The 125,000-nt window shown below is 47.6% G+C and overlaps 6 protein-coding genes across 6 annotated transcripts in view; 3 read left to right on the forward strand and 3 right to left on the reverse strand.

The window, feature by feature from the left end:
- Nucleotides 1-11,855: 11,855 nt before the first annotated feature.
- On the reverse strand, nucleotides 11,856-20,366 carry rbm34 (RNA binding motif protein 34). The gene is made up of 11 exons (XM_072463505.1): nucleotides 20,200-20,366; nucleotides 19,963-20,122; nucleotides 18,302-18,408; nucleotides 17,979-18,180; nucleotides 16,642-16,701; nucleotides 16,376-16,419; nucleotides 15,312-15,395; nucleotides 14,347-14,410; nucleotides 14,233-14,275; nucleotides 12,671-12,789; nucleotides 11,856-12,300 (listed from the first exon to the last, which is right to left on the reverse strand). The coding sequence occupies exons 1-11, from the start codon at nucleotides 20,220-20,222 to the stop codon at nucleotides 11,998-12,000; spliced, it is 1,209 nt and encodes a 402-aa protein (XP_072319606.1). The 5' UTR covers nucleotides 20,223-20,366; the 3' UTR covers nucleotides 11,856-11,997.
- Nucleotides 20,367-20,606: 240 nt separating this feature from the next.
- On the reverse strand, nucleotides 20,607-24,950 carry LOC140377895 (uncharacterized). Its single transcript, XM_072463506.1, has 3 exons — nucleotides 24,805-24,950; nucleotides 24,209-24,493; nucleotides 20,607-23,002 (listed from the first exon to the last, which is right to left on the reverse strand). The coding sequence occupies exons 1-3, from the start codon at nucleotides 24,907-24,909 to the stop codon at nucleotides 22,502-22,504; spliced, it is 891 nt and encodes a 296-aa protein (XP_072319607.1). The 5' UTR covers nucleotides 24,910-24,950; the 3' UTR covers nucleotides 20,607-22,501.
- A 138-nt stretch (nucleotides 24,951-25,088) lies between these two features.
- Nucleotides 25,089-63,526, forward strand: tbce (tubulin folding cofactor E). Its single transcript, XM_072463492.1, has 16 exons — nucleotides 25,089-25,442; nucleotides 25,983-26,067; nucleotides 27,102-27,251; nucleotides 27,357-27,442; nucleotides 27,736-27,835; nucleotides 27,968-28,082; nucleotides 28,310-28,386; nucleotides 28,463-28,558; nucleotides 29,670-29,734; nucleotides 30,007-30,071; nucleotides 33,765-33,917; nucleotides 59,055-59,193; nucleotides 59,303-59,371; nucleotides 60,695-60,754; nucleotides 61,007-61,098; nucleotides 63,182-63,526. Exons 1-16 carry the CDS (start codon nucleotides 25,346-25,348, stop codon nucleotides 63,272-63,274), a joined length of 1,542 nt encoding a protein of 513 aa, XP_072319593.1. The 5' UTR covers nucleotides 25,089-25,345; the 3' UTR covers nucleotides 63,275-63,526.
- A 4,664-nt stretch (nucleotides 63,527-68,190) lies between these two features.
- LOC140377886 (uncharacterized) lies at nucleotides 68,191-74,084 on the forward strand. Its single transcript, XM_072463493.1, has 2 exons — nucleotides 68,191-68,367; nucleotides 72,438-74,084. Exons 1-2 carry the CDS (start codon nucleotides 68,273-68,275, stop codon nucleotides 73,855-73,857), a joined length of 1,515 nt encoding a protein of 504 aa, XP_072319594.1. The 5' UTR covers nucleotides 68,191-68,272; the 3' UTR covers nucleotides 73,858-74,084.
- A 9,674-nt stretch (nucleotides 74,085-83,758) lies between these two features.
- Nucleotides 83,759-93,028, forward strand: LOC140377887 (uncharacterized). Its single transcript, XM_072463495.1, has 4 exons — nucleotides 83,759-84,008; nucleotides 88,683-89,056; nucleotides 91,663-91,984; nucleotides 92,264-93,028. The coding sequence occupies exons 1-4, from the start codon at nucleotides 83,760-83,762 to the stop codon at nucleotides 92,774-92,776; spliced, it is 1,458 nt and encodes a 485-aa protein (XP_072319596.1). The 5' UTR covers nucleotide 83,759; the 3' UTR covers nucleotides 92,777-93,028.
- Nucleotides 93,029-98,868: 5,840 nt separating this feature from the next.
- LOC140377869 (nidogen-1-like) overlaps nucleotides 98,869-125,000 on the reverse strand; it is a 59,623-nt gene continuing 33,491 nt past the window's right edge. The window contains exons 6-19 of the mRNA XM_072463474.1: nucleotides 124,044-124,295; nucleotides 122,520-122,717; nucleotides 121,613-121,864; nucleotides 113,173-113,310; nucleotides 112,432-112,554; nucleotides 108,375-108,497; nucleotides 105,037-105,264; nucleotides 103,741-103,946; nucleotides 102,124-102,256; nucleotides 101,829-102,000; nucleotides 101,541-101,698; nucleotides 100,574-100,697; nucleotides 99,778-99,887; nucleotides 98,869-99,695 (exon numbers count right to left, since the gene is read on the reverse strand). Of these exons, the coding sequence (XP_072319575.1) occupies nucleotides 99,577-99,695; nucleotides 99,778-99,887; nucleotides 100,574-100,697; nucleotides 101,541-101,698; nucleotides 101,829-102,000; nucleotides 102,124-102,256; nucleotides 103,741-103,946; nucleotides 105,037-105,264; nucleotides 108,375-108,497; nucleotides 112,432-112,554; nucleotides 113,173-113,310; nucleotides 121,613-121,864; nucleotides 122,520-122,717; nucleotides 124,044-124,295 (2,336 nt within the window). The 3' untranslated portion in view covers nucleotides 98,869-99,576. The remainder of the gene's footprint in view (nucleotides 99,696-99,777; nucleotides 99,888-100,573; nucleotides 100,698-101,540; nucleotides 101,699-101,828; nucleotides 102,001-102,123; nucleotides 102,257-103,740; nucleotides 103,947-105,036; nucleotides 105,265-108,374; nucleotides 108,498-112,431; nucleotides 112,555-113,172; nucleotides 113,311-121,612; nucleotides 121,865-122,519; nucleotides 122,718-124,043; nucleotides 124,296-125,000) is intronic.

Below are 125,000 nucleotides of genomic sequence, written 5' to 3' on the forward strand. Positions count from 1 at the left end.
GTTTGGTTTTAGAGCACACAGGTCCACAACGATGGCAGTAGTTCATCTGGTTGAAAATATTTCCCAATCATTAGATCAAAAACTCCATACAATAGGTTTATTTTTGGATTTACAGAAAGCATTTGATACAATTGACCACACAATCTTATTACAAAAATTGGAAAAATATTGCTTTAGGGGAAAAGCAAATTCGTGGTTAAATAATTACTTATCGGATCGATTCCAATAAGTTCATCTGAAGGGAGCAGAGTCTAGTTGTCAGCGAATTAGTTGTGGGTGTGCCACAAGGCTCTGTTTTGGGCCCAAAATTATTTTTATTATATATTAATGATATCCAAAAAGTATCTGATGTTCTTAATTTGATCTTGTTTGCAGACGATACCACAGTTTACTACAGACGATACCACAGTTTACTGCAGACGACACCACAGTTTACTGCAGACGATACCACAGTTTACTACAGACGATACCACAGTTTACTACAGACGACACCACAGTTTACTACAGACGATACCACAGTTTACTACAGACGACACCACAGTTTACTGCAGACGATACCACAGTTTACTACAGACGACACCACAGTTTACTGCAGACGATACCACAGTTTACTACAGACGATGCCACAGTTTACTGCAGACGACACCACAGTTTACTGCAGACGATACCACAGTTTACTACAGACGATACCACAGTTTACTACAGACGATACCACAGTTTACTACAGACGATACCACAGTTTACTACAGACGATACCACAGTTTACTACAGACGACACCACAGTTTACTACAGACGACACCACAGTTTACTACAGACGATACCACAGTTTACTACAGACGATACCACAGTTTACTACAGACGATACCACAGTTTACTACAGACGATACCACAGTTTACTACAGACGATACCACAGTTTACTACAGACGACACCACAGTTTACTACAGACGACACCACAGTTTACTACAGACGACACCACAGTTTACTACAGACGATACCACAGTTTACTACAGACGATACCACAGTTTACTACAGACGATACCACAGTTTACTACAGACGATACCACAGTTTACTACAGACGACACCACAGTTTACTACAGACGATACCACAGTTTACTACAGACGATACCACAGTTTACGACAGACGATACCACAGTTTACTACAGACGATACCACAGTTTACTACAGACGATACCACAGTTTACTACAGACGATACCACAGTTTATTACAGACGATACCACAGTTTACTACAGACGATACCACAGTTTACTACAGACGATACCACAGTTTACTACAGACGATACCACAGTTTACTACAGACGATACCACAGTTTACTGCAGACGATACCACAGTTTACTACAGACGATACCACAGTTTACTACAGACGATACCACAGTTTACTACAGACGATACCACAGTTTACTACAGACGATACCACAGTTTATTACAGACGATACCACAGTTTACTACAGACGATACCACAGTTTACTACAGACGATACCACAGTTTACTACAGACGATACCACAGTTTACTACAGACGATACCACAGTTTACTACAGACGATACCACAGTTTACTACAGACGATACCACAGTTTACTACAGACGACACCACAGTTTACTACAGACGATACCACAGTTTACTACAGACGATACCACAGTTTACGACAGACGATACCACAGTTTACTACAGACGATACCACAGTTTACTACAGACGATACCACAGTTTACTACAGACGATACCACAGTTTATTACAGACGATACCACAGTTTACTACAGACGATACCACAGTTTACTACAGACGATACCACAGTTTACTACAGACGATACCACAGTTTACTACAGACGATACCACAGTTTACTACAGACGATACCACAGTTTACTACAGACGATACCACAGTTTACGACAGACGATACCACAGTTTACTACAGACGATACCACAGTTTACTACAGACGATACCACAGTTTACTACAGACGATACCACAGTTTATTACAGACGATACCACAGTTTACTACAGACGATACCACAGTTTACTACAGACGATACCACAGTTTACTACAGACGATACCACAGTTTACTACAGACGATACCACAGTTTATTACAGACGATACCACAGTTTACTACAGACGATACCACAGTTTACTACAGACGATACCACAGTTTACTACAGACGACACCACAGTTTACTACAGACGACACCACAGTTTACTACAGACGATACCACAGTTTACTACAGACGATACCACAGTTTATTACAGACGATACCACAGTTTACTACAGACGATACCACAGTTTACTACAGCCGATACCACAGTTTACTACAGACGATACCACAGTTTACTACAGACGATACCACAGTTTACTACAGACGACACCACAGTTTACTGCAGACGATACCACAGTTTACTACAGACGATACCACAGTTTACTACAGACGATACCACAGTTTACTGCAGACGATACCACAGTTTACTGCAGACGATACCACAGTTTACTACAGACGATACCACAGTTTACTACAGACGATACCACAGTTTACTACTGACGATACCACAGTTTACTACAGACGATACCACAGTTTACTACAGACGATACCACAGTTTACTACAGACGATACCACAGTTTACTACAGACGATACCACAGTTTACTACAGACGATACCACAGTTTACTGCAGACGATACCACAGTTTACTGCAGACGATACCACAGTTTACTGCAGACGATACCACAGTTTACTACAGACGATACCACAGTTTACTACAGACGATACCACAGTTTACTACAGACGATGCCACAGTTTACTACAGACGATACCACAGTTTACTACAGACGATACCACAGTTTACTACAGACGATACCACAGTTTACTACAGACGATACCACAGTTTACTGCAGACGATACCACAGTTTACTGCAGACGATACCACAGTTTACTACAGACGATACCACAGTTTACTACAGACGATACCACAGTTTACTACTGACGATACCACAGTTTACTACAGACGATACCACAGTTTACTACAGACGATACCACAGTTTACTACAGACGATACCACAGTTTACTACAGACGATACCACAGTTTACTACAGACGATACCACAGTTTACTACAGACGATACCACAGTTTACTACAGACGATACCACAGTTTACTACAGACGATACCACAGTTTACTACAGACGATACCACAGTTTACTACAGACGATACCACAGTTTACTACAGACGATACCACAGTTTACTACAGACGATACCACAGTTTACTACAGACGATACCACAGTTTACTGCAGACGATACCACAGTTTACTGCAGACGATACCACAGTTTACTACAGACGATACCACAGTTTACTGCAGACGATACCACAGTTTACTACAGACGATACCACAGTTTACTGCAGACGATACCACAGTTTACTGCAGACGATACCACAGTTTACTGCAGACGATACCACAGTTTACTACAGACGATACCACAGTTTACTGCAGACGATACCACAGTTTACTACAGACGATACCACAGTTTACTACTGACGATACCACAGTTTACTACAGACGATACCACAGTTTACTACAGACGATACCACAGTTTACTACAGACGATACCACAGTTTACTACAGACGATACCACAGTTTACTACAGACGATACCACAGTTTACTACTGACGATACCACAGTTTACTGCAGACGATACCACAGTTTACTGCAGACGATACCACAGTTTACTACAGACGATACCACAGTTTACTACAGACGATACCACAGTTTACTACAGACGATACCACAGTTTACTACAGACGATACCACAGTTTACTGCAGACGATACCACAGTTTACTGCAGACGATACCACAGTTTACTACAGACGATACCACAGTTTACTACAGACGATACCACAGTTTACTACAGACGATACCACAGTTTACTACAGACGATACCACAGTTTACTACAGACGATACCACAGTTTACTACAGACGATACCACAGTTTACTACAGACGATACCACAGTTTACTACAGACGATACCACAGTTTACTACAGACGATACCACAGTTTACTACAGACGATACAACAGTTTACTACAGACGATACCACAGTTTACTACAGACGATACCACAGTTTACTACAGACGATACCACAGTTTACTACAGACGATACCACAGTTTACTACAGACGATACCACAGTTTACTACAGACGATACCACAGTTTACTACAGACGATACCACAGTTTACTACAGACGATACCACAGTTTACTACAGACGATACCACAGTTTACTACAGACGATACCACAGTTTACTACAGACGATACCACAGTTTACTGCAGACGATACCACAGTTTACTACAGACGATACCACAGTTTACTACAGACGACACCACAGTTTACTACAGACGACACCACAGTTTACTACAGACGATACCACAGTTTACTACAGACGATACCTCAGTTTACTACAGACGATACCACAGTTTACTACAGACGATCCAACAGTTTACTACAGACGACACCACAGTTTACTACAGACGATACCTCAGTTTACTACAGACGATACCACAGTTTACTACAGACGATCCAACAGTTTACTACAGACGACACCACAGTTTACTACAGACGATACCTCAGTTTACTACAGACGATACCACAGTTTACTACAGACGATACCACAGTTTACTACAGACGATACCACAGTTTACTACAGACGATACCTCAGTTTACTACAGACGATACCACAGTTTACTACAGACGATACCACAGTTTACTACAGACGATACCACAGTTTACTACAGACGATACCACAGTTTACTACAGACGATACCACAGTTTACTACAGACGATACCACAGTTTACTACTGACGATACCACAGTTTACTACAGACGATACCACAGTTTACTACAGACGATACCACAGTTTACTACAGACGATACCACAGTTTACTACAGACGATACCACAGTTTACTACAGACGATACCACAGTTTACTACAGACGATACCACAGTTTACTACAGACGACACCACAGTTTACTACAGCCGATACCACAGTTTACTACAGACGATACCACAGTTTACTACAGACGATACCACAGTTTACTACAGACGATACCACAGTTTACTACAGACGACACCACAGTTTACTACAGACGATACCACAGTTTACTACAGACGACACCACAGTTTACTACAGACGACACCACAGTTTACTACAGCCGATACCACAGTTTACTACAGACGATACCACAGTTTACTACAGACGATACCACAGTTTACTACAGACGATACCAGTTTACTACAGACGATGCCAGTTTACTACAGACGATACCACAGTTTACTACAGACGATACCACCGTTTACTACAGACGATACCACAGTTTACTACAGACGATACCACCGTTTACTACAGACGATACCACCGTTTACTACAGACGATACCACAGTTTACTACAGACGATACCACAGTTTACTACAGACGACACCACAGTTTACTACAGCCGATACCACAGTTTACTACAGACGATACCACAGTTTACTACAGACGATACCACAGTTTACTACAGACGATACCAGTTTACTACAGACGATGCCAGTTTACTACAGACGATACCACAGTTTACTACAGACGATACCACCGTTTACTACAGACGATACCACAGTTTACTACAGACGATACCACCGTTTACTACAGACGATACCACCGTTTACTACAGACGATACCACAGTTTACTACAGACGATACCACAGTTTACTACAGACGATACCACAGTTTACTACAGACGATACCACAGTTTACTACAGACGATACCACAGTTTACTGCAGACGATACCACAGTTTACTGCAGACGATACCACAGTTTACTACAGACGATACCACAGTTTACTACAGACGATACCACAGTTTACTGCAGACGATACCACAGTTTACTACAGACGATACCACAGTTTACTACAGACGATACCACAGTTTACTACAGACGACACCACAGTTTACTACAGACGATACCTCAGTTTACTACAGACGATACCACAGTTTACTACAGACGATACCACAGTTTACTACAGACGATACCACAGTTTACTACAGACGATACCTCAGTTTACTACAGACGATACCACAGTTTACTACAGACGATACCACAGTTTACTACAGACGATACCACAGTTTACTACAGACGATACCACAGTTTACTACTGACGATACCACAGTTTACTACAGACGATACCACAGTTTACTACAGACGATACCACAGTTTACTACTGACGATACCACAGTTTACTACAGACGATACCACAGTTTACTACAGACGATACCACAGTTTACTACAGACGATACCACAGTTTACTACAGACGATACCACAGTTTACTACAGACGATACCACAGTTTACTGCAGACGATACCACAGAGACGATACCACAGTTTACTACAGACGATACCACAGTTTACTACAGACGATACCACAGTTTACTACAGACGACACCACAGTTTACTACAGCCGATACCACAGTTTACTACAGACGATACCACAGTTTACTACAGACGATACCACAGTTTACTACAGACGACACCACAGTTTACTACAGACGATACCACAGTTTACTACAGACGACACCACAGTTTACTACAGACGACACCACAGTTTACTACAGCCGATACCACAGTTTACTACAGACGATACCACAGTTTACTACAGACGATACCACAGTTTACTACAGACGATACCAGTTTACTACAGACGATGCCAGTTTACTACAGACGATACCACAGTTTACTACAGACGATACCACCGTTTACTACAGACGATACCACAGTTTACTACAGACGATACCACCGTTTACTACAGACGATACCACCGTTTACTACAGACGATACCACAGTTTACTACAGACGATACCACAGTTTACTGCAGACGATACCACAGTTTACTACAGACGATACCACAGTTTACTACAGACGATACCACAGTTTACTACAGACGATACCACAGTTTACTACAGACGATACCACAGTTTACTACAGACGATACCACAGTTTACTGCAGACGATACCACAGTTTACTGCAGACGATACCACAGTTTACTACAGACGATACCACAGTTTACTACAGACGATACCACAGTTTACTACAGACGATACCACAGTTTACTACAGACGATACCACAGTTTACTGCAGACGATACCACAGTTTACTGCAGACGATACCACAGTTTACTACAGACGATACCACAGAAGGTGATGGAGAGAGAACTGCATCAACTAAACAACTGGTTTGCATTAAATAAATTATCATTGAACTTAAATAAAACAAAATGGATGGTATTCAGTAACAAACATGTAGATAATGATATCAAAATCAAAATAAATAGTTATGAAATTGAAAGAGTCAATTATATTAAGTTTCTTGGAGTGATCATAGATTGCAAAATTTCATGGAAAACACATATACAAAATGTACTGAAAAAAGTGTCAAAAACTATTGCAATTTTATACAAATTGCAGTATATTTTGAACAAAAATGCCTTATATTTACTTTACTGTTCTCTCATTACTCCATATTTAACATATCTAACATATCTAACATATCTAACATATCTAACATATCTAACATATCTAACATATTTAACATATTTAACATATTTAACATATTTAACATATTTAACATATTTAACATATCTAACATATCTAACATATCTAACATATCTAACATATCTAACACATCTAACACATCTAACATATTTAACATATTTAACATATTTAACATATTTAACATATTTAACATATTTAACATATTTAACACATCTAACACATCTAACATATCTAACATGTTTAACATGTTTAACATATTTAACATATTTAACATATTTAACATATTTAACATATCTAACACATCTAACACATCTAACATATCTAACATGTTTAACATGTTTAACATGTTTAACATATTTAACATATTTAACATATTTAACATATGGTATTGAGATCTGGGGAAACACAAACAAAACTAGAACCAAACCAATTTTCATTCTACATAAAAAGCCCATTAGACGGATCCATCCTGCATCTTATAACTCGCCGAGTCCCTTTGTTCATTCAATCTAAGCTTTTAACATTTTATGATTTGGTAAAACCTGTTTCTGCTAAATTGATGTATTTAGTTAAATGCAATCAAGTCCCTACATCATTGAGGATAAAGTTTACCCAGAGGGAAAGTAAATATAATTTAAGGGGAAGGTGTATATTTGACAGAGCTTATGTGAGAACCACGCCGAGGGTCATTGTGCGTGTGTGTGACAGAGCTTATGTGAGAACCACGCCGAGGGTCATTGTGCGTGTGTGACAGAGCTTATGTGAGAACCACGCCGAGGGTCATTGTGCGTGTGTGTGACAGAGCTTATGTGAGAACCACGCCGAGGGTCATTGTGCGTGTGTGTGTGGCAGAGCTTATGTGAGAACCACGCCGAGGGTCATTGTGCGTGTGTGTGTGGCAGAGCTTATGTGAGAACCACGCCGAGGGTCATTGTGCGTGTTTGACAGAGCTTATGTGAGAACCACGCCGAGGGTCATTGTGCGTGTGTGACAGAGCTTATGTGAGAACCACGCCGAGGGTCATTGTGCGTGTGTGTGACAGAGCTTATGTGAGAACCACGCCGAGGGTCATTGTGCGTGTGTGTGACAGAGCTTATGTGAGAACCACGCCGAGGGTCATTGTGCGTGTGTGACAGAGCTTATGTGAGAACCACGCCGAGGGTCATTGTGCGTGTGTGTGACAGAGCTTATGTGAGAACCACGCCGAGGGTCATTGTGCGTGTGTGTGTGGCAGAGCTTATGTGAGAACCACGCCGAGGGTCATTGTGCGTGTGTGTGTGACAGAGCTTATGTGAGAACCACGCCGAGGGTCATTGTGCGTGTGTGTGACAGAGCTTATGTGAGAACCACGCTGAGGGAACATTGTTTGTCAAGTAAAGGAGTTAAATTATGGAACAATTGTTGCGATGAATTAAAAAATGCCATTTCTTTATTTCTGTTTAAAAGGATCTTTAAGGAAACAATCATAGAAAAATATTTAGCAGAATAAAAATGCAGCTTTGTTATAAAACCTTGAATGTTTGTGGAGGAAACTGTGAGCAGACTGTCCAGTATTATGTAGTGTCCAGTATTATGTAGTGTCCAGTATTATGTAGTGTCCAGTATTATGTAGTGTCCAGTATTATGTACTGTCCAGTATTATGTAGTGTCCAGTATTATGTACTGTCCAGTATTATGTACTGTCCAGTATTATGTAGTGTCCAGTATTATGTAGTGTCCAGTATTATGTAGTGTCCAGTATTATGTACTGTCCAGTATTATGTAGTGTCCAGTATTATGTAGTGTCCAGTATTATGTACTGTCCAGTATTATGTAGTGTCCAGTATTATGTAGTGTCCAGTATTATGTACTGTCCAGTATTATGTACTGTCCAGTATTATGTAGTGTCCAGTATTATGTACTGTCCAGTATTATGTAGTGTCCAGTATTATGTAGTGTCCAGTATTATGTAGTGTCCAGTATTATGTAGTGTCCAGTATTATGTACTGTCCAGTATTATGTACTGTCCAGTATTATGTAGTGTCCAGTATTATGTACTGTCCAGTATTATGTAGTGTCCAGTATTATGTACTGTCCAGTATTATGTAGTGTCCAGTATTATGTAGTGTTGTTTTTGTTGATGAACTGTGGCTTATGAACTATAAAATGTCCACCAATGTTGAGCGTTTGAGTGACAGGTCAGCACAATAAGCTTTGGCTTCTGCTGCACCTGGTCCAAAAACATGAATGTCTCGAATTTAGTTTTGTGCTTGATGTTGAGCACCTTTTGTTTTGTTTTTGACCAAACCACAATAAATAAATAAATATATATATATATAATATATAATATATATATATATATATATATATATATATAATATATTATATATATATATATTATATTATATATATAATATATTATATATATATATATAATATATTATATATATATATATATTATATTATATATATATATATATATAATATAGTCTAAGTACACACTTACAGTGAAACTGCGAATGGCTCATTAAATCAGTTATGGTTCCTTTGATCGCTGACCTCCGGGGATGCGTGCATTTATCAGACCCTAAACCCATGCGGGGTTGCCCCTCGGGGCTCCCCGCTCGCTTTGGTGACTCTAGATAACCTCGAGCCGATCGCTGGCCCTCGTGGCGGCGACGTCTCATTCGAATGTCTGCCCTATCAACTCGTACTCGATGGTACTTTCTGTGCCTACCATGGTGACCACGGGTAACGGGGAATCAGGGTTCGATTCCGGAGAGGGAGCCTGAGAAACGGCTACCACATCCAAGGAAGGCAGCAGGCGCGCAAATTACCCACTCCCGACTCGGGGAGGTAGTGACGAAAAATAACAATACAGGACTCTTTCGAGGCCCTGTAATTGGAATGAGTACAATTTAAATCCTTTAACGAGGATCAATTGGAGGGCAAGTCTGGTGCCAGCAGCCGCGGTAATTCCAGCTCCAATAGCGTATCTTAAAGTTGCTGCAGTTAAAAAGCTCGTAGTTGGATCTCGGGATCGAGCTGACGGTCCGCCGCGAGGCGAGCCACCGTCTGTCCCAGCCCCTGCCTCTCGGCGCCCCCTCGATGCTCTTAGCTGAGTGTCCCGCGGGGTCCGAAGCGTTCACTTTGAAAAAATTAGAGTGTTCAAAGCAGGCCCGGTCGCCTGAATACCACAGCTAGGAATAATGGAATAGGACTCCGGTTCTATTTTGTGGGTTTTCTTCTCTGAACTGGGGCCATGATTAAGAGGGACGGCCGGGGGCATTCGTATTGTGCCCCTAGAGGTGAAATTCTTGGACCTTTGACCGCAGGACGCACACTACAGAGAGCTGGACCTTTGACCGCAGGACGCACACTACAGAGAGCTGGACCTTTGACCGCAGGACGCACACTACAGAGAGCTGGACCTTTGACCGCAGGACGCACACTACAGAGAGCTGGACCTTTGACCGCAGGACGCACACTACAGAGAGCTGGACCTTTGACCGCAGGACGCACACTACAGAGAGCTGGACCTTTGACCGCAGGACGCACACTACAGAAAGCTGGGCCTTTGACCGCAGGACGCACACTACAGAGAGCTGGACCTTTGACCGCAGGACGCACACTACAGAGAGCTGGACCTTTGACCGCAGGACGCACACTACAGAGAGCTGGACCTTTGACCGCAGGACGCACACTACAGAGAGCTGGACCTTTGACCGCAGGGCGCACACTACAGAGAGCTGGACCTTTGACCGCAGGACGCACACTACAGAGAGCTGGACCTTTGACCGCAGGACGCACACTACAGAGAGCTGGACCTTTGACCGCAGGACGCACACTACAGAGAGCTGGACCTTTGACCGCAGGGCGCACACTACAGAGAGCTGGACCTTTGACCGCAGGACGCACACTACAGAGAGCTGGACGTATCTGTTATTGGCCTTTTATGAGGCGTGAGGTGCTTTTGGTTCTCAGTTCCTCCTCGTCAAACAGAGGTTCCTATTCCACATGAGCCACAGTCTGCTCAGGGCCTGAGCTCTGGATGTTACTGAGTATTTTACACCCTAGTCCCGGCTTAGTCCCGGCTTAGTCCCGGCTTAGTCCCGGCTTAGTCCCGGCTTAGTCCCGGCTTAGTCCCGGCTTAGTCCCGGCTTAGTCCCGGCTTAGTCCCGGCTTAGTCCCGGCTTAGTCCCGGCTTAGTCCTGGTTTGAACAAGAAAGAAAAGAAAATTTCCAAAAAGATTTTATTCATTTTAAACTTCGACAACAAGCATTGCACAGACCTGGTTTAGACCTGGTTCTAGGACCAGTCAAGACCTGGTTTCGTCCTGGTTTCGTCCTGGTTTCGTCCTGGTTTCGTCCTGGTTTCGTCCTGGTTTCGTCCTGGTTTCGTCCTGGTTTCGTCCTGGTTTCGTCCAGACCTCAGAGTCCTTTCACCTGCGCCACTTTTTTCCCCTTCGCCTTTTTCTTTGTGAATTTCTTGTTTTTCTTTTTTGTTGGATCTGCCATTTCTCCTCTGAACTGTCCGGGCCTGGTCCCAGTCCCGGGCCTGGTCCCGGGTCTGGTCCCGGGTCTGGTCCCGGGTCTGGTCCCGGGTCTGGTCCCGGGTCTGGTCCCGTCCTTCTTCTTGAGTTTGTCCGGCTGCAGCGATCGTTTGACTCGGATCGATCGTCCCTCCAGTTTAGAACCGTCCAGTTTGAGAGCGAGCTGCACACTGTCCACACTCTGAGGGTCAAGAGAGGGTCAAGAGAGGGTCAAGAGAGAGCTGCACACTGTCCACACTCTGAGGGTCAAGAGAGGGTCAAGAGAGGGTCAAGAGAGGGTCAAGAGAGAGCTGCACACTGTCCACACTCTGAGGGTCAAGAGAGGGTCAAGAGAGGGTCAAGAGAGGGTCAAGAGAGAGCTGCACACTGTCCACACTCTGAGGGTCAAGAGAGGGTCTAAAGCCGGGTTAAAGTAAAGTACTTATAATCAGACCAGGAACAGTTGTTATCATATAGTTAATGGTTAGTTAATGGTTAGTTAATGGTTAGTTAATGGTCAGTTAATGGTCAGTTAATGGTCAGTTAATGGTCAGTTAATAATAAGGCTTTACCTGGAACAGTAAGTAGCCGAAGCCTTTGCCGAGTCCAGACTTTGGGTCTCGGATCAGACGAACTCCTTCAACTGAACCACAGTCGTCAAAGTGTCTGCGCAAGGACGCCTCCTTCAGGTCTGACACACACATGACACCAGCATGAGACACACATGACACCAGCATGACACACACATGACACCAGCATGACACACACATGACACCAGCATGACACACACATGACACCAGCATGACACACACATGACACCAGCATGACACACACATGACACCAGCATGAGACACACATGACACCAGCATGACACCAGCATGACACAAACATGACACCAGCATGACACACACATGACACCAGCATGACACACACATGACACCAGCATGACACACACATGACACCAGCATGACACACACATGACACCAGCATGAGACACACATGACACACACATGACACCAGCATGACACACACATGACACCAGCATGACACACACATGACACCAGCATGAGACACACATGACACCAGCATGACACACACATGACACCAGCATGAGACCAGCATGAGACACACATGACACCAGCATAAGACACACATGACACCAGCATGAGACCAGCATGAGACCAGCATGACACACACATGACACCAGCATGAAACACACATGACACCAGCATGAAACACACATGACACCAGCATGAGACCAGCATGAGACACACATGACACCAGCATGAGACACACATGACACCAGCATGAGACCAGCATGAGACCAGCATGACACACACATGACACCAGCATGAAACACACATGACACCAGCATGAAACACACATGACACCAGCATGAAACACACATGACACACACATGACACCAGCATGACACACACATGATACCAGCATGAGACCAGCATGACACACACATGACACCAACATGAGACCAGCATGACACACACATGACACCAGCATGAAACACACATGACACCAGCATGAAACACACATGACACCAGCATGAAACACACATGACACACACACATGACACCAGCATGACACACACATGACACCAGCATGAGACCAGCATGACACACACATGACACCAACATGAGACCAGCATGACACACACATGACACACACATGACAACAGCATGAGACCAGCATGACACACACATGAGACCAGCATGACACACACATGACGCCAGCATGACACACACATGACACCAGCATGACACACACATGACACCAGCATGACACACACATGACACCAGCATGACACACACATGACACCAGCATGAGACACACATGACACCAGCATGACACCAGCATGACACAAACATGACACCAGCATGACACACACATGACACCAGCATGACACCAGCATGACACCAGCATGACACACACATGACACCAGCATGACACAAACATGACACCAGCATGACACACACATGACACCAGCATGACACACACATGACACCAGCATGACACACACATGACACCAGCATGACACACACATGATACACACATGACACAAACATGACACCAGCATGACACCAGCATGAGACCAGGACCAGGACCTAAATAAACTCACCAAACGGCAGATTCCCGATGAAGACGGAGCGTTTGTGATCGTGCTGTAGAAACACAAAGTCACAGAATGAGTGCGTGGAAGGGCATCCGAGTTCTTTATTCCTGAGGTACTGACCGAGTCCGAGTTTGAGACCCGGTCCACTCGGATGAACAGGTCCGGCTCCAGCTCCAGACCGTTCCTAAAACACGGAAAACCATCAGAAAGAACCAGAACCAGAGCTGGACTAACACACGGCCTGTCAATCAAGTGTCATTGTTCCTCACACAGATCTTCAGAGTGTCATTGTTCCTCACACAGATCTTCAGAGTGTCATTGTTCTTATGTGTATGTGTAGTGTGTGTGTGTAGTTTGCGTGTATGTGTATGTGTGTAGTTTGTGTGTGTATGTAGTTTGAGCGTATGTGTGTGTGTAAGATAAGATATTCCTTTATTGTCCCACATGGGGAAATTTCATTGTTGCAACGCAGGTAGATCCAGAGGTAGATCCAGAAGAACAGATCACTTATAGGAAGTCTGAAAAACACTTTCAGTAGAAGATCTCCTATAAATAAATAGGAGATCTTCTACTGTATGTGTGTGTGTAGTTTGAGTGTATGTGTAGTTTGAGTGTATGTATGCGTGTGTGTGTGTAGTTTGAGTGTATGTGTGTAGTTTGAGTGTATGTATGCGTGTGTGTGTAGTTTGAGTGTGTATGTGTGGGTGTGTAGTTTGTGTGTATGTGTGTGTAGTTTGTGTGTATGTGTGTAGTTTGAGAGTATGTATGCGTGTGTGTGTAGTTTGAGTGTGTATGTGTGTGTAGTTTGTGTGTGTGTAGTTTGAGTGTATGTGTGTAGTTTGAGTGTATGTATGTGTGTGTGTGTAGTTTGAGTGTGTATGTGTGGGTGTGTAGTTTGTGTGTATGTGTGTGTAGTTTGTGTGTATGTGTGTAGTTTGAGAGTATGTATGCGTGTGTGTGTAGTTTGAGTGTGTATGTGTGTGTAGTTTGTGTGTGTGTAGTTTGAGTGTATGTGTGTAGTTTGAGTGTATGTATGTGTGTGTGTGAAGTTTGTGTGTGTGTGTAGTTTGTGGTGAAAGTCGTACCTGTCGATGGCTCTGGAGACGCTCTCTTCGTCTTTGAACACCACATAAGCATTTATGCTCTGCTTCTGAGGGTGAGCCTTCCTCCTGCAGAGAGAGGGTTTAGAGCGGGTTTAGAGAGGGGTCTAGAGAGGGGTCTAGAGCCGGGGTCTAGAGGTATAGACCGGGGTCTAGAGAGGGGTCTAGAGAGGGGTCTAGAGCCGGGGTCTAGAGGTATAGACCGGGGTTTAGACCGGGGTTTAGAGCAGGAAGCAGGGTCTAGAGCGGGATCTAGAGCGGGGTCTAGAGCGGGATCTAGAGCGGGGTCTAGAGCGGGATCTAGAGCGGGGTCTAGAGCGGGGTCTAGAGCGGGGTCTAGAGCGGGATCTAGAGCGGGGTCTAGAGCGGGGTCTCGAGCGGGGTCTATAGCGGGGTCTAGAGCAGGGTTTAGAGCGGGGTCTAGAGCAGGGTTTAGAGCGGGGTCTATAGCAGGGTTTAGAGCGGGGTCTAGAGCGGGGTCTAGAGCGGGGTTTAGAGCGGGGTCTATAGCAGGGTTTAGAGCGGGGTCTATAGCAGGGTTTAGAGCGGGGTCTATAGCAGGGTTTAGAGCGGGGTCTAGAGCAGGGTTTAGAGCGGGGTCTAGAGCAGGGTTTAGAGCGGGGTCTATAGCAGGGTTTAGAGCGGGGTCTAGAGCGGGGTCTAGAGCGGGGTTTAGAGCGGGGTCTATAGCAGGGTTTAGAGCGGGGTCTATAGCAGGGTTTAGAGCGGGGTCTATAGCAGGGTTTAGAGCGGGGTCTAGAGCAGGGTTTAGAGCGGGGTCTAGAGCAGGGTTTAGAGCGGGGTCTATAGCAGGGTTTAGAGCGGGGTCTAGAGCGGGGTCTAGAGCGGGGTTTAGAGCGGGGTCTAGAGCAGGGTTTAGAGCGGGGTCTAGAGCAGGGTTTAGAGCGGGGTCTAGAGCAGGGTTTAGAGCGGGGTCTATAGCAGGGTCTAGAGCGGGGTCTAGAGCGGGGTCTAGAGCAGGGTTTAGAGCGGGGTTTAGTCCGGGTTTAGAGCGGGCTTAGTCCAGGTTCAGTCCGGGTTTTACTCACATTATGGCTGCAACTCTCTGGGAAATACTTGGATCTTCTCGGACCTGAAACACAGAACAAAATCGAATTGAAACTGGCTGTAAACCAGACTGGGACCAGACTGGGACCAGGCTGGGACCAGGCTGGGACCAGACTGGGACCAGACTGGGACCAGGCTGGGACCAGGCTGGGACCAGACTGGGACCAGGCTGGGACCAGGCTGGGACCAGGCTGGGACCAGGCTGGGACCAGGCTGGGACCAGACTGGGACCATGTGGAGGACTCACCAGAGATCTGAACCGGATCGACTCGATTGGTCCTTTGTCTTTGAACAAAAGTCTGAGAGTCTGAGAAAGAGACGAGAGTCATTGTTCTGAAGAGACAATAAACTATATTATATATATCAGCCCCAGACCCTCCTCCTCGTCCCCTGATCAGAAGCTCCTCTGGAGGAGAGGAGGAGATGATCAGAAGCTCTTCTGGAGGAGAGGAGGAGATGATCAGAAGCTCCTCTGGAGGAGAGGAGGAGCTGATCAGAAGCTCCTCTGGAGGAGAGGAGGAGATGATCAGAAGCTCCTCTGGAGGAGAGGAGGAGATGATCAGAAGCTCCTCTGGAGGAGAGGAGGAGATGATCAGAAGCTCCTCTGGAGGAGAGAAGGAGCTGATCAGAAGCTCCTCTGGAGGAGAGGAGGAGATGATCAGAAGCTCCTCTGGAGGAGAGAAGGAGCTGATCAGAAGCTCCTCTGGAGGAGAGAAGGAGCTGATCAGAAGCTCCTCTGGAGGAGAGGAGGAGATGATCAGAAGCTCCTCTGGAGGAGACTCTGGAGGAGAGAAGGAGCTGATCAGAAGCTCCTCTGGAGGAGAGGAGGAGATGATCAGAAGCTCCTCTGGAGGAGACTCTGGAGGAGAGAAGGAGCTGATCAGAAGCTCCTCTGGAGGAGAGGAGGAGATGATCAGAAGCGAGGGTCAAAGTGTCTTCTGAAGAGTGTTTGGACGCAGCCCGTCTCTGGACTGTCTCGTATTGATGACATCACAGAGGGACTTCCTGTACTTTTCATCTTTTACCTCAGTGTTTGATCCCAAACGTAAACTTTGAACCCTCTCTCCAGCAGCTTTCTGGTTCAGTTCCAGACTAAACTCGTCCTGTGCGTGTTCAGGACCCTCTCTCCAGCAGCTCTCTGGTTCAGTTCCAGACTAAACTCGTCCTGTGCGTGTTCAGGACCCTCTCTCCAGCAGCTCTCTGGTTCAGTTCCAGACTAAACTCGTCCTGTGCGTGTTCAGGACCCTCTCTCCAGCAGCTTTCTGGTTCAGTTCCAGACTAAACTCGTCCTGTGCGTGTTCAGGACCCTCTCTCCAGCAGCTCTCTGGTTCAGTTCCAGACTAAACTCGTCCTGTGCGTGTTCAGGACCCTCTCTCCAGCAGCTCTCTGGTTCAGTTCCAGACTAAACTCGTCCTGTGCGTGTTCAGGACCCTCTCTCCAGCAGCTCTCTGGTTCAGTACCAGACTAAACTCGTCCTGTGCGTGTTCAGGACCCTCTCTCCAGCAGCTCTCTGGTTCAGTACCAGACTAAACTCGTCCTGTGCGTGTTCAGGACCCTCTCTCCAGCAGCTCTCTGGTTCAGTACCTTCTTGGTGGAGGACAGGGGCAGGTTCCCCACAAACACGGTTCTGTTTTCTCTTGCTCGTTCTTTCTCTTTGTTCTCCTTCACTTTCTGTCGACGTTTGACCCAGAACTCGGGTCCGTCCTCGTCTCCGGGCGTCGTCTTCCTCTTCCTGGACTTGACTGAAGTCTGGTCGGCCTCGTCCGCCGTCTGCAGCGCCTGCTCTCTGTGGAAAGAGGCGCAGCGGGGTCTAAACAAGGTCTAAACAAGGTCTAAACAAGGTCTAAACAAGGTCTAAACGGGGCTTAACAGTTCTAAACGGGGCTAAACTGGGTCAGGACTCGTACCTGTTCTGGACTCTGGTCTCGGCCTCTGAAGTCTCTTTGACCTGGACTTTCTTCTTCTGAACTTCTGGGTCTTTGACTTTTTCTTTGGGTTCAACGCTTTTGACGATCTGCAGAAAGAAAAGCAGGACTAAAGCAGGACTAAAGCAGGTCTAAAGCAGGACTAAAGCAGGTCTAAAGCAGGTCTAAAGCAGGTCTAAAGCAGGACTAAAGCAGGTCTAAAGCAGGTCTAAAGCAGGACTAAAGCAGGTCTAAAGCAGGACTAAAACAGGACTAAAGCAGGTCTAAAGCAGGACTAAAGCAGGTCTAAAGCAGGTCTAAAGCAGGACTAAAGCAGGACTAAAGCAGGACTAAAGCAGGTCTAAAGCAGGACTGAAGCAGGTCTAAAGCAGGACTAAAGCAGGTCTAAAGCAGGACTAAAGCAGGTCTAAAGCAGGACTAAAGCAGGTCTAAAGCAGGTCTAAAGCAGGTCTAAAGCAGGACTAAAGCAGGTCTAAAGCAGGACTAAAACAGGACTAAAGCAGGTCTAAAGCAGGACTAAAGCAGGACTAAAGCAGGTCTAAAGCAGGTCTAAAGCAGGACTAAAGCAGGTCTAAAGCAGGTCTAAAGCAGGTCTAAAGCAGGACTAAAGCAGGTCTAAAGCAGGACTAAAGCAGGACTAAAGCAGGACTAAAGCAGGTCTAAAGCAGGACTAAAGCAGGACTAAAGCAGGTCTAAAGCAGGTCTAAAGCAGGACTAAAGCAGGTCTAAAGCAGGTCTAAAGCAGGTCTAAAGCGGGACTAAAGCGGGACTAAAGCGGGACTAAAGCGGGTCTAAAGCGGGTCTAAAGCGGGACTAAAGCGGGTCTAAAGCGGGTCTGAAGCGGGACTAAAGCGGGACTAAAGCGGGACTAAAGCGGGTCTAAAGCGGGACTAAAGCGGGTCTAAAGCGGGTCTAAAGCGGGTCTAAAGCGGGACTAAAGCGGGACTAAAGCGGGACTAAAGCGGGTCTAAAGCGGGACTAAAGCGGGACTAAAGCGGGTCTAAAGCGGGTCTAAAGCGGGTCTAAAGCGGGTCTAAAGCGGGACTAAAGCGGGACTAAAGCGGGTCTAAAGCGGGTCTAAAGCGGGACTAAACCAGGACTAAAGCAGGACTAAAGCAGGTCTAAAGCAGGACTAAAGCAGGACTAAAGCAGGACTAAAGCAGGTCTAAAGCAGGACTAAAGCAGGACTAAAGCAGGACTAAAGCAGGTCTAAAGCAGGACTAAAGCAGGACTAAAGCAGGACTAAAGCAGGACTAAAGCAGGTCTAAAGCAGGTCTAAAGCAGGACTAAAGCAGGACTAAAGCAGGACTAAAGCAGGACTAAAGCAGGACTAAAGCAGGTCTAAAGCAGGACTAAAGCAGGACTAAAGCAGGACTAAAGCAGGTCTAAAGCAGGACTAAAGCAGGACTAAAGCAGGACTAAAGCAGGACTAAAACAGGACTAAAGCAGGTCTAAAGCAGGACTAAAGCAGGACTAAAGCAGGACTAAAGCAGGTCTAAAGCAGGTCTAAAGCAGGACTAAAGCAGGACTAAAGCAGGACTAAAGCAGGACTAAAGCAGGTCTAAAGCAGGACTAAAGCAGGACTAAAGCAGGACTAAAGCAGGACTAAAGCAGGTCTAAAGCAGGACTAAAGCAGAACTCACCTCGGGAGCGGGCTGGAACAGTTTGGATGAAGGAGCTGAGGTCGTGAACAGAGCCGAGAGTGAACCAGAACCAGAACCAGAACCAGAACCAGAACCAGAGCTGGGCTTGGACAAACTCCCGGAGACCAGACCGACCTCGTAGTCCGGCTCGGGCTCGGCGCTTTTCAGAAACGAACAAGTTTAAGACAATTAAAGAAAACGGAACAACGCAATAAAAGGTCAAACAAACAAACAAACCTCGGCTTGAGTTTCTTTTTCATCTTCAGTCGCGGGAAAACCAGCTTTTGTTGTAAAATGACTCAATATTCCGTAAATAGTCGGTTAAATCGCAGCGCGGACGTTTGTTTACAACACGTTTCTCCAGCGGTGCAGCGGCGAAATGGGTCCGCCCCGGAACAAAAGAAGCCGGAGCCAAGGTTCCGACCTGAGACGAAAGCCCATGATTCTGATTACAATGTGATGAAAATGACTAAAGCCACAGAATAAATACAATTCAAACTGTTAGAAATACATGTTTTAATCGTTTTAATTTAGTTATACTTGTGCAATTATAAAGTGTGTCGAATCTCTGGATTACAACCTTTTTATGGGAAATAATTCAAATGAAGCCCAAAGATTTACGATAAAACATATTTATTCACATTTTCTCTCGAGCACAAACTGAAAGTAAGAAAAGTCTTTTACCGTCGTTTCAGTGCACGACGTTCACAAAGAAACAAGCGGATTCTCATCATTAGTATCATTATTGATCTGTTACCACCCACCTGCGCGCTGGCGAGCATTTTCTATATCTCAAATATTCTCTTACATCATCACTTTTATTTCCGTGGTCAATACCAGCAAGTTATACATCATTTTAAAGCTTATTTTCTCAACAAAACGAATATGTCATTGAATAATTTGCCCCAAGAAGCAATTGCCAATAGTTTGTGAGAAAGTCTCAACTTTTACAAACGCATGTCCTGTTTGCTGTTTATGACGGACGAAACGGCTTTAATTCTGTTCATCCTTGTACTCAGTCTGTCCGTAAGAAATCATTGAAAAACAATATACACTTGTATTTTTCCTGAAGTTTTCCCATTTCGAGATATTGTCAAGTAAACAAACTTTTCTTTGTTTCTCGCCGGACGAGAATGCGCTTGTCTGCCGCATTTCTCCGTCCATAACAAATGACCTGTTTGACCTATAAGATAATGTTGGATATCCTTCTTTTCTTCTTTTTCTAACCTCTATATGGGAAATTCATGGGTAAACTCATATTTACACATATATTGTTTTTAGCAGTTATAATTGCTATTAGTGGCCTACAAAACATCAAAATGTATGTTTTATGATCATAGAGGAGCTAAAATTGTAATAAAACAGTTTGGCACAGTTGGCACATATTTGGATCACTTGTTCCGAATATACTTTTTGATACAAAAAGGTCAACAGCACCAAAATGCCTGTTCCTAGAGATCTGAAACTTTACACAGTTGTTGTCAACAAGATAAACATCCTGTGCAGTGAACAGCATAAGCACACAATGAAGTATGTCCTGCTCAGGACCATTACAAATGGACAATATTCAGGCAAGACTAAAAAAGGATGTTTTGTTTATGTTTGTGCTTCTGTAGTGTGAGTTCTGAATCCCTGACAGTGTGACATGTGCACATCTGCAGAAACTAGAAGGCCTAAGCTTTCTAATGATGCATCACACTCACATGTGGAACATAAGATCCTCTTTTAATAAGCAATGCCATGTGGGTCTGACCAGTGTGCACAGATCTGACCAGTGTGCACAGGTCTGACCAGTGTGCACAGATCTGACCAGTGTGCACAGGTCTGACCAGTGTGCACAGGTCTGACCAGTGTGCACAGGTCTGACCAGTGTGCACAGGTCTGACCAGTGTGCACAGGTCTGACCAGTGTGCACAGGTCTGACCAGTGTGCACAGGGAGATTAAGGCTTTTGTCGTTCAGGCACAAGCTTCACGTCAAAGTCTTTTCAGTTCATGTTTGAAAGCGTTCTAAAAGTGCAGCTCGTTCTTCAGAGCAAACGAGTCCAAAATCAGAGCGAGACGATTGGAAACGCATGAGACGAGAAGGTTTGTGGTTCAGATCCCAGTTCAGTGCAGTACCACATCTTTTTTGTACTTTTTGGACAATTACGACTCTTGGTTTTGTCATTTTCTGTTCAAGTCACTTTCACAGGCTTTTTATCTGTTCCACCTCAGACTATTCCACAGGAACCAGGAACACAGGCCCTAAAGGTCAGTCTATTCCACAGGAACCAGGAACACAGGCTCTAAAGGTCAGTCTATTCCACTGGAACCAGGAACACGGGCCCTAAAGGTCAGTCTATTCCACTGGAACCAGGAACACGGGCCCTAAAGGTCAGTCTATTCCACTGGAACCAGGAACACGGGCCCTAAAAGTCAGTCTATTCCACTGGAACCAGGAACACGGGCCCTAAAGGTCAGTCTATTCCACTGGAACCAGGAACACGGGCCCTAAAGGTCAGTCTATTCCACTGGAACCAGGAACACGGGCCCTAAAGGTCAGTCCGGGTGGACTTGAGTGAAGGCCTGGATGACAGAGCAGCGCTCCTCGTCGGGCGTGAGCACCACAGCGCCCTCCAGAGGGAGCCAGAGGGACTCGGGGCTGGCCGGAGGCTTGAACCACTGCTTGAGCTTCTGTCGGTGGAAGATCAGGACGTAGGCCACGGCGGAGCCCAGAGCCACGCCCAGGAGCGGCAGGACCAGGCCCAGGACTAGCCAGGCGTGTCCCGACCGGGCCCCGGGCACCACCCGGCACACGGGGCAGCTCGGCGGGCCCTCAGCTCTGGAGAACTGCAAGAACTGGACAGACACGCAGTAAGTCTGGCCCTGCTCCAGGTCTGAGAAGTTGAGGGAGGAGAGCGACTCACGGCACTGCTGCTGCGGTTGCCCCGGGCGACCCAAACACACCTTGTGCTTAGCGTGATCGGCAAACGCCTCCCACAGGGCGTGGTCCTGAGACAGGAGAACGGTCAGCGAGCCGGGCGAAGACAAGAGGCGAACCTGGAGAGACAAAGAGAGAACGTGAAGGAGAACGTGAAGGAGAACGTGAAGGAGAACGTGAAGAACGTGAAGAACGTGAAGGAGAACGTGAAGGAGAACGTGAAGGAGAACGTGAAGGAGAACGTGAAGGAGAACGTGAAGAACGTGAAGGAGAACGTGAAGGAGAACGTGAAGGAGAACGTGAAGGAGAACGAGAAGGAGAACGTGAAGAAGAACGTGAACGAGAACGTGGAGAACGTGAAGAACGTGAAGGAGAACGTGAACGTGAAGGAGAACGTGAAGGAGAACGTGAAGAACGTGAAGGAGAACGTGAACGTGAAGGAGAACGTGAAGGAGAACGTGAAGGAGAACGTGAAGGAGAACGTGAAGGAGAACGTGAAGGAGAACGTGAAGGAGAACGTGAACGTGAAGGAGAACGTGAAGGAGAACGTGAAGGAGAACGTGAAGAACGTGAAGGAGAACGTGAAGGAGAACGTGAAGGAGAACGTGAAGGAGAAAGTGAAGAACGTGAAGAACGTGAAGGAGAACGTGAAGGAGAAGGAGAACGTGAAGGAGAACGTGAAGGAGAACGTGAAGGAGAACGTGAAGAACGTGAAGGAGAACGAGAAGGAGAACGTGAAGGAGAACGTGAAGGACGTGAAGAACGTGAAGGAGAACGTGAAGGAGAACGTGAAGGAGAACGTGAAGGAGAACGTGAAGGAGAACGTGAAGGAGAACGTGAAGGAGAACGTGAAGGAGAACGTGAAGGAGAACGTGAAGGAGAACGTGAAGGAGAAAGTGAAGAACGTGAAGAACGTGAAGGAGAACGTGAAGGAGAAGGAGAACGTGAAGGAGAACGTGAAGGAGAACGTGAAGGAGAACGTGAAGAACGTGAAGGAGAACGAGAAGGAGAACGTGAAGGAGAACGTGAAGGACGTGAAGAACGTGAAGGAGAACGTGAAGGAGAACGTGAACGAGAAGGAGAACGTGAAGGAGAACGTGAAGAACGTGAAGGAGAACGAGAAGGAGAACGAGAAGGAGAACGTGAAGGACGTGAAGAACGTGAAGGAGAACGTGAAGGAGAACGTGAACGAGAACGTGAACGAGAAGGAGAACGTGAAGGAGAACGTGAAGAACGTGAAGGAGAACGTGAAGGAGAACGTGAAGAACGTGAAGGAGAACGTGAAGGAGAACGTGAAGGAGAACGAGAAGGAGAGTATTCTGTACCCGAGGCGTGCACTTCCCCTCTCGGCTGCAGGCCTCCACCGCCTCAGACTTCTGCTGGCCTGGCTGACCTCTGACCTGCAGCTGACCTCTGACCCTCAGCCGCACACAGCCGTGGGGGGCGTTTCGCAGAACGTCGCTCACGTCGCAGGAGACGGCCCTTGTCTGAGCGCAGGAGGAGACGTCCAGCCAAGTGTCCTCGTCCAAGAGTCTGGACTGCACCGAGAACGTGAGGCCGCTGTGCTCCGCTCCAGGGGCCGCTCCAGGGGCCCAGCTCAGGAGCCCCGCCTGAAGACCACCGCGTTATTACAGCCAGAAGTCACACATATTTCACGTTTGTCTGATTAAACTTCAAGATTTATTCATTTAATGACCTTTATTTAACCAGGAAGGGTCCCCTGGTGAGGGAGGATGTGACCCGGGGCCCACTGGGGGACACTCCAGTGGGCCCCGGGTCATATTCCAGAGAATGAACATAGACGTGCTCAACTACAGTCCTGTCTAAGTGTCTTCAGGAGAACACTTCTCTAAGACAGCCCGGGGCCCTCGGTCTCTCGGGCCCGGGCCTCGGTCTCTCGGGGCCGGTCTAGGGGTCGTACCTGCAGCTCCACGTTCACCGGGGGCCTCGGCGGGGCAGGGGGGCCCGCGGACACCGGGGCGGGGCTCCGGGAGAACAACAGCGGCAGCAGCAGGACCAGGATCATCGTCTGCGCCTCATTTCACCCGCAGCTTCGGACGTTTGTCACTTCACTTCCGGTTCCGGGCGGAGGAACTCAAGCTCTCCAGCGCCCCTAGTGACACTGGCGTGACACAACAGTCTGGGTCACGTGACACAAGAGTCTGAGTCACGTGACAAGTGTCAAAAGGCTCGATCACGTGACGTTTCAAAGCGGTGTGTCACAGCGCGCGCACGCGCTAAGCGCCTGTTCCAAAACACTTTTAAACACTTTATTAGAGTTTAAACAACACCTAAAGTCATCGGCTCATCCGTGTGCTCCACACGCGCTTTTCCCGCGTGTCTTTGTCTTTTGTTCCGGAGCTTTAGCCTCATGCTAGCCTTTAGCCGCCGTTAGCTCCGCGGCTCGGCGGTGTGTCGCGGAGCCTCTGTAGCCGCCTGTCGCGCCTCTCGCTCGGCTTGTCATGGAGCCGCTCTCGGAGGACGCGGTGGGGAGGCGCGTGTCGTGCCGGGAAGAGCGGGCCACGGTGCGGTACGTGGGCCCGGTACCGCCGACCAAAGGCAAGGACGCGCCCGCACCGACACCGCGTAAACACCGCGTTTATTACCGATTAATCGGGGGAAATAAAGGGCGTTTTAAACTTGCGCCACATGTGACACAACAGGAGAGATCGGTTATTCGTCCCACGGTGAGGAAATGTGGGCGGTTAATCGTGAATGTTTTGGTCACATAATCGTATGAATCAAAAAACGATAAATCTATAATGTAAATAACCTTTTCATCTGACTGTTTTTGTCACATTTAACTTGATTTAGTCTTTATTAAGCCGCTCACACAATAATCAATCAAAATTGATAATCATAAATAATCATTAAATTGTCATGTTCTCACAAGAGTCGAAACATTTGACATCAGAATGAGCTCAAATGTGTTTAAATGTTCAAATTTAGTTTGTTTACACTGGTGTGTTTGTTTACATTTATGTGTTTGTGTGTTTGTTTACACTGGTGTTTGTTTACACTGGTGTGTTTGTTTACATTTATGTGTTTGTGTGTTTGTTTACACTGGTGTGTTTGTTTACATTTGTGTGTTTGTTTTAGGGGTGTGGCTTGGAGTGGAGTGGGACGACCCAGAGCGAGGGAAACATGACGGAGTCCACGAGGGAGTGCAGTACTTCACCTGCAGGTAAATACTGCTGAGAATACTACGGATACTACGCATACTATGGATACTACAGATACTACTGATACTACTACTACACCTGCTTTAGCCCTGTTTCAGTCTCTGTTTCAGTCTCTGTTTCAGTCTCTGTTTCAGTCTCTGTTTCAGTCCCTGTTTCAGTCTCTGTTTCAGACCCTGTTTCAGTCTCTGTTTCAGACCCTGTTTCAGTCTCTGTTTCAGTCTCTGTTTCAGTCTCTGTTTCAGTCTCTGTTTCAGTCCCTGTTTCAGTCTCTGTTTCAGTCTCTGTTTCAGACCCTGTTTCAGTCCCTGTTTCAGTCTGTTTCAGTCTCTGTTTCAGTCTCTGTTTCAGTCTCTGTTTCAGTCTCTGTTTCAGACCCTGTTTCAGACCCTGTTTCAGACCCTGTTTCAGTCTCTGTTTCAGTCTCTGTTTCAGTCTGTTTCAGTCTCTGTTTCAGTCTCTGTTTCAGTCTCTGTTTCAGACCCTGTTTCAGTCTGTTTCAGTCTCTGTTTCAGTCTCTGTTTCAGTCTCTGTTTCAGTCTCTGTTTCAGTCTCTGTTTCAGTCTCTGTTTCAGACCCTGTTTCAGTCTCTGTTTCAGACCCTGTTTCAGTCCCTGTTTCAGTCTCTGTTTCAGACCCTGTTTCAGTCTCTGTTTCAGTCTCTGTTTCAGTCTCTGTTTCAGTCTCTGTTTCAGTCTGTTTCAGTCTCTGTTTCAGTCTCTGTTTCAGTCTCTGTTTCAGACCCTGTTTCAGTCTGTTTCAGACCCTGTTTCAGTCTGTTTCAGTCTCTGTTTCAGTCTCTGTTTCAGTCCCTGTTTCAGTCCCTGTTTCAGTCTCTGTTTCAGTCCCTGTTTCAGTCTCTGTTTCAGTCTCTGTTTCAGTCCCTGTTTCAGTCTCTGTTTCAGTCCCTGTTTCAGTCTCTGTTTCAGTCTCTGTTTCAGTCCCTGTTTCAGTCTGTTTCAGTCTCTGTTTCAGACCCTGTTTCAGTCTGTTTCAGTCTCTGTTTCAGTCTCTGTTTCAGTCCTGTTTCTCTCCTCAGTGTTCCAGGCGCGGGCTCGTTCGTCCGTCCCTTTAAAGTGTCCTTCGGTCTGGACTTCCTGTCGGTCGTGCATCAGGTTTATCACGTGGACAGAGATGAGGAACTGAGTGAAGAGATCTCCCTTTCCTCCAGGCAGTGGGACCATCTCAGGTGAAGCTCTGCTCTCAGTCTCAGTCTCAGTCTCAGTCTCAGTCTCAGTCTCAGTCTCAGTCTCAGTCCAGACAAAGGAAAGTGTAAGAACTGTTTGTGTTCCAGCCTCGAGAATCGCTCATCCATCATCCTGAACGGCTTTGAAGTCAACGGAGCCGGAGAAGACGGAGCGATCCGGAAAACTACACCCAATATCCTTTTATAGACACATTAGTCCCGCTTTAGTCCCGCTTTAGTCCCGCTTTAGACCCGCTTTAGACCCGCTTTAGACCCGCTTTAGTCACGCTTTAGACCTGCTTTAGACCCGCTTTAGACCCGCTTTAGTCCTGCTTTAGACCCGCTTTAGACCCGCTTTAGTCCCGCTTTAGTCCCGCTTTAGTCCCGCTTTAGACCCGCTTTAGACCCGCTTTAGACCCGCTTTAGTCCTGCTTTAGTCCTGCTTTAGTCCTGGCCCTCTCCTGTGATTGGTCCTTTACTGTGTCACATGTTCGGTGGTTGGACCTGAGCAGCACTCTGATTGGTGGATGGGAGGATGTAGCGGCGATCACTGAACAGATGGAGGCACTGGAGGGACTTCAGCTCAGGTCGGAGTTCGTCGTCCTCATTAGCATTAGCATAAGCATTAGCATTAGCATGTTCGTGGAGACGTGAAGAATCTCCTTTTGTTCCACGTTGTTCCGTTTGGAGGATGAAGTAGACTTCCTGTTGTGTTTCAGTTTGAACCGTCTGCAGCTGACCTCTGACCTGACCTCTGACCCCGCTCGGCTCGCCAAGGCCTTTCTCCACCTCACAACGCTGGTTCTGAACGAGTGCGCCCTCTGCTGGACTCAGGTGTGTCCTGCTCAGACCCAGACAAAGCTCACCTTTTCTCAATATGACCGAAATCCAGGGTTTAATCCTGGGTTTGATCCTGGGTTTGATCCTGGGTTTAATCCTGGGTTTGATCCTGGGTTTGATCCTGGGTTTGATCCTGGGTTTGATCCTGGGTTTGATCCTGGGTTTGATCCTGGGTTTGATCTGGGGTTTGATCTGGGGTTTAATCCAGGGTTTATCTGCAGGTGGTGCAGTGCGCCCCCATGTGGCCAAAACTGGAGGTCCTGGGTCTGGAGGGGAACAAGATCCGCTCCATGTCACCGTGAGTCCTGGTTTAGACTTGGTTTAGTCCTAATAAATCCTGGTCCAGTCTCTGCTTTACTCCTTTGTTCCCACAGTCCTGGTTCAGACCTGTTCCAGACCCTGAAGACCCTGAACCTGTCCCGAAACCCTCTGGAGCAGGACTCAGTGCTGGCCTTGTCTTCTCTGCCCAGGTGACACGCCTCTACTACAATGACACCAGCAGTGATGAAGAACATCCTGTGAACAGCACGCCCGGGGCACGCACGCCCGGGGCACGCACGCCCAAACCCAAAAACCCGGGGCACGCACGCCCGGGGCACGCACGCCCGGGGCACGCACGCCCGGGGCACGCACGCCCGGGGCACGCACGCCCGGGGTACGCACACGCCCGGGGCACGCACGCCCGGGGCACGCACGCCCGGGGCACGCACGCCCGGGGTACGCACACGCCCGGGGCACGCACGCCCGGGGCACGCACGCCCGGGGCACGCACGCCCGGGGCACGCACGCCCGGGGCACGCACGCCCGGGGCACGCACGCCCGGGGCACGCACACGCCCGGGGCACACGCACGCCCGGGGCACGCACACGCCCGGGGCACGCACACGCCCGGGGCACGCACGCCCGGGGCACGCACGCCCGGGGCACGCACGCCCGGGGCACGCACGCCCGGGGCACGCGCACGCCCGGGGCACACGCACGCCCGGGGCACGCACGCCCGGGCCACGCACGCCGGGGCACACACGCCCGGGGCACGCACATGCCCGGGGCACGCACGCCCGGGGCACGCACACGCCCGGGGCACGCGCACGCCCGGGGCACGCACACGCCCGGGGCACGCACGCCCGGGGTACTCATCAGTGATGAGGGAGCTTACTGTAGGATGTAGAGGGCCTGTTACAGGGCTGTTAGGGTGAAACCGTAAACTCCTTTTATCAGGAGGCTCCGCCCAGTGGGAGTTCCCGGACTCGATCCACAGATTGAGACTCTTGGATGAGAGTCCAAATGATGTGACTGAATCTTATTTTACTATTTTAGAAGCAAACTTTTAATTCAATCTATAGTTTAAAATATTTGTATCTAAATATAAAGTACTTTTTTATCTGGTTTTCGTCACATTTACAGTTTCATAAAGTCAAGATTCCACTGACTAACGATCCTGAATAATCCTTAAACCAGGATGTTTTGTCTCAATAATCGTAACACTAAACCTTGACGTCCTAATTAGCATGCTAACAAACATTAGCATGCTAACGGCGCACTTCCTGCTTGTGGTGAATCAAAGGCTTGTGTTCTGTTCCAGGCTGAAGCAGCTGGACTTGTCTGAGACTGGACTGACCTCTGTCCACTTCAGCGACGCCGGGCCAGGTACAGACACGCCTCTGGTGTTCGACCAATCACAGGGCAGCGACACGCCCCTAGTGCTCGACCAATCACAGGGCAGCGACACGCCCCTAGTGCTCGACCAATCACAGGGCAGCGACACGCCCCTAGTGCTCGACCAATCACAGGGCAGCGACACGCCCCTAGTGCTCGACCAATCACAGGGCAGCGACACGCCCCTAGTGCTCGACCAGTCACAGGGCAGCGACACGCCCCTATTGCTCGACCAATCACAGGTCTTCTCTTTGTACTTTCAGGAGAAGAGACTGGAATGTTTCCGGCTTTGAAGAGTCTGAACCTGAAGCACAACCACGTCTCTGAGGTGAGCGCGTCGCCACGGTGACGGCTGATCTGTTCTTCAGAATGTGCATTAGAGTGTTCTTCAGAGTGTGTGTGAGAGTGTTCTTCAGAGTGTGCATTAGAGTGTTCTTCAGAGTGCATTAGAGCGTTCTTCAGAGTGTGGATGAGAGCGTTCTTCAGAGTGCATTAGAGCGTTCTTCAGAGTGCATTAGAGCGTTCTTCAGAGTTCATTAGAGCGTTCTTCAGAGTGTGGATGAGAGCGTTCTTCAGAGTGTGGATTGGAGCGTTCTTCAGAGTGTGCATTAGAGCGTTCTTCAGAGTGTGCATTAGAGCGTTCTTCAGAGTGTGCATTAGAGCGTTCTTCAGAGTGTGCATTAGAGCGTTCTTCAGAGTGTGCATTAGAGCGTTCTTCAGAGTGTGGATGAGAGCGTTCTTCAGAGTGCATTAGAGCGTTCTTCAGAGTGCATTAGAGCGTTCTTCAGAGTTCATTAGAGCGTTCTTCAGAGTGTGGATGAGAGCGTTCTTCAGAGTGTGCATTAGAGCGTTCTTCAGAGTTCATTAGAGCGTTCTTCAGAGTTCATTAGAGCGTTCTTCAGAGTGTGGATTGGAGCGTTCTTCAGAGTGTGCATTAGAGCGTTCTTCAGAGTGTGCATTAGAGCGTTCTTCAGAGTGTACATTAGAGCGTTCTTCAGAGTGTGCATTAGAGCGTTCTTCAGAGTGTGCATTAGAGCGTTCTTCAGTGTGCATTAGAGCGTTCTTCAGTGTGCATTAGAGCGTTCTTCAGAGTGTGCATTAGAGCGTTCTTCAGAGTGTGCATTAAAGCGTTCTTCAGAGTGTGCATTAGAGCGTTCTTCAGAGTGTGGATTAGAGCGTTCTTCAGAGTGTGCATTAGAGTGTTCTTAGAGCGTTCTTCAGAGTGTGCCTTAGTGTTCTTCAGAATGTGCATTAGTGTTCTTCCGAGTATGCATTAGAGCGTTCTTCAGAGTGTGCATTAGAGCGTTCTTCAGAGTGTGCATTAGAGCGTTCTTCAGAGTGTGCATTAGAGTGTTCTTCAGAGCGTGCATTAGAGTGTTCTTCAGAGCGTGCATTAGAGCGTTCTTCAGAATGTGCATTAGTGTTCTTCAGAGTGTGCATTAGTGTTCTTCAGAACGTGCATTAGAGCGTTCTTCAGAGTGTGCATTAGAGCGTTCTTCAGAGCGTGCATTAGAGCGTTCTTCAGAGCGTGCATTAGTGTTCTTCAGAATGTGCATTAGTGTTCTTCCGAGTATGCATTAGAGCGTTCTTCAGAGCGTGCATTAGAGCGTTCTTCAGAGCGTGCATTAGAGTGTTCTTCAGAGCGTGCATTAGAGTATTCTTCAGAGTGTGCATTAGAGCGTTCTTCAGAGTGTGCATTAGAGCATTCTTCAGAGTGTGGATTAGAGCATTCTTCAGAGTGTGCATTAGAGTGTTCTTAGAGCGTTCTTCAGAGTGTGCATTAGTGTTCTTCCAAGTGTGCATTAGAGCGTTCTTCCGAGTGTGCATTAGAGCGTTCTTCAGAGTGTGCATTAGAGCGTTCTTCAGAGTGTGCATTAGAGCGTTCTTCAGAGTGTGCATTAGAGCGTTCTTCAGAGCGTGCATTAGAGCGTTCTTCAGAGCGTGCATTAGAGTGTTCTTCAGAGCGTGCATTAGAGCGTTCTTCAGAGTGTGCATTAAAGTGTTCTTCAGAGTGTGCATTAAAGTGTTCTTCAGAGTGTGCATTAGAGCGTTCTTCAGAGTGTGCATTAGTGTTCTTCAGAGTGTGCATTAGTGTTCTTTAGAGTGTGCATTAGTGTTCTTCAGAGTGTGCATTAGAGTGTTCTTCAGAGTGTGCATTAGAGTGTTCTTCAGAGTGTGCATTAGAGTGTTCTTCAGAGTGTGCATTAGAGCGTACTTCAGAGTGTGCATTAGAGCGTTTTTCAGAGTGTGCATTAGTGTTCTTCAGAGTGTGCATTAGTGTTCTTCAGAGTGTGCATTAGTGTTCTTCAGAGTGTGCATTAGAGCGTTCTTCAGAGTGTGCATTAGAGCGTTCTTCAGGGTGTGCATTAGAGCGTTCTTCAGAGTGTGGATTAAAGCGTTCTTCAGAGTGTGCATTAGAGCGTTCTTCAGAGTGTGGATTAAAGCGTTCTTCAGAGTGTGCATTAGAGCGTTCTTCAGAGTGCATTAGAGCGTTCTTCAGAGTGCATTAGAGCGTTCTTCAGAGTGTGCATTAGAGCGTTCTTCAGAGTGTGCATCAGAGCGTTCTTCAGAGTAAGTGTTAGTGTTCTTCAGAGTGTGCATTAGAGTTCTTCAGAGTGTGCATTAGAGCGTTCTTCAGAGTGTGCATTAGAGCGTTCTTCAGAGTGTGCATTAGAGCGTTCTTCAGAGTGTGCATTAGAGCGTTCTTCAGAGTGTGCATTAGAGCGTTCTTCAGAGTGTGCATTAGAGCGTTCTTCAGAGTGTGCATTAGAGCGTTCTTCTGAGTGTGCATTAGAGCGTTCTTCAGAGTGTGCATTAGAGCGTTCTTCAGAGTGTGTGTTAGTATTCTTCAGAGTGTGCATTAGAGTGTTCTTCAGAGTGTGCATTAGAGCGTTCTTCAGGGTGTGCATTAGAGCGTTCTTCAGAGTGTGGATTAAAGCGTTCTTCAGAGTGTGCATTAGAGCGTTCTTCAGAGTGTGCATTAGAGCGTTCTTCAGAGTGTGCATTAGAGCGTTCTTCAGAGTGTGCATTAGAGCGTTCTTCAGAGTGTGCATTAGAGCGTTCTTCAGAGTGTGCATTAGAGAGTTCTTCAGAGTGTGCATTAGACTGTTCTTCAGAGTGTGCATTAGACTGTTCTTCAGAGTGTGCATTAGACTGTTCTTCAGAGCGTGCATTAGACTGTTCTTCAGAGCGTGCATTAGACTGTTCTTCAGAGCGTGCATTAGACTGTTCTTCAGAATGTGCATTAGTGTTCTTCAGAGTGTGCATTAGTGTTCTTCAGAGTGTGCATTAGTGTTCTTCAGAGTGTGCATTAGAGCGTTTTCTTCAGAGTGTGCATTAGAGCGTTCTTCAGAGTGTGCATTAGAGCGTTCTTCAGAGTGTGCATTAGGGCGTTCTTCAGAGCGTGCATTAGAGCGTTCTTCAGAGCGTGCATTAGAGCGTTCTTCAGAGCGTGCATTAGAGCGTTCTTCAGAGCGTGCATTAGAGCGTTCTTCAGAGTGTGCATTAGAGCGTTCTTCAGAGTGTGCATTAGAGTGTTCTTCAGAGTGTGCATTAGAGTGTTCTTCAGAGTGTGCATTAGAGTGTTCTTCAGAGTGTGCACTAGAGTGTTCTTCAGAGTGTGCACTAGAGCGTTCTTCAGAGCGTGCATTAGTGTTCTTCAGAATGTGCATTAGTGTTCTTCCGAGTGTGCATTAGTGTTCTTCAGAGTGTGCATTAGTGTTCTTCAGAGTGTGCATTAGAGCGTTCTTCAGAGTGTGCATTAGAGCGTTCTTCAGAGTGTGCATTAGAGCGTTCTTCAGAGCGTGCATTAGAGCGTTCTTCAGAGCGTGCATTAGAGCGTTCTTCAGAGCGTGCATTAGAGCGTTCTTCAGAGTGTGCATTAGAGTGTTCTTCAGAGTGTGCATTAGAGTGTTCTTCAGAGTGTGCATTAGAGTGTTCTTCAGAGTGTGCATTAGAGCGTTCTTCAGAGCGTGCATTAAAGCGTTCTTCAGAGCTTGATTAGAGTTCTCTCTGGTCTCAGTGGCGTGTGGTGGACGAGCTGGACAAACTGCGTTCTCTGGTGCAGCTCTCGTGTCGTGAGAATCCTCTGAAGGCGCCGGATGGAAAACACAAAACCAGAACTCAACTCCTGATCGCCAAACTACGACGTGTCCAGCAGCTGGACAACAGCCAGGTCAGAGGTCACACATGATGCTGGGTGTTCTCCTTCTGACCCCTGACCCTCACACTGTTCCTCATGTTCTCACACTGTTCTTCATGTTCTCACACTGTTCTTCATGTTCTCACACTGTTCTTCATGTTCTCACACTGTTCCTCATGTTCTCACACTGTTCCTCATGTTCTCACACTGTTCTTCATGTTCTCACACTGTTCCTCATGTTCTCACACTGTTCTTCATGTTCTCACACTGTTCCTCATGTTCTCACACTGTTCCTCATGTTCCTCATGATCTCACACTGTTCCTCATGTTCTTCATGTTCTCACACTGTTCCTCATGTTCTCACACTGTTCCTCATGTTCTCACACTGTTCTTCATGTTCTCACACTGTTCTTCATGTTCTCACACTGTTCCTCATGTTCTCACACTGTTCCTCATGTTCTCACACTGTTCTTCATGTTCTCACACTGTTCCTCATGTTCTCACACTGTTCTTCATGTTCTCACACTGTTCCTCATGTTCTCACACTGTTCCTCATGTTCCTCATGATCTCACACTGTTCCTCATGTTCTTCATGTTCTCACACTGTTCCTCATGTTCTCACACTGTTCTTCATGTTCTCTCACTGTTCTTCATGTTCTCACACTGTTCTTCATGTTCTCACACTGTTCCTCGTGTTCTCACACTGTTCTTCATGTTCTCACACTGTTCTTCATGTTCTCACACTGTTCTTCGTGTTCTCACACTGTTCTTCATGTTCTCACACTGTTCCTCGTGTTCTCACACTGTTCTTCATGTTCTCACACTGTTCTTCGTGTTCTCACACTGTTCCTCGTGTTCTCACACTGTTCTTCATGTTCTCACACTGTTCTTCATGTTCTCACACTGTTCCTCATGTTCTCACACTGTTCTTCATGTTCTCACACTGTTCTTCATGTTCTCACACTGTTCTTCATGTTCTCACACTGTTCCTCATGTTCTCTCACTGTTCTTCATGTTCTCACACTGTTCTTCATGTTCTCACACTGTTCTTCATGTTCTCACACTGTTCTTCATGTTCTCTCACTGTTCCTCATGTTCTCACACTGTTCCTCATGTTCTCACACTGTTCTTCATGTTCTCTAACTGTTCCTCATGTTCTCACACTGTTCCTCATGTTCTCACACTGTTCTTCATGTTCTCTCACTGTTCCTCATGTTCTCACACTGTTCCTCATGTTCTCTCACTGTTCTTCATGTTCTCACACTGTTCTTCATGTTCTCACACTGTTCCTCATGTTCTCTCACTGTTCTTCATGTTCTCACACTGTTCCTCATGTTCTTCATGTTCTCACACTGTCCTCATGTTCTTCATGTTCTCACACTGTTCCTCATGTTCTTCATGTTCTCACACTGTTCTTCATGTTCTCACACTGTTCTTCATGTTCTCACACTGTTCTTCATGTTCTCACACTGTTCCTCATGTTCTCACACTGTTCCTCATGTTCTCACACTGTTCTTCATGTTCTCACACTGTTCTTCATGTTCTCACACTGTTCTTCATGTTCTCACACTGTTCCTCATGTTCTCACACTGTTCCTCATGTTCTCACACTGTTCTTCATGTTCTCACACTGTTCTTCATGTTCTCTCACTGTTCCTCATGTTCTCACACTGTTCTTCATGTTCTTCATGTTCTCTCACTGTTCCTCATGTTCTTCATGTTCTCACACTGTTCTTCATGTTCTCACACTGTTCCTCATGTTCTCTCACTGTTCTTCATGTTCTCACACTGTTCCTCATGTTCTCACACTGTTCCTCATGTTCTCACACTGTTCTTCATGTTCTCACACTGTTCTTCATGTTCTCACACTGTTCTTCATGTTCTCACACTGTTCCTCATGTTCTCACACTGTTCCTCATGTTCTCACACTGTTCTTCATGTTCTCACACTGTTCTTCATGTTCTCTCACTGTTCCTCATGTTCTCACACTGTTCTTCATGTTCTTCATGTTCTCTCACTGTTCCTCATGTTCTTCATGTTCTCACACTGTTCTTCATGTTCTCACACTGTTCCTCATGTTCTCTCACTGTTCTTCATGTTCTCACACTGTTCCTCATGTTCCTCATGTTCTCACACTGTTCTTCATGTTCTCTCACTGTTCCTCATGTTCTCACACTGTTCTTCATGTTCTCACACTGTTCTTCATGTTCTCACACTGTTCTTCATGTTCTCACACTGTTCTTCATGTTCTCACACTGTTCTTCATGTTCTCACACTGTTCCTCATGTTCTCACACTGTTCTTCATGTTCTCACACTGTTCCTCATGTTCTCACACTGTTCCTCATGTTCTCACACTGTTCCTCATGTTCTCTCACTGTTCCTCATGTTATCACACTGTTCTTCATGTTCTTCATGTTCTCTCACTGTTCCTCATGTTCTTCATGTTCTCACACTGTTCTTCATGTTCTCACACTGTTCCTCATGTTCTTCATGTTCTCACACTGTTCTTCATGTTCTCACACTGTTCTTCATGTTCTCACACTGTTCTTCATGTTCTCACACTGTACCTCATGTTCTCACACTGTTCCTCATGTTCTTCATGTTCTCTCACTGTTCTTCATGTTCTCACACTGTTCCTCATGTTCTTCATGTTCTCACACTGTTCTTCATGTTCTCACACTGTTCTTCATGTTCTCACACTGTTCCTCATGTTCTCACACTGTTCCTCATGTTCTCACACTGTTCCTCATGTTCTTCATGTTCTCTCACTGTTCTTCATGTTCTCACACTGTTCCTCATGTTCTTCATGTTCTCACACTGTTCCTCATGTTCCTCATGTTCTCACACTGTTCTTCATGTTCTCACACTGTTCTTCATGTTCTCAAACTGTCCTCATGTTCTCACACTGTTCCTCATGTTCTCACACTGTTCATGTTCTCACACTGTTCTTCATGTTCTCAAACTGTTCCTCGTGTTCTCACACTGTTCATCATGTTCTCACACTGTTCCTCATGTTCCTCATGTTCTCACACTGTTCATGTTCTCACACTGTTCCTCATGTTCTCACACTGTTCTTCATGTTCTCTCACTGTTCTTCATGTTCTCACACTGTTCTTCATGTTCTCACACTGTTCTTCATGTTATCACACTGTTCTTCATGTTCTCACACTGTTCTTCATGTTCTCACACTGTTCTTCATGTTCTCACACTGTTCTTCATGTTCTCACACTGTTCTTCATGTTCTCACACTGTTCCTCATGTTCTCACACTGTTCCTCATGTTCTCACACTGTTCTTCATGTTCTCACACTGTTCCTCATGTTCTCACACTGTTCCTCATGTTCTCACACTGTTCCTCATGTTCTCACACTGTTCTTCATGTTCTCACACTGTTCCTCATGTTCCTCATGTTCTCACACTGTTCCTCATGTTCTCACACTGTTCCTCATGTTCTCACACTGTTCATGTTCTCACACTGTTCTTCATGTTCTCAAACTGTCCTCATGTTCTCACACTGTTCTTCATGTTCTCACACTGTTCTTCATGTTCTCACACTGTTCCTCATGTTCTCACACTGTTCTTCATGTTCTTACACTGTTCCTCATGTTCCTCATGTTCTCACACTGTTCTTCATGTTCTCACACTGTTCTTCATGTTCTCACACTGTTCTTCATGTTCTCAAACTGTCCTAATGATCTCACACTGTTCTTCATGTTCTCACACTGTTCTTCATGTTCTCACACTGTTCCTCATGTTCTCACACTGTTCTTCATGTTCTCACACTGTTCCTCATGTTCTCACACTGTTCTTCATGTTCTCACACTGTTCCTCATGTTCTCACACTGTTCCTCATGTTCTCACACTGTTCCTCATGTTCTCACACTGTTCTTCATGTTCTCACACTGTTCTTCATGTTCTCACACTGTTCCTCATGTTCTCACACTGTTCTTCATGTTCTCACACTGTTCTTCATGTTCTCACACTGTTCCTCATGTTCCTCATGTTCTCACACTGTTCCTCATGTTCCTCATGTTCTCACACTGTTCCTCATGTTCTCACACTGTTCTTCATGTTCTCACACTGTTCTTCATGTTTTCACACTGTTTTTCATGTTCTCACACTGTTCCTCATGTTCTTCATGTTCTCACACTGTTCTTCATGTTCTCACACTGTTCTTCATGTTCTCACACTGTTCCTCATGTTCTCACACTGTTCTTCATGTTCTCACACTGTTCTTCATGTTCTCACACTGTTCCTCATGTTCTCACACTGTTCTTCATGTTCTCACACTGTTCCTCATGTTCTCACACTGTTCTTCATGTTCTCACACTGTTCTTCATGTTCTCTCACTGTTCTTCATGTTCTCACACTGTTCTTCATGTTCTCACACTGTTCCTCATGTTCCTCATGTTCTCACACTGTTCCTCATGTTCTCACACTGTTCCTCATGTTCTCACACTGTTCTTCATGTTCTCACACTGTTCTTCATGTTTTCACACTGTTTTTCATGTTCTCACACTTTTCCTCATGTTCTCACACTGTTCTTCATGTTCTCACACTGTTCCTCATGTTCTCACACTGTTCCTCATGTTCTCACACTGTTCCTCATGTTCTCACACTGTTCCTCATGTTCTCACACTGTTCCTCATGTTCTTCATGTTCTCACACTGTTCTTCATGTTCTCACACTGTTCTTCATGTTCTCACACTGTTCTTCATGTTCTCACACTGTTCTTCATGTTCTCACACTGTTCCTCATGTTCTCACACTGTTCCTCATGTTCTTCATGTTCTCACACTGTTCTTCATGTTCTCACACTGTTCTTCATGTTCTCACACTGTTCTTCATGTTCTCACACTGTTCTTCATGTTCTCACACTGTTCCTCATGTTCTCACACTGTTCCTCATGTTCTTCATGTTCTCACACTGTTCTTCATGTTCTCACACTGTTCTTCATGTTCTCACACTGTTCTTCATGTTCTCACACTGTTCCTCATGTTCTCACACTTTTCCTCATGTTATCACACTGTTCTTCATGTTCTCACACTGTTCCTTATGTTCTCACACTGTTCTTCATGTTCTCACACTGTTCTTCATGTTATCACACTGTTCTTCATGTTCTCACACTGTTCTTCATGTTCTCACACTGTTCTTCATGTTCTCACACTGTTCCTCATGTTCCTCATGTTCTCACACTGTTCCTCATGTTCTCACACTGTTCTTCATGTTCTCACACTGTTCCTCATGTTCTCACACTGTTCTTCATGTTCTCACACTGTTCTTCATGTTCTCACACTGTTCCTCATGTTCTCACACTGTTCTTCATGTTCTCACACTGTTCTTCATGTTCTCACACTGTTCCTCATGTTCTCACACTGTTCTTCATGTTCTCACACTGTTCTTCATGTTCTCACACTGTTCTTCATGTTCTCACACTGTTCCTCATGTTCCTCATGTTCTCACACTGTTCCTCATGTTCTCACACTGTTCTTCATGTTCTCACACTGTTCCTCATGTTCTCACACTGTTCTTCATGTTCTCACACTGTTCTTCATGTTCTCACACTGTTCCTCATGTTCTCACACTGTTCTTCATGTTCTCACACTGTTCCTCATGTTCTTCATGTTCTCTCACTGTTCTTCATGTTCTCACTCTGTTCTTCATGTTCTCAAACTGTCCTAATGATCTCACACTGTTCTTCATGTTCTCACACTGTTCTTCATGTTCTCACACTGTTCCTCATGTTCTCACACTGTTCTTCATGTTCTCACACTGTTCCTCATGTTCTCACACTGTTCTTCATGTTCTCACACTGTTCCTCATGTTCTCACACTGTTCTTCATGTTCTCACACTGTTCTTCATGTTCTCACACTGTTCTTCATGTTTTCACACTGTTTTTCATGTTCTCACACTGTTCCTCATGTTCCTCATGTTCTCACACTGTTCCTCATGTTCTTCATGTTCTCACACTGTTCCTCATGTTCCTCATGTTCTCACACTGTTCCTCATGTTCTCACACTGTTCCTCATGTTCTCACACTGTTCTTCATGTTCTCACACTGTTCATGTTTTCACACTGTTTTTCATGTTCTCACACTGTTCCTCATGTTCTTCATGTTCTCACACTGTTCTTCATGTTCTCACACTGTTCTTCATGTTCTCACACTGTTCCTCATGTTCTCACACTGTTCTTCATGTTCTCACACTGTTCATGTTCTCACACTGTTCCTCATGTTCTCACACTGTTCCTCATGTTCTCACACTGTTCTTCATGTTCTCACACTGTTCCTCATGTTCTTCATGTTCTCACACTGTTCTTCATGTTCTCACACTGTTCCTCATGTTCTCACACTGTTCCTCATGTTCTCACACTGTTCCTCATGTTCTCACACTGTTCTTCATGTTCTCACACTGTTCTTCATGTTCTCACACTTTTCCTCATGTTCTCACACTGTTCTTCATGTTCTCACACTTTTCCTCATGTTCTCACACTGTTCTTCATGTTCTCACACTGTTCTTCATGTTCTCACACTTTTCTTCATGTTCTCACACTGTTCCTCATGTTCTCACACTGTTCTTCATGTTCTCACACTGTTCTTCATGTTCTCACACTGTTCCTCATGTTCTCACACTGTTCCTCATGTTCTCACACTGTTCTTCATGTTCTCACACTGTTCTTCATGTTCTCACACTGTTCCTCATGTTCTCACACTGTTCCTCATGTTCTCACACTGTTCCTCATGTTCTCACACTGTTCCTCATGTTCTTCATGTTCTCACACTGTTCTTCATGTTCTCACACTGTTCTTCATGTTCTCACACTGTTCTTCATGTTCTCACACTGTTCTTCATGTTCTCACACTGTTCCTCATGTTCTTCATGTTCTCACACTGTTCTTCATGTTCTCACACTGTTCTTCATGTTCTCACACTGTTCTTCATGTTCTCACACTGTTCCTCATGTTCTCACACTGTTCCTCATGTTCTTCATGTTCTCACACTGTTCTTCATGTTCTCACACTGTTCTTCATGTTCTCACACTGTTCTTCATGTTCTCACACTGTTCTTCATGTTCTCACACTGTTCCTCATGTTCTCACACTTTTCCTCATGTTATCACACTGTTCTTCATGTTCTCACACTGTTCCTTATGTTCTCACACTGTTCTTCATGTTCTCACACTGTTCTTCATGTTATCACACTGTTCTTCATGTTCTCACACTGTTCTTCATGTTCTCACACTGTTCTTCATGTTCTCACACTGTTCCTCATGTTCCTCATGTTCTCACACTGTTCCTCATGTTCTCACACTGTTCTTCATGTTCTCACACTGTTCCTCATGTTCTCACACTGTTCTTCATGTTCTCACACTGTTCTTCATGTTCTCACACTGTTCCTCATGTTCTCACACTGTTCTTCATGTTCTCACACTGTTCCTCATGTTCCTCATGTTCTCACACTGTTCTTCATGTTCTCACACTGTTCTTCATGTTCTCACACTGTTCCTCATGTTCCTCATGTTCTCACACTGTTCCTCATGTTCTCACACTGTTCTTCATGTTCTCACACTGTTCCTCATGTTCTCACACTGTTCTTCATGTTCTCACACTGTTCTTCATGTTCTCACACTGTTCCTCATGTTCTCACACTGTTCTTCATGTTCTCACACTGTTCCTCATGTTCTTCATGTTCTCTCACTGTTCTTCATGTTCTCAAACTGTCCTCATGTTCTCACACTGTTCTTCATGTTCTCACACTGTTCTTCATGTTCTCACTCTGTTCTTCATGTTCTCAAACTGTCCTAATGATCTCACACTGTTCTTCATGTTCTCACACTGTTCTTCATGTTCTCACACTGTTCCTCATGTTCCTCATGATCTCACACTGTTCCTCATGTTCTTCATGTTCTCACACTGTTCCTCATGTTCTCACACTGTTCTTCATGTTCTCACACTGTTCTTCATGTTCTCACACTGTTCTTCATGTTCTCACACTGTTCTTCATGTTCTCACACTGTTCCTCATGTTCCTCATGTTCTCACACTGTTCCTCATGTTCTCACACTGTTCCTCATGTTCTCACACTGTTCTTCATGTTCTCACACTGTTCATGTTTTCACACTGTTTTTCATGTTCTCACACTGTTCCTCATGTTCTTCATGTTCTCACACTGTTCTTCATGTTCTCACACTGTTCTTCATGTTCTCACACTGTTCCTCATGTTCTCACACTGTTCTTCATGTTCTCACACTGTTCATGTTCTCACACTGTTCCTCATGTTCTCACACTGTTCCTCATGTTCTCACACTGTTCTTCATGTTCTCACACTGTTCCTCATGTTCTTCATGTTCTCACACTGTTCTTCATGTTCTCACACTGTTCCTCATGTTCTCACACTGTTCCTCATGTTCTCACACTGTTCCTCATGTTCTCACACTGTTCTTCATGTTCTCACACTGTTCTTCATGTTCTCACACTTTTCCTCATGTTCTCACACTGTTCTTCATGTTCTCACACTTTTCCTCATGTTCTCACACTGTTCTTCATGTTCTCACACTGTTCTTCATGTTCTCACACTTTTCTTCATGTTCTCACACTGTTCCTCATGTTCTCACACTGTTCTTCATGTTCTCACACTGTTCTTCATGTTCTCACACTGTTCCTCATGTTCTCACACTGTTCCTCATGTTCTCACACTGTTCCTCATGTTCTCACACTGTTCCTCATGTTCTCACACTGTTCTTCATGTTCTCACACTGTTCTTCATGTTCTCACACTGTTCTTCATGTTCTCAAACTGTCCTAATGATCTCACACTGTTCTTCATGTTCTCACACTGTTCTTCATGTTCTCACACTGTTCCTCATGTTCTCACACTGTTCTTCATGTTCTCACACTGTTCTTCATGTTCTCACACTGTTCTTCATGTTCTCACACTGTTCCTCATGTTCTTCATGTTCTCACACTGTTCTTCATGTTCTCACACTGTTCTTCATGTTCTCACACTGTTCTTCATGTTCTCACACTGTTCCTCATGTTCTCACACTGTTCCTCATGTTCTTCATGTTCTCACACTGTTCTTCATGTTCTCACACTGTTCTTCATGTTCTCACACTGTTCTTCATGTTCTCACACTGTTCTTCATGTTCTCACACTGTTCCTCATGTTCTCACACTTTTCCTCATGTTATCACACTGTTCTTCATGTTCTCACACTGTTCCTTATGTTCTCACACTGTTCTTCATGTTCTCACACTGTTCTTCATGTTATCACACTGTTCTTCATGTTCTCACACTGTTCTTCATGTTCTCACACTGTTCTTCATGTTCTCACACTGTTCCTCATGTTCCTCATGTTCTCACACTGTTCCTCATGTTCTCACACTGTTCTTCATGTTCTCACACTGTTCCTCATGTTCTCACACTGTTCTTCATGTTCTCACACTGTTCTTCATGTTCTCACACTGTTCCTCATGTTCTCACACTGTTCTTCATGTTCTCACACTGTTCCTCATGTTCCTCATGTTCTCACACTGTTCTTCATGTTTTCACACTGTTCTTCATGTTCTCACACTGTTCCTCATGTTCCTCATGTTCTCACACTGTTCCTCATGTTCTCACACTGTTCTTCATGTTCTCACACTGTTCCTCATGTTCTCACACTGTTCTTCATGTTCTCACACTGTTCTTCATGTTCTCACACTGTTCCTCATGTTCTCACACTGTTCTTCATGTTCTCACACTGTTCCTCATGTTCTTCATGTTCTCTCACTGTTCTTCATGTTCTCAAACTGTCCTCATGTTCTCACACTGTTCTTCATGTTCTCACACTGTTCTTCATGTTCTCACTCTGTTCTTCATGTTCTCAAACTGTCCTAATGATCTCACACTGTTCTTCATGTTCTCACACTGTTCTTCATGTTCTCACACTGTTCCTCATGATCTCACACTGTTCCTCATGTTCTTCATGTTCTCACACTGTTCCTCATGTTCTCACACTGTTCTTCATGTTCTCACACTGTTCTTCATGTTCTCACACTGTTCTTCATGTTCTCACACTGTTCTTCATGTTCTCACACTGTTCTTCGTGTTCTCACACTGTTCTTCGTGTTCTCACACTGTTCCTCGTGTTCTCACACTGTTCTTCGTGTTCTCACACTGTTCTTCATGTTCTCACACTGTTCTTCATGTTCTCACACTGTTCTTCATGTTCTCACACTGTTCTTCATGTTCTCACACTGTTCCTCATGTTCTCTCACTGTTCTTCATGTTCTCACACTGTTCTTCATGTTCTCACACTGTTCTTCATGTTCTCACACTGTTCTTCATGTTCTCACACTGTTCCTCATGTTCTCACACTGTTCCTCATGTTCTCTCACTGTTCCTCATGTTCTCTCACTGTTCCTCATGTTCTCACACTGTTCTTCATGTTCTCACACTGTTCTTCATGTTCTCACACTGTTCTTCATGTTCTCACACTGTTCCTCATGTTCTCTCACTGTTCTTCATGTTCTCACACTGTTCTTCATGTTCTCACACTGTTCTTCATGTTCTCACACTGTTCTTCATGTTCTCACACTGTTCTTCATGTTCTCACACTGTTCCTCATGTTCTCTCACTGTTCCTCATGTTCTCTCACTGTTCCTCATGTTCTCTCACTGTTCCTCATGTTCTCACACTGTTCCTCATGTTCTCACACTGTTCTTCATGTTCTCTAACTGTTCTTCATGTTCTCTAACTGTTCCTCATGTTCTCACACTGTTCCTCATGTTCTCACACTGTTCTTCATGTTCTCTCACTGTTCCTCATGTTCTCACACTGTTCCTCATGTTCTCTCACTGTTCTTCATGTTCTCACACTGTTCTTCATGTTCTCACACTGTTCCTCATGTTCTCTCACTGTTCTTCATGTTCTCACACTGTTCCTCATGTTCTTCATGTTCTCACACTGTCCTCATGTTCTTCATGTTCTCACACTGTTCCTCATGTTCTTCATGTTCTCACACTGTTCTTCATGTTCTCACACTGTTCTTCATGTTCTCACACTGTTCTTCATGTTCTCACACTGTTCCTCATGTTCTCACACTGTTCCTCATGTTCTCACACTGTTCTTCATGTTCTCACACTGTTCTTCATGTTCTCACACTGTTCCTCATGTTCTCACACTGTTCCTCATGTTCTTACACTGTTCTTCATGTTCTCACACTGTTCTTCATGTTCTCTCACTGTTCCTCATGTTCTCACACTGTTCTTCATGTTCTTCATGTTCTCTCACTGTTCCTCATGTTCTTCATGTTCTCACACTGTTCTTCATGTTCTCACACTGTTCCTCATGTTCTCTCACTGTTCTTCATGTTCTCACACTGTTCCTCATGTTCCTCATGTTCTCACACTGTTCTTCATGTTCTCTCACTGTTCCTCATGTTCTCACACTGTTCTTCATGTTCTCACACTGTTCTTCATGTTCTCACACTGTTCCTCATGTTCTCACACTGTTCTTCATGTTCTCACACTGTTCTTCATGTTCTCACACTGTTCCTCATGTTCTCACACTGTTCTTCATGTTCTCACACTGTTCCTCATGTTCTCACACTGTTCCTCATGTTCTCACACTGTTCCTCATGTTCTCTCACTGTTCCTCATGTTATCACACTGTTCTTCATGTTCTTCATGTTCTCTCACTGTTCCTCATGTTCTTCATGTTCTCACACTGTTCTTCATGTTCTCACACTGTTCCTCATGTTCTTCATGTTCTCTCACTGTTCTTCATGTTCTCACACTGTTCCTCATGTTCTTCATGTTCTCACACTGTTCCTCATGTTCCTCATGTTCTCACACTGTTCTTCATGTTCTCACACTGTTCTTCATGTTCTCACACTGTTCTTCATGTTCTCACACTGTTCCTCATGTTCTCACACTGTTCCTCATGTTCCTCATGTTCCTCATGTTCTTCATGTTCTCTCACTGTTCTTCATGTTCTCACACTGTTCCTCATGTTCTTCATGTTCTCACACTGTTCTTCATGTTCTCACACTGTTCTTCATGTTCTCACACTGTTCCTCATGTTCTCACACTGTTCCTCATGTTCTCACACTGTTCCTCATGTTCTTCATGTTCTCTCACTGTTCTTCATGTTCTCACACTGTTCCTCATGTTCTTCATGTTCTCACACTGTTCCTCATGTTCCTCATGTTCTCACACTGTTCTTCATGTTCTCACACTGTTCTTCATGTTCTCAAACTGTCCTCATGTTCTCACACTGTTCCTCATGTTCTCACACTGTTCATGTTCTCACACTGTTCTTCATGTTCTCAAACTGTTCCTCGTGTTCTCACACTGTTCATCATGTTCTCACACTGTTCCTCATGTTCCTCATGTTCTCACACTGTTCTTCATGTTCTCTCACTGTTCTTCATGTTCTCACACTGTTCTTCATGTTCTCACACTGTTCTTCATGTTATCACACTGTTCTTCATGTTCTCACACTGTTCTTCATGTTCTCACACTGTTCTTCATGTTCTCACACTGTTCTTCATGTTCTCACACTGTTCCTCATGTTCTCACACTGTTCCTCATGTTCTCACACTGTTCTTCATGTTCTCACACTGTTCCTCATGTTCTCACACTGTTCCTCATGTTCTCACACTGTTCCTCATGTTCTCACACTGTTCTTCATGTTCTCACACTGTTCCTCATGTTCTTCATGTTCTCACACTGTTCCTCATGTTCTCACACTGTTCCTCATGTTCTCACACTGTTCTTCATGTTCTCACACTGTTCCTCATGTTCTCACACTGTTCCTCATGTTCTCACACTGTTCCTCATGTTCTCACACTGTTCTTCATGTTCTCACACTGTTCCTCATGTTCCTCATGTTATCACACTGTTCTTCATGTTCTCACACTGTTCTTCATGTTCTCACACTGTTCTTCATGTTCTCACACTGTTCTTCATGTTCTCACACTGTTCCTCATGTTCTCACACTGTTCTTCATGTTCTTACACTGTTCCTCATGTTCCTCATGTTCTCACACTGTTCTTCATGTTCTCACACTGTTCTTCATGTTCTCACACTGTTCTTCATGTTCTCACACTGTTCTTCATGTTCTCAAACTGTCCTAATGATCTCACACTGTTCTTCATGTTCTCACACTGTTCTTCATGTTCTCACACTGTTCCTCATGTTCTCACACTGTTCTTCATGTTCTCACACTGTTCCTAATGTTCTCACACTGTTCTTCATGTTCTCACACTGTTCCTCATGTTCTCACACTGTTCCTCATGTTCTCACACTGTTCCTCATGTTCTCACACTGTTCCTCATGTTCTCACACTGTTCCTCATGTTCTCACACTGTTCTTCATGTTTTCACACTGTTCTTCATGTTCTCACACTGTTCTTCATGTTCTCACACTGTTCCTCATGTTCTCACACTGTTCTTCATGTTCTCACACTGTTCTTCATGTTCTCACACTGTTCCTCATGTTCCTCATGTTCTCACACTGTTCCTCATGTTCCTCATGTTCTCACACTGTTCCTCATGTTCTCACACTGTTCTTCATGTTCTCACACTGTTCTTCATGTTTTCACACTGTTTTTCATGTTCTCACACTGTTCCTCATGTTCTTCATGTTCTCACACTGTTCTTCATGTTCTCACACTGTTCTTCATGTTCTCACACTGTTCCTCATGTTCTCACACTGTTCTTCATGTTCTCACACTGTTCTTCATGTTCTCACACTGTTCCTCATGTTCTCACACTGTTCTTCATGTTCTCACACTGTTCCTCATGTTCTCACACTGTTCTTCATGTTCTCACACTGTTCTTCATGTTCTCTCACTGTTCTTCATGTTCTCACACTGTTCTTCATGTTCTCACACTGTTCCTCATGTTCCTCATGTTCTCACACTGTTCCTCATGTTCCTCATGTTCTCACACTGTTCCTCATGTTCTCACACTGTTCCTCATGTTCTCACACTGTTCTTCATGTTCTCACACTGTTCTTCATGTTTTCACACTGTTCTTCATGTTCTCACACTGTTCTTCATGTTCTCACACTGTTCTTCATGTTCTCACACTGTTCCTCATGTTCTCACACTGTTCCTCATGTTCTCACACTGTTCCTCATGTTCTCACACTGTTCCTCATGTTCTTCATGTTCTCACACTGTTCTTCATGTTCTCACACTGTTCTTCATGTTCTCACACTGTTCTTCATGTTCTCACACTGTTCTTCATGTTCTCACACTGTTCCTCATGTTCTCACACTGTTCCTCATGTTCTTCATGTTCTCACACTGTTCTTCATGTTCTCACACTGTTCTTCATGTTCTCACACTGTTCTTCATGTTCTCACACTGTTCTTCATGTTCTCACACTGTTCCTCATGTTCTCACACTGTTCCTCATGTTCTTCATGTTCTCACACTGTTCTTCATGTTCTCACACTGTTCTTCATGTTCTCACACTGTTCCTCATGTTCTTCATGTTCTCACACTGTTCTTCATGTTCTCACACTGTTCTTCATGTTCTCACACTGTTCCTCATGTTCTCACACTTTTCCTCATGTTATCACACTGTTCTTCATGTTATCACACTGTTCCTTATGTTCTCACACTGTTCTTCATGTTCTCACACTGTTCTTCATGTTATCACACTGTTCTTCATGTTCTCACACTGTTCTTCATGTTCTCACACTGTTCTTCATGTTCTCACACTGTTCCTCATGTTCCTCATGTTCTCACACTGTTCCTCATGTTCTCACACTGTTCTTCATGTTCTCACACTGTTCCTCATGTTCTCACACTGTTCTTCATGTTCTCACACTGTTCTTCATGTTCTCACACTGTTCCTCATGTTCTCACACTGTTCTTCATGTTCTCACACTGTTCCTCATGTTCCTCATGTTCTCACACTGTTCTTCATGTTCTCACACTGTTCTTCATGTTCTCACACTGTTCCTCATGTTCCTCATGTTCTCACACTGTTCCTCATGTTCTCACACTGTTCTTCATGTTCTCACACTGTTCCTCATGTTCTCACACTGTTCTTCATGTTCTCACACTGTTCTTCATGTTCTCACACTGTTCCTCATGTTCTCACACTGTTCTTCATGTTCTCACACTGTTCCTCATGTTCTTCATGTTCTCTCACTGTTCTTCATGTTCTCACTCTGTTCTTCATGTTCTCAAACTGTCCTAATGATCTCACACTGTTCTTCATGTTCTCACACTGTTCTTCATGTTCTCACACTGTTCCTCATGTTCTCACACTGTTCTTCATGTTCTCACACTGTTCCTCATGTTCTCACACTGTTCTTCATGTTCTCACACTGTTCCTCATGTTCTCACACTGTTCTTCATGTTCTCACACTGTTCTTCATGTTCTCACACTGTTCTTCATGTTTTCACACTGTTTTTCATGTTCTCACACTGTTCCTCATGTTCCTCATGTTCTCACACTGTTCCTCATGTTCTTCATGTTCTCACACTGTTCCTCATGTTCCTCATGTTCTCACACTGTTCCTCATGTTCTCACACTGTTCTTCATGTTCTCACACTGTTCTTCATGTTTTCACACTGTTTTTCATGTTCTCACACTGTTCCTCATGTTCTTCATGTTCTCACACTGTTCTTCATGTTCTCACACTGTTCTTCATGTTCTCACACTGTTCCTCATGTTCTCACACTGTTCTTCATGTTCTCACACTGTTCTTCATGTTCTCACACTGTTCCTCATGTTCTCACACTGTTCCTCATGTTCTCACACTGTTCTTCATGTTCTCACACTTTTCCTCATGTTCTCACACTGTTCTTCATGTTCTCACACTTTTCCTCATGTTCTCACACTGTTCTTCATGTTCTCACACTGTTCTTCATGTTCTCACACTGTTCTTCATGTTCTCACACTGTTCCTCATGTTCTCACACTGTTCTTCATGTTCTCACACTGTTCTTCATGTTCTCACACTGTTCCTCATGTTCTCACACTGTTCCTCATGTTCTCACACTGTTCCTCATGTTCTCACACTGTTCCTCATGTTCTTCATGTTCTCACACTGTTCTTCATGTTCTCACACTGTTCTTCATGTTCTCACACTGTTCTTCATGTTCTCACACTGTTCTTCATGTTCTCACACTGTTCCTCATGTTCTCACACTGTTCCTCATGTTCTTCATGTTCTCACACTGTTCTTCATGTTCTCACACTGTTCTTCATGTTCTCACACTGTTCTTCATGTTCTCACACTGTTCTTCATGTTCTCACACTGTTCCTCATGTTCTCACACTGTTCCTCATGTTCTTCATGTTCTCACACTGTTCTTCATGTTCTCACACTGTTCTTCATGTTCTCACACTGTTCTTCATGTTCTCACACTGTTCTTCATGTTCTCACACTGTTCCTCATGTTCTCACACTTTTCCTTATGTTCTCACACTGTTCTTCATGTTCTCACACTGTTCATGTTATCACACTGTTCTTCATGTTCTCACACTGTTCCTTATGTTCTCACACTGTTCTTCATGTTCTCACACTGTTCATGTTATCACACTGTTCTTCATGTTCTCACACTGTTCTTCATGTTCTCACACTGTTCTTCATGTTCTCACACTGTTCCTCATGTTCCTCATGTTCTCACACTGTTCCTCATGTTCTCACACTGTTCTTCATGTTCTCACACTGTTCCTCATGTTCTCACACTGTTCTTCATGTTCTCACACTGTTCTTCATGTTCTCACACTGTTCCTCATGTTCTCACACTGTTCTTCATGTTCTCACACTGTTCCTCATGTTCCTCATGTTCTCACACTGTTCTTCATGTTCTCACACTGTTCTTCATGTTCTCACACTGTTCCTCATGTTCCTCATGTTCTCACACTGTTCCTCATGTTCTCACACTGTTCTTCATGTTCTCACACTGTTCCTCATGTTCTCACACTGTTCTTCATGTTCTCACACTGTTCTTCATGTTCTCACACTGTTCCTCATGTTCTCACACTGTTCTTCATGTTCTCACACTGTTCCTCATGTTCTTCATGTTCTCTCACTGTTCTTCATGTTCTCAAACTGTCCTCATGTTCTCACACTGTTCTTCATGTTCTCACACTGTTCTTCATGTTCTCAAACTGTCCTCATGTTCTCACACTGTTCTTCATGTTCTCACTCTGTTCTTCATGTTCTCAAACTGTCCTAATGATCTCACACTGTTCTTCATGTTCTCACACTGTTCTTCATGTTCTCACACTGTTCCTCATGTTCTCACACTGTTCTTCATGTTCTCACACTGTTCCTCATGTTCTCACACTGTTCTTCATGTTCTCACACTGTTCCTCATGTTCTCACACTGTTCTTCATGTTCTCACACTGTTCTTCATGTTCTCACACTGTTCTTCATGTTTTCACACTGTTTTTCATGTTCTCACACTGTTCCTCATGTTCCTCATGTTCTCACACTGTTCCTCATGTTCCTCATGTTCTCACACTGTTCCTCATGTTCTCACACTGTTCCTCATGTTCTCACACTGTTCTTCATGTTTTCACACTGTTTTTCATGTTCTCACACTGTTCCTCATGTTCTTCATGTTCTCACACTGTTCTTCATGTTCTCACACTGTTCTTCATGTTCTCACACTGTTCCTCATGTTCTCACACTGTTCTTCATGTTCTCACACTGTTCTTCATGTTCTCACACTGTTCCTCATGTTCTCACACTGTTCCTCATGTTCTCACACTGTTCTTCATGTTCTCACACTGTTCTTCATGTTCTTCATGTTCTCACACTGTTCTTCATGTTCTCACACTGTTCCTCATGTTCTCACACTGTTCCTCATGTTCTCACACTGTTCCTCATGTTCTCACACTGTTCTTCATGTTCTCACACTGTTCTTCATGTTCTCACACTTTTCCTCATGTTCTCACACTGTTCTTCATGTTCTCACACTTTTCCTCATGTTCTCACACTGTTCTTCATGTTCTCACACTGTTCTTCATGTTCTCACACTGTTCCTCATGTTCTTCATGTTCTCACACTGTTCTTCATGTTCTCACACTGTTCTTCATGTTCTCACACTGTTCTTCATGTTCTTCATGTTCTCACACTGTTCTTCATGTTCTCACACTGTTCTTCATGTTCTCACACTGTTCTTCATGTTCTCACACTGTTCCTCATGTTCTCACACTGTTCCTCATGTTCTTCATGTTCTCACACTGTTCTTCATGTTCTCACACTGTTCTTCATGTTCTCACACTGTTCTTCATGTTCTCACACTGTTCTTCATGTTCTCACACTGTTCTTCATGTTCTCACACTGTTCTTCATGTTCTCACACTGTTCATCATGTTCTCACACTGTTCTTCATGTGTTCACACTGTTCTTCATGTTCTCACACTGTTCCTCATGTTCTTCATGTTCTCACACTGTTCCTCATGTTCTTCATGTTCTCACACTGTTCCTCATGTTCTCACACTGTTCTTCATGTTCTCACACTGTTCTTCATGTTCTCACACTGTTCCTCATGTTCTTCATGTTCTCACACTGTTCCTCATGTTCTTCATGTTCTCACACTGTTCCTCATGTTCCTCATGTTCTCACACTGTTCTTCATGTTCTCACACTGTTCTTCATGTTCTCACACTGTTCTTCATGTTCTCACACTGTTCCTCATGTTCTCACACTGTTATTCATGTTTTCACACTGTTCTTCATGTTCTCACACTGTTCCTCATGTTCTTCATGTTCTCTCACTGTTCTTCATGTTCTCACACTGTTCCTCATGTTCTCACACTGTTCCTCATGTTCTCACACTGTTCTTCATGTTTTCACACTGTTCCTCATGTTCTCACACTGTTCTTCATGTTCTCACACTGTTCCTCATGTTCTTCATGTTCTCACACTGTTCTTCATGTTCTCACACTGTTCTTCATGTTCTCACACTGTTCCTCATGTTCTCACACTGTTCCTCATGTTCTTCATGTTCTCACACTGTTCCTCATGTTCTCACACTGTTCTTCATGTTTTCACACTGTTCTTCATGTTCTCACTGTTCCTCATGTTCTTCATGTTCTCTCACTGTTCCTCATGTTCTCACACTGTTCCTCATGTTCTCACACTGTTCTTCATGTTCTCACACTGTTCCTCATGTTCTTCATGTTCTCACACTGTTCTTCATGTTCTCACACTGTTCCTCATGTTCTCACACTGTTCCTCATGTTCCTCATGTTCTCACACTGTTCTTCATGTTCTCACACTGTTCCTCATGTTCTCACACTGTTCTTCATGTTCTCACACTGTTCCTCATGTTCTTACACTGTTCCTCATGTTCTCAAACTGTTCCTCATGTTCTCACACTGTTCCTCATGTTCTCACACTGTTCTTCATGTTCTCACACTGTTCCTCATGTTCTCACACTGTTCTTCATGTTCTCACACTGTTCCTCAAGTTCTCACACTGTTCCTCATGTTCTCAAACTGTTCCTCATGTTCTCACACTGTTCCTCATGTTCTCACACTGTTCTTCATGTTCTCACACTGTTCCTCATGTTCTCACACTGTTCTTCATGTTCTCACACTGTTCCTCATGTTCTCACACTGTTCTTCATGTTCTCACACTGTTCCTCATGTTCTCACACTGTTCCTCATGTTCTCACACTGTTCTTCATGTTCTCACACTGTTCCTCATGTTCTTCATGTTCTCACACTGTTCTTCATGTTCTCACACTGTTCTTCATGTTCTCACACTGTTCCTCATGTTCTCACACTGTTCCTCATGTTCTTCATGTTCTCACACTGTTCCTCATGTTCTCACACTGTTCTTCATGTTTTCACACTGTTCTTCATGTTCTCACTGTTCCTCATGTTCTTCATGTTCTCTCACTGTTCCTCATGTTCTCACACTGTTCCTCATGTTCTCACACTGTTCTTCATGTTCTCACACTGTTCCTCATGTTCTTCATGTTCTCACACTGTTCTTCATGTTCTCACACTGTTCCTCATGTTCTCACACTGTTCCTCATGTTCCTCATGTTCTCACACTGTTCTTCATGTTCTCACACTGTTCCTCATGTTCTCACACTGTTCTTCATGTTCTCACACTGTTCCTCATGTTCTTACACTGTTCCTCATGTTCTCAAACTGTTCCTCATGTTCTCACACTGTTCCTCATGTTCTCACACTGTTCTTCATGTTCTCACACTGTTCCTCATGTTCTCACACTGTTCTTCATGTTCTCACACTGTTCCTCAAGTTCTCACACTGTTCCTCATGTTCTCAAACTGTTCCTCATGTTCTCACACTGTTCCTCATGTTCTCACACTGTTCTTCATGTTCTCACACTGTTCCTCATGTTCTCACACTGTTCTTCATGTTCTCACACTGTTCCTCATGTTCTCACACTGTTCTTCATGTTCTCACACTGTTCCTCATGTTCTCACACTGTTCTTCATGTTCTCACACTGTTCTTCATGTTCTCACACTGTTCCTCATGTTCCTCATGTTCTCACACTGTTCCTCATGTTCTCACACTGTTCTTCATGTTCTCACACTGTTCCTCATGTTCTCACACTGTTCTTCATGTTCTCACACTGTTCTTCATGTTCTCACACTGTTCCTCATGTTCTCACACTGTTCTTCATGTTCTCACACTGTTCCTCATGTTCTTCATGTTCTCTCACTGTTCTTCATGTTCTCAAACTGTCCTCATGTTCTCACACTGTTCTTCATGTTCTCACACTGTTCTTCATGTTCTCAAACTGTCCTCATGTTCTCACACTGTTCTTCATGTTCTCACACTGTTCTTCATGTTCTCACTCTGTTCTTCATGTTCTCAAACTGTCCTAATGATCTCACACTGTTCTTCATGTTCTCACACTGTTCTTCATGTTCTCACACTGTTCCTCATGTTCTCACACTGTTCTTCATGTTCTCACACTGTTCCTCATGTTCTCACACTGTTCTTCATGTTCTCACACTGTTCCTCATGTTCTCACACTGTTCTTCATGTTCTCACACTGTTCTTCATGTTCTCACACTGTTCTTCATGTTTTCACACTGTTTTTCATGTTCTCACACTGTTCCTCATGTTCCTCATGTTCTCACACTGTTCCTCATGTTCTTCATGTTCTCACACTGTTCCTCATGTTCCTCATGTTCTCACACTGTTCCTCATGTTCTCACACTGTTCTTCATGTTCTCACACTGTTCTTCATGTTTTCACACTGTTTTTCATGTTCTCACACTGTTCCTCATGTTCTTCATGTTCTCACACTGTTCTTCATGTTCTCACACTGTTCTTCATGTTCTCACACTGTTCCTCATGTTCTCACACTGTTCTTCATGTTCTCACACTGTTCTTCATGTTCTCACACTGTTCCTCATGTTCTCACACTGTTCCTCATGTTCTCACACTGTTCTTCATGTTCTCACACTGTTCCTCATGTTCTTCATGTTCTCACACTGTTCTTCATGTTCTCACACTGTTCCTCATGTTCTCACACTGTTCCTCATGTTCTCACACTGTTCCTCATGTTCTCACACTGTTCTTCATGTTCTCACACTGTTCTTCATGTTCTCACACTTTTCCTCATGTTCTCACACTGTTCTTCATGTTCTCACACTTTTCCTCATGTTCTCACACTGTTCTTCATGTTCTCACACTGTTCTTCATGTTCTCACACTGTTCCTCATGTTCTTCATGTTCTCACACTGTTCTTCATGTTCTCACACTGTTCTTCATGTTCTCACACTGTTCTTCATGTTCTTCATGTTCTCACACTGTTCTTCATGTTCTCACACTGTTCTTCATGTTCTCACACTGTTCTTCATGTTCTCACACTGTTCCTCATGTTCTCACACTGTTCCTCATGTTCTTCATGTTCTCACACTGTTCTTCATGTTCTCACACTGTTCTTCATGTTCTCACACTGTTCTTCATGTTCTCACACTGTTCTTCATGTTCTCACACTGTTCTTCATGTTCTCACACTGTTCTTCATGTTCTCACACTGTTCTTCATGTTCTCACACTGTTCATCATGTTCTCACACTGTTCTTCATGTGTTCACACTGTTCTTCATGTTCTCACACTGTTCCTCATGTTCTTCATGTTCTCACACTGTTCTTCATGTTCTCACACTGTTCTTCATGTTCTCACACTGTTCCTCATGTTCTTCATGTTCTCACACTGTTCCTCATGTTCTTCATGTTCTCACACTGTTCCTCATGTTCCTCATGTTCTCACACTGTTCTTCATGTTCTCACACTGTTCTTCATGTTCTCACACTGTTCCTCATGTTCTCACACTGTTATTCATGTTTTCACACTGTTCTTCATGTTCTCACACTGTTCCTCATGTTCTTCATGTTCTCTCACTGTTCTTCATGTTCTCACACTGTTCCTCATGTTCTCACACTGTTCCTCATGTTCTCACACTGTTCTTCATGTTCTCACACTGTTCTTCATGTTCTCACACTGTTCATCATGTTCTCACACTGTTCTTCATGTGTTCACACTGTTCTTCATGTTCTCACACTGTTCCTCATGTTCTTCATGTTCTCACACTGTTCCTCATGTTCTTCATGTTCTCACACTGTTCTTCATGTTCTCACACTGTTCTTCATGTTCTCACACTGTTCTTCATGTTCTCACACTTTTCCTCATGTTCTCACACTGTTCTTCATGTTCTCACACTTTTCCTCATGTTCTCACACTGTTCTTCATGTTCTCACACTGTTCTTCATGTTCTCACACTGTTCCTCATGTTCTTCATGTTCTCACACTGTTCTTCATGTTCTCACACTGTTCTTCATGTTCTCACACTGTTCTTCATGTTCTTCATGTTCTCACACTGTTCTTCATGTTCTCACACTGTTCTTCATGTTCTCACACTGTTCTTCATGTTCTCACACTGTTCCTCATGTTCTCACACTGTTCCTCATGTTCTTCATGTTCTCACACTGTTCTTCATGTTCTCACACTGTTCTTCATGTTCTCACACTGTTCTTCATGTTCTCACACTGTTCTTCATGTTCTCACACTGTTCTTCATGTTCTCACACTGTTCTTCATGTTCTCACACTGTTCTTCATGTTCTCACACTGTTCATCATGTTCTCACACTGTTCTTCATGTGTTCACACTGTTCTTCATGTTCTCACACTGTTCCTCATGTTCTTCATGTTCTCACACTGTTCCTCATGTTCTTCATGTTCTCACACTGTTCCTCATGTTCTCACACTGTTCTTCATGTTCTCACACTGTTCTTCATGTTCTCACACTGTTCCTCATGTTCTTCATGTTCTCACACTGTTCCTCATGTTCTTCATGTTCTCACACTGTTCCTCATGTTCCTCATGTTCTCACACTGTTCTTCATGTTCTCACACTGTTCTTCATGTTCTCACACTGTTCCTCATGTTCTCACACTGTTATTCATGTTTTCACACTGTTCTTCATGTTCTCACACTGTTCCTCATGTTCTTCATGTTCTCTCACTGTTCTTCATGTTCTCACACTGTTCCTCATGTTCTCACACTGTTCCTCATGTTCTCACACTGTTCTTCATGTTTTCACACTGTTCCTCATGTTCTCACACTGTTCTTCATGTTCTCACACTGTTCCTCATGTTCTTCATGTTCTCACACTGTTCTTCATGTTCTCACACTGTTCTTCATGTTCTCACACTGTTCTTCATGTTCTCACACTGTTCTTCATGTTTTCACACTGTTCTTCATGTTCTCACTGTTCCTCATGTTCTTCATGTTCTCTCACTGTTCCTCATGTTCTCACACTGTTCCTCATGTTCTCACACTGTTCCTCATGTTCTCACACTGTTCTTCATGTTCTCACACTGTTCCTCATGTTCTTCATGTTCTCACACTGTTCTTCATGTTCTCACACTGTTCCTCATGTTCTCACACTGTTCCTCATGTTCTTCATGTTCTCACACTGTTCTTCATGTTCTCACACTGTTCCTCATGTTCTCACACTGTTCTTCATGTTCTCACACTGTTCCTCAAGTTCTCACACTGTTCCTCATGTTCTCAAACTGTTCCTCATGTTCTCACACTGTTCTTCATGTTCTCACACTGTTCCTCATGTTCTCACACTGTTCTTCATGTTCTCACACTGTTCTTCATGTTCTCACACTGTTCTTCATGTTCTCACACTGTTCTTCATGTTCTCACACTGTTCCTCATGTTCTCACACTGTTCCTCATGTTCTCACACTGTTCTTCATGTTCTCACACTGTTCTTCATGTTCTCACACTGTTCTTCATGTTCTCACACTGTTCCTCATGTTCTCACACTGTTCTTCATGTTCTTCATGTTCTCTCACTGTTCCTCATGTTCTTCATGTTCTCACACTGTTCTTCATGTTCTCACACTGTTCCTCATGTTCTCTCACTGTTCTTCATGTTCTCACACTGTTCCTCATGTTCTCACACTGTTCCTCATGTTCTCACACTGTTCTTCATGTTCTCACACTGTTCTTCATGTTCTCACACTGTTCTTCATGTTCTCACACTGTTCCTCATGTTCTCACACTGTTCTTCATGTTCTCACACTGTTCTTCATGTTCTCTCACTGTTCCTCATGTTCTCACACTGTTCTTCATGTTCTTCATGTTCTCTCACTGTTCCTCATGTTCTTCATGTTCTCACACTGTTCTTCATGTTCTCACACTGTTCCTCATGTTCTCTCACTGTTCTTCATGTTCTCACACTGTTCCTCATGTTCTCACACTGTTCCTCATGTTCTCACACTGTTCTTCATGTTCTCACACTGTTCTTCATGTTCTCACACTGTTCTTCATGTTCTCACACTGTTCCTCATGTTCTCACACTGTTCTTCATGTTCTCACACTGTTCCTCATGTTCTCACACTGTTCCTCATGTTCTCTCACTGTTCCTCATGTTCTCACACTGTTCCTCATGTTCTCACACTGTTCTTCATGTTCTCACACTGTTCTTCATGTTCTCACACTGTTCTTCATGTTCTCTCACTGTTCTTCATGTTCTCACACTGTTCTTCATGTTCTCTCACTGTTCTTCATGTTCTCTCACTGTTCTTCATGTTCTCACACTGTTCTTCATGTTCTCTCACTGTTCTTCATGTTCTCACACTGTTCTTCATGTTCTCTCACTGTTCCTCATGTTCTCACACTGTTCCTCATGTTCTCACACTGAATCTTGTTTTTGTAGGTGGGGCCAGACGAACGCAAGGGGGCGGAGCAGGACTACGTTAAACTGTTTGGGGAGGCGTGGCTAGCGGCTGGGGGGCGGAGCCAGCTCAGCCCTGACTTCATCGCTGACCATCCCCGATACCAGGACCTGATCCGGAGTGAGTGGCAGTAAAATAAAGGGCGGGGCCTCGGGAGGACCGCCTCCTCAGGACACACCCACTCGCTCCAGATGTTCCGTTTGTAAAAAGGCTTTTCTCGTGTGTCCAGAGTACGGAGCTCCAGAGGAAGGATCCATGAAGAAACCTGAGCCCTTTGCTCTGAAGAACCAACTGATCAGTCCGTGTCTTTACATCTGCTTTAGACCTGCTTTAGTCCTGCTTTAGTCCTGCTTTAGTCCTGCTTTAGTCCTGCTTTAGTGCTGCTTTAGTCCTGCTTTAGTCCTGCTTTAGTCCTGCTTTAGACCTGCTTTAGACCTGCTTTAGTCCTGCTTTAGACCTGCTTTAGTCCTGCTTTAGTCCTGCTTTAGACCTGCTTTAGACCTGCTTTAGTCCTGCTTTAGTCCTGCTTTAGTCCTGGTTTAGACCTGCTTTAGACCTGCTTTAGACCTGCTTTAGACCTGCTTTAGACCTGCTTTAGTCCTGCTTTAGTCCTGCTTTAGTCCTGATTTTGTCCTGGTTTAGTCCTGGTTTAGTCCTGCTTTAGACCTGCTTTAGTCCTGCTTTAGTCCTGCTTTAGTCCTGGTTTAGTCCTGCTTTAGTCCTGGTTTAGTCCTGCTTTAGACCTGCTTTTGTCCTGCTTTAGTCCCGCTTTAGTCCCGCTTTAGTCCCGCTTTAGACCTGCTTTAGACCTGCTTTAGTCCTGCTTTAGTCCTGCTTTAGTCCCGCTTTAGTCCCGCTTTAGTCCCGCTTTAGTCCCGCTTTAGTCCCGCTTTAGTCCCGCTTTAGACCTGCTTTAGTCCCGCTTTAGTCCCGCTTTAGTCCTGCTTTAGACCTGCTTTAGTCCTGCTTTAGACCTGCTTTAGTCCCCCTTTAGTCCTGCTTTAGACCTGCTTTAGACCTCTTTAGTCCCGCTTTAGACCCGCTTTAGACCTGCTTTAGACCTGCTTTAGTCCCCCTTTAGTCCTGCTTTAGACCTGCTTTAGACCTCTTTAGTCCCGCTTTAGACCCGCTTTAGACCTGCTTTAGACCTGCTTTAGTCCTGCTTTAGACGTGCTTTAGTCCTGCTTTAGTCCTGCTTTAGTCCTGCTTTAGACCTGCTTTAGACCTGCTTTAGTCCTGCTTTAGACCTGCTTTAGTGCTGCTTTAGTCCTGCTTTAGACCTGCTTTAGTCCCGCTTTAGTCCCGCTTTAGTCCCGCTTTAGTCCCGCTTTAGTCCCGCTTTAGTCCCGCTTTAGTCCTGCTTTAGACCTGCTTTAGTCCCGCTTTAGTCCTGCTTTAGACCTGCTTTAGTCCCCCTTTAGTCCTGCTTTAGACCTCTTTAGTCCCGCTTTAGACCTCCTTTAGTCCTGGTTTTGACCTGCTTTAGTCCCGCTTTAGACCCGTTTTAGACCTGCTTTAGTCCCCCTTTAGTCCTGCTTTAGACCTCTTTAGACCCGCTTTAGACCTGCTTTAGTCCGCTTTAGTCCTCTTTTTGACCTGGTTTGATTCCATCTTGTTTCAGAGATCTGCTTTGAGTTTCCAGAGGACCCGGAGCGCAGCTCCTTTGAGAAGAGACTCCCAGGTAAAGCTCTCATGAGGCACCACAGTGGCAGAGTGGTTAGCACTGTGGCCTCACCACAGTGGCAGAGTGGTTAGCACTGTGGCCTCACCACAGTGGCAGAGTGGTTAGCACTGTGGCCTCACCACAAGGTCATGACTTTCATGTTTTATCTCATGTAAACTTGTCATAGACCTGGAGATGCTGCTCCTGAGGCAAAACCTTCACCTGCCTCATCATCCACCTCACAATTTAGTCCTCTGTTTGTCTCCTCAGTTTCAATGGAGGTTCAGAAGGTCAAAGGTCTTCTCCAGAGACTCCTGAAGGTCCCAGCCACTGAGCTCAGCCTGAGCTACACCTCCCCCAAGGTACAGACCTGGTTTAGACCTGGTTTAGACTGAAGGTTATGGATGTAACTACGGTTCTATGAATCCCGGATGACCGCCAGAGGCGGGGCCTTAACCACTGAATGATCATCTTTTGCGCATGCTCAGGTCGAGAAGCTAATGACAACAAAGTCACCTGTGACCCCCGTGACCCCCGTGGGGCTATATAGTCACATGACACCGAGAGCCCCGCCCCTTTTCTTCTTGGATTCCAAGGGACTGATCGCTCTGGCGGTCATCTGGGATTCATAGAACCGTAGTTACATCCGTAACTTTCGTTCTATTTCATCCCTTCTGACCGCCAGAGGCGCCAGAGGCGGGGCCTTAAGCACTGGATATGACACATATCAACAATGTCCCGAGGGATCCCATAGGACAATACCAAATGTGAGTGTGGTCTCAGTGGATTGGGGACTGCCACATTCATTCTATAGAATCGGGCAAATGTAGATGGTGAAGTCCAGGAGGCCTAGGCCAGCCAGGCCAAACTGGGGGGCATCTGCACGCCAAGGCCCTAATAATGTATCAGTTCAGCAAGCGTGCAGCTCCCTGACGTCCTCCTGTGAGGGCGGGACAACGAAGGAGGGGACCTGCCGTTGGCGCTTGAAAAAGGCACTAGTAGTAGCCTTCGTCTCCTGCCGTACGTCCAACCGCAAGTAGCTAAGTGCGGAACGAACGACAGAGGGGCCCCTGGTCATCCCTGTCCAGAGGACACGGGAGCCTGTGTCTGAGGCTCCAGATCGAGGGAGTCATACTGGATTCAGCCCCGACATGGCGTCCTCCTCATGGGCCCCACGTCCCGTGCAGGAAAACACAGATCACCACAACGCTCAGCCAGAGACGGGCGAGCCTGTTGCAGGAGCGCCTCCACCTGGGCCAACAGCCGTGAGGTGGTCCACACGTGAGGTGGTCCACACGTGAGGTGGTCCACACGTGAGGTGGTCCACACGTGGGGTGGTCCACACGCGGGGTGGTCCACACGCGGGGTGGTCCACACGCGGGGTGGTCCACGCGCGGGGTGGTCCACGCGCGGGGTGGTCCACGCGCGGGGTGGTCCACGCGCGGGGTGGTCCACGCGCGGGGTGGTCCACGCGCGGGGTGGTCCACGCGCGGGGTGGTCCACGCGCGGGGTGGTCCACGCGCGGGGTGGTCCACGCGCGGGGTGGTCCACGCGCGGGGTGGTCCACGCGCGAGGTGGTCCACGCGCGGGGTGGTCCACACGGGCCGACTGCTTCTGTTGTTCCGCTTCTTCCTCTCTGGGGAGGGCGGAGCCGAGGAGGCGGGGCGCTTGAAGCCAGAGGTTTGAGTGGCGGGTGACCGCTCTGACCTGGACTCAGTTTCCCAGTCAACGGGCCCAAACGCCTCCAGACGGGCCGTCCAGGCGAAATGAGGCATAATGATACGATTGGGGCCAAGCGTCTGTGGTGAGGCCTCGCCTCAAATGCTCCTCGCCCGAGCGTGAGGGACATAAGTCGTGCCCATCGTCCTGTTGCCACGGCGCCACACAGGCCCTGCAGGCCAGTGTCTCCAGCATCTCCAATACCAATGCCCACTGTAGCACCGGGTGTGTGCCCGCCGGGTGTGTGCCCGCCGGGTGTGTGCCCGCCGGGTGTGTGCCCGCCGGGTGTGTGCAGATGCCAACAGCGTGTAGTCGGCTACATCCACCTAGCTGCAGAACGCCGGTGCTATCACAGCCTCTGAGGCGAGAGCACTCGCTGCCTCCACGTGAGTCGTGGGGCGGAGCAAACAATTCAATGTTTTTCCAGTTAAAACTCAACAAACCTGCGCAAGAAGAAGAAAAGGACTGGGCTCTCGGTGTCACGTGACTATAGAGCTTCACGTGGGTCACAGAGAGGTCACAGAGAGGTCACAGGGAGGTCACAGGGAGGTCACAGGTGACTTTGTTGTCATTAGTTTCTCGACAAAAGATGATCATTCAGTGCTTAAGGCACCGCCTCTGACAATCAGAAGGGATGAAATAGTCCTGGTTCAGACCTGGTTCAGACCTGGTTTAGACCTGGTCTAGACCTGGTTTAGACCTGGTTTAGACCTGATTTTGTTTCAGGGGGATACAGAGTTCCAGTTGGATAAAGACCTGAAGAGTCTTAAGTTTCACTCAATCGAAGACGGTGACACAGTCCTGGTCCGGTGGTCCTGATCCTGGTCCTGGTCCGGTGGTCCTGATCCTGGTCCGGTGGTCCTGATCCTGGTCCTGGTCCTGATCTGGTGGTCCTGATCCTGGTCCTGATCCTGGTCCTGGTCCTGGTCCTGGTCCGGTGGTCCTGATCCTGATCCTGGTCCTGGTCTGGTGATCCTGGTCCTGGTCCTGGTCCTGGTCCTGGTCCTGGTCCTGGTCCTGGTCCTGGTCCTGGTCCTGGTCTAATAAAGCTTCTTCCCTTCAAATGTCTGTTTTTGTTCTGCTCTGTAGCGCCCTCTACTGACTCTAATGTGAGGTCATTGTTGTAACCCATGTTTTTATTCACAACAACAGCTTTGAGAAACTTCATGAAGCCTCACCTAAGAAGCACGAGCGGTGAAGCCTCAGAAGCTTCACCTGAGGCTTCACCTTAGGCTTTGAGAAGCTCGAGCGGTGAAGCTTCACCTGAGGCTTTGAGAAGCTCGAGCGGTGAAGCTTCACCTGAGGCTTTGAGAAGCTCGAGCGGTGAAGCTTCACCTGAGGCTTTGAGAAGCTCGAGCGGTGAAGCTTCACCTGAGGCTTTGAGAAGCTCGAGCGGTGAAGCTTCACCTGAGGCTTTGAGAAGCTCGAGCGGTGAAGCTTCACCTGAGGCTTTGAGAAGCTCGAGCGGTGAAGCTTCACCTGAGGCTTTGAGAAGCTCGAGCGGTGAAGCTTCACCTGAGGCTTTGAGAAGCTCGAGCGGTGAAGCTTCACCTGAGGCTTTGAGAAGCTCGAGCGGTGAAGCTTCACCTGAGGCTTTGAGAAGCTCGAGCGGTGAAGCTTCACCTGAGGCTTTGAGAAGCTCGAGCGGTGAAGCTTCACCTGAGGCTTTGAGAAGCTCGAGCGGTGAAGCTTCACCTGAGGCTTTGAGAAGCTCGAGCGGTGAAGCTTCGAGGCGTTCAGATTGCAACGATTTCAAGCGCATAAAGAGAATCTTTGGGTCCAAATTTGACCTGGACCAACCCCACTGACCGGGTGCTCTGACCGCTCTGAATACTCTGACCGCTCTGAATACTCTGACCGCTCTGAATACTCTGACCGCTCTGAATACTCTGACCGCTCTGAATACTCTGACCGCTCTGAATACTCTAAAAGCACCCACACAGACAGAAGCACGCTTATCCGGAATCTGGGGGTCCCCTCCCACGACAGAGCGGGACCCCCGGATCCTCAGGGCTCTAAATGGGCGGGACCCCCGGATCCTCAGGGCTCTAAATAGGCGGGACCCCCGGATCCTCAGGGCTCTAAATAGGCGGGACCCCCGGATCCTCAGGGCTCTAAATGGGCGGGACCCCCGGATCCTCAGAGCTCTAAATGGGCGGGACCCCCGGATCCTCAGAGCTCTAAATAGGCGGGACCCCCGGATCCTCAGGGCTCTAAATAGGCGGGACCCCCGGATCCTCAGGGCTCTAAATAGGCGGGACCCCCGGATCCTCAGGGCTCTAAATGGGCGGGACCCCCGGATCCTCAGGGCTCTAAATAGGCGGGACCCCCGGATCCTCAGGGCTCTAAATAGGCGGGACCCCCGGATCCTCAGGGCTCTAAATGGGCGGGACCCCCGGATCCTCAGGGCTCTAAATGGGCGGGACCCCCGGATCCTCAGGGCTCTAAATAGGCGGGACCCCCGGATCCTCAGGGCTCTAAATAGGCGGGACCCCCGGATCCTCAGGGCTCTAAATGGGCGGGACCCCCGGATCCTCAGGGCTCTAAATAGGCGGGACCCCCGGATCCTCAGGGCTCTAAATGGGCGGGACCCCCGGATCCTCAGGGCTCTAAATGGGCGGGACCTCCGGATCCTGGATTGCAGAATAAAGTTGTCTGCTTTTATCTCCTCTTATCATTGATAATGTTAATATAATATAATGTTAATATTGTGGTTCACACTCTGACATGGTCTGATTTCCAGTTCACTTCCTGTGATGTCACTTCCTGTGATGTCACTTCAATTCAATTTATTTTTGTAAGGCCCAAAATCACAACAACAGTTTCCTCTGCGGGCGACAGTGAGAAATGAATCAACAATGTCTGTGGTGGCGAGGGACGATGTCCCAGAGTCCTCTGTCCCCTCTGTCCTTAGCTCCTCCTTCTGTCCTTAGACCCTCCTTCTGTCCTTAGACCCTCCCTTTGTCCTTAGACCCTCCCTCTGTCCTTAGCTCCTCCTTCTGTCCTTAGACCCTCCTTCTGTCCTTAGCTCCTCCCTCTGTCCTTAGCTCCTCCTCCTGCAGGAAAAACTACAAAAAACCTCCTTGAGACAAAGTATGTCCCTGTGTTAGTTCCAGTGAAGGAGGATGTGACTCTCACAGACGTGAGACACTGGAGCTGGAGACACTCTTCAGGCAGATGAGGGACCGTCCACACAGGGCAGGGACACTTCACCAGGAGAGGGACATCTGGGTCCACAGGTCCTCAGGAGTGAGACAAAGAAGGAGGTGAACAGTTTGGAAGTGGAATTAAAAATTAAATATTGTTTGATAGAATAAGTCAGAAGAAGAGGACAGAGCTCGAGCTGTCATACTTCCCCCAGCACAGTTGCTGCTAGGGCAGCGGAGCTGAAGCTGTGGGTTTATATTTCTGTTATAACTGGTCTGACCATAAGTCATTTCAAAGAGGAACGTTTTAAGCCGAGACAAAAGACTGTGTCGGCCTCTTTAACATGGACATGACTCTACCTCCTACTGTGCTTTTAGAGACTCTTGGGACCACCAGAAGGCTCTACCTCCTACTGTGCTTTTAGAGACTCTTGGCACCACCAGAAGGCTCTACCTCCTACTGTTCTTTTAGAGACTCTTGGGACCACCAGAAGGCTCTACCTCCTACTGTGCTTTTAGAGACTCTTGGCACCACCAGAAGGTCAGCATGTTGAGAGTGAAGAGCTCTGTTTGGATTAGATGCTTCTAGAGCATCTTTGATGTGGGAGGGGCCATGGAGTTACAGGAGAATCCAGACGTTACAGATGCAGGAGACGTTTCAGCTTCACTTTTAGGCTCTTGTTGCGCAAATGAAAGAGTCTGTTTTACAGACTTGATTTATATGAGCTTTAAATGAGAGCTCCTGGTCCAATCAGACTCTGAGGTTTCTTACAGTAGAACTGGAGGCTTCACTGACATTGTCCAGTGTGACTATCTGACCTCCAGCACAATGACCTCCAGCACAATGACCTCCAGCACAATGACCTCCAGCACAATGACCTCCAGCACAGTGACCTCCAGCACAGTGACCTCCAGCACAATGACCTCCAGCACAGTGACCTCCAGCACAATGACCTCCAGCACAGTGACCTCCAGCACAATGACCTCCAGCACAGTGACCTCCAGCACAATGACCTCCAGCACAGTGACCTCCAGCACAATGACCTCCAGCACAGTGACCTCCAGCACAATGACCTCCAGCACAGTGACCTCCAGCACAATGACCTCCAGCACAGTGACCTCCAGCACAATGACCTCCAGCACAGTGACCTCCAGCACAGTGACCTCCAGCACAATGACCTCCAGCACAATGACCTCCAGCACAATGACCTCCAGCACAATGACCTCCAGCACAGTGACCTCCAGCACAATGACCTCCAGCACAATGACCTCCAGCACAATGACCTCCAGCACAGTGACCTCCAGCACAATGACCTCCAGCACAATGACCTCCAGCACAGTGACCTCCAGCACAGTGACCTCCAGCACAGTGACCTCCAGCACAATGACCTCCAGCACAATGACCTCCAGCACAGTGACCTCCAGCACAGTGACCTCCAGCACAGTGACCTCCAGCACAGTGACCTCCAGCACAGTGACCTCCAGCACAATGACCTCGGTTTCAGGGTTAAGAAGCAGGTAGTTTAGTGTCATCCAGGTTTTTATATACTTCCGGTGAGGATCATCTTTTCAGAGTTTGTTTGCTACTTTATATTGTTAATCCACGAATGATACACACTATTTTAGCCTCTTAAACACTATTTTAGTCTCTTAAACACTATTTTAGCCTCTTAAACACTATTTTAGTCTCAAAAACACTATTTTAGTCTCATAAACACTATTTTAGCCTCTTAAACACAGTGGAACAATCCTCATGCAAACCCCCCTCGCTCTCACAAATGCTCCTCGAAGTCATTGTATCATGACCTAAAGTGGAACTAAGATAAGATAAGATAATCCTTTATTGTCCACACATGGGGAAATTTCATTGTTGCAACGCAGTAGATCCAGAGGAAAAGAACAGATCTTAGAGGAAGTTTAAAAAACACTCTTAATAGAAGAACTCTTATAAACAAAAACTCCCATAGACAAAACCTCCCATTTCCCAACAAGGGATGGAGGGGAAAATAATAAAGATAAAAACAATAAATAAAATAATAAATAAATAAATAGTGTGTTTATATAGTAGTGTGTCATAAAACTAAAGTGTGTTTACTGATCGATTTAGTTTTAAATGTGTATTTAAATGATGTACTTATACAGTCAATGTAAAACATTACATTTTGGACATAAATTTAAAAATAAATAAATACGGTCATGTCAAATAGTCGTTTCAGAGCAGACTGTTTTGAACCAGCCTGAAAACAGTTTAAAAATGTCTGTATATTTATCCTGAAATATAACTTACTTATATTATATTACTCACTTGTGTTTGTTTATTAAGAGTGAGGCTTTGTCCGCAGCGCCCCCTGCAGGCCAAAGCCTGTGTTCTAAACAGGCAGCTGTGAGGACGGCTGCGGGTCCTTGGGATGAGGACCCCTGTGTGATTAGCTTCCTAAATAAGCTAACAGAGCTACTGAAGCTAACAAAGCTAACGAAGCTAACAACAGAGCTACTGAAGCTGCTGAAGCTAACGAAGCTAACAACAGAGCTACTGAAGCTAACGAAGCTAACAACAGAGCTACTGAAGCTAACGAAGCTAACAACAGAGCTACTGAAGCTAACAACAGAGCTACTGAAGCTACTGAAGCTCAGTGTGAGACAAACAGCCCCGGGGACAGAGCAGTGAGACATGGCAGAAGTGAAGCTGAAGGAGGAGACGGAGCTGTGGGAGCCCCGGGGCCCCTGTGGCTCCTGGGGGCCCGCGGAGGACACACACAGTGACGCGTAAGTCTCTTGACATTCTTAAAGCGCGTCTGGAGGATCCACTTAAACATTTGTAGTTGAAAACATCTCGTGTTACAAAATAGGACTTTTATTTGAATGGAATGGTGTAGTTGGTTTTATAATCTGCTCTAGTTGTGTTCTGTTTGCTTGAAAAACATAAATACAATATGTTTCCATTGAGCTTGATATTCTGGTCACAGCAGCAAGGCTCTGGTTTGAGTTGAACTAAAGGTAAGCCCCGCCTCCTTTTGATCATTGTAGAGTTTTAAATCAGATTCATTTTGATAGTTTCAATCCTTTAATTTAGACTAGTCTTAATAGTGGAGAAAAGAGTAATATAGTTTTTCTCTAAGATTGTTGATAGTTCTTTTTGGAGGACCACGCCTCAATATTTAAAGGATTCCGTCTTCCATTTAAAAGAAGGGGTCCCTGCGCATGTGGGGGTGGATGGTAACGAAATGGCTGATGCACTGGCTAAACGTTCCCTTCGGCGGCCATCAATTGATGTGGCGGTTGAGTTAAGCAAATCTGAAATCAAGCCTGTTATCAAGAGTCATGTGGTCGGCCTTTGGCAGGAATTTTGGAGCCACTGTGTTACTGGACGGCATCTCTATCACATACAGGGTAGTGTGGGTCCTTGCGGGTCTATGGGCAGGAACGCGTGGGAGGAAAGGGCCTTCGCCCGCATGAGGATTGGCCATACTGGACTCAATTGGTCACTGAGTAGGATAGGCAAACATCCGACCGGTCTGTGTGGTCACTGTCGGGTGCCAGAGACTGTCGAGCATGTGCTGATTTGCTGTGAGGCTTATGATAGGGAAAGGGCCGGGTTGGCCTTGTGGTTTCGGAATAATGGGCGGGAGTTCAATCTGCGGAACATTCTGGCGATCCAGTCACAGGGTTTGTGTCAGGCTGTGGTTGCTTACTTATGTAGCACAGGGCTGGGTAAACGTTTATAGAGGTGGGGGGTGTTGGAGACTGAGCCGAGGATGAGGAGCAAGAGGATGTTCTAACGCGCTTGGACTTCATGGGCCTAGAAACGCCAAAGTGATGGAAGAAGGACTTCTAAGGGATAAAACGACAAAGACGTCCCATGACCTCATGGGCTTTGTAAAACAACAAAGACGTCCCATGATCTCATGGGCTTTGTACTTCCAAAGCACCGAACGTCAAAGAGGGCGAGGAAGGTGAAGAAGAGTCTCCCTGGGATAAAGCCGGTTGGTCTCTGACACAACAACTATTCTAGTCACAAAAACACATCATGACCTCATGGGCTTTGTAACGCCAAAGCGATGGGAGGAGTACTTTTACGGACTACGACAGAGTCTGAGGACTACGACAAAGTCTGAGGAATAAAGTCTGGCGGTAATGCAACACTTGGATGCCAACCGCCATAAAACAACAACAACAACAACAACAACAACAACAACAACATTTAAAGGGGTAAATCTTTCTAAAGGACAGAGGGGGGCGCCAGAGAGAGGATTTCAGGTTTTTATACATTCAATTTGTTTCCAGACATTGGACCAATATCATGACATTTCTAGTTTGGTTTGCACGGCACGCCACAGATACTTTCTGATGGTTTCATATATTGGGTCAATTAAAAAATGTGGGGCTCGATATGGAAAGCCAATAAGATCACACGCTGCCTCTTAGAAGCGGCGTATTGCGGCGTATTTCCCGATGCTTATACTAAATAAAGCAGCGCTTTTAATGCTGTGCGCCGCTCCTATGTGGCGGAGTGTGATCATATCGGCTTTCCATATCTTTTGGGAACCGTGCGAGCGCCGTGCTGCTTTTCGCTAGCGCCGCCTGCGGCTCGAGCACGGTTATCTTAATACCTGGCGGTATCTGGTATGGGAGGGACATCAACACCATCACAGAGTGCAGCACGGGCTACATCAACTCCTGTTTTGAGAACATTGTTCCCTCCCGGACGGTGCGGTGTTTTCCAAACAACAAGCCATGGATTAACCGTGAACTGAAGGCTCTGCTGAAGGAGAAGAAGAGAGCCTTCAGGTCAGGGAACAAGGAGGAGCTGAGGACTGTGCAGAAGGAGCTGAGGAGGAAGATCAGGCAGGAGGAGGCCGGCTACAAGAGGAGGATAGAGGAGCAGCTGCAGCAGAAGAACATTCAGGGAGTGTGGAGGAGCCTGAAAACCATCTCGGGCTTCAAAATCCCCCCTGCCCAGACAGAGGGGGATCTACAGTGGGTGAATGATTTAAATGCTCACTTCTTGAGATTTGATCGGTCACCCGCCCCTCCCCCTGCACAGCTGCATGCTCCCTCTTCCACAGCTGGACAATGCCCTGCATCTGTTCCTCTTCGCTTATCTGCCCCGGACCATCAGCTCCCCACTTCGGCTGGACTCACCCATCCCCCCAGCACACGGTCCCTCTGCCAACCACTGACTGTCACAGCAGCACAGGTGAGGAGAGAGCTGAGTGAAGAGGATTAAAGTGAGGAAGGCAGCAGGACCTGACGGCATCAGCCCCAGGCTCCTTAAGTCCTGCGCAGATGAACTGTGTGGAGTTATGGAGCATGTCTTCAACATGAGCCTGAAGCTGAGGGTGGTACCACAGGTCTGGAAGACCTCCTGTCTGGTACCTGTGCCCAAGACACCGCGCGCCATAGACCTCAACAGCTTCAGGCCAGTGGCTCTCACGTCCCACCTGATGAAGACACTGGAGCTGGTCCTGGACCACCTCCGCTCCACCGTGAGCTCAGCCATGGACCCGCTGCAGTTTGCATATCGGCCTGGCATCGGAGTGGAGGACGCCGTCATCTCCCTGCTGCACCGCTCTCTCTCTCACCTGGAAAAGCCTGGCAGCTCTGTGAGGATCCTGTTCTTCGATCTTTCCAGCGCCTTCAACACCATCCAGCCGCTGCTCCTGAGGGACAAGCTGGAGACGGCTGGTGTGGAGTATGACCTGCAGAGTGGATCCTGGACTACCTCACAGACCGACCCCAGTTTGTGAGAGCCCGGAACTGTGTGTCTGACACTCGGACCTGCAGTGTGGGGGCGCCCCAGGGCACTGTCCTCGCGCCCTTTCTCTTCACCCTTTACACTGTAGACTTCAGACATGACTCGGACAGCTGTGTCCTGCAGAAGTTCTCTGACGACTCTGCCATCATCGGACTCATCACGGGCGACGATGATGTGGAGGACAGAGGACAGGAGCAGGACTTTGTGGACTGGTGTCAGCGGAACCACCTCCTCATCAAGGCGGGGAAGACCAAGGAGATGGTGGTGGATTTCCGCAGACGTCACTCCACTGCCCCCTCACCAGTGAACATCCAGGGACGGGACATTGAGAGAGTGGACTCATACAAGTACCTGGGTGTTCATCTGAACCACAAACTGGACTGGACTCATAACACAGACGCACTGTACAGGAAGAGCCAGAGTCGGCTCTACCTCCTGAGGAGACTCAGGTCTTTTGGAGTGACAGGGTCACTCCTGAAGACCTTCTACGACTCTGTGGTGCATCAGCTCCTGTAGGTGTGGTCTGCTGGAGCAGCAGCATCACAGAGAGGGAGAGGAAGAGGCTGGACAAAGTCATCAAGAAGTCCAGCTCCGTCCTGGGCTGCGCTTTGGAGGTGGGGGACAGAAGGGTCCTGGCTAGATTCACATCTATGCTTGATCATGAGTGTCACCCCCTGCAGGACACTCTGTCCCCTGCAGGACACTCCGTCCGCTCTGGAGAGCAGCTTCAGTGAGAGACTGATCCACCCTCGCTGTGTGAAGGAAAGGTTTCGCAGGTCTTTCCTTCCTGCTGCTGTCAGACTTTATAACAAACACTGTTAGTCCTGAACATGTGCAATTCCGTCATATGTGCAATTACTGTGAAATTCATGTGCAATCTATGTGCCGTCGTGACACATATTCATGTGCAATTACTGTCGTGATCACATGCAATGGTATTTATGTATTTAGTGCGTTATTGTTTGGAAGCGAAGATTTTGTGCTCACTTTTTCAGCCACAAGACTAGTAGACTTCTTATTGTTTCATCCAAACAGAAACTTTTACATTTGAAGCATTTGGTTTTTTGTTGTTTGTGTCCAGTGTGGAGCCCGCCCACCTGAAAGAGGAGGAGCCAGAGCTGTGCATCAAGCAGGAGCCGCAAGAGTTTCCTCTTCACATGGTCAGTGTGAAAAGTGAAGAGGATGAAGACAAGTCCTCTGTGCTTCATCAAAGAGCAACTGAGGAGAACAGAGAGGAAACTAATGTGACAGAAGCAGGCTGCAGCTCAGATCCACTCACACAGTTCCACTCAGATAGTGAGGAGCACACTGACAGCTCTGAAGACACCGAGCACTCAGAAGACTATAGTCAACAACAGGCCCACAGCAAGAGGAGCTACGCCATGGTTCCTCCTGACCACACACCATACAGCTGTTCAGAGTGTGGGAAGAACTACAGGTGGAAGTCCCAGTTGCAGGAGCACATGATAAGGCACTCAGGAGAGAGGCCACATGAATGTCTAGAGTGTGGCAAGACGTTTATAAGAAAATCTGGTTTGAATCGACACATGTTGAGTCATTCAGAATACGAATGTTCAATATGTGACCAAGGCTTCTCGAGTCATTACACCCTCACTTGGCATCTAAGAGTTCAACATCACATTTGTCCAGTTTGTGAGGAGGGATTTCCCGACGGGATCAAACTAAATGAACACCTTAAAACTCATTCAAAAGATGTGACTTTGATAATATCCTGTGCAGAATGTGGGAAAACATTTTCAAACGACGCCAATTTAAGACGACACATGACCGTTCACACGGGAGAGCGTCCTCACAAGTGTTCTGTTTGTCAGAAAGGGTTTATCGAGAAAGGAAGACTTGAAAAACACATGAGAATCCACTCAGGAGAGCGTCCTCACAAGTGTTCTGTTTGTGAGAAAGGGTTTATAGATACAGGAACCCTTAATAGGCACATGAGAACCCACACAGTTGAGCGTCCTCACAAGTGTTCTGTTTGTCAGAAAGGGTTTATGGAGAGAAGAAGTCTTAAAAAACACATGAGAACCCACACGGGAGAGGGGCTTTGCAAATGTTCTGTTTGTGAGAAAAGGTTTTTGGAGACAGGAACTCTGGCCAAACACATGAGAACCCACACAGTTGAGCGTCCTTACAAGTGTTCTGTTTGTGAGAAAGGGTTTATAGAGAGAGGAAATCTTAATAGACACATGAGAACCCACACGGGAGAGGGGATTTACAAATGTTCTGTTTGTGAGAAAAGGTTTATAGAGACAGGAAGTCTGGCCAAACACATGAGAACCCACACGGGAGAGCGTCCTCACAAGTGTTCTGTTTGTGAGAAAGGGTTTATAGAGAGAGGAAATCTTAATAGACACATGAGAACCCACACTGTAGAGCGTCCTCACAAGTGTTCTGTTTGTGAGAAAAGGTTTATAGAGAGAGGAAGTCTTAAAATACACATGAGAACCCACACAGGGTTGCCGCGTGGTCTTCAAAAGTCTTAAATCTATATGGGAAATTTAAGGTCTTAAATTAGTCTTGAATTTGCCAAAAAAATGTGGTTTGATCTTAAATTTGATGCGCCTATTGAAATGATTTTCATTGCACTCTTTTCTTTATGTGTTGAAATGTTTTGTGATTTGAGCTGAAATAAAGTCATTTTTCAGACATGGTAAACCCCGCCTCCTTTTTCTTTTGATAATTGTAGAGTTTTTAATCAGATTCGAGGTTTCTTTCCATATAAATCTAGAGATAGTTTTATTTCACTCATCAAACAGCCGGAGATGGAAATTGGGAGGGTCTGGAACAGAAATCTGGGTAAAACATTCATTTTTATAGTTTCAAGCCTTTGACTTAGACATAAGTCTGGGATCAGAGTCCATTTCTTTATAGTGGAAATAGGAGTATAGTAGTTTTTCTCTAATCTTGTTGATAGTTTCCTGGTCCTCTTTATGAAGTACCACACCTAAATATTTAAGATATTCCATTTGCTAAAATGGTTAGGTCTTTCTAAAGAATAGAGGGTCGTCAGTAAGAGAGAATTAAAGTTTTTGTGTACATTCAGTTCAATCACACACGCATCACAATAGAACTTAGCTGGGTTATCGTAAAGAGCCTCATTAAATTTGTATAGCATTTTAAATAAATAAAGCTGGACTTCCGGGATGATGGCTGCCTAGTTATATGACTGCAGTTGTACCGTGGAAATAATTCAATATTTCTATGTGGGAGCAGACATGAGGAGCTGGGACACTTATTTTGGGGAAATGTCAAGGCCAAAACAAAGTGTAGTGTGTAGTTACAGAGTGTGGTTGAAATTCAAGGAGAATGACTCATGAACCACGTAGGATATATCATATCCTACGTGGCAAGCTTCAAGGTCATGAACCGTAGTGTGTTTCCTACGTGGCAAGCTTCACAGTCATGAACCGTAGTGTGTTTCCTACGTGGCAAGCTTCACAGTCATGAACCGTAGTGTGTTCCCTACGTGGCAAGCTTCACAGTCATGAACCGTAGTGTGTTTCCTACGTGGCAAGCTTCTAGGTCATGAACCGTAGTGTGTTTCCTACGTGGCAAGCTTCTAGGTCATGAACTGTAGTGGGTTTCCTACGTGGCAAGCTTCTAGGTCATGAACTGTAGTGGGTTTCCTACGTGGCAAGCTTCTAGGTCATGAACCGTAGTGGGTTTCCTACGTGGCAAGCTTCACAGTCATGAACCGTAGCGTGTTTCCTACGTGGCAAGCTTCAAGGTCATGAACCGTAGTGTGTTTCCTACGTGGCAAGCTTCTAGGTCAAACCTATTGTCTGATCCGGCCACGTACTGGGGGCTCTATGCCAGAAATACAAAACGTTTTAGAGTCCTAATTTCTTCTACCTGTGGCATGTCAGGGGTGTTTTGACATTAGTTACTGTTAAAACCCAAATCAGAAGACCAACAATGCTACCTGGGCATTAATGGGCCCAGGACCATATAGAAAACATTAAAAGGCACAGATTAGTTGTTGACACCAGGCACATAGACATTTTTAATACAAGATATGATTTATTTATAAATAACTTATTTCTCTGAACAATAAATTCCATAATAAAAACATTAGTCTCAGTGAAATTGCACAATCATTGTCCATAAAAACAATCACACTTTTGTTGAGTTTAAGAAAAAGGCAAGGTGGCGGAGCATTCTTGTCCCATCCTCCATGACCTAAAAGTTAAAGTTGGTTAGTCTTAAAGATGGAGCAGATATGGGCCTAAAATGCAGCTTTCCTTTTACCTAATGCTGGGAAACTTCTGCTGCGCACCCTTGACGAGCAGCGGACGTGGCTAGTTCAGCCGGCTACACATATGGAACTCAGCTTCCAGAACAACCAGTCACCAAAACGCAAACCAGGATTTAATTTTGCCTTCTTTATTTCTTACTTACGTTTTTTAGCCTCGGCACAGCATAATGCAGTCATTTTTAATTCTTCATCTTTTTTCTTTGCCTTTTTTGTTTTTTCTTGAACCTTTATTTTCAATTCAATGGTACTTTGCACTCTTAATTTTCTCTTTTCCCAATGTTTTAAGTATTCAATCGCTGTTTTCCATGTTTAGCATGCCTGTATTTTGTATCTCCCTCCATTCTCGATGTTCTACATTTATATATTTTCACTGTCGCCCTTTTTGCGTTCCTATCCGGAGACTAGGTAACACGGTGGGATTTAACTGGAAATTTTAGGGTTCGCTGACTCAAGGTTTGGAAAATGGTGTCTCAAATTGATCTGGAATTCATAATCCATGCTTTTGTCTCTTCACGCTTAGAATAGTTGATGTAGTCCTGATGCACTCTGTGATGGTGTTGATGTCCTGATGCACTCTGTGATGGTGTTGATGTCCTGATGCACTCTGTGATGGTGTTGATGTCCTCCCCATGTGGGTCATAAAGCTCAGTCCAGACAGTGGTGCTGAAGCAGTCCCTCAGAGCCTCCTCGCTCTCAGCAGACCACATCCTCACCTCACGGGACACCACAGGCTGCCTGCGCACGATGGGTTCATACACAGGCCTCAGATGTACAAGGTTGTGGTCCGAGCTGCCCAGGGGAGGGAGGGGGGAAGAGGAATAAGCCTCTTTGGTGTTGGCAAAAAACAAGTCCAATATTCTATTGTCTCTGGTGGGGCAGGTAACATAACATAACGTATGTTGGTAGAACAGATTCAATTCAATTCAATTTATTTTTGTAACGCCCAAAATCACAACAACGGTTGCCTCTGAGGGCCACAGTAAAAAACAAATAAAGCAATGTCTGTGGTGGCGAGGGATGATGTTTCAGAGCCTTCTGATGTTTCAGAGTCCTCTGTAATTAGACCCTCCTTCTCGGCCACGAAAAACTACAAAAAACCTCTTTGGGAAAAAGTAGAAACCTGGAGGAGTTCCACAGTGAAGGAGAGATCTGACTCATGGACATTTGGACGCGAGGGAGACAGTGGAGCTGGACCCACTCAGAGGAGAAGCGTGGTTGAAGTCACCAGAGACAAGGAAGAGGGCCTGCTGCTGCTGGGTCTGTAACCTGCTGGTGCCGGGTCTGTAACCTGCTGTTGCTGGGTCTGTAACCTGCTGGTGCCGGGTCTGTAACCTGCTGCTGCTGGGTCTGTAACCTGCTGCTGCTGGGTCTGTAACCTGCTGCTGCTGGGTCTGTAACCTGCTGGTGCCGGGTCTGTAACCTGCTGCTGCTGGGTCTGTAACCTGCTGCTGCTGGGTCTGTAACCTGCTGCTGCTGGGTCTGTAACCTGCTGCTGCTGGGTCTGTAACCTGCTGTTGCTGGGTCTGTAACCTTCTGTTGCTGGGTCTGTAACCTTCTGGTGCTGGGTCTGTAACCTGCTGGTGCTGGGTCTGTAACCTGCTGTTGCTGGATCTGTAACCTTCTGGTGCTGGGTCTGTAACCTGCTGGTGCCGGGTCTGTAACTTGCTGGTGCTTCACAGAGGGGGCCACATACACAGTAATCACAATCACATGTGAAAACTCCCGGGGCAGATAATATGGGCGGCCTCATGCCAACAGCCAACAGTTCAATGTCTTTGTTACACAGCTGCTCCTTTACTGTACAGTGTCCAGGTTTATACCACTTCTCGTTCACAATCACAGCCAGGCCGCCTCCTCTCTTCTTCCCGCTCTCCCTCGTTCTATCAGCACGCAACAGATGAAAATGATCCAACGCGATAGTAGAGCCCGGCCTTTCTGGGGTTAACCACGTCTCCGAAAAAAGCATGACGCTGCTGTCCCTGTGCTCCCGCTGGGACCGCGTGAGTCCCGCCAGCTCCGCTGTCTTGTTCTGGAAAGATCTTATGTTTCTCGTGACGATAGCGGGGAGAACAGGTCTGAAGCATTTCTTCTTTTCCCAGAGTTTAGGTCCTGCGCTCCGGCCTCTGCGTGTCTTGCAAAGCACCTCCGCTGGGATCTCGTGTTGGTCCTGAGGGAAAACCACCGCGCTCCGGAGCTCCAACAGCTGCTCCTTTGTGTAGACAAGTGCAAGCCGGTGGTGCTGGGGGACAACACACATCGTAACCGACAAAAACACACAATAATCCTACAAAATAAAGTTGAATCAACGCTTATGGTTACATGCTGTACTAAAAAAATGGGTGCTGATCATGAAATTAATTAAAAAATCTATACAAACCATTATTCTCTGTTTACACAACAAACCTGTTGAATCAATCTGACAATATATCGAAGGATATCATCCAAGTCTGGCCAACCGAGTCTGTAAAATAAATAGATGTTTTTTTGAACAAGCCAAATGACATGAAATTACCCCTATTTTCTGATTTTATTCATTTTGTCCTCATGGGGAAGGTTTTGGCCACATTTAGACACAAACACATTTACAGAGGATTTTGTATTTCTGATTGAGTTTGTGACTAAACCAGATGTGAGTGAAACTGGTCTCATTTCTTCGACTTGAGAGTGTGATAAATGAGGCTCAGAACCTCGTGTGGGTGGAGCTACTTTAAGGCCTGATCTTTATGTCAATGTGGGAGGAACATGTCCCAGAGAAATCTGTGGATCATGTGGATTCAATGGAAGAAGAAAAAAATGTAGGAGCACCTTTGTTGTTTCCAGAAGAACGTTTAAATGATGAAAGTAAATGATGAGTAAAACTGACTTAAGTGACCTTGTGAAAAGAAACCATGGACTGAGCTACAGTCTCACAGCTCCAGAGGTTATGAAGGCGTGGCCCAATGACATCATTGTGTTTCCTGTGACACGTGCACGAGGTCAGGTTTTACCTGATCTGCCACAATCCTTTCACACGAAACTGTCAAGAACTATAGTACCGTCTGCTACTCTTACTTCAACTGTTACTGCTCTTACTACAACTATTACTGCTCTTACTACAACTGTTACTGCTCATACTACAACTATTACTGCTCTTACTACAACTGTTACTGCTCTTACTACAACTGTTACTGCTCTTACTACAACTGTTACTGCTCATACTACAACTGTTACTGCTCATACTACAACTGTTACTGCTCTTACTACAACTGTTACTGCTCTTACTACAACTATTACTGCTCTTACTACAACTGTTACTGCTCTTACTACAACTATTACTGCTCTTACTACAACTGTTACTGCTCTTACTACAACTATTACTGCTCATACTACAACTGTTACTGCTCATACTACAACTGTTACTGCTCTTACTACAACTGTTACTGCTCTTACTACAACTGTTACTGCTCATACTACAACTGTTACTGCTCATACTACAACTGTTACTGCTCTTACTACAACTGTTACTGCTCATACTACAACTGTTACTGCTCTTACTACAACTGTTACTGCTCATACTACAACTGTTACTGCTCATACTACAACTGTTACTGCTCTTACTACAACTGTTACTGCTCATACTACAACTGTTACTGCTCTTACTACAACTGTTACTGCTCTTACTACAACTGTTACTGCTCTTACTACAACTGTTACTGCCGTTACTTCTACTATTACTGCTGTTTATTCTACTTTTATTACTACTACTACTACTACAACTACTACTACTACTACTGAGTGATAGTTTTTGGACTACTGCTTAATAAAGCCTATTTATACTGTTACTGCTGCTGTGGTCACTCCAAACAGGTGAGTTAATGAGACTATTTTATTTTACACTGGTTTAGACCTGGTTTGGACTTGGTTTAGTCCTGGTTTAGTCCTTGTTTAGTCTTGGTTTAGTCCTGGTTTAGACCTGGTTTAGTCCTGTTTTAGACCTGGTTTGGACCTGGTTTAGACTTGGTTTAGTCCTGGTTTAGATCTGGTTTAGTCCTGTTTTAGACCTGGTTTGGACCTGGTTTAGACTTGGTTTAGTCCTGGTTTAGATCTGGTTTAGTCCTGTTTTAGACCTGGTTTGGACCTGGTTTAGACTTGGTTTGGTCCTGGTTTAGACTTGGTTTAGTCCTGGTTTAGACCTGTTTTTTTCCTGGTTTAGATCTGGTTCAGTCCTGGTTTAGACCTGGTTTAGTCCTGTTTTAGACCTGGTTTGGACCTGGTTTAGACCTAGTTTAGTCCTGGTTTAGACCTGGTTTGGACCTGGTTTAGACCTGGTTTAGTCCTGTTTTAGACCTGGTTTGGACCTGGTTTAGACTTGGTTTAGTCCTGGTTTAGACTTGGTTTAGTCCTGGTTTAGACCTGGTTTAGTCCTGGTTTAGACTTGGTTTAGTCCTGGTTTAGACTTGGTTTAGTCCTGGTTTAGACCTGGTTTAGACCTGGTTTGGACCTGGTTTAGTCCTGGTTTAGACTTGGTTTAGTCCTGGTTTAGACTTGGTTTAGTCCTGGTTTAGACCTGGTTTAGACCTGGTTTGGACCTGGTTTAGTCCTGGTTTAGACTTGGTTTAGTCCTGGTTTAGACTTGGTTTAGTACTGGTTTAGACTTGGTTTAGTCCTGGTTTGAACTTGGTTTAGACCTGGTTTAGTCCTTTTTTGGTCCTGGTTTGGTCCTGGTTAAACTTACTCAGTCACATTCCTCTCATATTTTCATATATCAACATTTACTGGATCTGAATAATCGGTTTGAGAAGAGCCGATGAGTGAGTGTTTGTGTGTTTGTGTGTTTGTGTTTTCGTTTGTTTGTTTGTGTGTTTGTGTGTTTGTGTTTTCGTGTGTTTTCGTGTGTTTTCGTGTGTTTGTGTGTTTCCGTGTGTTTATGTGTTTCCGTGTGTTTTCGTGTGTTTGTGTGTTTCCGTATGTGTGTGTGTGTTTGTGTGTTTCCGTGTGTATGTGTTTTTGTGTGTTTGTGTGTTTTTGTTTTCGTGTATTTCCGTGTTTGTGTTTCCGTGTGTTTGTGTGTTTGTGTGTTTCCGTGTGTTTCCGTGTGTTTGTGTGTTTGTGTGTTTCCGTGTGTTTCCGTGTGTTTGTGTGTTTGTGTGTTTCCGTGTGTTTCCGTGTGTTTGTGTGTTTGTGTGTTTCCGTGTGTGTCATGGAATTAGACATAAACCAATGCTATTCCTTAACACACAGAGAACACAATTCAACTTAGAATATGAAACAACACAGAAACGTCAGACGTTTGTGTAGCTGCATGGGAGAAACCGCCGGGCCGGGTCACTCAGCCTGCAAGCAGCCCGGCGACCCTCCTTGGTCTCACCACATTTTTTCTCATGCAGGTTGGTTTTATTAGATATTATGGAATAGGCGGGTCCCATTTCTCATTGGTCAGCTTCACATCAAGGCACTTGTCTTTTACAACAGTCTTTCTTCCTTAGAGATAAGAGTGGGTAATGTTTATTTAAACTCCCCTGGGGTGTTACACCCCCTCCCTAGGGGTAAACATTCCTCTCCTCCATCTTTACGACACACAAACAAATGCAGTTTGTCACATGCCATTTTTCTCTTAGACTAATGATGCAGATAATATATCACTATTATGCAGATAAAATACAACACAGAAATATAATCATATATTTACATTTTATCACAGTGTGTTTGTGTGTTTCCGTGTGTTTGTGTGTTTGTGTTTCCGTGTGTTTGTGTGTTTCCGTGTGTTTGTGTGTTTCCGTGTGTTTGTGTGTTTCCGTGTGTTTGTGTGTTTGTGTTTTCGTGTGTTTGTTTGTTTCCGTGTGTTATGTGAGCATAGGAAGTGATGCGTGTCATAACCTAAACGTCCTGCAGATGTCGCTGGAGGACCTGCGCTGCCCTCTGTGTCGGGACGTGTTCTCGGGCCCCGTGTCGACTCCGTGTGGTCATAACTTCTGCCAGAGCTGCCTGTCTGTGCGGTGGAGCGGCCCCGGGCCCTACATCTGCCCCGTGTGCGGACAGTGGTACCCCACTCGGCCCACGCTCCGGCTCAACGGCCTCATCGGCGCCATGGTGACCCGGCTCGGGGGCCCGGGGCTCGGGGGCCCGGGGCTCGGGGGCCCGGGGCTCGGCGGCAACTCGGGGCCCAGGTCAGTACAAATCTAAAACACTCTGTCTTACAGCCCTGGGCGATAGCGCTCCCCCTGCTGGTTCCCCGTGAAAATACACTGTCAGAGAACGGACACATGTAGAATCAAAAAAAGATGAAACAAAAACAGAAAAAAGCCCGGGTTCCTCAGGAGAGTCGTCTTCAGGTCGAAGTCCTGTTGCGACGAGCACTTCAAACACCCCAAAATATATTTAACCACCTCTGGGATTTTCAAAGACTTTACGTTATTTTATTACTTGGTTTACGGATTTTTAGATGAAAAATATAGAACAGGGGGACGACATTTAAATATAATTTCAATTTCAAAAGATTTTTTTTCATAAAACACTAATATAATTTTTCAAGGAAATTTGGCGACAGGAAAAATATAAATGTCAAAGAACACATTTGATGAATTTGGCACTGAAGTCTCCGAGTACGAACAGAGGAGTTGAAATTTCAACAGCGTCCACTTTGGAGGAGTCCAGAGGCTTCATCACTTTGGAGGAGTCCAGAGGCTTCATCACTTTGGAGGAGTCCAGAGGCTTCACCACTTTGGAGGAGTCCAGAGGCTTCACCACTTTGGAGGAGTCCAGAGGCTTCACCACTTTGGAGGAGTCCAGAGGCTTCACCACTTTGGAGGAGTCCAGAGGCTTCATCACTTTGGAGGGGTCCAGAGGCTTCATCACTTTGGAGGAGTCCAGAGGCTTCACCACTTTGGAGGAGTCCAGAGGCTTCATCACTTTGGAGGAGTCCAGAGGCTTCACCACTTTGGAGGAGTTCAGAGGCTTCATCACTTTGGAGTCCAGAGGCTTCATCACTTTGGAGTCCAGAGGCTTCATCACTTTGGAGTCCAGAGGCTTCATCACTTTGGAGGAGTCCAGAGGCTTCATCGCTGCTGCTGCAGGTGGTTCCATGACATCACATCTCCAACTGTATCATCCCCATCACCACTTGCATATTTTTTCAAGACGATATGAGAAACCACGCTGTGCATGGAGCTATGGCAACTATGGTAACTATGGTAACTATGGTAGCTATGGTAACTATGGTAGCTATGGTAACTATGGTAGCTATGGTAGCTATGGTAACTATGGTAGCTATGGTAGCTATGGTAGCTATGGTAGCTATGGTAGCTATGGTAGCTATGGTAACTATGCTACTATGGTAGCTATGGTAACTATGGTAGCTATGGTAACTATGGTAACTATGGTAGCTATGGTAGCTATGGTAACTATGGTAGCTATGGTAGCTATGGTAACTATGGTAACTATGGTAACTATGGTAACTATGGTAGCTATGGTAACTATGGTAGCTATGGTAGCTATGGTAGATATGGTAACTATGGTAGCTATGGTAGCTATGGTAGCTATGGTAGCTATGGTAGCTATGGTAACTATGCTACTATGGTAGCTATGGTAACTATGGTAGCTATGGTAACTATGGTAACTATGGTAGCTATGGTAGCTATGGTAACTATGGTAACTATGGTAGCTATGGTAACTATGGTAACTATGATAACTATGGTAGCTAACAGCTCGGCTCTCTCCGTGGCACGCTGCACTTCGGACATCTTGGGCCACAGCCAATGACCAATTAGATTCTCTCCACCTTCCGACATAAAGAAGTCGCAAGAGTCTCCATCTGGACCCCGCGTCTCCAGCAGGGGGCGCGGCTCTCAGGTTCGTTAGCTGTGTTAGCGTCGTTAGCCTCTTCAGCTTGTGATGCGGGCTGTTTTCCAACGGGACCGTGGGGCATCAGCTGTGTTCAGCTTTGTTTGTTTTGGTCCCGTGGCGTTACCGCCTGTGTGAATGTGGCCCACATATCTGAAGCCAGCGCAGACTGTTGTGGCCCACATTGCCTGTGTGAATGTGGCCCACATATCTGAAGCCAGCGCAGACTGTTGTGGCCCACATTGCCTGTGTGAATGTGGCCCACATATCTGAAGCCAGCGCAGACTGTTGTGGCCCACATTGCCTGTGTGAATGTGGCCCACATATCTGAGTGTTGTTTTCAGCAGCTCGATGTTGGACCGGGCCGTTTCCTGTGACTTCTGCTCGGAGCCAAAGAGCCGAGCGACGCGGTTCTGCCGAGACTGTTCCTCGTCCTTCTGCGACACTCACCTCCAGCCGCACTTCACTGTCCAGGGTCTGAAGAGGCACCAGCTCCAGGGGCCCGGGGACCGCCCAGACCTGCTCCTGAACAGCCTCAGCACCTCCAGAGCAGACCCACAGGTACCACAGCTTAGCACTCTTCTGTCACAGCGAGAAGGTCCCAAGTTGATTTACTGGACAGTGAGGACGGCTGTGAGGGAGGGGCTACGGAGGTTTGTGAGGGAGGGGCTACGGAGGTTTGTGAGGGAGGGGCTACGGAGGTTTGTGAGGGAGGGGCTACACAGGTCTGTGAGGGAGGGGCTACGGAGGTTTGTGAGGGAGGGGCTAAGGTCTGTGAGGGAGGGGCTATGGAGGTCTCTGAGGGAGGGGCTACAGAGGTCTGTGAGGGAGGGGCTATGGAGGTCTCTGAGGGAGGGGCTACAGAGATATGTGAGGGAGGGGCTACCGAGGTTTGTGAGGGAGGGGCTACGGAGGTCTGTGAGGGAGGGGCTACGGAGGTCTGTGAGGGAGGGGCTACAGAGGTATGTGAGGGAGGGGCTACAGAGGTCTGTGAGGGAGGGGCTACGGAGGTCTGTGAGGGAGGGGCTACGGAGGTCTGTGAGGGAGGGGCTACCGAGGTTTGTGAGGGAGGGGCTACGGAGGTCTGTGAGGGAGGGGCTACAGAGGTTTGTGAGGGAGGGGCTACAGAGGTCTGTGAGGGAGGGGCTACCGAGGTTTGTGAGGGAGGGGCTACAGAGGTCTGTGAGGGAGGGGCTATGGAGGTCTCTGAGGGAGGGGCTACAGAGGTCTGTGAGGGAGGGGCTATGGAGGTCTCTGAGGGAGGGGCTACAGAGGTCTGTGAGGGAGGGGCTATGGAGGTCTCTGAGGGAGGGGCTACAGAGATATGTGAGGGAGGGGCTACAGAGGTTTGTGAGGGAGGGGCTACAGAGGTCTGTGAGGGAGGGGCTACGGAGGTCTGTGAGGGAGGGGCTACAGAGGTATGTGAGGGAGGGGCTAAGGAGGTCTGTGAGGGAGGGGCTACGGAGGTCTGTGAGGGAGGGGCTATGGAGATTTGTGAGGGAGAGGCTATGGAGGTCTGTGAGGGAGGGGCTACGGAGGTCTGTGAGGGAGGGGCTACGGAGGTCTGTGAGGGAGGGGCTATGGAGATTTGTGAGGGAGGGGCTATGGAGGTCTGTGAGGGAGGGGCTACGGAGGTCTGTGAGGGAGGGGCTACGGAGATTTGTGAGGGAGGGGCTATGGAGGTCTGTGAGGGAGGGGCTACGGAGGTCTGTGAGGGAGGGGCTACGGAGGTCTGTGAGGGAGGGGCTATGGAGATTTGTGAGGGAGGGGCTATGGAGGTCTGTGAGGGAGGGGCTACGGAGGTCTGTGAGGGAGGGGCTACAGAGGTCTGTGAGGGAGGGGCTACAGAGGTCTGTGAGGGAGGGGCTACGGAGGTCACATCCGTCAAAGCCTGATCCTGTCGCAGGTTCTGGTCAGGACTTGGACGGGGGACACCAGGAGCCACAGGGGCCTGAATCTGGAGTGTGAGTGAAGGGTGGAGGGAGGAGGGGCCAATTGGCCGTCTCACTTAAATCCGCCCCAGGGCAGCTATGGCTACATTAGTGTCTTAATAAGAGAATAATGCAGCGTGAAGCGTCTTCATTATCATCCTCATCATGATCTGAAATCAGGCCAGCAGGTGGAGCCATAACGAGGTAAACAAAGGCAGGTGGTTTCAATAAACTCCTCCCTTTAAGGAAAGACTACTCAAGCTCAGACCAGTGACTCAGATGTGTTAGTTTCAGATGGAAATGAGAAGTAAAAAACATGTATAACAGGCTCCTCCCCCCGGGAACAGGCTCCTCCCCCAAAGTCAGAGGGAGAAACGATGTCCAGATGTGCAGAGCTCTTAAACAAGCTGCTGTCCTCTCAGGTTCTAAAGCTCATGTTAGAGGGCGGAGCATACGTCATAAGGCGCTGGTACAGCTGGCAGCCCGGTGTAAACGCTCTCTCTTCTTTCTCACACTTATTGTGCTTTATCTCCTATATTTTGTAAATATAGTTAGTATATTTTTTCTATTTTACTGTACGATAGGGACACGCGCTGGAATAGTTTTTTAATTCAACTGTTTTTGACTTTTTTCGGCTGGATTTGAGCGTTTTTCGTTGCGTTCGTTGTGTTGTTGTGACGTTAGCTAGCTCCGAGCGAGCCCACCAGCCCCCCCCGCGCCCTCCGGCCGCGCTAAAGTACGGCGTGTCGTCGGTACACGTTTATATACACGTTTATATGAAAGAGGAACTTCACGAACGATCGGGACACGCACTGGAATCGCTTTAAATTAACTTGTTTTGACTTTATTTGGCTGGATTGAGTGTTTTCGTCGCGTCGTTGCGATGTGTCTTGACTCTGAGTCCCCCGGCTCCGGCCCCGCCCCCCGGCTCCGGCTCCGCCCCCCGGCCGGTGTCATACCGCGTTTACACAAAGGAGGAACTCATGAAACTGCGGAGAACAGTCGTCTTACCCGGAGATCGTCACGTTATCCCGGCGGACATCCTAAGGAAAACACAACGAGGCAGACGGGCTGGACGTAAACTCCGAGAGAAGAGAGGGACAAACAGGAAGTCGGTTCCCGCCGTAGTCATGGGTAACGTGAGGTCCCTTCAAAATAAAATGACGGAAATAGCGAGCCTCATGCGGTCCCAGAGGATTTATAGGAACAGCAGCGTCTTGATTTTCACAGAGACCTGGTTAACAGCAGAAATGCCAGACTCTATTGTAGGTTTGGACAATTTTCATCTGCTGCGGGCGGACAGAACGAGAGAATCCGGGAAGAAAAGAGGAGGAGGTCTGGCGGTGTATGTGAACACGAGCTGGTCCAAACCCGAACACTGCACAGTGAGGGAGCAGCTATGTAACAAGGATATTGAACTATTGGCTATTGGCATGAGGCCATACTATCTGCCCCGGGAGTTCTCACATGTGATTTTGATCGCAGTCTATGTGGCCCCGTCTGCCAATGCTGAAAATGCTTGTGAAGCACTGCTCTCCTGCACTTGTAGGCTGCAAACACAGCATCCACAGGCTCTCTTCCTCATCTCTGGTGACTTTAACCACGCTTCTCCCTCTTCTGTCCTACCAACATACACCCAGTATGTTACCTGCCCCACCAGAGAGAATAGAACATTGGACTTGTTTTTTGCCAACACCAAGGAGGCTTATTCTTCTTCCCCCCTCCCTCCCCTGGGCAGCTCGGACCACAACCTTGTACATCTGAGGCCTGTGTATGAACCCATCGTGCGCAGGCAGCCTGTGGTGTCCCGTGAGGTGAGGATGTGGTCTGCTGAGAGTGAGGAGGCTCTGAGGGACTGCTTCAGCACCACTGTCTGGACTGAGCTTTATGACCCACATGGGGAGGACATCAACACCATCACAGAGAACATTGTTCCCTCCCGGACGGTGCGGTGTTTTCCAAACAACAAGCCATGGATTAACCGTGAACTGAAGGCTCTGCTGAAGGAGAAGAAGAGAGCCTTCAGGTCAGGGAACAAGGAGGAGCTGAGGACTGTGCAGAAGGAGCTGAGGAGGAAGATCAGGCAGGCTGAGGCTGGCTACAAGAGGAGGATGGAGGAGCAGCTGCAGCAGAAGAACATTCAGGGAGTGTGGAGGAGCCTGAAAACCATCTCGGGCTTCAAAATCCCCCCTGCCCAGACAGAGGGGGATCTACAGTGGGTGAATGATTTAAATGCTCACTTCTTGAGGTTTGATCGGTCACCCGCCCCTCCCCCTGCACAGCTGCATGCTCCCTCTTCCACAGCTGGACAATGCCCTGCATCTTTTCCTCTTCGCTTATCTGCCCCGGACCATCAGCTCCCCACTTCGCCTGGAGCAGCATCACAGAGAGGGAGAGGAGGAGGCTGGACAGAGTCATCAAGAAGTCCAGCTCCGTCCTGGGCTGTCCTCTGGACTCGGTGCAGGAGGTGGGGGACAGGAGGGTCCTGGCTAAATTCACATCTATGCTGGACCATGAGTGTCACCCCCTGCAGGACACTCTGTCCCCTGCAGGACACTCTGTCCGCTCTGGAGAGCAGCTTCAGTGAGAGACTGATCCACCCTCGCTGTGTGAAGGAAAGGTTCCGTAGGTCTTTCCTTCCTGCTGCTGTCAGACTTTATAACAAAAACTGTTAGTACTGAACACTCGCAATACTGACCTAACCTAATACTGATGTGCAATTCTGTCATATGTGCAATTGCTGTTGGAATTCATGTGCAATTCATGTGAAATTCATGTGAAATTCATGTGCAATCTATGTGCTGTCGTGACACATATTCATGTGCAATTACTGTCGGGATCACATGACATGATATTTATGTATTTATTTATTTATTTGTCTATGGGAGTTTTTATTTATTTATAGGAGATCTTCTACTGAAAGTGTTTTTCAGACTTCCTATAAGTGATCTGTTCTTCTGGATCTACCTCTGGATCTACCTGCGTTGCACCAATGACATTTCCCCATGTGGGACAATAAAGGAATATCTTATCTTATCTTATCTTATCTTATGAACGGGCCTCTGGACACGCCCACAGACTGAGCAGCTGCAGGAGAAGAAGAGCCGAGCTTCCTGCAGTACTGCTCAGCGCCTGTAGAGGCTTCAGCAGCAGAAGAGAGGGAAATGTCCTTATTTGGACATATTTTAGACCAACTTAAATGTAGTTGTGACACACGGTCAGTTCAGATGTGATTGTACTAGTTTTATCACACCATTTGTTTTACTTGAGTCCTAGAGTTGTGTCTTGTGTCCGTCCCTCACAGAACGGGGCCCCGGTCTACGAGAGCCTCAGTGTCCACACGGGCCCCGGCGCCACCACTGGCCCCCGCGTCCACACGGGCCCCGGCGCCTACAGCCGCAGGATCCAGCAGCGCCAGGGGAAGGTTCAGGAGCTCAGGGCTGTGATGGAGCAGAGCCGGAGGACTGCGGACCTCAAGGCCTCAGAGGTGGTGCAGGTCTTCAACGCTGTGGTCCAGGAGGTGCAGAGGAGCCTGGAGCACTTCAGCACCATGATGGAGGAGAGCCAGAGCCACGCCCACGACCACGCCCAGGGCATGATCCAAGAACTGGAGAACGAGATCCAGGAGCTGAGCCAGAGAGAGTCTGAAGAGCAGCGCATTTATGTGCACAGCCAGAGGTGAGCAGGACTAAAGCAGCACTAAAGCAGCACTAAAGCAGGACTAAAGCAGGACTAAAGCAGGTCTAAAGCAGGACTAAAGCAGCACTAAAGCAGGACTAAAGCAGGACTAAAGCAGGACTAAAGCAGGACTAAAGCAGCACTAAAGCAGGACTAAAGCAGGACTAAAGCAGGACTAAAGCAGGACTAAAGCAGGACTAAATCAGGACTAAAGCAGCACTAAAGCAGCACTAAAGCAGGACTAAAACAGGACTAAAGCAGGACTAAAGCAGGTCTAAAGCAGGACTAAAGCAGCACTAAAGCAGGTCTAAAGCAGGACTAAAGCAGCACTAAAGCAGGACTAAAGCAGGACTAAAGCAGGACTAAAGCAGGACTAAAGCAGGACTAAAGCAGGACTAAAGCAGCACTAAAGCAGCACTAAAGCAGGACTAAAACAGGACTAAAGCAGGACTAAAGCAGGTCTAAAGCAGGACTAAAGCAGGACTAAAGCAGGACTAAAGCAGGACTAAAGCAGGACTAAAGCAGCACTAAAGCAGGACTAAAGCAGGACTAAACCAGGACTAAAGCAGGACTAAAGCAGGACTAAAGCAGCACTAAAGCAGGACTAAAGCAGCACTAAAGCAGGACTAAAGCAGGACTAAAGCAGGACTAAAGCAGGTCTAAAGCAGGTCTAAAGCAGGACTAAATCAGGACTAAAGCAGGACTAAAGCAGGACTAAAGCAGGACTAAAGCAGGACTAAAGCAGGACTAAAGCAGGACTAAAGCAGCACTAAAGCAGGACTAAAGCAGCACTAAAGCAGGACTAAAGCAGCACTAAAGCAGGACTAAAGCAGGACTAAAGCAGGACTAAAGCAGGTCTAAAGCAGGTCTAAAGCAGGACTAAATCAGGACTAAAGCAGGACTAAAGCAGGACTAAAGCAGGACTAAAGCAGGTCTAAAGCAGGACTAAAGCAGGACTAAAGCAGGACTAAAGCAGGACTAAAGCAGGTCTAAAGCAGGACTAAAGCAGGACTAAAGCAGGTCTAAAGCAGGACTAAAGCAGGACTAAAGCAGGTCTAAAGCAGGACTAAAGCAGGACTAAAGCAGGACTAAAGCAGCACTAAAGCAGGACTAAAGCAGGACTAAACCAGGACTAAAGCAGCACTAAAGCAGGACTAAAGCAGCACTAAAGCAGGACTAAAGCAGCACTAAAGCAGGACTAAAGCAGGACTAAAGCAGCACTAAAGCAGGACTAAAGCAGGACTAAAGCAGCACTAAAGCAGGACTAAAGCAGCACTAAAGCAGGACTAAAGCAGCACTAAAGCAGGACTAAAGCAGCACTAAAGCAGGACTAAAGCAGGACTAAAGCAGCACTAAAGCAGGACTAAAGCAGCACTAAAGCAGGACTAAAGCAGGACTAAAGCAGCACTAAAGCAGGACTAAAGCAGCACTAAAGCAGGACTAAAGCAGCACTAAAGCAGGACTAAAGCAGGACTAAAGCAGCACTAAAGCAGGACTAAAGCAGCACTAAAGCAGGACTAAAGCAGGACTAAAGCAGCACTAAAGCAGGACTAAAGCAGCACTAAAGCAGGACTAAAGCAGGACTAAAGCAGGACTAAAGCAGCACTAAAGCAGGACTAAAGCAGCACTAAAGCAGCACTAAAGCAGGACTAAAGCATGACTAAAGCAGGACTAAAGCAGCACTAAAGCAGGACTAAAGCAGCACTAAAGCAGGACTAAAGCAGGACTAAAGCAGGACTAAAGCAGCACTAAAGCAGGACTAAAGCAGGTCTAAAGCAGGACTAAAGCAGGACTAAAGCAGGACTAAAGCAGCACTAAAGCAGGACTAAAGCAGGACTAAAGCAGCACTAAAGCAGGACTAAAGCAGGACTAAAGCAGCACTAAAGCAGGACTAAAGCAGGACTAAAGCAGGACTAAAGCAGCACTAAAGCAGGACTAAAGCAGGACTAAAGCAGCACTAAAGCAGGACTAAAGCAGGACTAAAGCAGCACTAAAGCAGCACTAAAGCAGGACTAAAGCAGGACTAAAGCAGGACTAAAGCAGGACTAAAGCAGCACTAAAGCAGGTCTAAACCAGGACTAAAGCAGGACTAAACCAGGACTAAAGCAGGACTAAAGCAGGACTAAAGCAGGACTAAAGCAGGACTAAAGCAGGACTAAAGCAGGTCTAAAGCAGGTCTAAAGCAGGACTAAAGCAGGACTAAAGCAGGACTAAAGCAGGTCTAAAGCAGGACTAAACCAGGACTAAAGCAGGACTAAATTAGGACTAAACCAGGACTAAACCAGGTCCAAACCAGATCTAAACCAGGTCTAAACCAGGACTAAACCAGGTCTAAACCAGGACTAAACCAGGCCTAAACCAGGCCTAATCCAGGACTAAACCAGGCCTAATCCAGGACTAAACCAGCACTAAACCAGGTCTAAACCAGGACTAAACCAGGACTAAACCAGGACTAAACCAGGTCTAAACCAGGTCTAAACCAGGACTAAACCAGGACTAAACCAGGACTAAACCAGGACTAAACCAGGACTAAACCAGGTCTAAACGAGTTTATTTAAATCTATTTCAATGACACCTGCAGTAATCACCAAACCCTTCCTGTGCAGGCCGGCGCCGCGGCCCCTGAGGGACTGGGACTCTGTGTTTGTGGAGCCGACGACGTACGAGCAGGGCGTGGCTCAGGTCGTGTGTGACCTGGAGGAGCGTGTGGCCCTCAGACTGCGCCCTCTGCTGGTCGCCCCGAGTCTGCAGCGTCTCAGGTCATTTGCCGTCCGCCTGACGCTGGAGCCGAAAACGGCCCAGCGCCCCCTGGTGGTGTCGTCCGACCTGAGGGAGGTTCACCACAAAGAGGAGAAGAGCAGAAGCTCCAGCCAGAGCTGCCACGTCAGGACACGGCAGCGCTTCTGCTCCGGAAGGTTCTACTTCGAGGTAAAACATCTGCTCCGCGGTTCTTTGAACAGTTCCACAGAGTTCTGGGGTTCCTCAGGAAGAACACGGGGACGAACTCTTTCACACTCGCTAATGCTAATGCTAAAGAATCATGAAAGGGGCAGAGCAGAGGCCACAGTAGCCGACGCCCACATCACACACTAAAACCATCTGAACTTTTATTTGTTTATTTTGTTTTGACGTTAGCACTAGCTTACTAGCATTGGAGACACAGTGAGCTAGCCCGAGCGCGGCCTCATCACAGATCTGTCTCTTCAGGTGCTGGTGCAGGCCAAGAGCGCCTGGGACGTGGGCGTGGCGCGGAAGTCGGTCAAAGAGAAGAAGAAGGCGCCCCAGTGTCCGGCCCTCGGGTTCTGGATGCTGCAGCTGCGCGACGGGGTCCAGTACCAGGCCCTGGAGAACCCCCCCGTCCCGCTGGTCCTGGGCCGCGGCCCTCAGAAGGTCGGGATCTTTGTGGACTACGACCTGGGCCTGGTCTCGTTTTACGACGCAGACTCCGCCGCTCTGATCTACTCTTTCACCGCCTGCACCTTCCGAGAGGAGATCGTGCCCGTGCTCAACCCGGGTCTGTCCAGCGGGGGGCGCAACGCCGCTCCTCTAGTCCTGACGCAGGTCCAAATGCCCGAGGAGCGCCTGCTGGGACCCGAGGAGGAGTACGGCACTCGAGAAGAGTACTACGCCACACAAGAGGAGTACGTGGGACGAGAAGAGCGCCCTCGTGTGGAGCAGACTCTACTTCCTCTGGACCACTACAGAGTCCAGAGGAAGTAGAGTCACTCGCTCCATCCTGTGGAGGGCGGAGCTACGTCCCTTCACCTGGTCTCGTTCCTGTGACGACCCACTGTTGGCTACATGCTAACGCTACATGCTAACGCTACATGCTAACGCTAAGCTAGGCGTTTGACCCAAGCAGAAGAAAACCTGATTTTATAACAAATGCTTTAAATTAGTGACAAAAATACACAAAGTCTGTAAAACTGCATTTATGACATGACATTTAGGACATATTTAGGACATATTTCTGACATTTATGACATATTTATGACATTTATGACATATTTAGGACATATTTCTGACATTTATGACATATTTATGACATTTATGACATATTTATGACATATTTATGACATTTATGACATATTTATGACATTTATGACCTGGTTTGTAGAGTTAATATTAAGATTGTTTTGACTGTTTCGTTTTGCTTCAATAAAAAAGGAAAATAAAATAAAAACCTTTAAAGTCAAAATAAAAACACCTTTTCTTTGGTTTTATTCAGATTCAACTTAAGACTTTAAATCTTTGGATATTTTTAGCTGAAACTGATGATTTTGTGTTTATTTGTAACATAATTTGAATTATATGTTTTTATGAATTTATGTCACACGTTTTTTGGATTTTAAGTTTCATTTCCATCATTTAGTTGTTTTTTTCCTCTTTCTTTGTCCTTTGACGCTCTCTTTTTGAGTCAAACCTAAATCCAGTTGATGGTCTAAAGACGAGCTCTAAAGTGAATGTCCTTTTGTCCTCGTCGCCCGTTAGTTTCAAAGTCTTAATATTCAGAAACTGTTGATACAAAAATCAACTATTATTTAAAAGAATTAAGCTCTTTTGCTGCTGCCGTCTTTTACACTGAAGTGGACATTTATACTGAAGTGGACAGAAGTGGACATTTACACTGAAGTGGACATTTATACTGAAGTGGACATTTATACTGAAGTGGACAGAAGTGGACATTTACACTGAAGTGGACATTTACACTGAAGTGGACATTTACACTGAAGTGGACATTTACACTGAAGTGGACATTTACACTGAAGTGGACATTTACACTGAAGTGGACATTTACACTGAAGTGGACAGAAGTGGACATTTACACTGAAGTGGACATTTACACTGAAGTGGACAGAAGTGGACATTTACACTGAAGTGGACAGAAGTGGACATTTACACTGAAGTGGACATTTACACTGAAGTGGACATTTACACTGAAGTGGACATTTACACTGAAGTGGACATTTATACTGAAGTGGACATTTACACTGAAGTGGACATTTACACTGAAGTGGACATTTACACTGAAGTGGACAGAAGTGGACATTTACACTGAAGTGGACATTTATACTGAAGTGGACATTTATACTGAAGTGGACATTTACACTGAAGTGGACAGAAGTGGACATTTATACTGAAGTGGACATTTATACTGAAGTGGACATTTATACTGAAGTGGACATTTATACTGAAGTGGACAGAAGTGGACATTTACACTGAAGTGGACATTTATACTGAAGTGGACAGAAGTGGACATTTACACTGAAGTGGACAGAAGTGGACATTTACACTGAAGTGGACATTTACACTGAAGTGGACATTTACACTGAAGTGGACATTTACACTGAAGTGGACATTTACACTGAAGTGGACATTTATACTGAAGTGGACATTTATACTGAAGTGGACAGAAGTGGACATTTACACTGAAGTGGACATTTATACTGAAGTGGACATTTATACTGAAGTGGACAGAAGTGGACATTTACACTGAAGTGGACATTTATACTGAAGTGGACATTTACACTGAAGTGGACAGAAGTGGACATTTACACTGAAGTGGACATTTACACTGAAGTGGACATTTACACTGAAGTGGACATTTATACTAAAGTGGACATTTACACCGAGTCACATCTGCTCTGAAGAGTGCAGACCTGAGGTTACGAGTCACATCTGCTCTGAAGAGTGCAGACCTGAGGTTACGAGTCACATCTGCTCTGAAGAGTGCAGACCTGAGGTTACGAGTCACATCTGCTCTGAAGAGTGCAGACCTGAGGTTACGAGTCACATCTGCTCTGAAGAGTGCGGACCTGAGGTTACGAGTCACATCTGCTCTGAAGAGTGCGGACCTGAGGTTACGAGTCACATCTGCTCTGAAGAGTGCGGACCTGAGGTTACGAGTCACATCTGCTCTGAAGAGTGCGGACCTGAGGTTACGAGTCACATCTGCTCTGAAGAGTGCGGACCTGAGGTTACGAGTCACATCTGCTCTGAAGAGTGCCAAACCACCTCCATCAAACATCACATCTGAAGAGAGAAAAGCACTTTCAGCACTAGAAAAAGATCACAGCATCAACATCCTCCAGCAGACAGGGGGCGCTGCACTGTGATTCTCAACGCAGCTGATTATGAAGCCAAAGTCCACACCCTCCTGGAGGACACGCCCTCCTGGAGGACACGCCCACATACGAACGCTTGAAAAGAGATCTGACCAGTGGCTCCAAGAAGAAGGTGATAAACTGTTTACAAAGTCTGGAAAAGAGGAAGTGATGGAGCGGGCTCTGTATTACAGACTGTGTCCTGGTGAAGCCGTGCCATTTATGGCCTTCCAAAAAGACACAAAAAGGATGTTCCACTCAGACCATCGTGTGCAGCACAGATTCCATCACTTACAATGTGGCCAAGCATTTAACAACTATCTTGGCTCCACTTGTGGGGAATTCAGAACATCATGTGGAAAACACACATCACTTTGTGGATAAAGTGAAACATCTCCAACTGGAGCCAGATGACCTCATGGTTTCATATGATGTCGTGTCCCTCTTCACCTGCATCTGACCTCTGACCTCTGAGGCAGTAGCTGCAGTGAGGACCAGACTGCAGGAGGACACCACCTACAGGAAAGGACCAAACTGACTCCTGAACACATATGTAAACTGTTGGACATCTGTCTGAACACCACTTACTTTCAATTCCGGGGACAATGTTACAGATTCATGGCTGTGCCATGGGCTCGCCCGTCTCTCCCATAGTGGCCAACCTGTACATGGAGCACTTTGAGAAGAAGGCACTGGCCTCTTTCTCAGGCTCCGCCCCAAAGCTGTGGCTTCGCTATGTCGATGATACTTTTGTAACAATCAAGAAACAAGAGTTGGAAACCTTAAGGAGAACCGCTTGGCCTTTCTTGATTGTTCCACGATCAGAGGAGAGGACGGGAAACTCCAAATAGAAGTATAAAGGAAACACACACGGACCAGTATCTGCTCTTTGGTTCCACCCACTACAGCACAAGCTGTGATCAGAACCTTACAACACAGAGGACTCAGAGGAGCTCAGAGGACAAGAAGAAAGAGGAAAAACATGTCCGAAACGCCCTCTCAGCCTGTGGTTACCCCGCTTGGGCTCTCAACAGAGTGAAGAGAACCAAGAAGCAGGACAAAAGGGAAACTGAACAGAGAAGGAAGGGTGTTTCTATCCCTTATGTGTCTGGCCTGTCGGAAAAACTGCAGAGAATTTTTAGACAACACAAAGTCCCTGTTTATTTTAAACCAGGAAACACTTTAAGACAAAAACTGGTTCATCCTAAGGACAAGATGCCGACTCAAAAACAGAGCAATGTAGTTTATTCTGTCCAATGCAGTGAAGAAAGCTGTAAAGAACGTTACATAGAGAGACTAAACAGCCTCTGCACAAGAGGCTTTATCAGCACAGAAGACACTGGAGTTCAGGACCACAGAGCGACGTGCATCTGCATCTTGAAGCCTCTAATCACTCGTTTGAAGACGTGAGGTGAAGGTTTAAGCAGGAGAAAAGATGGTTTGAAAGAGGAGTTAAAGAAGCTATTTTTGTTAAAAAAAGAAAGACCTTCTTTAAACAGAAATGGAGGGCTTAGGTTTCATCTTCCTGGTATCTATAATGGTCCTGAACCCCTGGAGAGGTAGAGGACCAGGACCAGGACATTTAGATGTGAATCAGGTCCTCAGGGTGAGCCAGGGTCTCACAAAGACAAAGGGGAGACTAAGAGCCCATTAAAGGGCTGAATAGGCTCGGTAGATACAAAGAGGGGAGTTTGTGTCGAAACAAACAACTCTTTCCTCTTCAGGAGGCTCCGCCCAATGGGCGGGGCTTACCACAGAATAGTATAAATATCGGAGTTCTCCACCTAAATTCTTTTATTGACAATGACTCTTGGATGAAGTCGAAACAACTATTTTTTCTAACGGAGTCCAGATGAAACAACTGAAGCTTTTTCTACAATGGAACACGCCTGGACCAATGAGGGACACGCCCACAAACTGAAGTGGACATTTACACTGGACAGCGAGAGCAAAACACGAGAGAATCCTCGTCAAGTGAGAGGATTTTAACAGATGATGAACAGCATGTGTTTGTGAACACGTCCAGCAGCTGCTCCTCATTTGAGCCTGAGCCTCGTAGGACCATGAAAATAGAGCGATGAGAATGTGCTGCTGCTCAGCGCTGCACCGGGCTCACAGCGCTGCACCGGGCTCACAGCGCTGCACCGGGTGCTCAGCGCTGCACCGGGCTCACAGCGCTGCACCGGGTGCTCAGCGCTGCACCGGGCTCACAGCGCTGCACCGGGTGCTCAGCGCTGCACCGGGCTCACAGCGCTGCACCGGGTGCTCAGCGCTGCACCGGGCCCTCAGCGCTGCACCGGGCTCACAGCGCTGCACCGGGCTCTCAGCGCTGCACCGGGCGCTCAGCGCTGCACCGGGTGCTCAGCGCTGCACCGGGCCCTCAGCGCTGCACCGGGCTCACAGCGCTGCACCGGGTGCTCAGCGCTGCACCGGGTGCTCAGCGCTGCACCGGGCTCACAGCGCTGCACCGGGTGCTCAGCGCTGCACCGGGCCCTCAGCGCTGCACCGGGCTCACAGCGCTGCACCGGGTGCTCAGCGCTGCACCGGGCGCTCAGCGCTGCACCGGGTGCTCAGCGCTGCACCGGGCTCACAGCGCTGCACCGGGCTCACAGCGCTGCACCGGGTGCTCAGCGCTGCACCGGGTGCTCAGCGCTGCACCGGGCTCACAGCGCTGCACCGGGCGCTCAGCGCTGCACCGGGCGCTCAGCGCTGCACCGGGCTCACAGCGCTGCACCGGGTGCTCAGCGCTGCACCGGACGCTCCCAGCGCTGCACCGGGGTCACAGCGCTGCACCGGGTGCTCAGCGCTGCACCGGACGCTCCCAGAGGACACACACTGAAACTTTATTCAGAAAAGTTAAAAAAGGTTCAAGTTATTCAGAAAACTATAGCACACAGCGGTCCATTCAACTTCCTGTTTATTACAATCAGTGATATGCATGAGGTCAGTGATATGCATGAGGTCAGTGATATGCATGAGGTCAGTGATATGCATGAGGTCAGTGATATGCATGAGGTCAGTGATATGCATGAGGTCAGTGATATGCATGAGGTCAGTGATATGCATGAGGTCAGTGATATGCATACGGCGGCTACGAAAAGCACAGACGACTGAGAATATCTTGCATCTTACTTTTCCACATTTCCAAGTCGATACTTCACGAGGTTTTGGAAACTGGTGAAATGTGGGTCGCATTGGACCAGACCCACATTCCACTGGGATTCCAAACACACTCTTAGTCCGGGACAAATCATGTCCAAAAGCGTCCTCTACTCTTCCGTTTGGGCCCCTCAAAGGGCCCGTGTCCCTCTAGAGCAGTGCAGTGCTGCACATCTCGTGTTGTTGCAAGATTCGTGGTGTAAAACGTAGAATTCCGCTCGGTTTAGCACATTTCAGACGAGAACAATGACACTCGGCTACAGCGTGTTCACGGTGTGACGACACTGATTTTACAACCGCTCTTAAAGCATCGGTTACCAAGGCGGTTGCTATGGCGTTTTCTCGGGTGTGGCTGAATTAACTCGTGATTTTTTTTGTCATTGGTCAAAACGAACCGTCCAGACTTCGTTGTGATCAAATGAAAGCTTTATTAAACTTATTAACAGACAATGCAGTTCATCTGTAAAAGTGACAAAAAGCTACAATACAGAATATTCACAAAGTTCACATTTGTCACATTCAATAATTAAACATCAACTAATGTTTGACATGTTTAACACACCGGACACGCCCTCTGCACCGGACACGCCCTCTGCACAGGACACGCCCTCTGCACCGGACACGCCCTCTGCACCGGACACGCCCTCTGCACCGGACACGCCCTCTGCACCGGACACGCCCTCTGCACCGGACACGCCCTCTGCACCGGACACGCCCTCTGCACCGGACACGCCCTCTGCACCGGACACGTCCTCTGCACCGGACACGTCCTCTGCACCGGACACGCCCTCAAAGCGTTCAAGAGCACTTTGTGTCTGAGCCTAGAATATAACTCCCGGACAGGTGGAAATGAGGCTCCTTAAAACTGCATAGCCACTAGCATTAGCATTAGCATTAGCTGCTAATGACCTGAAACAGCTCCGCCTCAGTCTGGAGTGACCTCTGTGAGTCCACTGGTCCCTCCTGACCACAGCAACACGTTTATGGACGTTTAGAGCCGTAAATGACAATATAAGTGCCTTTACATCATCATAATGTAAATAATGAAATAACATGAAATAACTAAATATAGTATGTATTTATGTTATATAATATGATCAAATATTGATTTAATTAAGAAGGTAGAGCCCAACTCAACAGAACAAGGGGGCGTGTCTCTGGTTTTGTTTTCAGCAGCTCCTGTCTCTTTGGTTCTGGTTCAGTCCTGGTTCAGTCCTGGTTCAGTCCTGGTTCAGTCCTGGTTTAGGGCCGGACTTGTTACTGGTTTGGATCGTAGCAGGTTCCGTCTCTTCGATCTGGGCAGCGACACGAAAATCCTCCGAGTTTTGGCAAACACAGGTGAGAGCAGCCGCCGTTCTGATCGCAGTAGTTATAGACTAGAACAGAGACTGGTTTAGACCTGGTTTAGACCTGGTTTAGACCTGGTTTAGACCTGGTTTAGACCTGGTTTAGCCTTACCGCGGGGGCAGTAGTCCGTGGTGCAGATCCCGTAGAGTCTGGACCGTCTCTGGGGGCTTAGGACTCGGGTCTCGGTCCGACTGAACTGGTCCAGACCCACAACGGCGTCTCTGTGAAGGCCACAAGGGGGCGTCACCACAGGAAGGAGACAGGACATGTCTCTGTGCAGCCAGTAGAGGGCGCACTACTACACTTACACTCCTGTGCAGCCAGTAGAGGGCGCACTACTACACTTACACTCCTGTGCAGCCAGTAGAGGGCGCACTACTACACTTACACTCCTGTGCAGCCAGTAGAGGGCGCACTACTACACTTACACTCCTCTGTGCAGCCAGTAGAGGGCGCACTACTACACTTACACTCCTCTGCAGCCAGTAGAGGGCGCACTACTACACTTACACTCCTCTGTGCAGCCAGTAGAGGGCGCACTACTACACTTACACTCCTCTGTGCAGCCAGTAGAGGGCGCACTACTACACTTACACTCCTCTGTGCAGCCTGTAGAGGGCGCACTACTACCAGATCGCTCTTCGTGAGGTTGGGGGCGATTTTCAAACTAAGCCGTTTGCATTTCCGGGTTTGTGGGCGGGGTCCAGATCTGGGTGATATTTCTTAACTATTATGTTTTGGGTGTTGCACGATACTTATTATGATCTAACACACTCTTAGGTAGACTACGAAACAGGAAAAAAAGCATGATACGGGACCTTTAAGGTTTAGGAAACAGGGAGTAGGAGTTAGGAGTTAGTAAAAAGAATGGAGGGTTTAGGATGTAGGAAATAGTATTGATCTGTACCTCCTCCAGTCGGTGTAGTAGAGGATTCTCCCCACGGAGACCAGTCCAAACGGGTACTGGACCCCATCTGAGACCGTGACCCTCTGTCGCACGTGAGGATCCATGCACTCCACCCTACGGGAGCCTACGAGGGACAGAAGAGTCAAAACTACTGAACATTCCACCCTACAGGAGCCTGCGAAGGACAGAAGAGTCAAAACTACGGAACACTCCACCCTACGGGAGCCTACGAGGGACAGAAGAGTCAAAACTACTGAACATTCCACCCTACAGGAGCCTGCGAAGGACAGAAGAGTCAAAACTACGGAACACTCCACCCTACAGGAGCCTGCGAAGGACAGAAGAGTCAAAACTACGGAACACTCCACCCTACGGGAGCCTGCGAGGGACAGAAGAGTCAAAACTACTGAAAACTCCACCCTACTGGAGCCTACAAGGGCCCCTCCCTCGGCCCCTCCCTCAGCGCCTCCCTCACCTCCATCGGCCCCTCCCTCCGCCCCTCCCTCACCTGCGTAGGCCCCTCCCTCGGCCCCTCCCTCACCTGCGTTGGCCCCTCCCTCACCTCTGTCAGCCCTTCCCCCCTCCCTCGGCCCCTCCCTCACCTGCGTCGGCCCCTCCGTCACCTCTGTCGGCCCCTCCCTCGGCCCCTCCCTCCGCCCCTCCCTCACCTGCGTCGGCCCCTCCCTCACCTCTGTCGGCCCCTCCCCCCTCCCTCGGCCCATCCCTCGGCCCTTCCCTTGGCCCCTCCCTCACCTGCGTCGGCCCCTCCCTCGGCCCCTCCCTCACCTGCGTCGGCCCCTCCCCCCTCCCTCACCTGCGTCGGCCCCTCCCCCCTCCCTCGGCCCCTCCCTCACCTGCGTCGGCCCCTCCCCCCTCCCTCGGCCCCTCCCTCACCTGCGTCGGCCCCTCCCCCCTCCCTCGGCCCCTCCCTCACCTGCGTCGGCCCCTCCCTCGGCCCCTCCCTCACCTGCGTCGGCCCAGCACAGGCGTCTCATCTCGTGGTCGTAGCTCAGGCCGTTGGGCAAAGCCAGATCCTCCTGGACCAGGACGGTCCGGTCCGACCCGTCCATATTCGACATCTCGATCTTTGGACCCTCTCTGTTCCAGTCCGACCAGAAGATCCTCCTGGAACCAGAACCAGCTCAGATCCTCAGATCCCGGTCTAAACCAGTTCAGATCCCGGTCTAAACCAGTTCAGATCCCGGTCTAAACCAGTTCAGATCCCGGTCTAAACCAGTTCAGATCCCGGTCTTACCCGTAGGCCGGGTCAGTGACGATGGCTCGAGGGTTTTCCAGGTCGGTGTCGAACAGGACTCGGCGCTGTGTTCCGTCGAGTCTCGAGACCTCGATCGAGTCCCGAACTGAGTCTGTCCAGAACATGAGCCGAGAGACGGGGTCCAAGGCAAGACCCTCAGGACTCTGAAGGTCTGAGGACAGAGGACAGAGGACGGTTAGAACCAAGGACCAGATCAGCCCGACTCTGAAAACACTGTCCTGACACAGAAGAGGAAGAGTGCCACCTGTGGTCGTCTGCAGTACTGCATGCTCACCTGAGCTGACCAGGGTCTCGGGGCCCCTGTCTCGGAGCCGCAGAGATGCTCGGCTGATGCTGGGGCCCGTGATCTCAGTCCAGTAAACAGAGTCTTCAACACAGTCATAAGCCACAGCGATCACCACCCGGTCCTGAAAGAACCAGAACCAGAACCAATCATTTGATGGAATCATTGGAAGTGAGTGTCAGTCTTAAGTCTCTGCTCCGTGTCTTGGATTCAAAGTGGCCCCTGAGAGGTTCTGGCCCCTGAGAGGTTCTGGCCCCTGAGAGGTTCTGGCCCCTGAGAGGTTCTGGCCCCTGAGAGGTTCTGGCCCCTGAGAGGTTCTGGCCCCTGTGAGGTTCTGGCTCCCAAATCGCTCTGGCTCTTGGGCTCCAGGAGGACTTTATCTCAGGGGGAGGAGCCTCACAGCACAGCCAGATGATTGGACGAGAGAGAACACAGACTCAGGCCAAAACAAGAAACAAAAAGAAACACAAAAGAATCATTTGTCTCAAACTCAGAGCTAAAGCGCCGCGTTTCAACTGACGCTAACGACTCTGTGGAGCCTTAGCAACGCAAAGCTAGCAAAGCACGTTAGCAACACAAAGCTACCAAAGCACGTTAGCAACACAAAGCTAGCAAAGCACGTTAGCAACACAACGCTAGCAAAGCACGTTAGCAACACAAAGCTAGCAAAGCACGTTAGCAACACAAAGCTAGCACGTTAGCAACACAAAGCTAACAAAGCACGTTAGCAACACAAAGCTAGCAAAGCACGTGACGTGTATTAAAACTAGGCCCATGCAAGGTTAGGCCTCCTTCTGAGGCTGGCGTTTAGGAATATGTTTGTTTCTACAAAAATGTCTATTCCACGGAATGTGAGGGGCGCCTTGTTAATTTACCACTAGGCCGAGAAAAGTGACGAAGCAAGGAGGCTGAGAGGCCTTGAGACGCTCCGTGTACATCTGTGTTTACGTATGATCTCATTTCTGTATTAAAACACCTTTGAAAGTACAAGAGTCAGTGTCCGCGACTCCTTCTTGCCATACACCAGCCCATGGGAACGTCAATCAAGTCACCACACACGTTAGCAACACAAAGCTAGCAAAGAACGTTAGCAACACAAAGCTAGCAAAGAACATTAGCAACACAAAGCTAGCAAAGCACGTGAGCAACAGCTGCTTCCTGTTTGGCACTCGCTTTGTCAAGAGCCACAATCTGATATTTCCAGGTCATAATGCGTCTGACATTAGCATTAGCATTAGCATGACATAAAGAGAGGTTCAAACGCCACGCCCCTCACACACACTAGCTTGAGCCACGCCCCTCACACACACTAGCTTTAGCCACGCCCCTCACACACGCTAGCTTTAGCCACGCCCCTCACACACGCTAGCTTTAGCCACGCCCCTCACACACACTAGCTTTGGCCACGCCCCTCACACTCACTAGCTTTAGCCACGCCCCTCACACACCAACTTTAGCCACGCCCCTCACACACCAACTTTAGCCACGCCCCTCACACACACTGGAATTTTAAACGTCTTTTTGCGACTCGCTCAGATCAAGCTCAGGAGGAGCTGGTTTAGACTTTGTTTAGTCCTGCTTTAGTCCTGGTTTAGTCCCTGTACTCACGGGCACGTGCAGCAGGGGTCTGGTCTGGTCCAGTTCTGGTCCGGTGTCGCTCAGTTCGACCTGTTCGATGCGTCCGCTCTGAGCGAACAGCAGGACACGCCCTGAAGCCACGAGGCCCACACCTGGAGAGGGGGCGGGGCCAAAGGGGGGTGGGGTCACGGGGCCCACACCTGCAGAGGGGGGTGCGGTCACAGCCTGGTTTATACCTGTGGCAGAAGTGGGAAAATCAGCGTAAACTTGGGTATTACATGGTAATAAAACATGGGTCAGAACAGACCCGATCCCACAGACCCGATCCCACAGACCCGAGCACGGAGACCTGATCCCACAGACCCGAGCCCACAGACCCGATCCAACAGACCCGATCCCTCTGTTCAAACAAATATAGTATTTGTGATGAGGACGTGGGACTTTATTTAAGATCAGATAATCCTTTATTGTCCCACATGGGGAAATTTCATTGTTGCAACGCAGTAGATCCAGAGGAAAAGGACAGATTATAGGAAGTTTAATCACTCTCAGTAGAAGATCTACTATAAACACAAACTCCCATTTCCCAACAAGGGGAAATAATAAAGATAAAATAAATACAATGAATATGTTTAATTACTTCATTTTATTCCTTTTTTATTGTGCAATTTTATTTTTTGTTTGTGCAAAGACTTAATTTATTCCCTTTGTCCTCGTTATAACTCGTCATTATTAATAATCCCTATATATATATATATATATATATATATATATATATATATATATATATATATATATATATATATATGGTAAAATATAATTATTTTTTTTGTAACCACACTTCTCGACCCATAACCTGATCTCTGACCGGAGCAGAATTATTTGCAGTAGAAGTATTTGCAGCAGTAGAAGTATTTGCAGCAGTAGAAGTATTTGCAGTAGAAGTATTTGCAGTAGAAGTATTTGCAGCAGAAAGTATTTGCAGCAGTAGAAGTATTTGCAGTAGAAGTATTTGCAGCAGTAGAAGTATTTGCAGTAGAAGTATTTGCAGCAGTAGAAGTATTTGCAGCAGTAGAAGTATTTGCAGTAGAATTATTTGCAGAAGTATTTGCAGCAGTAGAAGTATTTGCAGTAGAAGTATTTGCAGTAGAAGTATTTGCAGCAGAAAGTATTTGCAGCAGTAGAAGTATTTGCAGTAGAATTATTTGCAGAAGTATTTGCAGCAGTAGAAGTATTTGCAGTAGAAGTATTTGCAGCAGTAGTAGTATTTGCAGTAGTAGTATTTGCAGTAGTAGTATTTGCAGAAGTAGTATATCCAGTACTCACAGTGGGGCGGGCTGTCGGTGCCGCTGACCCTTGACCCCTGCACTTGGGCGCCCTCTGTGTCCACACACCAGCACTGCTTCTCGTCGCACTGCGTCGCCTCAAAACCACCGTCTGCGTCACATCGAGGGACGAAGACCCCAGAGCCAGGTCTGAAGAAGGACCAGAACCCTCCCCGGGCCTGGACCCGGGCCTGGACCCGCTCACGCTCACAGCGAGAGGGTACACGGGCTGAGGAGGGACACCAAAGGGTTAGACCAGGTTTAGGCCGGGATTAAACCGGGTTTAGACTGGGTTTAGACCCAGGTTAGACCAGGGATAGACCGGGTTTAGACCGGGGAAAGACCTGGTTTAGACCGGGTTTAGACCAGGTTTAGACCGGGTTTAGACCGGGGAAAGACCTGGTTTAGACCGGGTTTAGACCAGGTTTAGACCAGGTTTAGACCAGGTTTAGACCAGGTTTAGACCAGGTTTAGACCAGGTTTAGACCAGGTTTAGACCAGGTTTAGACCAGGTTTAGACCAGGTTTAGACCGGGTTTAGACCGGGTTTAGACCGGGTTTAGACCGGGTTTAGACCGGGTTTAGACCCAGGTTTAGACCCAGGTTTAGACCCAGGTTTAGACCCAGGTTTAGACCGGGTTTAGACCGGGTTTAGACCCAGGTTTAGACCCAGGTTTAGACCGGGTTTAGACCGGGTTTAGACCGGGTTTAGACCGGGTTTAGACCGGGTTTAGACCGGGTTTAGACCGGGTTTAGACCGGGTTTAGACCAGGTTTAGACCGGGTTTAGACCAGGTTTAGACCAGGTTTAGACCAGGTTTAGACCAGGTTTAGACCAGAACTGATGCAGCTCATTTCTAACAATAGACACTAAACAGATGATTGTGAAAAAATAACTTCATGAGTTTGTGTTTAGCAGCGGAGAGGAACCATCAAACACACAGACATCTGAGAGGAACCATCAAACACACAGACATCTGAGAGGAACCATCAAACACACAGACATCTGAGAGGAACCATCAAACACACAGACATCGGAGAGGAACCATCAAACACACAGACATCTGAGAGGAACCATCAAACACACAGACATCTGAGAGGAACCATCAAACACACAGACATCTGAGAGGAACCATCAAACACACAGACATCTGAGAGGAACCATCAAACACACAGACATCTGAGAGGAACCATCAAACACACAGACATCTGAGAGGAACCATCAAACACACAGACATCGGAGAGGAACCATCAAACACACAGACATCTGAGAGGAACCATCAAACACACAGACATCTGAGAGGAACCATCAAACACACAGACATCTGAGAGGAACCATCAAACACACAGACATCTGAGAGGAACCATCAAACACACAGACATCTGAGAGGAACCATCAAACACACAGACATCTGAGAGGAACCATCAAACACACAGACATCTGAGAGGAACCATCAAACACACAGACATCTGAGAGGAACCATCAAACACACAGACATCTGAGAGGAACCATCAAACACACAGACATCTGAGAGGAACCATCAAACACACAGACACATCTGAGAGGAACCATCAAACACACAGACATCTGAGAGGAACAATCAAACACACATACATCTGAGAGGAACCATCAACCACACAGACATCTGAGAGGAACCATCAAACAGACAGACATCTGAGAGGAACCATCAAACAGACAGACATCTGAGAGGAACCATCAAACACACAGACATCTGAGAGGAACCATCAAACACACAGACATCTGAGAGGAACCATCAAACACACATACATCTGAGAGGAACCATCAAACAGACAGACATCTGAGAGGAACCATCAAACACACAGACATCTGAGAGGAACCATCAAACAGACAGACATCTGAGAGGAACCATCAAACAGACAGACATCTGAGAGGAACCATCAAACACAGACATCTGAGAGGAACCATCAAACACACAGACATCTGAGAGGAACCATCAAACACACAGACATCTGAGAGGAACCATCAAACACACACACATCTGAGAGGAACCATCAACCACACAGACATCTGAGAGGAACCATCAGACACACACACACATCTGAGAGGAACCATCAAACACACAGACATCTGAGAGGAACCATCAGACACACACACACATCTGTTAGGAACCATCAAACACACACACATCTGAGAGGAACCATCAAACACACACATCTGTTAGGAACCATCAAACACACACACATGTGTTAGGAACCATCAGACACACACACATTTGAGAGGAACCATCAAACACACACACACATCTGTTAGGAACCATCAAACACACACACATCTGTTAGGAACCATCAGACACACACACATCTGAGAGGAACCATCAGACACACACACATCTGAGAGGAACCATCAGACACACAGACATCTGAGAGGAACCATCAAACAGACAGACATCTGAGAGGAACCATCAAACACACAGACATCTGAGAGGAACCATCAAACACACACACATCTGAGAGGAACCATCAAACACACAGACATCTGAGAGGAACCATCAAACAGACAGACATCTCAGAGGAACCATCAAACACACAGACATCTGAGAGGAACCATCAAACACACACACATCTGTTAGGAACCATCAGACACACACAGACATATGAGAGGAACCATCAAACACACAGACATCTGAGAGGAACCATCAGACACACAGACATCTGAGAGGAACCATCAGACACACACACACACACACACATCTGAGAGGAACCATCAAACACACAGACATCTGAGAGGAACCATCAAACACACAGACACATCTGAGACGAACCATCAGACACACACACACACACATCTGAGAGGAACCATCAAACACACACACATCTGAGAGGAACCATCAAACACACAGACACATCTGAGACGAACCATCAGACACACACACACACACACACACATCTGAGAGGAACCATCAAACACACAGACATCTGAGAGGAACCATCAAACACACACACATCTGTTAGGAACCATCAGACACACACACATCTGAGAGGAACCATCAAACACACAGACATATGAGAGGAACCATCAAACACACAGACATATGAGAGGAACCATCAAACACACAGACATATGAGAGGAACCATCAAACACACAGACATATGAGAGGAACCATCAAACACACAGACATCTGAGAGGAACCATCAAACACACACACACATCTGAGAGGAACCATCAACCACACAGACATCTGAGAGGAACCGTCAGACACACACACACATCTGAGAGGAACCATCAAACACACACACATTTGAGAGGAACCATCAGACACACACACACATCTGAGAGGAACCATCAGACACACTCTCACCCTGTGGTTGGCAGCGGAGGCCGTCCCCTGAGAAGCCGGCGTTGCACTCACAGCTGAAGGAGCCGTGGGTGTTTGAACAGGACGCCTCGCGGTGACAGGGCGATTGCTCACACTCATCCACATCTGAAACAGGAAGAAATTGTCTCAAATGTTTGACCACAGCGTCAAGATCCAGATGATCCTCTGCTGGAGAACCGGTTCTCCTCCTGAAGAACCGGTTCTCCTCCTGAAGATCCGGTTCTCCTCCTGAAGATCCGGTTCTCCTCCTGAAGATCCGGTTCTCCTCCTGAAGAACCGGTTCTCCTCCTGAAGAACCGGTTCTCCTCCTGAAGAACCGGTTCTCCTCCTGAAGAACCGGTTCTCCTCCTGAAGATCCGTTTCTCCTGCTGAAGAACCGGTTCTCCTCCTGAAGAACCGGTAATACTACTGAGTGGTTCCTACTCTGAAGGAGTCAGATCCCTCCTTCATGTGGAACTCCTCCACGTTTCTAAGGACACGGGATTCTGGGACATTTGCTAATTTCCTTTGAACATTGTTTCATCTGTTTTCCAGCGTCGCCTTCGGGGAAACTGCTGCTGTGATTGGTTGAATGGGTCAAACACAGGTCACATGACACTGATGTCATCACGATTTATTTAAGACTTCAACAAACGGGATTGGAGTTGGGCGGAGGAGAGTGGATCGGTGGTCGAAGGCGTTCTGGACGGCGAGGAGGAGCAGCCTTTTCTGGCTGCTCGTGCCTGGAAAGTAAAAAGTCCCTTAGCTCGTCCGAGGGTTCTGGGAATGAGCAGCAGGATGAGGCTGAAGCTGTTGATATCGGGGGTGAGAGCAGAGACTGTAAGGTGATCATAAAGCTTGCACAGGATAGTGCATCCTTTAAGGAGTGGAATTCAGTGGCATTGTCAAAGAGCCTAACTGTAGCTGTGGGAGTGATCAAGCGTGCGAGTGTCCTTAGAGTGTCCTTAGAGTGTCCTCAGAGTGTCCTCAGAGACGGCTCGCTGCTGGTCGTGTGCAAGGACGCGGCTCAGCAACGGAAGGCGATTGGAACTAAACGTCTGGGTGGAAAGGACATTCTTGTGTCTAATGCTGAAAGAAACATGGTCAGAGGAGTTATCGTAGGCGTCCCTATGGCGACGTCTGTGGATGAAGTTAAGGAGAATTTGACTGGAGCTACGGTGGTGGACGCTAGGCGGTTGAAGGTGACCCGGTTTGGGGTGAGATGTGACAGCTTGTCGGTAATGGTAACGCTTGAAGGGAGGTGCCTGCCTAGTAAGGTGTTCATTGGGTACATGTGCCATGACGTTAGGCCATATGTTCCACCGCCCCTGCGTTGCTTCAAGTGCCAGCGCGTTGGGCATATTACAGCGGTCTGCAGAGGGAGGCAAAGATGTGGTAAATGTGCAGGAGATCACGAGTATGGGAAGTGTGACGTGGGAGCAAAACTGAAGTGCTGTAACTGTGGGGAAGAACATAGCTCTGCCTACGGGGGATGCAGGTTTAGCAAAAGAGCTGCTGAGGTGCAGAAAATAAAGGTCTCTCAAGGTATATCCTATGCAGATGCAGTCAAGAAAGTTTCAAGTAATGAGTTTAGAGTAAATACAGAGAGAGGAGCCAGCGCTGCTCCCAGCCAGAGCGAAGTGAGAAAGGCCAGCGTGGTGTGGCCTGGTGGTGTGAAGGGTTCAAGAGTGAAGGTCCCAAGTGTGCAGGTTCCAGAATTAATGAGAATACCCTGGTTGTGGATAGAGAGGATTTTGTACTCTTTATGGTGGATGTTGTAAACTGTGCTGCTCAGACTCAAAGCAGAACTGAAAGGATCAGGATCATTGCTAAAGCTGCAGGGAGATAACTTGGAACAAAGGAGCTTGAGGCAGAAATAGAAAACAGGCGAAAGGCGCTAAATGGGAGTCGGAGTGATGGGGGTCTGCTTTTGGGGAGTCAGAGTGATCAGAGTGACGAGATGGGGGTGGGGGTGGTCTCCTGTCCTCGCCCAGTCTCGTAGATGCACGGCTGCCAAGCAACGACATCAGTGGAAATATTAAAGCCTAAAGAATGAAGCTGTACGGCGGAAGCACCGGACGTCAAAGAAGGAGAGGAAGATGAAGAAGAGTCTGCCTGGAATAAAGCCGGTCGGTCTCTGAAACAACAACAACAACAACAACTACTCTACGACAAGTCACAAAGTCATATCATGACCTCATGGGCTTTGTAACACCAAAGCAATGGAAGGAGTACTTTAACGGACTACGACAGAGTCTGAGGAATAAAGTCATAAAACAACAACAACAACAAACGGGATTATTCAACTTTTTGCCTGAGAAGTGAACTTTAACCAGCTCAAACTAAGGCTAACGTTAGCAACTTTACAGCTAACGTTTATTTAAGAGCGGTTTATTCACCACAGCTAACGTTAGCGACTTTACAGCCAACGTTTATTTAAGAGCGGTTTATTCACCACAGCTAACGTTAGCGACTTTACAGCTACAATTATTTAAGAGCGGTTAATTAATATTAATTAGTGCTGGTTCATGGGCGGAGCCAGGCCCTGGGTTTGGGGCTTGAGCCCCGGAGCTTTGTCCAAAAGCCCCCGGACGTGGTGACATCACTAAGTGGTTAGCGCAGGTCGAGCGTTGGGTTCAGGACGCAGGGACCAGGGTGTGAATCCAGCAGTGGCTTCACTTTAATCACGTCGTTCTCACGAGGTCACCCTCCTCCAGCTCTGATTGGCTGCTTCTCTTTACCCGTTTCATTGGTCATTTTTGTTGAACTGATGTATGATTGGCTGCATGTAGAAAGTGGGCGGAGCGTAGAAAGTGGGCGGTGTTTACGACAGACCAGCACGTCATGTGATCTGACCATGGAGTTGACAAAAAGGCCTTTTCTACATCATTTAACTGAGGTTTTGCAAAAAGTGAAGGACATAAATTTGAGCAGATCGACTGGAAAAAAGAGACATTCAGAACATGAGCTGCAAAACAAAGTTTATCTAACGTAGAAGACACAACATGATCGTTCAAAGCATGAAGTCGTTGTGGTTTTATTCATCTCCAAAGCTAAAGCAGAGAAAGTACAGGACAAACAGCTCATGAGGCGTCAGCTAAAGGTCAGACTGACTTTCAGGGTCGTGAGTTCGAGCCCTGTCAGTTCGAGCCCTGTCAGTTCGAGCCCTGTCAGTTCGAGCCCTGTCAGTTCGAGCCCTGTCAGTTCGAGCCCTGTCAGTTCGAGCCCTGTCAGGGGCGTTTTTCATATTTGTTTTTAAAGAACATCAAGATGTGCAATTTCTTGGTTACTGTCTGTGTGTGTGTGTCTGTCTGTGTGTGTCTGTGTCTGTCTCTGTGTGTGTCTCTGTCTGTCTCTGTCTGTGTCTGTCTGTGTCTGTCTGTGTCTGTCTGTGTCTGTCTGTGTCTGTCTCTCTGTGTCTGTCTCTCTGTCTGTCTCTGTCTGTCTGTGTCTGTCTGTCTGTCTGTCTCTGTCTGTCTGTGTCTGTCTCTGTCTGTCTGTGTCTGTCTCTGTCTGTCTGTAACTGTCGGTCTGTGTCTGTCTGTTACTGTCTGTTACTGTCTGTTACTGTCTGTTACTGTCTGTTACTGTCTGTTACTGTCTGTAACTGTACACTAGCCGTGGCGACAGGAGCAGGAGTAGGAGGAGCCTCCGGAGTACGTGCACTGAGCGCGCTCAGAAACATCACAGTCATGGCTGCCGCTCTGACAGTGGTCAACAAGAAGAAGCTCCTGTTTAATAGAACCAGCTCCTGTCGCCATGGCAACAGAGGCCTGGTTTAGTCCTGGTTTAGTCCTGGTTTAGTCCTGGTTTAGTCCTGGTTTAGACCTGGTTTAGACCTGGTTTAGTCCTGGTTTAGTCCTGGTTTAGACCTGGTTTAGTCCTGGTTTAGACCTGGTTTAGACCTGGTTTAGTCCTGGTTTAGACCTGGTTTAGTCCTGGTTTAGTCCTGGTTTAGTCCTGGTTTAGACCTGGTTTAGTCCTGGTTTAGACCTGGTTTAGTCTTGGTTTAGTCCTGGTTTAGTCCTGGTTTAGACCTGGTTTAGTCCTGGTTTAGTACCTGTGCAGTGGCCCTCTGGGCTGAGTCTGGCCCCTGGGGGACAGAGGCAGCGATACGAGCCCAAAGTGTTTGAACAGATGGAGTTTGGACGACAAAGACTCAGAGACAGACACTCGTCCACATCTGAGGAGACAAGGAGACAAGTGAGGACACGAGCAAGGAGATACTTACTAAAGTATTGCAGTACCTTGACAGTAGTACTTGTACTAGAGTATTGCAGTACCTTGACAGTTGTTGCAGTACCTTGGCAGTAGTACTTGTACTAGAGTATTGCAGTACCTTGACAGTAGTACTTGTACTAGAGTATTGCAGTACCTTGGCAGTAGTACTTGTTCTAGAGTATTGCAGTACCTTGACAGTAGTACTTGTTCTAGAGTATTGCAGTACCTTGACTGTAGTACTTGTACTAGAGTATTGCAGTACCGTGGCAGTAGTACTTGTACTAGAGTTTTGCAGTACCGTGGCAGTAGTACTTGTACTAGAGTATTGCAGTACCGTGGCAGTAGTACTTGTACTAGAGTATTGCAGTACCGTGGCAGTAGTACTTGTACTAGAGTATTGCAGTACCGTGGCAGTAGTACTTGTACTAGAGTATTGCAGTACTTGTACTAGAGTATTGCAGTACCGTGGCAGTAGTACTTGTACTAGAGTATTGCAGTACTTGTACTAGAGTATTGCAGTACCGTGGCAGTAGTACTTGTACTAGAGTATTGCAGTACTTGTACTAGAGTATTGCAGTACCGTGGCAGTAGTGTCCGTCTCCGCTGAAGCCTGAGGTGCACTCGCAGGTGAAGCCTCCGGCCTCCAGGGGGCGACACACAGCGTTTATGTCACAGCCGTGTCGTCCAGTGAAGCAGGGGTTCTCCTCAGGGGCGGAGCCTGACCGAGGAACACAAAAGTCAACAAGGTCATAGGAGAACAGAGAGACAACAACAACAATAACGGCAACAACAACAACAACAACATCAACAATAACAGCAGCAACAACAATAACAACAACAACATCATCAACAATAAATATAGCCGCAAGCGGCAATGATCGGCCCTCGCCACACCGCCGCCACGCTGCAAGAGGAGGGGGCGGGGCTAACGCGCCCCAATGGTCCTTTTATTACATCTACTGCTGAATCTGACGCTGTCACATCTTCTCACTTTGTTTTACATCAAAAAGACATTTTATTTTGAATTCTTGGCAAAATGTGCGGCTCTGCCGCACAGACACCGTGACTCTTTGAATAAAAATGTGGATAACTTTTGATGGTCCTGAAGATGAGTCTCACCACATTTCAGGTTAAAAGGGCTAAAGCCTTGAGGGGGAGGAGTTTGTGAAAGTCTAAAGTGTAAACATGTTCTGGCGATTTCCCCATTGGAATAACATGGGAGTTTTCGGTCATCGCTACGGCAACGCCATAACAATTATGACATGGGTCATTGACTTTTTTGATGGGGCCAAAATTGAGTTGTGTCAAATTTCAGATAATTTCGCAAAACTAAACATTTAACCTCCATATAAAATCTGTAGGGGGCGCTGTGGCGCCAAATTAATTAATTTCACTTCAAGTAGGTTTAGGGCAAAGACTTTAACAACTGATTCTAATTTGACGCAATTCGGACTTTATCTGGCAGCAAATTTAAAATTTGGGAGATTTCTGAAATTCTAGCTACAGTTTGCGGCTTCGCCGCTCAGAGACCGTGACATGTGTCAATGTAATTTGAATAACTTTTGATGTCCCACTTCTCAGTAGCATTTTCACCAAATTTCAGCTTTTTAGAGCCAACGCCCTGGGAGGAGTTCATAAAAGTACGACATTTGGAAAAACTCCGAGTCATGCGTAGCCATTTCACCCTGGAGAGACTCAGACACAAAAGCAGAAAAGATGTTTTAGCGAACTTTATTGCAAAGTTTATTTGGCGCTCAGACCCCGGTGGAAGGCGTAGCGATCATGGGCACTCCATGATTTGATTGAATTAGATACCTTCCCCCAAAAGCCCGGGGTCTGAGCCGCCGTGTTATCGCTGATGCTCCGGAAGAATAGACGTAGAAGCTGACTACGGAGGGGGATGGCAGGGACGCGAGGACGCCGTGATTAGTGGTGTCCCGGGAGGGGCGGACACTGGGGAGCGTAGTGACGAGAGGTGAGGGTGACTCCCTGTGGATGCGAAGTGTCTGAGTGATGCGGCTGAAATGGAAAGCCTGGAAGTGGATAGGAATTGAGAAAAAACGGTCAAAGGTTGCAGGGGTAGCCGGGAAATGCCAGCAGACGTGGAGGTGCCGCAGTGGCAGGGCGTGGAGAGAGCCGGCAGACGGCGAGGCGGGGACAGGAGAACGGCAGGACGGGACTAGGTGTAGGCAGACGGCAGAAAGGGAAGTGTCGACGGAACGGGAAGTGACTGTAGACTGCGGGACGGGTGCAGGGACAGCAGAGTTCGACCGTGAACGTGGGGCGCGGACTGAATCAGGACAGGCCGGGAGTGGACGGCGTGAGCGTGGCTCAAGAGACAAGGGACGGTAATGAGGAAATCTAGAACCACCACCAGTATTTGAGTTGAGACTGCACCGGGGTGCCAGGAATTTAGGCTGTAGAAGTTTGAGGCAAGTCGGGGCGATGTACCCCTGGTGGCTCCTAATCTAAACGAGCCCGGAGTAGAGGGGACAGATGCGCGGGAACGACGTGGCCCTAGGGCGTTCTAAGACCGGGGTGCTGACGTGGGCCGGCCTTCTGAACATAGGAACGACTAGGAATGGGGCGGCAAGAGAGACCGGTGTGCGTGCGGTGACGAGGCAGGGCCTTAACGTTAAGAGATTTGAAATTTAGATTAAAGTAGGACTTAACATAACCCCCCCAAAACAAGAAGAGGCGGAAGCGTCCGTGTAAAAGCGCAGTGGATCGAAGACTGAATGATTCTTCATGAAGAATTAAATACTCTTCGAGAAGGGAAGGGGACGGCGCTAGCCAGGCCGAGCCGTGTAGAATGACTGAGATGCTTGGAGCGTAGAGGGGAGGCGCCGGCAGACGGCAGAACGTGGGGGTGCTAGCAGACGGCATAGAGGGGAAAGCGCCGGCAGATGCGAGAGCGTGAACGGGAAGGCGCCGGCAGAGCGTTTGAGGCGCCGGCAGACGGCAGAGCGTTTGAGGGGCCGGCAGACGGCAGAGCGTTTGAGGGGCCGGCAGACGGCAGAGCGTTTGAGGGGCCGGCAGACGGCAGAGCGTTTGAGGGGCCGGCAGACGGCAGAGCGTTTGAGGGGCCGGCAGACGGCAGAGCGTTTGAGGGGCCGGCAGACGGAAGAGCGTTGAGGGGCCGGCAGACGGAAGAGCGTTGAGGGGCCGGCAGACAGCAGAGCGTTGAGGCGCCGGCAAACGGCAGAGCGTTGAGGCGCCGGCAAACGGCAGAGCGTTGAGGTGCAGCATAGGGAAGGGGAGTCGGGCTTGCCTGCAGATAGCGGGGAGCCGAGCGGGGGCAGGTAAGCTGTGGAACGTGGGTCGCGGGTGAGCAGAAGATGCGGACGGGAGCAGGATGTGGGAGATGGCAGCGGGACATGGACGGGAGCGGGATGTGGGAGATGGCAGCGGGACATGGACGGGAGCGGGGAAGGAGAGGGACGACTGAGACGTGGGTAGCAGTCGGGGATTTTTTTTTTCTTTTTCTCTCTCTTATCTCTTCTTCCTTTTCTTTCTTTTCTTCCTCTTCTTCTATCTATCTCTCTTCCTTTTCTTTTTCTCTCCTCTTTTCTCTCTTCCTCTCTCTTACCTGATTCTGGTCGGACGGGAGGCGGACAGGGGGGTGCCTGTGGGAAATGGCCACAGACGGGAGGAGGACAGAGGGGTGCCGTGTCGGACCTGAACCTGGACCTGATTCTGGTCGGACGGGAGGCGGATAGGGGGGTGCCTGTGGGACATGGGCCACAGACGGGAGGCGGACAGAGGGCTGCCTTTGGGACATGGGCCACAGACGGGAGGCGGACAGAGGGCTGCCTTTGGGACATGGGCCACAGACGGGAGGCGGACAGAGGGCTGCCTTTGGGACATGGGCCACAGACGGGAGGCGGACAGAGGGCTGCCTTTGGGACATGGGCCACAGACGGGAGGCGGACGGAGGGGTGCATGAGAGATGTGGGACATGAACGGGAGCGGGACAGCAGAGATGGGCAGCGGGGAAGGCGAGGGATAACTGTGACTTGAGTCACAGACGGGAGCTGGCCGGAGAGGCTGACTGTGGGATGTAGACTGGAGCGGGACAGCGGGTATAGATATTACAAATTGGGATGGACGGGGAGTAGGCGGGGCAAGCGCGGCCTAGAAAACAAGGGGACAGGTAATGAGAAAATCCCCCTGCGTTAAGAGGGAGAACCTGCGCCGTTTGGCACTTCCCCCGCGCCTTTGGGGGAAGGGGGACATGCAGCCGCTCCTTGCCTCCTCCGCCTTTTGGGGGAGGGAGAGCACGCAGCCACGAACATGAAAAACAGTTGAAGCAAACTGAGCGACTTGTGCGATTTTACGCCCAATGAGAATACATACATACATACATACATAATATTTCGACTGGCGGCGCGTTGGGCATTCGATTAGGGCCGCACGGCTGCAGCGGGGGTGTCGGGGGAGCCAGCTTGGCCGGGGAGTTGAATGAATGGCATGGACTTGTGCGGTGTTTGCACTGATCGTTTTGCGGTGTCGCTCCGCGGGCGCTAAAGCCATGTGACGTCACGGCGCTGACGAGAGAACCCGTATGCTGCGTTTCCCGTCTCGTGTGTGTGCGCTCCAACGCGTGTGCGCTCCGTCAGGTGCGCGCGCTTCGTCAGGTGTCAGGTGTGCGCGCGCTTCGTCAGGTGTCAGGTGTGCGCGCTCGCGCGCTCCGTGCTCATGAGGAGCGGGAGGGGAACGTGCGCCGCAAACGTGAAGACAGTTTAAGCCTCTACACGGCTCTACAACTCCGGTCGTCTATGAAGAACGACGTGGTTGAGACTCGAAAATATCACTACGATTGTGATTCGTGCAAAATACTCAGATAAAACATTTAGAATACTTAATTTCGACTGGGGGCGTCACCGGCCGCGAAACCTGGGGCCGGCCTCCTGGAGCAGAGGACAGAGCCTGACGTGGAGAGGAGCGTGTTCCTGGAGCTGGACCCGGTGTCACGTGATCCGGTGGAGAGACGCTGTGGCGCGGGAGGAGCCGCGTGAAGGACACGTCCCGACGCTCGATGTGGAGCAGGCGCCGCGGCACCGCAGCGTGCGCGGAGCGGCTGATGATTTCCTGGTTCGTGCCGCGGGGCGCGCGGCTGGAGGATGGAGCGTTTCGAGCGAAAGTGATGAGTCCTGTGATGAGAGGACGCGGCGAGACGCTCAGCTCTTCCGCCGGGTCAGGTGGATGCGCTCTTCCGAGCCGGAGGACCGCGGGAGGGCCCGGGGGGCCCCTGAAAGGACGGGGAGCCTTGAGTGGAGGGTCATCTGATTTGAAATCTGACATGATATCAGTCGCAGATACGGTTTGAAGCGACTGAGCCATCAACCTGAGGCTTAAATGCTGCCGCCTGTGCGTTGATTGGAGCGGGAGGAGTGACTGAGAGCGTTGATTGGGGATGAGGAGCAGGTGTAGGGGCCATGACGCGGACGTCCCCCGTCCTTTTACCAATCCTTCTTGGCCGGGAAAAACTGCATAACCTCTTTGGGATAAGCGCAGAAACCTGGAAGAGTCCATGGTGAAGTGAGGGATCTGACTCTCACAGACGGACAGGCCACGCCCGCTTGAGTGCGATGATGGCGCTGGGGAGAGGGGTCCTTCCATGGAGGCCGACGCAGATTTAGGTTAGGTCTTCCAGGTGAACTTACGCAGGCTTCATTTTTGAACCAATATGGCCGACATTTGGTTGGGCGGACGGCGTTGCCGTAATAATATTTTTTACTTCTCTTGTCACCATCTACCTCTGCGCCAAATTTTAAGATTCTACGATCAGATATTTTGGGGTCATTTCCCATCTCTCAATGCATTTTTGGTACATTTGGGGGCGCTGACGAGCACTTTTTTTATTTTAGAAAAGGGAAATAGCCAGAATGTAGAGGCACGATTTTTAGAGGTGTGAACATTTTTGTGACTTTTCGTCAATGTTCACTGGGTGAAAAATAGGGGGGTTGAAGAAGAAGAAAGAAAGAAAGAAAGAATAATATTCCGATGCGAAAACAATGTTTCCCATTTTTCAAATATCATAAACTATACATTTTCGGAAAGCGCTCGCGCTTTCCTACCTCATGGTGTGGGTCCCTGGTCACTGACGGGTACTTTCGTTAATTTTGAGTGGGCTCCGCCCACTTTGTGTTTTTGGCCCTCTATACAGTAATAATGTTCATTTTTTGCATTACATGCTTATATGCACGGAACATGCAAGAGATGGGGAACGTATTCGTGAGCTACTTAGCGCAAATGAGTGCTTTATATGGTCATCCCAATGTAAAGTGCTCGTTTAGTGCGCACTTTTGCACGGGCTTCGCCCGTTTACAACGGTAATGTTCCATTTTCCTACTACTAATTAGTCTGCACGGGGCGTGCGTGAGTGCGTTAGTGAGTGTTTGGAAGTGGGCGAGTGCTTCGCAGTCGTGCTTCGCACGGCCTTACGGGATTAATCGGCCTCTCGCAGCTTGTGGCGCTCGGGCCTGATAATAATAACGTGCTTCTCTTCTTTGCCTCCTCTAGATGGCTCCATGAGACACTGTGCAGACGAGCTGACTCCTGTCTTCAGCTTTAACACCTCCTGGAGTCATGCCATGTCCCAGCTTCTAGTCGTCCATCATTGTCCCTGTCTCTGTCCCTGTCCCCGTCTCCGTCCCTGTCTCTGTCCCCGTCTCCTGTCCCTGTCTCTGTCCCCGTCCCTGTCTCTGTCCCTGTCTCCGTCCCTGTCTCCGTCCCTGTCTCCGTCCCTGTCTCTGTCTCCGTCCCTGTCCCTGTCTCTGTACCTGTCTCTGTCCCTGTCCCTGTCTCTGTCCCTGTCTCGTCCCTGTCTCCGTCCCTGTCTCCGTCCCTGTCTCCGTCCCTGTCTCCGTCTCCGTCCCTGTCTCCGTCTCCGTCCCTGTCTCCGTCCCTGTCTCCGTCTCCGTCCCTGTCTCCGTCCCTGTCTCCGTCCCTGTCTCCGTCTCTGTCTCCGTCTCCGTCTCTGTCTCCGTCTCTGTCTCCGTCCCTGTCTCCGTCCCTGTCTCTGTCTCCGTCCCTGTCTCCGTCTCCGTCCCTGTCTCTGTCCCTGTCTCCATCCCTGTCTCGTCCCTGTCTCCGTCTCCGTCCCTGTCTCGTCCATGTCTCCGTCCCTGTCTCCGTCTCCGTCCCTGTCTCCGTCCCTGTCTCCGTCTCCGTCCCTGTCTCCGTCCCTGTCTCCGTCTCGTCCCTGTCTCCGTCCCTGTCTCCGTCCCTGTCTCCGTCTCCGTCCCTGTCTCCGTCCCTGTCTCCGTCTCTGTCCCTGTCTCCGTCCCTGTCTCCGTCTCCGTCCCTGTCCCTGTCTCCGTCCCTGTCCCTGTCTCCGTCCCTGTCTCCGTCCCTGTCTCCGTCTCCGTCCCTGTCTCTGTCCCTGTCTCCGTCCCTGTCTCCGTCTCCGTCCCTGTCTCCGTCCCTGTCTCCGTCCCTGTCTCCGTCTCTGTCCCTGTCTCCGTCTCTGTCCCTGTCTCCGTCTCTGTCCCTGTCTCCGTCTCCGTCCCTGTCTCCGTCCCTGTCTCCGTCTCCGTCCCTGTCTCCGTCCCTGTCCCTGTATCCGTCCCTGTCCCTGTCTCCGTCCCTGTCCCTGTCTCCGTCTCCGTCCCCGTCTCCGTCCCTGTCTCCGTCTCCGTCCCTGTCTCCGTCCCTGTCTCTGTCTCCGTCCCTGTCTCTGTCTCCGTCCCTGTCTCCGTCCCCGTCTCCGTCCCCGTCCCCGTCTCCGTCTCCGTCCCCGTCCCCGTCTCCGTCCCCATCTCCGTCTCTGTACCCGTACCCGTCCCTGTCTCTGTCTCTGTCCCTGTCTCAGTCCCTGTCTCCGTCCCTGTCCCTGTCTCTGTCCCTGTCTCTGTCCATGTCTCTGTCTCCGTCCCTGTCTCCGTCCCTGTCTCCGTCTCCGTCCCTGTCTCCGTCCCTGTCTCCGTCCCTGTCTCTGACCCTGTCTGTCTCCGTCTCCGTCCCCGTCTCCATCTCTGTACCCGTACCTGTACCTGTCCCTGTCTCTGTCCCTGTCTCCGTCCCTGTCTCTGACCCTGTCTCTGTCCCTGTCCCTGTCTCTGTCCCTGTCACTGAACCTGTGACACTGTCGTCTCTCGTCATGAAGTCATTTGAGCCTAAACCTTTTTTAAACCTTTTCTGATTCTTTTTTTTCTCCTCCTGGTTCTTCTCGTGGATCAGTTCCATCAATGTCCAGTGGCTTCAGGGTCAGAGGTCAGAGGTGAGATTGTGACCTTTGACCTCGAGTCCAGCGTTTGTGTTTCTCTGAAGGCCACATTCCTCAGGACCAAGACCAGGACCAGGACCAAGACCAAGACCAAGACCAAGACCAGGACCAGGACCAAGACCAAGACCAAGACCAAGACCAAGACCAAGACCAAGACCAAGACCAAGACCAAGACCAAGACCAAGACCAGGACCAAGACCAAGACCAAGACCAGGACCAGGACCAGGACCAGGACCAGTTTTATTTCTTAGACGAGTCCTTCTGCGTGTGATCTAAAGTCTCTGAAGGTTGAGGAGCAAACAGGATCATGAAGGAAGACGGCAGGTCAGGGAGAACGTGAGGTTTAGTGCAGGTTCTACAGAGACTTCACAGAACCTGTGGAACATCTGAAGACTGCGGCTCACAAGACGCCTTGCACCAGATCTGACTGAGCACGGGCCGTTTGAGAAGAACGGACAAACCTCAGAAGATCGTTCACAATCGTGTGCCATGTTGTGTTGCTGTGGGACCAGAGGTTGTGTTGGTGACAAAGTGGGCCGCTGTGGGACCAGAGGTTGTGTTGGTGACAAAGTGGGCCGCTGTGGGACCAGAGGTTGTGTTGGTGACAAAGTGGGCCGCTGTGGGACCAGAGGTTGTGTTGGTGACAAAGTGGGCCGCTGTGGGACCAGAGGTTGTGTTGGTGACAAAGTGGGCCGCTGTGGGACCAGAGGTTGTGTTGGTGACAAAGTGGGCCGCTGTGGGACCAGAGGTTGTGTTGGTGACAAAGTGGGCCGCTGTGGGCCAGACTCACTGTGCACTGGGCCGATGCGGTTGCTCATGGCGTAGCGGATCAGGCGGTTCTCCGGGTCGTACATGACAAAGACCTGGTCCACGGTGAGCTGCTGGGTCTCCAGTCCAGACCCCGGTCCAGACCCCGGTCCAGGACTCGGCTCGTGCGCACAGCTCTCGTACGTGATGGTCTGTCTCCACTGGTAACTCAGACTCTGGACTTCACCCGAGGGAGAAACCACCGAGTACTCACGGTTTGAGGACGACGTGATCACTGAGAGAAGAGAGAGTTAGTCCTGGTTTAGACCTGGTTTAGACCTGGTTTAGTCCTGGTTTAGTCCTGGTTTAGACCTGGTTTAGTCCTGGTTTAGTCCTGGTTTAGACCTGGTTTAGTCCTGCTTTAGTCCTGGTTTAGTCCAGGTTTAGACCTGGTTTAGTCTCGGTTTAGTCCTAGTTTAGTCCTGGTTTAGTCCTGGTTTAGTCCAAGTTTAGTCCTGGTTTAGTCCTGCTTTAGTCCTGGTTTAGTCCAGGTTTAGTCCTGGTTTAGTCCTGGTTTAGTCCAGGTTTAGTCCTGGTTTAGTCCTGGTTTAGTCCTGGTTTAGTCCTGGTTTAGTCCTGGTTTAGTCCAGGTTTAGTCCTGGTTTAGTCCTGGTTTAGTCCTGGTTTAGTCCTGCTTTAGTCCTGGTTTAGTCCAGGTTTAGTCCTGGTTTAGTCCAGGTTTAGTCCAGGTTTAGTCCTGGTTTAGTCCTGGTTTAGTCCTGGTTTAGACCTGGTTTAGTCCTGGTTTAGACCTGGTTTAGTCCTGGTTTAGTCCTGGTTTAGTCCTGGTTTAGTCCAGGTTTAGACCTGGTTTAGTCTCGGTTTAGTCCTAGTTTAGTCCTGGTTTAGTCCCGGAGCATAGACACTGGGGTTGCTATGGTTACACTCACGGTTGCCGTGGTAATGATAGACCTCGCTGTACGGCTGCACTTGCACTGTGTCCCCCAGAGCTACAGGGGGCAGCGTTCCCTCCAGCTCCGTCTGAACCTGCAGGTGCTCATGTTCGTCGATGCCCCGGAACTCCTGCCGAATCGACAGGCGCTCACCTGTCGAGAAGACCACCTCAGCACGCCTCGAGAACACGCCCCCTGCAGAGAGAAACGACCAATAAGAGAAAGGACACGCCCCCTGCAGAGAGAAACGACCAATAAGAGAAAGGACACGCCCCCTGCAGAGAGAAACGACCAATAAGAGAAAGGACACGCCCCCTGCAGAGAGAAACGACCAATAAGAGAAAGGACACGCCCCCTGCAGAGAGAAACGACCAATAAGAGAAAAGACACGCCCCCTGCAAAGAGAAACGACCAATAAGAGAAAGGACACGCCCCCTGCAGAGAGAAACGACCAATAAGAGAAAGGACACGCCCCCTGCAGAGAGAAACGACCAATAAGAGAAAAGACACGCCCCCTGCAGAGAGAAACGACCAATAAGAGAGAGGACACGCCCCCTGCAGAGAGAAACGACCAATAAGAGAGAGGACACGCCCCCTGCAGAGAGAAACGACCAATAAGAGAGAGGACACGACCAATAAGGGAGAGGACACGCCCCCTGCAGAGAGAAACGACCAATAAGAGAAAGGACACGCCCCCTGCAGAGAGAAACGACCAATAAGAGAGAGGACACGCCCCCTGCAGAGAGAAACGACCAATAAGAGAGAGGACACGCCCCCTGCAGAGAGAAACGACCAATAAGAGAGAGGACACGACCAATAAGGGAGAGGACACGCCCCCTGCAGAGAGAAACGACCAATAAGAGAAAGGACACGCCCCCTGCAGAGAGAAACGACCAATAAGAGAAAGGACACGCCCCCTGCAGAGAGAAACGACCAATAAGAGAGAGGACACGCCCCCTGCCGAGAGAAACGACCAATAAGAGAAAGGACACGCCCCCTGCAGAGAGAAACGACCAATAAGAGAGAGGACACTCCCCCTGCAGAGAGAAACGACCTATAAGAGAGCGGACACGCCCCCTGCAGAGAGAAACGACCAATAAGAGAGAGGACACGCCCCCTGCAGAGAGAAACGACCAATAAGAGCGCGGACACGCCCCCTGCAGAGAGAAACGACCAATAAGAGAGGACACGCCCCCTGCAGAGAAAAACGACCAATAAGAGAGAGGACACGCCCCCTGCAGAGAGAAACGACCAATAAGAGAGCGGACACGCCCCCTGCAAAGAGAACGACCAATCAGAGAGAGGACACGCCCCCTGCAGAGAGAAACGACCAATCAGAGAGAGGACACGCCCCCTGCAGAGAGAAACGACCAATCAGAGAGAGGACACGCCCCCTGCAAAGAGAACGACCAATCAGAGAGAAGACACGCCCCCTGCAGAGAGAAACGACCAATCAGAGAGAGAACACGCCCCCTGCAAAGAGAACGACCAATCAGAGAGAAGACACGCCCCCTGTCTCACCCACGATGCTGAAGCCGTTGCGATGTCCCGGCTGCTCCAGTGCAAACGCCCACCCGATGACTCCGCCCATAGACGACAGCGGCAGGAGGGCGGGGCCAAGGGGCGGGGCTACGGCGCTGATGGCCACGTACGCTCTGCCGTCATTGGCCACGACATACGAGTGAAGGTCCAACTGCGAGAACTCCACAGGAACCGGAGAAGAACCGAGGAAGAGGCGCCCAGAGACCTGCCCACTCATCCTCTGAGGTTTACCTGCAACAAGACCGGGTTTACACCGGGGTTAGACCGGGGTTAGACCGGGTTTAGACCGGGGTTAGACCCGGGTTAGACCGGGTTAGACCGGGGTTAGACCGGGTTTGGACCGGGTTTAGACCGGGTTTAGACCGGGTTTGGACCGGGTTTAGACCGGGTTTAGACCTGGGTTTAGACCGGGTTTGGACCGGGTTTAGACCGGGGTTAGACCGGGGTTAGACCGGGTTTGGACCGGGTTTAGACCGGGGTTAGACCGGGTTTGGACCGGGTTTAGACCGGGTTTAGACCTGGGTTTAGACCTGGTTTGGACCGGGTTTAGACCGAGTTTGGACCGGGTTTAGACCGGGGTTAGACCGGGTTTAGACCGGGGTTAGACCGGGGTTAGACCGGGTTTGGACCGGGTTTAGACCGGGGTTAGACCGGGTTTGGACCGGGTTTAGACCGGGTTTGGACCGGGTTTAGACCGGGTTTAGACCTGGGTTTAGACCGGGTTTGGACCGGGTTTGGACCGGGTTTAGACCTGGGTTTAGACCGGGTTTGGACCGGGTTTAGACCGGGGTTAGACCGGGGTTAGACCGGGTTTGGACCGGGTTTAGACCGGGGTTAGACCGGGTTTGGACCGGGTTTAGACCGGGTTTAGACCTGGGTTTAGACCTGGTTTGGACCGGGTTTAGACCGAGTTTGGACCGGGTTTAGACCGGGGTT

Source organism: Eucyclogobius newberryi, unplaced genomic scaffold (assembly GCF_026437365.1).
Source record: "Eucyclogobius newberryi isolate DKJ021-1_F unplaced genomic scaffold, fEucNew1.0.hap1 SCAF_4, whole genome shotgun sequence".
NCBI lineage: Eukaryota > Metazoa > Chordata > Actinopteri > Gobiiformes > Gobiidae > Eucyclogobius > Eucyclogobius newberryi.

Coding starts and splice junctions, on each gene's coding strand:
- rbm34 (XM_072463505.1), bottom strand. CDS start 20,222: ATGAAAAAGAAACTCAAGCCGAG. Junction 18,409..19,962: donor TGTTCCAGCCCGCTCCCGAG/GTGAGTTCTGCT, acceptor TTCTTTCTGCAG/ATCGTCAAAAGCGTTGAACC. Junction 14,276..14,346: donor GGGTCTCAAACTCGGACTCG/GTCAGTACCTCA, acceptor GTGTTTCTACAG/CACGATCACAAACGCTCCGT.
- LOC140377887 (XM_072463495.1), top strand. CDS start 83,760: ATGTGGCCCACATATCTGAGTGTTGTTTTCAGCAGCTCGATGTTGGAC. Junction 84,009..88,682: donor CCTCCAGAGCAGACCCACAG/GTACCACAGCTT, acceptor CGTCCCTCACAG/AACGGGGCCCCGGTCTACGA. Junction 91,985..92,263: donor CCGGAAGGTTCTACTTCGAG/GTAAAACATCTG, acceptor CTGTCTCTTCAG/GTGCTGGTGCAGGCCAAGAG.
- LOC140377895 (XM_072463506.1), bottom strand. CDS start 24,909: ATGATCCTGGTCCTGCTGCTGCCGCTGTTGTTCTCCCGGAGCCCCGCC. Junction 24,494..24,804: donor CGGTGAACGTGGAGCTGCAG/GTACGACCCCTA, acceptor GGTGGTCTTCAG/GCGGGGCTCCTGAGCTGGGC. Junction 23,003..24,208: donor AGGGGAAGTGCACGCCTCGG/GTACAGAATACT, acceptor TTGTCTCTCCAG/GTTCGCCTCTTGTCTTCGCC.
- tbce (XM_072463492.1), top strand. CDS start 25,346: ATGGAGCCGCTCTCGGAGGACGCGGTGGGGAGGCGCGTGTCGTGCCGG. Junction 26,068..27,101: donor GTGCAGTACTTCACCTGCAG/GTAAATACTGCT, acceptor TTCTCTCCTCAG/TGTTCCAGGCGCGGGCTCGT. Junction 60,755..61,006: donor CTTTGAGAAGAGACTCCCAG/GTAAAGCTCTCA, acceptor TTGTCTCCTCAG/TTTCAATGGAGGTTCAGAAG.
- LOC140377886 (XM_072463493.1), top strand. CDS start 68,273: ATGGCAGAAGTGAAGCTGAAGGAGGAGACGGAGCTGTGGGAGCCCCGG. Junction 68,368..72,437: donor GAGGACACACACAGTGACGC/GTAAGTCTCTTG, acceptor GTTTGTGTCCAG/TGTGGAGCCCGCCCACCTGA.